Source organism: Lathyrus oleraceus, chromosome 2, assembly GCF_024323335.1.
Source record: "Lathyrus oleraceus cultivar Zhongwan6 chromosome 2, CAAS_Psat_ZW6_1.0, whole genome shotgun sequence".
In the NCBI taxonomy this organism is placed as follows: Eukaryota; Viridiplantae; Streptophyta; class Magnoliopsida; order Fabales; family Fabaceae; genus Lathyrus; species Lathyrus oleraceus.
The window spans coordinates 168,126,272-168,270,450 of record NC_066580.1 but is presented as its reverse complement, the minus strand read 5'-3'; positions in this window follow the sequence as shown (position 1 = coordinate 168,270,450).

Below are 144,179 nucleotides of genomic sequence, written 5' to 3'. Positions count from 1 at the left end.
GGAAAAGGGCTACATTGAACATAATAACCATTTCTCCACCAATTCTGAATCCGATGTATTTGAAGCTTTGGCTGATAATGAGCAAGGATATCTGACGGACGACAGTTGTAGAACAAAGTCTTGTCAGGATGCAGTTACTTGCCAAATCCCTAAGTTTTTGCCTAGATTGCCTCAGGATGAGGTACTCAATCTAGCGGGATACATATATCATTATTATATATTTTTTGTGTCTCTAAGTTTTGCCTGGACCGCCCTTTCGGGTTTTCAATCCACCGAGACGCTCATTTTTGCCTAAGCCACCCTTTCGGGTTTTCAACTTAGCGAGCTATTCAGTTTTTTTTTATTATTTTTTTTAGGCGAAGTATTTCTTGACTGCATCTGAATTCACAGGACGAGTGAAATCCTCCCCATCCATAGTTGTAAGTATCAAAGCACCGCCTGAAAAGGCTCTCTTAACAACATACGGACCCTCATAGTTCGGAGTCCACTTGCCCCTGGAATCGGGCGCGAAAGACAAAACTTTCTTGAGCACAAGTTCACCTTCTCGGAACACACGAGGCTTGACCTTCTTATCAAAAGCTTTCTTCATCCTCTGCTGATGTAACTGACCGTGGCACATGGCAGTCAATCTCTTTTCTTTTATCAAGTTCAGCTGGTCATAACGACTCTGAACCCATTCAACATCAGTCAACTTTGCCTCCATCAAGACTCTCATTGATGGGATCTCCACCTCTACTGGGAGTACCGCCTCCATGCCATAAACAAGAGAGAAAGGGGTTGCCCCTGTTGAAGTGCGGACAGATGTACGATATCCATGTAAAGCAAATGGCAACATCTCATGCCAATCTTTGTACGTAACATCCATCTTCTGGATAATTTTCTTGATGTTCTTATTAGCAGCTTCAACAGCCCCATTCATCTTAGGTCTGTACGGAGAAGAATTATGATGTGCAATCTTGAATTCACTACATAGCTCTTTCATCATCTTGTTATTCAAGTTGGATCCATTATCAGTAATGATCTTATCTGGCACACCATATCGGCATATGAGTTGATTCTTGATAAACTTCACGACCACCTGCCTGGTCACATTTGCATACAACGCCGCTTCAACCCACTTGGTGAAGTAATCAATTGCTACGAGAATAAATCTGTGTCCATTGGACGCTTTCGGCTCTATCATGCCAATCATGGCAATTCCCCACATGGAGAAAGGCCATGGTGATGAGATCACATTCAAAAGTGTCGGGGGAATATGAATCTTATCAGCATAAATCTGACACTTGTGGCATTTCTTCACAAATTTGCAGCAGTCAGACTCCATTGTCAGCCAATAATAGCCTGCTCTCAACATCTTTCTAGCCATGGCATGTCCATTGGAATGAGTACCAAATGAACCCTCATGGACCTCAGTCATCAACAGGTCTGCTTCGTGTCTATCCACGCATTTGAGCAAAACCATGTCAAAATTTCTTTTGTAAAGCACTTCGCCATTGAGGTAGAAACTGCCTGACAATCTCCTCAAAGTCTTCCTATCTTTCACAAACGCCCCAGGCGGGTAAATCTGGCTCATAAGGAAACATTTGATATCATAATACCACGGCTTATCATCTTTTACTTCTTCTACTGCAAATACATGAGCTGGTCTGTCCAAGCGCATCACGGTGATATTGGGAACTTCATTCCAATATTTAACCACAATCATTGAAGCAAGCGTAGCAAGAGCATCTGCCATCCGATTCTCATCTCGAGAAATATGATGGAAGTCAACCTCAGTAAAAAACGTTGAAATCCTCCTCGCATAATCTTTGTATGGAATGAGGCCAGGCTGATTCGTCTCCCATTCACCCTTAATCTGATTAACAACGAGGGCCGAATCACCATATACATCAAGATGCTTGATCCTTAGATCAATACATTCATCCAATCCCATAATACAGGCTTCATACTCAGCCATATTATTCGTGCATTTGAAAGTTAGCCTTGCTGTAAAAGGAATATGCGCGCCCTGAGGAGTAATAATCACGGCCCCAATACCATTTCCATACTGATTTACAGCGCCATCAAACACCATACTCCATCTGGAACCAGGCTCTGGCCCTTCATCAAGTGTAGGCTCATCGCAATCTTTTACTTTCAAATACAGAATTTCCTCATCCGGGAAGTCATACTGAACTGACTGATAATCTTCAATGGGCTGATGTGCCAAATGGTAAGCCAAGATACTAACTTTAATAGCCTTCTGAGCTCGATACTCAATATCATACTCAGATAACAACATCTGCCAACGGGCAATTCTCCCTGTTAAAGCAGGCTTCTCGAAGATGTACTTGATTGGATCCATTCTGGATATCAACCAAGTCGTATGATTTATCATATACTGGCGTAAGCGCTTAGCAGCCCAAGCCAAAGCACAACATGTCTTTTCAAGCATTGAGTATCGAGACTCACAATCAGTGAACTTCTTACTCAGGTAGTAAATAGCATACTCCTTCTTCCCTGATTCGTCTTGCTGACCAAGGACACAACCCATCGAGTCTTCAAGAACAGTCAGATACATGATCAAAGGTCTTCCCTCTACAGGTGGAGACAGAATCGGAGGCTTAGACATATATTCTTTAATACTGTCGAAAGCTTTCTGGTAATCCTCGGTCCAATCATGGGACTGATCTTTCCGGAGGAGCTTGAATATAGGCGCACATGTGGCAGTCATGTGGGATATGAATCTGGAGATATAATTCAAACGGCCAAGAAAACCTCGGACTTGCTTCTCAGTTTTGGGCGCAGGCATCTCTTGTATTGCTTTGACCTTTGCAGAATCGACCTCAATACCTCTTTCACTAACGATAAAGCCCAATAACTTGCCAGAACGGACTCCAAATGTACACTTGTTGGGATTCAGACGAAGCTTATATTTCCTCAAACGCTGAAAAAGCTTCAACAGGTGCTCTACATGTTCAACTTCCGTTCTTGACTTAGTAATCATATCGTCAATATATACCTCAATCTCCTTGTGCATCATATCATGAAACAAGGTGGTCATAGCTCGTTGATACGTGGCTCCGCGTTCTTCAAACCCGAAGGGCATCACTCGATAACAGAATGTTCCCCAAGGTGTGATGAATGTTGTCTTCTTCATATCCTCGGGTGCCATCTTAATCTGATTATATCTGGAAAATCCGTCCATAAACGAGAAGACATTGAATTTAGCTGTATTGTCTACCAACATATCAATGTGTGGTAGAGGGAAATCATCTTTCAGACTAGCTTTATTCAAGTCTCTATAGTCCACACACATCCGGACTTTTCCATCTTTCTTAGGCACGGGCACAATATTGGCCACCCATTGAGGATATATAGAAGTCACCAGGAACCCCGCATCAATTTGCTTCTGAACTTCCTCTTTGATCTTCACTGCCATATCAGGATGAGTTCTTCTGAGTTTATGCTTCACAGGCATGCACTCAGGCTTTAGAGGTAGGAAATGTTGCACAATATCAGTATCTAGACCAGGCATGTCTTCATATGACCAGGCAAAGACGTCAACATATTCTCGTAGCAACTTAATCAACCCCTTCTTAACAGATTCTTCCAGAAGTGCCCCAATCTTTACCTCTCGCACACAATCTTCAGACCCCAAGTTGACTGTTTCCAGATTTTCAAGATGCGGCTGAATGATCTTCTCTTCATGCTCAAGTAGCCGGGTGACCTCATCAGGAATCTCTTCAACATCATCTTCCTCTGCCTCAAATACAGGGAATTCAAAATTGGGAGATGGTGTTGGGTCATTATGTTCAATGGGTTTAGAAATCAACCTGCATAATGATTTTGGATATGAAAAGATTTAGAATTCAAACAAGGCAAATCATTATGCAGAGGAGAAGGTTCATTTTATGTGATCACGAATTTCATGCAAAAACAAAAAGGGAAAATAAATGGGAAAAACAAACATTTAGCATGAATTTATTGAATGAAAATATCATTGTATTTATGTTGCCAACAATGTTATCACTCCTCCTTTTGGTATGGGAGAAGGGTTTTTAAACAAAGTGATCATTACGTTGACTTATGGACAACTGTTGGAATATCCACAGCGACCCAATTGTTGCAGACCCCTCCAGGGATGATGAAATTGCCAGAATCCTTTGTATCTTCTTCTAAGACGGCAACAGCCTCCTCATCTAGACCAGTGTGGATGAAACCTCCACTCTTGAATAGCCCTTGCTTGTTGAAAGTACCAGAAGAAAAACCTATGCCAGCCCGGGACTCGTTGTCTTCTAACTCAATCATTTTTCCTAAACCAGTGGTTGCACCACGCTCAATGGCCAACTTTGCATCTTTGCAGGAAGCAAATGAAGGAGTTCTCTTCTCAATAGGCTCAGCTATAGATAAAGCTTGGAAAGAAGTTCCAATTTCAACCTCAGCATCTATATAAGAGAAGGAAGACAAATGGCTAACCAGGAGAGCCCTTTCTCCCCTACCACCACCAGCTTCTTGTTCTTCTCAAATTTCAGTTTCTGGTGTAGGGTGGACGTCACGGCGCCTGCCTCGTGAATCCATGGTCTGCCTAAGAGACAACTATATGATGGGTGAATGTCCATAACCTGGAAGGTAATATGAAAATCACTTGGTCCGATCTTGATTGGGAGATCAACTTCCCCAATCACAGTTTTGCGAGACCCATCGAAAGCCTTCACAACTACTCCACTCTGCCTCATGGGAGGCCCTTGATATGACATTTTTGAGAGAGTGGACTTTGGCAATACGTTCAATGATGACCCAGTGTCCACCAGTACATTGGACATGGCGTCGTCTCTACAATTCATAGATATGTGTAAAGCCAAGTTGTGGTCTCTTCCCTCCTCAGGGAGATCAGAGTCACAAAAGGTCAGGTTGTTACAAGCAGTAATATTTGCAACAATGCTATCGAATTGCTCCAAAGTGACATCGTGATCCACATATGCCACATCCAACACCTTCTGCAGAGCCTCTCAGTGTGGTTCTGAATTTAAGAGTAAGGATAACACAAATATTTTGGATGGCGTTTGTAGAAGTTAGTCTACGACATTGTACTCACTTTTCTTGATGAGCCTCAGCATCTCGTCACAGTCTTCTTTCACATTGCCACTCGGGCCAACAGACGTAGGAGTTTTCAGTACGGAGGAGGGCTTAACAGCAAGTGCCGGATTCGGAGAATTCACAGCGTTCCCAATCGTGCGTTCAACAAAATCAGCATTAATTTGAGGCTTCAGCGGCGCTGAAAACACACGGCCACTACGGGTCAAACCGCTAACATCGACAATATTCACAACAAAAGAAGAGGGCAAGGACACCTCTTTCCCATTCTCTACTGCTACGGCGTTGTAGCGACAGGGAACTGCTTTTTCAGAAGAGTAAGGCATAGGACCAGCAGGCTTAATGATCAGAGGGGGAGAAGCCTTCTGCTTGCTACCATTGTACTTGACGATAACAGGCTCGGGTATCCGGAACACTGGGGAGATCACATTGACCTCAGGCTCATTTTCATCAACACTCTTGTTTTGAAGGATCTCAATGACTCCTTCGTCCAGCATTTCTTGAACATCCTTGCGCACCTGGCAACAACCCAATCGGTTAACAGAGCAGACTCGACATCTATCATGGTCATGCTCATAATGACTGTAGTCACACAACAAACGATGCATCTGGACCAGAGACTGTCGAATATGACTGACATATTTGACCTTGTACTTGCCAGGGCACCCCTAGACCATGTTAACAGATTTCCCATGCTCGGGCAATGGGTTCTTCTTCACATTAGGACCTACATCCTCAAAACACAGAATTCCACACCTCATAAGGTCCTGAACCTTGGTCTTCAAAGGGTAACGATTCTCCACGTCATGGCCGGGAGCACCAGAATGGTAAACACAATGTAACTCAGGCTTATACCACCATTGGGGGTTAGCAGGTATAGCCGGTGGGTCTCTCGGAGTAATCAACTTCCTATCTATCAAAGAGGGATATAACTCTGTGTACGTCATAGGAATAGGATCGAAGGTGACCCTTTTCCTCTCGTAACTTGTATTGGTCTGATTACTGTTTCGAGGCTGGTAGGCCTGCTGTTGCGGACGAAGCTGTTGTTGCTGATATTGTTGATTGTCTCTGAAAACAGGTGCTATATGAGCCACCTGATGTTGGTTACCGGCGGGACGCTCGGTCTTCCTCATCACAAAGGGTCTTCTTGGTCTCTCATGGGAGGTCACATCATGTGCCTCTCCATCTTTCTTCTTTGCAAACGCCCCATAACGTTTGGCGGAAGAGCCTTCTTCTCTGGTTAACCGTCCTTCACGGACCCCTTCTTCTAGACGCGTCCTCATATTTATCATCTCGGTGAAGTCAGAAGGAGCGCTAGGAATCATCCACTCATAATAAAAAGAACTTAAAGTCTTCAAAAAGATCTTAGTCATCTCTTTCTCTTCTAGCGGAGGCACGATCTGTGCTGCCACCTCTCGCCACCTTTGGGCATACTCCTTAAATGTTTCTTTATCCTTTTGGGACATGGCTCTCAATTGATCTCTATCGAGGGCCATATCCACGTTGTACTTGTACTGCTTGACGAAGGCCTCGCCAAGATCATTGAAGGATCGGATGTTCGCGTTCTTTAAACCCATGTACCAACGCAAAGCGGCACCAGACATATTGTCCTGAAAGTAGTGGATGAGTAGTTGGTCATTATCGGTTTGAGTTGACATCTTCCTGGCATACATGAACAGGTGGCTGAGAGGACAAGTATTTCCTTTGTACTTTTCAAAGTCAGGGACCTTGAATTTCACAGGGATCTTCACATTTGGAACCAAGTAGAGTTCGGCAGCAGACTTGCCGAAAAGATCCTTTCCTCTGAGAGTTTTCAATTCCTTGCGAAGCTCAAGAAACTGATCGTTCATAGCATCCATCTTCTCATAAACATCTGGACCCTCAGACGGCTCAAAATGATAGATGGTGTCGTCTACACTGGGCAAAGTATGCACGACAGGAGGAGGAACAGCAAGGACCGGGCTAGATGCCGGCATAGAAGCAAAGGCTGGAACGAGACCCTCAGGCATGAAATTGGGAGGCATCCCCCACGGGAACCCGGTTGGCATGGCTGTTGGAACAAAGTGCGTACTGGCAGCGGGCACAATTGAGGAGACAATCTCGGAGATAACCGTCCTCTGGGGAGGAGTTGAGGGTGTCGGAGAAGACTGACTCTGGGCAGCCATGAGTGACTCCATTAGGGCAGTCAATCTGGCCACTTCCTCTTTCAGCTCGCGGTTCTCTTTCTCTAAGTGATCCATCAGTCTTGAAATGTTGGCTCTAGTGTAGTACCGGTGAGTCAGTTTGTCTTCAAAATAAATGAAGGACACGGAGTTAAACCACAGGGCAAGGGACCGGAAACAAAACCTGCTTATGCATATGATTTGTTTTTTATTTCAAAGGAACTTTAGAGTTTTATTTGCAAATTCTGGAAATATTTAGCATTTTATCACATATGGAAATATCTCATCAAATAATATCAGGGAAAAGAAGTGCAGTATCGTCAATCATATACAAGAGAAAAGGAAAATAATCATCCTATGGATCCCTAGAAACAATCATCTAAAGCTCGGGACACAGGAAGATAAGATGCGCGAAGCCTCTTCACCTCCCTCTCGTAGGCTGCCTCCATATCGACCTTCTCTTTGGCGAGTCGATCATACTTCCTCTTCCAGAACTTAGAAGACTGAGGAAGTAGAGAAGTCCATACATCATCAGGGTCATCAATAACCTGATGCTCAAGAAACTCAATCAACGCATCCTTCTCCTTAATCTGCTGAAGCAACTCTTCACGTTCTTGGATCCAGGCACGTGAACGGTCTTCGTCTCTCAACTCCTCTACTCCTTGATTAGGGAGGGTTGAAGGCCCAGCCATAATCATAGGTGTAGGTCTCGGATACTCGTAAGGCATGAGATACTCAGACGCCCTCTTCCTAACCCAAACAGTGTAAGGCTCCAAAGCGATGCAATTCTTAGGACCCAACTCTTTCCTTCCTTTCCTATGAATCTTGCGCCAAGCGCGGACCATCCTAGCTTTCAAGCCTTGGGGATCTTTACCATCCTGAAAGAATACACCCTCTAACAGAATGTTATTGGGTTTATCCTTTAAGGGGAACCCAAGCTACCGACGTGCCAAAACAGGATTGTAGTTAATCCCACCACATGTACCAAGAAGAGGTACATTGGAGAATTCGCCACAAGAGTCAATAATATGCACACCATCACACACATGGTTATACCAAGAGATATCATCATTAGTGAGAGACATAAGTCTCGTGGACCACCGTAGACATCCCTTATTCTCCTTGAAGGCGACCGTATGCGGTAAGTGAGAAATAAACCACTTATACAATAGAGGCAAACAACACACAATGGTGCCACCACCCTTTGCATTCCTCATATGCAAAGAGAAATAGGTATCACCCAACAGAGTCGGAACGGGATTAAGAGTAGAGAAAATCCTAATAGCGTTCACATCCACAAACTTGTCGATGTTGGGGAATAATACTAGCCCATAGATGAGAAGTACAAATATGTCCTCAAAGGCGTCCTCACTCATGGCCTTCCCATACATAGTAGCTTGATCAATGAGGAACTCAGAAGGGAGACCTTGAATTCCACCTTTGGTAGTCATATGAGCACCAACCAGAGATTCATCTATGTGCAACATGTCTGCTATCTCTTGTGAAGTAGGAATACTCTCCAAGCCACTAAACGACACCTGATCCAGAATAGGTATACCCACAAGATAAGTATACTCCTCAAGGGTAGGCAAAAGCTGGAAATCCGGAAACATGAAGCAACGGTACAAGGGATCATAAAACTGCACCAATACACTCATCAATCCTTCATCCACCTGAGTGGTCAGAAGAGGAAGAAGCTTCCCGAAACGAGCCTTGAAACCCAAGGGATCTAATACATAAGATGTCAAATTCCTTAACTCTTTCAAGTCTGGTTGTCTGAAACTGTACTTCTTTGTATTCCTTCTTTGTCTTTCCATGTCTGAAAATTTTGCAAATAAACCCCCTTAAGTTCCTTGAAAATTTTCTTATTATTTTGATGATATGAATGCAAATGGGTGCATGAATGCATGAATGCAACTATCACACTCAAGGATCAAGCAAAGCACACCAAACAAAGGTCATGGGATGGATCATGTTATCCTTAATATCAACCATCCATTTTGGTGGATTATGGTTTACACCTTATCAACACCCAAGTTCCATTGATATTAAGGATACCTGAACGGATCAACCATGAATCAAGGGTTTGTTGCAAGTCACGAGCATGGAGTTTAGGTTAAGAACCACCCAAAAGGGAGTGTACTAAGGTTTAAACCTGCCAAACATGTTCTACAAGAGGTTCCCATAGTCATCATCCCATCTTTTGGATATTATCGGAGAAACGACTACTCGTATTCCAAAAATATTCTCAAGAGAGACTCTTATGAGTGTAGTATCGCGTAACAATCGTATCAAATCTTACACTTGAACGACCTTCGCACTACATCCTAAGCATAGGTCAAGATGGGTTTGGTAAACTAAGGTCCCTGACTTCTAAGGTCTATATTGGAAAAGTAATGTCTAACCACAACTTACTTGTGTGACATTATTGATCCCAACATAACCTCCACCAAGTGAATGGACTTGCAAGTCAACTTGCTAAGGAATAACTCCACACAAGTCGACAAGACTATGCCATTCTCCTATCCTAAGTGCACTCGAGTTCGGGTATAGAACTCATCTCACGAAGATCACCAAGCATACAAGGAATTAATATTCAAACAATTCAATCATTACATACAATACAGTAATCCCAAATTGCACAAAAATATGTCACAAAAAAAATAAAATTAAAAATACAATACAATACAACAAATATGAAAAGTAGGCAAAACCCACTAGGATTTATCATTCCCCAGCAGAGTCGCCATTTTTCTGTAGCGGGGTATTCGTTACCATTAGAGATATTGACTAAATCCAAGGTAAATCATACAAGTCGAGTCGCCACCGCACTTCTATTTATCCAAAGGAATGGTTAGAAAGCGAACAAAAGCCTAAAAGTTTTATCGAATCAAAAACTAGTAAAAATGTCAGAGATCTGGGTAAGGGGGTTGGTTATGCAATGGGAAGGTGTTAGGCACCCAAAGCATCCTAGGTACTCATAGGGAGCCCTTTTCACATTTGTTGTAAGGTTGTTGTTTTTTTTTTGTGAAAATTTATTTGTGCAAACATGATTGAAGGGATGAGAAAAGAATATACAAATTTATTTACATTTTGTGTTTGAATGGATGAACCCATTGCCTACGTACCATCTTAAAAAAAGATTAGGATCAAAACCTCGTAGTTCGGGGTAAAAAAATTCAAAAAAAAAAGTTGGTGAATTGATTGGTCCAAAAACCTTAAGGTCTTTTGTTATCAGAGGGAGAAAACTCAACCTAAAACCACAAATCCACCATGTGAGGATAGCTTCAACATGCTAGTGAGGGGTTAACCCTATAATAAGCATGGAAGACTCATTGTCCATCACTAAGGATAAAGGTGAGTATTATATCTACCTCAAGGATAATTCAAACCTAATAGCTAATGGTTATAAAAAAAGGGTTTGATTAAGAAGGTGGCCATTGAAACCACAAAAAGTATTTGAATGGGTTATATTTACCAATTAAAAGTATTTACAAAAATATGGTCAAAGTGGATTAAAAGGTTTAATTCAGAATAAGTATTATGAAAAATAAGTTTTGAAAATCAAAAGCATAAGGCTTAGGTTTCTAATGTTGAAAACAAAAGTTATTGTTTGCACAAAAAGTTTTGGCTTGAGTTAGAATGGGGAAAAAAAAGAAGGGTTAAATTCCTAAACATACAAGAGATAAGGGAAAAGAAAATAAAACCACATTAGGAGTTCCCCTCTTGAGATCATATTGATGATCCAAGTATCTCCCATCCTTTGGAATAAGCAGTCACAAACAAATATCTCAAGCCATTAAGCACAGGTAATCGGAATAAACCTCCAGGGGGTATCCCACAAATAAAGTGGAACACCAGGCCATCTCTGCAAGAGTCATGTGAGCCCTCACAAAAAACTCAACAAACAGGTTAGAGAAACAAGATAGGGTAATCAAGAGTTGCCCCCAAATCAAAATGTAACCACATGAATCATGCCATTAAAATTCACAAAAAAGCTCACAAAAAGCAACCAAGGGCAGGAGGCCTAAACCTCTTGTCAAACACATACATTTAAAGGGTGTCAAGAAATTTCAGGTTGAAAGTATAAAGTAGTGGAAATAGGGCATACCTGATTGGGGAGGATCGATTGAAATTGAGTTACACCCGTGAGATTTGCAGAGCAATCTGAGGGTTTATATGAGAGGGAATTGGTTCTTTGCCGATGAGTTCCCTTCAGCCTCTAGAGGTTGCTCTGAACTCTGTTAACTCTTCTCTCACTTTCTTTTTCCTGCCAGGGTAATAGGAATGACATCTCTTTGTTTCACTGAAACTCTGAATTTATAACCTGGTTTTTGTGGACCTGTGGGCTCAAATGAGAGAGGCCCAAGTCCAATTTTTTTTTGTTATATTATATATATAATATATATATATATATATATTTTTTTCGTTTTTCTTCTTTTTTTTTTGTTTTTGTTTTTTTTTTGTTTTTTAATAAACAAAAGTAAGAGAAACAATGATGTATAATTCAAGCATGCTTGGTGATCTCAAACCAATCACAAGGAGTCCCACCCAAAGGCAAAGGGAACCAAGATGCTCATGATCCTTGAGGCTATGCAAATGCAATGTTATGATGCCATGAGGGATCTTAGGGTCAAAATTGGGGTCTTACAACCGCTATGTATTTTGCCTCGGCAGTTGACAATGCAACCGAAACTTGTTTCTTGCTATGCCAACTAACTAAGGAATTTTAAAATATGTGATAAGTCCCACTAGTACTTTTCCTATCCAATTTACAACCGGAAAAATTGGAATCGGTGTAACCAACTAAGCTATAATCACTTCCTTTGGAATACCAAAACCCATAATTCGAAGTACCATGTAGGTACCTAAAAATATGTTTGACGACTTTGAGATGGGATTCCTTAGGGGTCGATTGATATCGAGCACACATACAGACACTAAACATGATATCTGGCCTAGATGCAATGAGATATAGAAGAAAATCGATCACACCTCTATATTTCTTCACTTTTACATCCTTACCATTTTCGTTCCTTTCCAAGTTACCGTTTGTAGCCATCGGAGTGTCAATCGACTTTGCATCAACCATGCCAAATCTCTTTAGCATGTCCTTGCAATACTTGGTTTGGCAAACAAATGTGCCTTCATTATGTTATTTGATTTGAAGACCTAGGAAGTAATTTAACTCTCCCATGAGGCTCATTTCAAACTCTCCCTGCATAAGCTTAGAAAGCTCTTTGACAAATTGCATATTAGTTGATCCAAAAATAATGTCATCCTTGAACAAGAAGAGTATCATTTCCATGGCGCTTAATAAAAAGAGTAGTGTCAACATTTCACCTTAATTACCCTTGATTAATCAAAAACTTTCTTAGTCGCTCATACCAAGCCCGAGGTGCTTGTTTAAGACCATACAAAGCTCGTTTTAATTTGAAAACATGGTTGGGATACTCATGATTTTCAAAGCCGAGAGATTGGTCAACATATACCTCTTCATTAATGTAACCATTCAGAAACACATTTTTCACGTCCATTTGAAATAATTTGAAATTCTTAGAGCAAGCAAAGGCAAGAAGAGAGCATATGGCCTCAAGTCGGGCGACCAGAGCGTAAGTCTCTTCATAGTCAATACCCTAATCTCGATTATACCCTTGAGCGACTAATCGGGCCTTATTTTAGGTTATCACTCCATCTTCGTCAATCTTGTTCCTAAAAACCCATCTTGTGCCTATTACTTGATGATGTTTTGGATGCGGGACAAGGTCCCAAACATCATTCCTTTTAAATTGATTTAGCTTATCTTGCATTTCCATGAGCTAATGGTTATCAAATAATGCATCTTTAGCATTTTTAGGCTCAACCTGTGACACAAAAGAGAAGTGATAACAAAAGTTACTTATCTTAGAGCGTGTTGTAAAGCCTCTTATGATATCTACAAGAATATTATCAATATGGTGATCTTTGGATGTTCTCCAAGTCAAAGGAAGGTTATCCACTGCAGCCGGACTCTCCTCCTTTTCCTCTTCTTAATCATCATCTTTTACTTTCTCATTTTCATCCGTTTGAGGTTGATCAATCCCTTCACCGACTTCCTTGAGAATGTCATGCGAAGAAACACCTATATCATGAAAAGGCATACCTTTCCCAACATTTTTCGTAAAAGACTCATCAAAAGAGACATGAACAACTCCTCAATAATAAGTAGCCTCCTGTTATAGACCATATATGCCTGACTAGATTGTGAGTATCCGAGGAAGATACCCTCATCGGCTTTAGCATTGAATTTACCTAGATTGTCCTTTCCATTATTCAAAATAAAGCATTTACATCCAAAGACATGAAGGTGAGAAACATTTGGTTTTCTACCTCTAAGTAATTCATAGGTGATTTTGTTTAGAATATGACGTATCAAATTCCTATTCAAAACATAACACACCGTGCTAATAGCATTGACCCAGAAGTACTTTGGTAAATTACCTTAATTAAGCATTGTCCTCGCTAACTCCTCTAAAACTCAGTTTTTACGCTCCACAACCCTATTTTGTTGTGGAGTTCTAGGAGCCGAGAAGTTATGCTCAATACCATGTTTTCACAATACTTTTCAAAGAGAATATTTTCACACTCTCCTCCGTGATCACTTCAGATGGAATTAATTTTGGAACAATCTACCAAATTGTTTGAAAGTCGGGTAGGTCTCATTTTTACTAGACAAAAACATAACCCAACAAAATCTAGAATAATCATTAACTATAACAAATCCATAATAGTTTCCACCTAAGCTTTTGGTCCTAGAAGGACCAAAAAGGTCCATATGAAGAAGTTCAAGAGGTATAGATCTTGAAACAACATTTTTTGATTTAAAAGAGACCTTCGTTTACTTCCCCATTTGACATGTTTCACATAGGTGGTATTTTTGGAACTTCATTTTAGGAAGACCAATTACTATATCCTTTGAGGTTACTTTGTTTAGTAAGTAAAAATTAATATGAGTTAAGTGCCTATGCCACAACTAAGAGTTTTCACTCATGGTAGTAAGGCATTTAGTACCAACCAAGGACATATCATCTAAATTTTGCATATAAGTATTATTGACTCTCAAGCCCTTAAACAAAAAATCCTTCTTCTTATTATGCTCAAATAAACAACAAGTATTAGTGAAAGTGACTTTAAAACCCTTGTCACAAAGTTGGCTAATGCTAAGAAGGTTGTGTTTAAGACCATCAACAAGCATTACATCAGAGATAGTAGTAGATGAGGGATTACCTACACTAACTTTCCCAAGAATAACTCATTTGTTGTTATCTCCATAAGTGACGAACCCCTTCTTCTTTGGTACAAAGTCAATGAAAAGCGATATGTCACCCGTCATATGCCTTGAACAACCACTATCAAGATATCACATCTTTTCGGTAGATTCAAGACACTCAACCTGTAGATTTAAACAAAGGAAATAGGTACCCAATTTTTATTGGGTCCTTGGAAGTCAGTGAAGTCAACATTGCATTTAGGCAACCATTGAGAGGCTCCTTTAGGAACTAACATCTTCCTAAATTTACACTTTTCAACGATATGACCCTTTTTGCAACAATAATGACAAGATAGATTACGATGAGATATGCTTTTACCATTCAAATCCTTTTTGAAATTTTTATGCTTTTTGTATGAATGATTCAAAGACCTTTCATACTTAGAAGGATCAATAGAAAATGCACTCTTAGGTTGTAAGGTATTGTCTAATTTGACTCGAAGAGCATTTATTTCTTCTTGCCAATAATGACAAGATTCACAAGCAATTTTAGAATAATTTTCATCCTCAATCTTGTCATTTTGAACATCTAGCATGGATAGCTTAATTGCTTCCAACTTCCTTTCAGACTCTAAGAGCTTAACTTCTAGTTGCAAAAATATCTTTTCATGTGAAGCTAATTTCTTAAAAGCATTTAATGCTTCTCTATGAAGATTATCAAAAACACTCTGTAATGGAGAATAAGATAAATCACTAGTAAGCTCAAGTTTAGAAGGACTTACTTAATTCTTATTCCTTCCAGTAGCCATAAGACAAATCCGGGTCGATTCTACACTTGAAGTGGAGTTTTCATCGCTTGAGAAATCCCTTGCAGTCTCACAAGCTACATAAGCTCTTCTAGATTTACTAGACTTCTTGTGATTCCCTCTTTCTTTGTCTTTCTTAATCATGGTACATTCCAGTCTATAGTGACCAATTTCACCATAATATAACAAGAGCTTATAAATTTACCTTTTTTATTCTCACCATCTTTTGAAGACTTGGACTCCTTTCTAAATTTGGCTAAGTTTCCTTCAGAGTGCTTGACTTTATTCTTCCGAATATACCTTTGGTATCTCTTGACAAATAACCCAACATTATCATAATCTGAGTTCTTGTCATCCTTTTCTTCACACTCACTAGGCTCATTATTTGAGAACTTAAAACTAGAAGTCTTTAGAGCAATGAAATTCTTCACCTCTTCCTTGTCTTTACCTTTCTCTTTCTTCATCTTATTTTCATACTCTTTTTCATGTTTTTCCAAGCAAGTGAGTTCTTGCTCATGTTCTTTTAATTTACCAAACAAAGTAGTAAGATCAAGTGCTTTAAGATCATTCGATTCTTTAATCACGGTGACCTTGGGTTGCCATTCTCTATTAAGACATCTTAAAACCTTGTTAGTAGCAATAACATTGAAGATGGGATTACCTAGAGCACTCAATATATTAATAAGATGTGTAAATCTCTTTTGTATGTCGGCAATGGTTTCACCATGCTTCATACGAAAGAGTTCAAACTCTTGGTTTAATATGTTGATTCTAGCTTGTTTGACCTCATTAGTTCCCTCATGGGCAACTTCTAATATGTCCCACATAGATTTGGTGGTACCACAATGAGAAACACGATAATACTTATAAACACCTAAAGCAGATATGAGAATATTTTGTACTTCCAAATCATGTGACCACAACCTCTTATCATTATGATTCCATTGAATTTCCGGTTTTAGTATGGTGACACCTTCATCATTGGTCATTGTAATTTCATTTGGACCATTGATGATTGCATCCCATATACCCTTGTAACGGAGTTGACATGGATACTCATACAAGCTTTCCAATAGCCATAATTTTTGCCGGTGAAAATAGGTGCTCTATTATATGCCTTTTTAGGTTCAGTAGCAATTACCTAATAAGATAATCTTAAGACCAGAAACAACCGGAGCTCGTGATACCACTTGTTAGACGATAGGTCTAGATCTAGAGGGGGGTAATTAGATCCCAAGTTAAAAATTTATCCGAAAGTTTGGCTTAGAAAGATTTATGGCGCGGAAGCAAGTTTCAAATATTTCCCGGATCAAAAATCGTCTAAGCGAACCTACTATTGAATAGCCCGGATATTCGTAAAGGTGTCAATGGTATGATAATAGTTCACAAGTTTATTAAAAACACTTTAAATAACAAATTGAATACTCTACTATAGTAAAGGTTTATCTCCAATGATAACAACACACAAAAAACTAGTTGAAACAATTTGTCGAACACTTTGCATGCGATCAACAAAGTTTGGATGTTTGTATAGTAAATGTAGTTCTTAGAAATCCAATCACTACCAAATGGTATATGATTACTACAACAACACAAATTTCACAAATGATTAAAAAATTATCATCCAAACAATATTGATCAAGAGATCAAAGTAATCAAATATATATATATATAATATATATATATATATATATATATATAATATATATATAATTATATATATATATATATATTATATATTATATATATATATATATATATATATATATATATTATATATATATAATATATATATTATATAATATATATATATAATAGATAGATAAATAGAGAGAGAGAGAGAGAGAGAGAGAGAGAGACCGAGAGAGAGAGAGAGAGTACACAAGGATTTGTTTAAGCAGTTCCCCAATTGACATCGCCATGGATACGTCTGTCCTTAATTCGAATTCAAATTGAGATATTATTATTATAAATCTTACTTTGAAAATGTATGTATACAAGAGATGAGAGATTAAACTAACAAACCCTAAGTTTGTTATTGACTCTAACACCTCCAAAATCCTTGATCAAACATTAATCAAGACACCAACAAAGTCGTTTCAATTCACCTATTGTTGCTACTTCCTTGCACGACCTCCTTGTCTCAAGGCTTTCACCTGGCTAAATTAATCCTAAGCGCACACTTGTTGAACCCAAGATTTGTTAACACGATCCACCGTTTCACGCTACTCCCTTGCACGACACACCTAGTCTCAAGGCTTTCACTCAATCGGATATGAATTGCACAATCTTGTCCAAAACCTTTAAACCCTAAAGATCCTGAAGGAAAACCCCATCACGGTTTTCTGATTTGAATCACTCAAAGATCTCAACCCAATGTTCTCGGTACATCAAACCTAATTGGACGTTATCAATCCTAATCAAGATGACACCTAATCAAAAAATGATTATATGTAGTTTGATTGTGTGTATGCATAGATTGAATTAAAGATGATGAGATGCTTTGAAATCCTGGATTCATGTAGGTTTTACTCACTTTAGAAACCTTACAAGAAAAGGATGCATGTATGAAGTATTTATATGCATGGGTGATTTAGGGCAAAAAGGAATGCAAAGGACTTGATAAAAATATGAATTTTTGAAAAATTACATCGGATAGGTCGACCTGTAAAAGTTACGTGTCAACCTGTTTGATGCATAGGTCGACCTGTCTAAAGTCACGTGTCGACCTCTAACTGTTATGCGCTCCCTATGTGTCGACCTGAAGACTCGGCACATGAGACAGAAGCTACAAGCTTTAATACTATAACATACATGTCGACCTATAAAATGCATGTGTTGACCTATAGCCAGTAAAGTTTTTTCATAGATCGACCTGTAATTGCATGTTTCAACCTGTAATGTTATTTTTCACAAAATTTGATTTTTTATGCATGTTTGATGCATGAGACCTTTTCCAAGTAGTTTCCAAATACGTTTATGCTTGCTAATGCTAAGATGAACATATAGAATCAGAGGATACCGTCCAATATACATTAACGCTAAAGTATCCTAATTTTGACACATACAAAACACATCTAACAGAAGTTGCACTCACAACTTCATACACAAAAGATAGGTGAATTATGGAGGTTTGAAAATCCCTAATTTAAAACAAAATCACTTATGAAATCAGAGTTTAAAGACATTTTATAAAAAATGTTTGAATATGCATCAAAAAATCGAAATAAAGAAATTAATTGGAAAATGAAAGAGATAAGGGGAGAGAGAATTGTTGTTACCGAGGTTTCGGGAATAAACTAACTAGGCGTTCAAAAAGGTGTGCCTCTTAAAATAAAAGGCAAACACAGAGTTGCCATCGAATTTTATTTATTCCTAATAGGAAAGGGTAAATAGTCAATAAAATCTTTAAGGAAGTGAATGCACAAGGAATGCAATGTATATGTGGATATGGATTGGTCTCGCAACCAAGTATGGGTTCGGAAGTTGATTACACAAGGGGAAAGTATTGAAGGTGTGAAAAACATAAGAAATGAGGGTTTGAATTGGGTTTTACAAAACAAAAGCTTTTTGCCAACTCAAGAACACCACTTAAATGTAAATAATAAAGATATAAAAACACAAGTATTTTTATCCTGGTTCGCTTGAAACTCAAAGCTACTCCAGTCCACCTGCCAAGGTGATTTTGCCTTATACACAAAGACTTAATCCATTATAATCAATTGATTACAATAATCACAAAGAGTAACCTTCTTTGTCTTCTTAAGGATCTGACTATACCCTAGTCTCCTTAAGGACTCACAAAGAATAACCTTCTTTATCTTCTCAAGGATCCGACTATACCTTAGTCTCCTTAAGGACTCATAAAGAATAACCTTCTTTGTCTTCTTAAGAATCTGACTATGCCCTAGTCTCCTTAAGGACTCACAAAGAATAACTTTCTTTGTCTTCTTAAGAATCTGACTATACCCTAGTCTCCTTAAGGAATCAAACAAACAGTTTGAATAATATTTGGTGTGTTACAAGTAGCTTCTACACAAATAGATTTTACACAAATGATAAACAAATACTTAAAGAAAAACTGTATAGAAAGATGATAGCTTTTCACAAATAAAATTTGTCAAGTTTCGCAACACTTTAGTATTCTTATTTCTCTTCAAGTATCCAAGTTCCACTTATATAATAAGAAGACTATTGGAGAGAAAAATGGGGAAACTAAATAGAGCGGCTGTTCACTATTGGATGGTTAAAGGAGTGATACTGCATACTATCCTTCGCCCACAAATTCAGTGACATGTGTGATGTATAGTACAGTCCTTTCCCATGAAATTAGGTAGTGGAAATAATATTTGATTTGTACTATGTACTATTTGATCACATACCTATTTGATCTTATCTTCAAGTTTATTGGCTTATGATGAAAGTTGATGAAGGATGACATGAAGAAACACAAAGCTGGATTCAGAAACTTCAGAATCTTCGGTCAGAACCTTGACAACATCGGTAGTCTGGCTTGAGATCTTTAGTATCTTCAGAATCTTCAGAGTCTTCAGAGTCTACAGTCAGAACCTTGATAACCTCAACGTCTGGCTTGAGATATTCAGAATCTTCAACTGAGTAACCCAACTTTAGAAGCTTTCCATTCTCCAGAAGCTTTATGATCAGATTCATGTACAGAAGCACAAACTGAGAGAATGTTACAATAGCAACATATCATCTCCTCAAAAGCTTCTCAGGAGTGAATCATCACAGAAGCAGAAAGATCATTGTTGCATCAACTTTAACATCTTTAGAACTTCTTATGACTGGCACAGAAGTGGAATTAGAACTCATTATTTATAAACTGATGACATTGCACATTGTAAGACCCCAATTTTGACCCTAAGATCCCTCATGCAATTCCATCATAAGCATTAGCATTGGGATCATACCTTGGCATCCTCCTTACCCCTCTTTCATTGGGTTTGTTTTGGGAGAGATTACCAAGCACTTTGTGATTATATAATACTTATATTTTATCATTTCACTAACCAAAATACCAAAAATATGTCTTTGTATTTATCTAACTCTTTTGTAGGAAGGGCATGATTCCATTGATTCATCAAGTTCACATCTAGGGTTTGAGACCCTCATGAACAAAGAGCACAACCAAGAATTGATTCAAGAATGGTTATGAACATCATATATTAATCCCAATGTTCTCTACATATTATATTGATCAAGTTTTCTTCAAGAGTTTGAGGGTGATTTGCCTTGGAAACCCTAGTTTGACTAGGTATCTTGAGTAACTTCTCCAACAAGCTATCTCACCAATTGATCAAATTTCTCAAGGGAAACTTCAAAATTCATCATATTATGCATATATGATCTACCATGAGCCAATAAAGTTAAGAAAATTGGAAGTTAGCAAGTTGGTTGATGGTGGTTGGGTAGATGAATTCATCTAATCAAAACTAGGTCTCCCTAGACCCTATCTCCTACAATTTTCACCATATGAAAATGATTCCAAGATAAAACTTACTCTAAATGACATTCCAAACAAATTTCATGTTGAGACCTAGATATAGTTTTTATTGGAAAATCATTTTCTATGTTGAAACATTATAGGTCATTTTGTCTAAACCCTAATTTGAAAGTCAACTTCCCAAGGCAATAACTTGCTCAATTTTTATGAGATGAAAGATTTCCAAGTTGCACAATAAAATTCAATGTGTCTACTTCAACTTTGATGTTTGGAGTGGAAGCTAATTCAACTTTTTTGAGCATGTGATATGAGGTTACATTATAGGTCACTTTTGACCTATACCATTGATCAAGTGATTTTTCCAAACTTCAAAAATGCATAACTCTATCATTTTAAAACCAAATTACATGAAATGGGTGACCGTTTTGAAGGCCTTTGAGAGAGCTACAACGTTTATGAATACACTTTTCTCATTTGAAGCTCATATAAAAAGTTTAGTAAGGTGGAATATTGAGACATATGGCTTGACACTTAGAAAAATTTTGATATGTCAAAATTTTCCAAACTTCCACCTTAAATTTCTCCAACTTCCAAGCTCCAAATGAAAAAATGTTGAACATGAAAGTTGTTCCTCTTGATCTCACCTTTCCAAAGAGATCAAATTCATTCATTTTGGACAAGGAATGTATAGGTTGTTCATGGCATGAACATGGTGACATCACTTGGCAAGGATCAAACTTCAAATTCAAATGCACACTTGCCTTGCAATCCAAGCTCAATTCAGACTATCTAACATTCATTTGTGGACTTATTGCAATGATCTCATGGGCCTGTACACGCTCATGCACCCATGTATCACCATTTTGCAAAAATTGGAAAGTGATTTCAAGTGTGCAAATATCAATGATTTCAGTTATAAATAGAGCTTCAATTGCTCAGAATTTGACACACATTCGTGCCAGCTTTGATCCTCCATCTCAAACCCTCACTTTGCAAAGGATAAGCCTGAGAAATTCTTTTGAATTTGAGGTTGAATTTCCACTATTTTGAAATTCAAATCTCCAAGAATCCATAGCCTTTCAAGCATATAATCCTTCTTCTGTAAGCAAGTGGAGTGAGACCAAGCACAAGCAAGATCAAGATCAGTTGAATCCAGACCTCCATTGAAGGTATTTTCCAGAAATTTTGAACTCTTCGATTCTCTCAAATTCTTGCTCAATTCTATTGATTCTTTGGTTGTCAGAAGTCCTACCAATGTAGGCAAGAAGATTGAGTTGCTTTGAGGCCAAATCGAAGCAACTCAGTTCATGTACCTCAAATTTCAACTCCATGTATCTCTCAATATACTTGGAGTTAGATTGAATTGAGGCCAGATTCGAGCTCAGTGCCATTTTTACTTTAAAATCATGTCCCTGTTTTTAATTTTGGTGATGGTTGATGGTGGACCAGTCCGATGAGGTCCACCGGAGAAGAAGACCAGAGCTACAGCTCTGGCCATGCGCTGGCATGTCTCACAACCACAAGATCCATGTAATTTGTTTTAATCTGGAGCGTGCGTTTTGATTACCAATGTTGCCACGCGCTGACTTGAGTGCACGGTGGAACGCGTGTTCCTGGCCACTTGATCTACCACCTCAATTAATAAGGGAGATCAAGTGGTCCACGTTTTTCCTGATATTTTAATTTTCATTTTATTTGCTTTATTTTCAATAATTCATATTAAATTTAATATTGATCTAAAAAATATGGGACTTTCATCAAAAAATTTCAAATATTTTTCTCTTTCATATTCTGAATTAAAATTATTTTTTGGATCATTATTAATATTTTTCATGAATTAATTGATTTTGAATTTGTTTTTAATGGTTTAAAAATATTTTTAAATGTCCAAAAATTATAAAAAAAATTCTCCAAGGTCATTTGACCTTGTTTGACCTATGATAAATCTCATGGCCACTTCTTTGGTGTTTTGATGAGGTTTTAGGAATTGGACAAACCATATTTAATTTAAATTTATTATTTTATTATTTTTAATTTGAATAAATGCCAAATAAATTTGTTGACCAATTGTGATGACTTGTTTATGTTTAACTCTTGTTGTCGGGCCTTGGTCAAGATTGATTTGACTTTGTCAAATTAATACCATTGGATTTAGGGGATTGGTGGAATGTACATTCCATCTCCCAAAATGAATGGATGATATTAATTTGGTAAAAGTCCTCCTTTGACCAATTTGTGATTTCATTCATTCTCCTCTCACTTCATCTTATTCCCTTTCTTCATTCATTCATTCCATTTGGCCTATGACATCTCAAAGTCCTAATGCTAGTTGATTCAAAAATTGACATGAGTATGGATGAGATTAGGCCACACCTTTTGCATATTCTTTTTGTGTGTGGTATGTTTCATGAGCATAGTCCATTATACTATGTCTCTAACATGCATTAACACCAAAATTCTATTGCCCGAACTCAAATAGTTGTGACTTCTACATAAGTCCAATTACGATTGCTTAACATAGCGCTAAATTTGTGACACAAAAGGCATAAGCATTCTAGTTAGTGAAATTGTAAGTCTCCCCTCTTTCATGGTATTGTGTGGACACTTGGCCTTCTTTCCTTCCTTTGGAAAATGTTTTGGCTCATGGATTCATGCTTGTGATAAGTGAGTTGAGTGTTCTCCAAAGAATGTCTAGAAATGAAAAGCAAAAAGCAAAACAATACTAACTTCTAACCTATTAACTACTAACTTTTAATTTCAAGCTTTTACTTTAATGCAATTTACTTTTAGCACTCTATTTCATTTGCCATTGTTCATATCATTCTAATTGTTCATGTTAATGCAATTTTCACTTTGTCCATTTGGACCATATTGTGTGATATATTTTTGTTTGTGTACTTTGCTTGTTTGTGTGGTCTTTGACCATCAATGTACATAATAATAACAAAAACCCTAAAAAACTTTTGAGTGGACTGTTGGCTTGATCTTAGACAAATGGACTTAGAATCTAGGCAACCTTCCTATGCTAATGGACTTGGCCAATGCCAACTTGTTGAGAAATCAAGTGCTTGCAATTTGAAACTTCATCTGATGCATCTTTGAAGACATCTCTAAGTTCATATGCAACATGATTATTGTGAAGATGTTATTTTGAACCTGTGACTTGTGGAATTCATTTGTTGCATGGGCTATTTTAAAGAAGATCATGGAATGGATAAGCTTGGATGAGGCCATCTTTATTTGATGCCTTGCTCTTCAAGATAATATAATTGTGCATTTGTGTGTTGCTTGATTCTAAAAGTCCAAGGGAATTCTGGGTTTCTATTGACATTCTTGTCTGTTGGATTGCTACCCATTTGGTCAGATCTTTTCAACTCTAAACTTTTAATTTTGTACATAGGATAGTCTCTTCATCTTCTCCCCATTACTTTAATTTCAAAATCTCTCCCTCCATGTTTTCGAAACCTTCTTTGTGTGAACCACTTTTGTTCTAAACTTTGACCACTTTTGCAAAAAGATAGAAAATTTGGCCTTATTCCATTGCATTTTCAAAATTCTTTTCTTAAATCAGACTTGTAAATAAACTTAACTATACTTGACTTAAACTTTCAAAAAAAATCCAAAAAGAACTAACTCATTCAAACCATTTTAGGCTTTTGTGCCTTTCAAACTTAAATTTTGTTAAAATCAATGCATCCATTTTGAAATTTGTATCACGAACTACGAGGTTTTGATCCCTCATTTTTATGTTGGTATGTAGGCACAAGACCGAAGGTCTTGTCAAACACAAAAATATAATTAATGAATTATTTTCTCATCCCCCCATTCTATTTGTTTGTAAACATCACTTTATACAAATACATATGCACACAAAAAGGGCTCCCTAGGAGTACCTAGGACACTTTGGGTGCTAACACCTTCCCTTTGTGTAACCAACCCCCTTACCTATGATCTCTGACTTTTTATTAGTTTTGATTTGAAAACTTCTTGCTTTTGGGTTTTGTTCGTACTTTTTCCCTTTTCCCTTGGAAACAATAAAAGCGCGGTGGCGACTCTTATTATTTGATCTCTAGCTTGTCAATAACTTGATGATCATGAATTTCCCGCTACACAAATTAAGTGGTGACTCTGATGGGGAGTAGTCTCTAGTGGGTTTAGCCTACTTTTTGTGTGAATATATTTGTATATATGTGATGTTTGTATATATGTATGTGTGATATAATCTGCTTGTTGTGCTTGGTGATCTCTGAGTGGTGAGATAAGTTCTAACCCGAACTTGAGTGAAATTAAGATAGGAGGATGGTATAGTCATGTTAGACTTGTGTGGAGTATTCCTTAACAAGTTGGCTTGAGATCCATCTGCTCAGTGGAGACTCCTTTGGATTTGGAAATGTCACACAAGTATTTGTGGTTAAGCATTACTATTTCTAATTGGGTCTGAGAAGCTGAGGACCTTAGAACATTTAACCCATCTTGGCCTATTTAGGATGTAGTGTGGAAACTGTTCAAGTGTAGACTTGATCACAATTGTTACGCGATACTACACTCAGACGAGTTTCTCTTGAGAATATTATGGGTCGACGAGTCAGTCATCTTAACCTGTAATATCCGATAGATGGAATTAAGACTCTGGGAACTTTTTAGAACATGATCTACAGGTTTTTATCCTTAGTTTACTCCTTTGGGATGGTTCTTACCCAGAATCCATGCTCGTGACTTGCAACAAACCCTTGATTCTTGGTTGATCTAATCAAATCTTGTCAATATCAATGGAACTTGGGTGTTGATAAGGTGTAAACCATAATCCACCAAAATGGATGATTGATCTTGACAATGACTTGATTCATCCCTTGACCTTTGTTTGCCTTGTGTTTGATCCCTTATTTATGATTGTTGCATTCATGCATTCATGCGCATCATAACATTCATCACACGAAAATTTCAAGGAACTAAGGTGTCATTTGCAAATATTTTGAGACCATGGATTATGGACGAAGGAACACTAAGAAGTACAGTTTCAGATGTCCCGATTTGAAAGAGTTAAGGAAGCTAGCATCTTTTGTATTAGATCCCTTGGACTTCAAACAACGTCATGGGAAGCTTCTGTCTATCTTGTCTGCTGATGTGGTTGAAGGACTTTTGAGTGTGCTAGTGCAGTTCTATGATCCTCTCTACCATTGTTTCACTTTCCTAGATTTTTAGCTTGTGCCTACCTTGGAGGAGTATTCTCATCTTTTGGGGATACCTGTTTCTAGTATAGTGCCTTTTAGTGGATTGGAGGAGATTCCCCAATCTAGTATTATTGCTGAGGCTCTTCACTTGAAGAAGTATGAGATAGAGGCTCATTGGGTGAAGAAAGAAGGGTTATTTAGGTTGCCATCTGTTTTCCTCGTCAAGGAAGCTACTACTTTTGCTCAAGCTGGTAGTGTGGACGCTTTTGAAGCTATCTTTGTGTTGCTCATCTATGGATTAGCTTTGTTCCCTAACATTGACGTTTTTGTTGATGTTAACGCCATTAGACTTTTCTTGATTGGGAATCCCGTGCCTACTTTGTTGGGTGATATGTATTTCTCTTTGCATCTAAGGAATTCTAAGGGTGGTGGAACTATTGTCTGTTGCATTCCTCTTCTGTACAAGTGGTTTATTTCGCACTTGCCTCAGACGCCTGCTTTTGTGGAGAACAAACAATGTCTAAGGTGGTCTCAGAGACTTATGTCTCTCACTAATGATGATATAGTTTGGTATGATCCGTCCTTAAGCAGTTTGGAGATTATTAATAGTTGTGGTGAATTCTCTAATGTGCCTCTCATTGGTACACAAAGAGGAATTAACTACAACCCTGCTTTGGCTCGTCGTCAACTTGGGTTCCCCTTGAGAGACAAACCTAATAACACTTTGTTAGAAGGTCTTTTCTATCAAGAGGGTAAAGATCCCTAACATTCGAAGCAGAAGATTATGCATGCTTGACATAATGTGCATAGGAAAGGAAGATTCGAGCTTGGTCCGTGCAATTGTATAGCTTTGGAAGCTTACACTCTTTGGGTGAAGAAGAGAGCTATGGAGTTGAAGATGCCTTATCCTTGTGAAAGACCTATGTCTATGGTTGTGGTTGAGCCATTAACTCTCCTTAACTAAGATGTAGAGGAGTTAGAAGACGCGCTCATCAAGATGAAGCAAGAGAAGGATATGTGGAAAGAGCGTTTCCGTGCTTTGAGCAAGAAGCATGAAGAGTTGCAGTTGGAGTCTAAGGACAAAGATGCACTTATCGAGCTACTTGAAGACCGAGTGACGAAGAGACAGAGAGAGCCAGAGGTTTCATCTTCTAGCATGCCTCAACCTTCCGTTGCTTGGAAGAAGATTGTTGATCAGCTTGTCCTCAAGAAGACTCAGATGAAGGCTTCTTTTGAGACCGAGATCCGTCGCATTCGAAGGAAGTATGCGCCTACAACCAGATCTTCTAACATTGTTGTTAGGGATCCTTAGGATGACTAGTCTCCTTTTCTCTTGTATTTTTCATTTGGTTTATGAAATTATACTCAGTGTAATCCTTCCAATTTATATAAATAAAAAGAGATTTTTGGTCATATCAAATTGTTGTAATAGCCATTTAAATATTATATATTTGCAAATGATATAGTAAGTTCCTTGAAATAAAAATAATCAAGCATTGCATTTCATGCATCATTCGCATAAGCAGGTTTTCTCCAGATGTCTGATTGGTGTTTCTTCTGTGCTTTAGCCAAGCGGACTCACCGGTACAACACCCGAGCCAATCATCAGAAAGTCATGGAACACCTAGAGCAAGAGAACAGAGAGCTGAAGGACGAGATCACCCGCATGACTGCCATGATGGAGTCAGTTCTTGCTGCTCAGAGTCAAGCTTCTCCAACACCTGCAACTCCTCCTGCGAGGACTGTTACTTCAGAGGTGACTATCTCTACCATGCCTGCTGCTACCGCCTACTTCGCGCCGAATATTCCTGCCGGATTCTCGCGGGGAATGCCGCCCAACTTTGTGCCCGAAGGCTTTGCACCTACATTTTCTTCCATGCCGGCATCTAGCCCGGTCATGTCCGTGCCACCTCCCGTTGTGCACACTTTGCCTCGCGTAGAGGATACCATCTATCGTTCCGAGCCGTCTGAGGGTCCGGATGTGTATGAGAAGATGGACGAAATGAAAGATCAGTTTCTTGAGTTGCGCAAGGAATTGAAGACGCTGAGAGGTAAAGATCTGTTTGGGAAGAGTGCTGTCGAGTTATGTTTGGTGCCCAATGTCAAAATCCTGGTGAAGTTCAAAGTGTCTGACTTTGAAAAATATAAGGGGAATTCTTGTCCACTCAGTCATCTTGTGATGTATTCCGCAAGATGTCAACTCATACCGACAATGATCAATTGCTTATTCACTACTTCCAAGATAGCCTGACTGGTGCTGCACTCCGTTGGTACATGGGGTTGGATAGTGCAAGCATTCACACTTTCAACGACTTAGGAGAGGCTTTTGTGAAGCAATACAAGTATAATATGGATATGGCACCGGATGGAGACCAGTTGAGGTCGATGTCTCAGAAGGACAAAGAGACATTCAAAGAGTACGCGCAAAGATGGAGGGAGTTGGCTGCCCAGATCACTCCTCATTTGGAGGAGAAAGAGATTACAAAAAATTTCTTGAAAACCCTGAGTTCATTTTATTATGAACACATGATCGCTAGTGCCCCCCGGTGATTTTACCGAAATGGTAAATATGGGGATGAGACTTGAGGAAGGAGTCCGTGAGGGACGGTTGTCAAAAGATGAGGCGTCAACGAGTAAGAGATATGGTAGTAACTTTGGTAAGAAGAAGGATAGTGAAACCAATGCAGTAATCAGTGGGAGGCAGAGGAGGCCTCAGATTAGAAGAAATCCACCACCCCGTCAACATCATCATCATCAAGTGTCATCAGTAATTTCGATATTTTCTAATCAACAAGCAACACCAATTCAACAACAACATCAACGTCAACAACAACAACGCAACAAAGAACGAACACCTACAACAACAATACCAACAACAATCATCATCAATAGAACTTTGAGAGGAAGAAGGTCTCTTTTGACCCGATTCCTGTGTCGTAAGCAGAGCTGAATCCTTCGCTAGTTCTAAAGAACTTGATTCAACCGAGGAACCCACCGCAAATCCCAGAACCACTTCCCTGGTGGTATAAACCTGAGCTCCGTTATGCCTTTCATCAAGGAGCACCCGGACATGATATTGAAAACTGCTATCCATTGAAGTATGAGGTTCAAAAGCTTAAGAAGAATGGTATGGTGTCCTTTGAGGACCGTGCGCCAAATGTGAAAGCAAACCCTTTGCCCGCTCATGGGAACTCTTCAGTGAATATGGTGGACGGTTGTCCTAGAGAATTCAAGGTTTTTGACATTCGGTTTATACGAATATCTTTGGTGTTGTCATACCCCAAAATTCACCATACCCCGATACAATTTTCATCTGATCCATGACCCTACTGCACATGCATACATTCATTATTTTAAAAAAAGGTTATAAAAAAAAACAAAAATTTATAAAAAAAAAACAGGGTAACCGGTTACCCTAATAAGGGTAACCGGTTACACAGGCCAAAAACTGACTTTTTGGCCATTTTAGGATTGTGTAATCGATTACCCTAATTAGGGTAACCGATTACACCTGCGTAGACAACAGAAGTGACTCATTTTTTTTTACCCAGGGGACCTTTTCTTTCACCCACTTCAACCCCTTTGCTTCCCCTATAAATAGAGCACTATCCCCACTCATTTTTCAAGCTTGAAAGCCACAAAAACCTCTGTCCAAATCACATTCAAGCTCCCTCTTTTCAACCTAAACCCTAACTCACCCAAACCCTCTTTTCTCCTTTGAACCACCCAACCACCATGTAAAAAATCCACTATCTCCACTAACAAAAAACAGTAGCAAACTTGTAACCTTCACTTACATAATCATTCACCACCACCACATAAACATACAACTTTCTTCCCTTCCATTTTTCTACCACAACAACCATAACTACCCTCTTCCAAGCTTTTTGCTTCATTCTCAAACCCAAACACAACAAAACCTATTTTTGACACCACAATCTTAGTAATATTTTGGACTCAAACTCCTTGATATTTTTGGTTTTGTTTTGTGTTTGAAAATGAATTTTTACTCTTGGGTTGTATTTTGAGAGATATTTGAGTCAACTTTGAGACAAGTGGTTTTTGTTGGGTTTACACCCTTTTGGGGATTTTTTGCTCTTACTACTTTTTATCCACCATTTTCAATAAAACTCTGTTTCTTGTTATCATTTATATTTATTGGTTGATGAGATCTATTAAATCATGGCTATGGTTGTTTAGAGTTTATAAAACCTTCAATGTTTCAAACCTATTAATGATTGATCAATAGATCCTTCATGATACTTTGAGGCATTGATAGGTTACCTCTATTTCAACCATGTTTGGGTCATTTGATACATATATGAAACCATTCTCTTTACATTAACTTGTTATTCTATTTGCTTATTGTTATTCTACTAACCACTAACCATTAACTACTAACTTCTAACATTTATATTATTGCACTTTACTTCCTTGCAATTTATTTTATTGTTAACTAACCATGGACTTAGGGTTGCATAACTTTCTTTGTTACAAATCTATTGTTAGTTGATTTTTCAATCATCTTCAATACTTTGCATCAATGATAAGCTATCCCTTAATGTGTCATTTACATTCACTAACCATTATTATTGTGATATTGTCACTCTTTATCTTGTGATTTACTTCTATGTCATTACCTTGTAATTTACATTCAAGTACTCATTATCATCATCATCGTACAAACTCATCATGCATGCTTATTTACTTGTTATTTATTTTATTGTCATCATACATCAAAAATAACATAAACATGATAAAATTATAAGACCAAAAATATTCACTCCACTCTTAATCAACTTAGACTTAGAGGATTTCATCTTAGGACCTTTGCTTGGAGGCCTTCCTTTACTCTTTGTGATACTTTGTAAACACTTGGATTTTCATCCGTAACTTACATGCATGTTGTAAGAATGGCATCATGGCACCACCTTAGGGGGACATGTTTATAAGACCATTATCCTTTGTTTAGCTTAGGTCACTTTTGCACACAAAAGGCTTTTTCTTGGGCTACCTTACAATGAGACTCTTTAATTTCTTGTTGGTTACTTTGCATTCATGTTGCATAAGCCAAATTTCATAATCAAAATAAAACAAACCCTTGATTCAACGCCAAGTGGCATTTTCATAATCAAATCCAAAAATGCTTAATAATTACGATTATTATTGTGCCCCACGAGCCTTAAATGGTGGAGAATGAGTGAGAATGGAGCATTCCTACCCTTACTCTGATTATTTTGGACGCAAGACGCTTGACTTGTTGTCTAGAATAATTACCTCCGCCCATAGACTTTAGTACAATATAATCACAAACACTCATTTCATAAAACCCTTATTCAAGGTAAAAATAATACAACTCATCAAACTCAATTTTTTGCCTTAGGGCATCTTCCCGAAAACCCTTTTTTCAAAGGTAAAATCAACCAACACACAAACATTTTCTACTTCGAACTACGGAGCTCTGATTCCTCATCCCCGAATGAGTGATACATAGGCATTAGGGCCCCAATCCTTGGCGAGCACTATAATAACAAAAACACCCCCTTCTTTTAACACATTCTTTTGAAAATAAAACAATAACAGATAAATCCCATGTATGTAAAACAACCCAAATGGTTCCCATGGAGTACCATGGACGTAAGGGGTGCTAATACCTTCCCCTTACGTAACCGACTTCCGAATCCAAATCTCGGTTGCGAGACCGATTCCTTATTCTCTTTTAGCGCTTCCCATGTGCGTCTCTCTTCCGAGGGTTTTATAGACTATTTCCCCTCTCCTCTCTGATAGAGGTAAACTAAATAAAATTCGGTGGCGACTCTTCTGAATTTGCCTCTCTTTGGCATCTCTTTAGTCCCGGTTTCGTTATCGTGAAATCCCGGTAGCGACAGCTGGCGACTCTGTTGGGGTAACGATTTTCCCTAAGCAAGTCTATCCTAGTTTGGGTTGTTCCTCTTTTACGTACATGGAGATTTATTTGTTATATATTTTTTCTATATATATTGCTTTCTTTGCTAACCTGTGCATATTTTATTTGTTTGCCTGTAGGTCTGAAACCCTGACTCTGTGACGAAGAATTTTAGAAGCAATAATGATTGCAAAGGAAAAAAAAACCTTGTGTGGAATACTTCCCACCCGAGTCTGAGAGTTTGCTTGAGATAGGGGAGGTTGAGTAGTATTGATCCGCGAGGCGCCTTCCTCGTTAGGGTCGTACGAGAACCTCACTTAGTGGTAGATTCTCTTAAGGGGATTGATGACCGTCGTGCTTTCGACGTAAGCATCTTTTCTTTTACTAGAGTCAATGACCCTAAGACCCCTTTTAGAACCTTTAAAACTATGGCTAGCCTAGACCGATGGTCGCGTAGTATAGGCCACCGAGGTACCTTCCTCGTAAGGGTCGATACGAAGATCTCACTTAGAGTAGATGACTTTGATGGAGCAGTCGCTTGACAAGTAAATTGACATAAGCGGTTGACAGTCAAGGAAGTCCATGACTCTAGGGGCAGTGTCTTACACCCAATTTTCCAAAAGCCTTAGATCACACAAAGCGAGAACCTTGGTTTACTAAGCAGTCATTATTAACTCCATGCTTCGTCACGATGGTCCAAAACCATGAACCCATGCTTGAAAACCCTGTGAAAATGATAAATCAATCATTCATTCATAAACAAACATCGCATTCATGCATCATTTGCATCTCATAAGCAAAACCTTATACCACCTTCTGTTTCTACCCCACTAGATGATTTCTCGACGTACGCTTAGAACTAGAAGCATGTCTCAAGCCACTGTGGAAGAACTCCAACAAGACCAAGCTGCATTGAAGGAAGAGATCAACCAACTAAAGACTCAGATGAGCTTGGTTATGGAAATCTTGCAAACACTATTGAAAAAGGAAGGAAATCCTACACCAACCTCCAGGACGGAAATGGTCTCCCCTATGCCTTTGTCCGACTCCACCTTACATCATGAGTTGCCTGAGGCATACCGTCCCCAATCCAAACTGCTGAGGTTTCTTAATCAACAGCCAGTATACGCTCCTTAGCTATCTCTGGGGAACCAAATGCAGAATCAGAATTGGTACTTAAGTGGAAGGAAAAACTCTTATGCTCAACGAGGTCAGAAAAAATCAAAGAGGACAGAGAAACAGTTTGACCCAGTTCCCATGTCATATGGTCAAATTCTACCGCTTCTTCTCAACAAATCATTGGTGCAGTTAAGGGTACTAGGACCTCCTCCAACACATCTTCCCTTGAACTACGACATGAATGCTAGGTGTGAGTTCCACTCAGGAGCACCCGGACACTCGATCGAGAGTTGTAAGGCTTTCAAATACAAGGTCCAGGAACTGATTGATTCAAAGGCTATCACATTCACACCAAACGACCTGGATATACTGAGCAACCTTATGCTGCCACATGAAGGCACTTCTGAAATGCCACAACCAGTGCCAATGGATGAGGAACAAGAAGCTGAATAAGAGCCTCCTTGGGGACTATCATACATAAGTTCCTACAAGCATGATGACACCGGTCTATGGTAGAAACAAGGCTAATCACGCCAACAATTATATTATCATTCATTTGTCTTCATGTGTAACTTTCTTGCTTATCATTGTAATATTCACTCTTAAAAACTTGTTTTTGCAACAATGAAATGAATATGCATGTTTTAAGTCAATCCAATCGTGTTCACTCTTATCTTACTTTCGTTTAAAAATGAAACTTAGAAGGAGAATGATGAATATAAGGTACAATAGCTCATTGCATGTATGCTTTTGAATAAACACCTTGCGGATGATGTAAGGCATTGTTTCAAATCCCGAAATACTGGAGGTATAAGGATGATAATCCCTAGTCAACCCCTTTGAGCCTATAAGTAGGAGTTTTCTTCCAAGCAGAGAAACCCTCACATCTTAAACCCGGGGCAGGGTAGTCTTCAGCTAATTTGACCATGCGTTCAATTCTTAAAAGGAAAAAGTAGGGAGTGTCCCATTTGAGGATCAACCACATCCTAGGGAGTGTCTTTCCTAAAGGACAACCACATATTTTCCCTCACGAGAGGTCGAAATCAGAAATCCAATGGTTGTCCCTCGCCAACAAAACAAGTGAGACAGTCACAAATCCTTTCAAACCAAATCAACAAACGTCACACGATTTGTTCCAAAAAAAAATCTCTAAAAAAAAAAAGAGAGAGAAAAATCCCGCTAAGTCAAAACTTGAAAATAAGTGGCTTAGGCAAAAAAATTAGGGTATCCCGATGGACTGTAAGAAAAAAAACCAGTCCAGGAAAAGTTAGGGAAGTCGAAAAACAAAAAAAGCAGAAGAGGAATCAAAAACAAAAATCCTTAGCAAGAACAAATTCGTGTGACTGCAAACACAAAAACAAAGAGGCGAGTGACTGTCATTCCCAAAACCTTGTGGGTTCTCTTACAACCACTCCCATCATTCTAAGAGACGAACTCTGTGTCAAACTAGTTGAACATAGGAATGAAGGATATCAAGAAGAATGGACGGGCTAAATAAATTTTTGAGTCATAAATCCTTTGTTTCTTAAACTGGGAACCATCCCACATTACAACCCTCAAAAGACCTAATTGAAGCAAGGTCTATTTTGAAAGCATATTACATTAGAGCTTGAGTCGAAACTGACTCCTATTTGTTTTACTAAGTATCAATATGACTTTTGTAGCTAGTGATCCATTCACTATATGTCATCTTTTCAGTGGACATACTTGGATTTCTAAAAACTGCCATAAACATAACATTAGCATAAATAGTTTTACTTGTGAATAAGCATTGACATCAAGAGCATTTTCACAATGAATATGACTTGAGAAGTTTTGGTCACCCAAAAGAGGCAAATTTCCTGAGGACTCCGATGAGCAAAGGTCATCCCCTTAGATTAATCTCACCAAGAGGGAAAGGTATCTGATAACTCCGTTGAGCAAGCCACTTCAAGATTCAGTCCGTCTGGGACAACCACGTCGAGATTAGGCAAATCTCTCCAAAGGCAGTTGGCCAAGGGCATTCCCTCAAAAATCAACCAGTCACGGGAAAAACCCATTCAAGGTTTCATACTAGGGAAGACCACCTCAAAAGCATGAGAAAGTCAAAACACTCCAAGAGATGGATGAATAGGGGTAGGCAGACCCAAGACGTTGGGGCATATTAGATCAAGATCACTTTACCCATGGTTTGCTTCATAACTTGTAACTGGGGCAATCCATGTAGATACCTAACAGATTGGGGCAAGACTGGCCATTAAGAGGAAGCATTTCCTTATATTTTGGATTTTTATGCTCAGATCAAGCATGGGGCATCAGAATATCCAGACCAAGCTCACTACATTAGCCAAGTTCAAAGAAAATGTCGGGAAGTCATGCTAAACACATCATCCCATAATTTGTCAACAATGAACCATGAAGCCAAGCAAAAATATTTCCCAGTTCCAACCATTCTTGACCCACCTCAAGGACATTTGTTGAATTATACAAAACCATTGCATCAGTCACTATGCACCAACCCTGTCGCTTCACTCATACATATCATGCATCATGCATAACATGAAGCATTTCCCAACAAGAATAATGAAGCCAAGCCACGCTTGATACCTTCCAAAATTAAAGCCTATTTGGCAAACCCAAAAAAATCTAATCATCATCAGATCCAGCCTGATCCCGTCCAAACCAAAATCCAAAAGCCCAATCATTATTGGCACCTCCCAAAACAAATCTCTATCATTGACCATAAAGCCCAATCGCTATTGGCATCTCCAAAACCGAAAGCCCACTCCACATTAGCCATCACTAGAAATAAAAGCCCACTTTGCTGGCATCTTCATAAACTCAAATCCAATCGACATTGGTACCTAGAAAGTCTCACCTCCCAAAAGGGAGATCAATCCAAAGACAATCAATATCCATCTTTTATTACCACATGCACTGTATACAATAAACACACATGACCTTCTTTCAAAATAAGGAAGTTGCATATCAAAAAGCTCTCTCACAAAAATGAGAAATTCTCATTAACATGCACCATACGCATACATAACATAATAAATCCTTCTCATCAACCCTTTGACGAGGACATAACCTACCTTAATTCTTTTTCGTCAACCCTTTGACGATGACATTTATCTTTCCGTCAACCCTTTGACGATGACAAATTCTTTTCCGTCAACCCTTTTGATGAAGACAAATTACCTTTTCCGTCAATCCTTTGACGAAGACAAATTCTTTTCCGTCAACCCTTTGACGAAGACAAGTTCTTTTCCGTCAACCCTTTGACGATGGCAAATTCTTTTTCGTCAACCCTTTGACGAAGACAAATTCTTTTCCGTCAACCCTTTGACGATGACAAATTATTTTCCGTCAACCCTTTGACGAAGACAAATTACCTTTCCATCAACCCTTTGACGATGACAAAATTTTTTCCGTCAACCCTTTGACGAAGACAAACTCCTTTCCGTCAACCCTTTGATGATAACAAACTTTTTCCCGTCAACCCTTTGACGAAGACAAATTACCTTTCCGTCAACCCTTTGATGATGACAAATTCTTTTCCGTCAACCCTTTGACGATGACAAATTACCTTTTCGTCAACCCTTTGACGAAGACAAATTACCTTTCCGTCAACCCTTTGATGAAGACAAATTCTTTTCCGTCAACTCTTTGACAAAGACAAATTCTTTTCCGTCAACCCTTTGACGTAGACAAATTCTTTTCCGTCAACCGTTTGACGATGACAAATTATTTTCCGTCAACCCTTTGACGAAGACAAATTACCTTTCCGTCAACCTTTTGACGAAGACAAATTATCTTTCCGTCAACCCTTTGACGAAGACAAATTACCTTTTCGTCAACCCTTTGACGATGAGAAACTTTTTTCCATCAGCCCTCTGATAACGACATTTTACAACAGTTTCTTTCTGTCAACCCTTTGAGGAAGACAAATTACCTTTCCGACAACCCTTTGACGAAGACAAATTACCTTTCTGTCAACCCTTTGACGATGACAAACTCTTTTCCGTCAACCCTTTGATGACGACCCCCCTTTTTCCATCAACCCTTTGATGACGATACCCTTTTCCATCAACCCTTTGATGACGACACCCTTTTCCATCAACCCTTTGATGATGACACCCTTTTCCATCAACCCTTTGATGACGACACCCTTTTCCATCAACCCTTTGATGATGATCTCTCATTGGAAACATAAATCCCCACAAAAATCCAAATACCCAGTTGCAGTCCCACATGCATTGCATGCATCACTTCATGCATAATTTTTCCCGCCGAAACGGAAAGTCCCACTAAAGCTCAACCATACTTGGCACAATCCATAGACCATGCATTTGCATACCCCAGCAGCCCGAGCATACATCGACTTTCTGCGTACATCGACATTTTACATACATAACATTGCATCATAACATACTCTTCATATTGGGACAAGTATGTTTAGCATAAGTTGGATTCAAGCCTTTCTCGAAAGTGCAAGGATCCCCGTGAACAAACCCCAACAAGTTTCCCCAAAGTATCTCTTTTTATTTGCCTTTTGCAAATATTGTTGGCCCTTTGTCAGTACCTCGCCTTTTGCAAGACCCCTCTGCTTTTTCCAAGGGAAAACCCTGTTTGCCTTTTTACAAGCCTCCTTGTTGCCTTTTGCACGAGAGAGTTTACCTTTATCAACTTTGCATGTTAAGAAAAAATGAGAGATTGGACGATTGACCTATTCTCCTATCGTTTGTCTTAAAACACCTGATGTAGGTTTGGCAAGTCCCAAGTGGTAGCCATATTTCAAAAATTTCATCCCCGCCGTTGTGCCTGAGAGATATAATGAGTTTTTCGTGCCTACCATAAATTTTCCTCTACCTTGTGTATGATAACCACCATATCTATTCACCTACCTTTTGCAAGTACTCCTGTGCCTTTTGCACACTTTCAAAAATCAAACCTTCCCAGCCGTTGCTAGAGATTGACACTTCTCAAACTCAAACCTTTCCAGCCGTTGCTAGGGATTGACACTTTTCAAACTCAAACCTTCCCAACCGTCTCTAGGGATTGACACTTTTCAAATTCAAACCTTCCCAGCCGTTGCTAGGGATTGACACTTTCAAAATTAAAATCTCCCCAACCGTTGTTAGGGATTTATATCTTTAGATTTCAGGTATTCCAGCTATTGCTAGGAAGTGTTACTGAAGTAAAACCTCCCCAGTCGTTCCTAGGGATCTACATATTTAGATTTCAGGTATTCCAACCATTGCTAGGAAGCGTTACTAAACTAAAACCTCCCCAGTCGTTGCTAGGGATCTGCATCTTTAGATTTCAGGTATTCCAACAGTTGCTAGGAAGCGTCACTGAACTAAAACCTCCCTAGTCGTTGCTAGGGATCTACATCTTTAGATTTCATGTATTCCAGCTATTGCTAGGAAGCGTCACTGAACTAAATTCTTCTCAGCCGTTGTTAGGGATTTTCACTATCTTTTACATAAGAAACTTATCCCCAACGAAGTCATATTCCCTCTCATCTTTCTTCTTGACCTTTTGTCATGAAGATTTTCTCTTTGTTTTCCAGTTGAAGAGATACTTATGTTACACATCATAACATACATTGCATATCATACACATCATGACATAACCATCATACAACTGACCCATGTCCTCCCCACATAATACCATAAACTATCCTCAACAGATGATTTCGTATCAAGTTTATTTTCCAGCCCATGAACAACCTTCACAAATACCCATCACTTCATATCACATTCATTTCATTCCCAGTAGGGTGAATTTTTGGATATTTTTATGTAGTTAATCCTCTCTTACCCTGGATGTGTGGAAGCCGTTGCTATCTAAACATTCAGGTTCGAGAAGATTAAATATGGGCATCTGTCATACCCCAAAATTCACCATACCCCGATACAATTTTCATCTGATCCATGACCCTACTGCACATGCATACATTCATTATTTAAAAAAAAAATTATAAAAATAAAACAAAAAATTATAAAAAAAAAACTGGATAACCGGTTACCCTAATCAGGGTAACCGGTTACACAGACCAAAAACTGACTTTTTGGCCATTTTGGGATTGTGTAACCGATTACCCTAATTAGGGTAACCGATTACACCTGCGTAGACAACAGAAGTGACTCTTTTTTTACCCACAGGATCTTTTCTTTCACCCACTTCAACCCCTTTGCTTCCCCTATAAATAGAGCACTATCCCCACTCATTTTTCAAGCTTGAAAGCCACAAAACCTCTGTCCAAATCACATTCAAGCTCCCTCTTTTCAACCTAAACCCTAACTCACCCAAATCCTCTTTTCTCCTTTGAACCACCCAACCACCATGTACAAAATCCACCATCTCCACACAACAAAAACAGTAGCAAACTTGTAACCTTCACTTACATAATCATTCACCACCACCACATAAACATACAACTTTCTTCCCTTCCATTTTTCTACCACAACAACCATAACTACCCTCTTCCAATCTTTTTGCTTCATTCTCAAACCCAAACACAACAACAACCTATTTTTGACACCACAATCTTGGCAATACTTTGGACTCAAACTCCTTGATATTTTTGGTTTTGTTTTGTGTTTGAAAATGGATTTTTACTCTTAGGTTGTAATTTGAGAGATATTTGAGTCAACTTTGAGACAAGTAGTTTTTGTTGGGGATACACCCTTTTGGGGATTTTTTGCTCTTACTACTTTTTATCCACCATTTTTAATCAAACTTTGTTTCTTGTTATCATTTATATTTATTGGTTGATGAGATCTATTAAATCATGGCTATGGTTGTTTAGAGTTAATAAAACCTTCAATGTTTCAAACCTATTAATGATTGATCAATAGATCCTTCATGATACTTTAAGGCATTGATAGGTTACCTCTATTTCAACCATGTTTGGGTCATTTGATACATAGATGAAACGATTCTCTTTACATTAACTTGTTATTCTATTTGCTTATTGTTATTCTACTAACCACTAACCATTAACTACTAACTTCTAACATTTATATTATTGCACTTTACTTCCTTGCAATTTATTTTATTGTTCACTAACCATGGACTTAGGGTTGCATAACTTTCTTTGTTACAAATCTATTGTTAGTTGATTTTTCAATCATCTTCAATACTTTGCATCAATGATAAGCTATCGCTTAATGTGTCATTTACATTCACTAACCATTATTATTGTGATATTTTCACTCTTTATCTTGTGATTTACTTCTATGTCATTACCTTGTAATTTACATTCAAGTACTCATTATCATCATCATTGTACAAACTCATCATGCATGTTTATTTACTTGTTATTTATTTTATTGTCATCATACATCAAAAATAACAAAAACATGATAAAGTTATAAGACCAAAAATATTCACTCCACTCTTAATCAACTTGGACTTAGAGGATTTCATCTTAGGACCTTTGCTTGGAGGCCTTCCTTTACTCTTTGTGATACTTTGTAAACACTTGGATTTTCATCCGTAACTTTTATGCATGTTGTAAGAATGACATCATGGCACCACCTTAGGGGGACATGTTTGTAAGACCATTATCCTTTGTTTAGCTTAGGTCACTTTTGCACACAAAAGGCTTTTTCTTGGGCTACCTTACAATGAGACTCTTTAATTTCTTGTTGGTTACTTTGCATTCATGTTGCATAAGCCAAATTTCATAATCAAAATAAAACAAACCCTTGATTCAACTTCAAGTGGCATTTTCATAATCAAATCCAAAAATGCTTAATAATTAAGATTATTATTGTGCCCCACGAGCCTTAAGTGGTGGAGAATGAGTGAGAATGGAGCATTCCTACCCTTACTCTGATTATTTTGGACGCAAGACGCTTGACTTGTTGTCTAGAATAATCACCTCCGCCCATAGACTTTATTACAATATAATCACAAACACTTATTTCATAAAACCCTTATTCAAGGTACAATTAATACAACTCATCAAACTTATTTTTGTGCCTTAGGACATCTTCCCGAAAACCCTTTTTTCAAAGGTAAAATCAACCAACACACAAACATTTTCTACTCCGAACTACGGAGCTCTGATTCCTCATCCCCGAATGAGTGATACGTAGGCACAAGGGCCCCAATCCTTGGCGAGCACTATAATAACAAAAACACCCCCTTCTTTTCACACATTCTTTTGAAAATAAAATAATAAAAGATAAATCCCATGTATGTAAAACAACCCAAATGGTTCCCATGGAGTACCATGGACGTAAGGGGTGCTAATACCTTCCCCTTATGTAACCGACTTCCGAATCCAAATCTCGGTTGCGAGACCGATTCCTTATTCTCTTTTAGCGCTTCCTGTCCACGTCTCTCTTCCGAGGGTTTTATCGACTATTTCCCCTCTCCTCTCTGATAGAGGTAAACTAAATAAAATTCGGTGGCGACTCTTCTGACTTTGCCTCTCTTTGGCATCTCTTTAGTCCCGGTTTCGTTATCGTGAAATCCCGGTAGCGACAGGTGCAGATGCACAAGGATATCTGTATGGTGAGTGACTGTGAACATGACCATGATGGTTGTGTTTTTTGTAGTGTGAATCCAAGAGGGCGTGATGTAGTGAAAAGGGACATCCAACGTCTGATGGATGAAGGCATGATCCAGATTGTTCAATCCCGTCATGTAGATGACCACGTCAATGCCATAGTGCCCGTTTTCAAGCAACAAGAGTGGTTGGTAATTCAATATGATAGCAGCAACAATAATAATGTCAGTCTAAGATCAGTACCGCCGTTGGTAATACGGTTAGCGGGCCCAGTCCCGTATTCATCTGATAAGGCTGTACCGTACCAGTACAATGCTACAATGATAAAGAATGGTCAAGAGGTCCCGTTACCTACGACTAGTTTAGTAGTGAGCATTGCCGATGTAACGAAGGTGACCTGCAGTGGTCGAGTGTTTGGGCCGGTGGTCCCAAAAAGTAAAGAGGAAATGATTGTTGGTAAGAAGGCGGAGGTGCCTAATGTAGATCCAGTTGGTTGTTCCAAGGATAAGTCTGGTGAATCCAACAACTTGAAAGCCAATGATGATGATGAGGTACTTCGATTAATAAAAAGGAGCGAATTTAATGTGGTTAAGCAGCTGCTCAGGACCCCCTCAAAAATTTCAGTGTTGTCTCTGCTTTTGAATTCTGAAGCACACAGAGAAGCACTACAGAGAGTTCTTGAACAAGCATACGTAGAGCATGATGTTATTGTGGATCAGTTTGATCACATCATGGCTAACATCACTTCATGCAATAATTTGAGCTTCTGTGATGAAGAACTCCCTGAGGAGGGAAGAAATCATAACCTGACTTTACATATTTCAATGAACTGCAAGGAAGATGCTTTGTCAAACGTGCTTGTTGACACCGGTTCGTCACTAAACGTGCTTCCGAAGTCAACTTTGTCAAAGCTATCTTACCAAGGAGCGCCTATGAGGTATATCGGTGTAATTGTCAAAGCCTTTAATGGTTCGCACAAGACAGTAATTGGTGAAGTGGACCTTCTAGTCAAGATAGGTCCGAGTGATTTTCAGATTACTTTTCAAGTAATGGATATCCACCCGGCCTATAGCTATTTATTGGGAAGGCCATGCCATGGATTCATGAGGCAGGGGCTGTTACCTCCACTCTGCATCAGAAATTGAAATTTGTCAAGAATGGCAATGAACAACACTTAGCTGATGTGCTAGAGGATAGCGAAGAGGAAGACTGCACCAACTTTGTAACGCATGGAAAGACATGCAACAATTGGACTGCCGTTGATATTCCTGTTATTTTGCATCGATCTAAGTAATTGCATTTATATTTTAAAATCCTTCTCCTATGCCTAAGGGAGAAGTGAACATTGTTTGGGCATTTTAAATTGATCATCAATAAAATTAATTCTATTCATCCACATCTTTGATGTTTATTTTTACTTTTTGCTTTATTCTGAAAATGGTAATCACAAAAAACATAAATAAACAATATAATTGTCCATCTGCATAATATTTGGTCACAAATTCACTTCTCTAAAATCAAAATATCAAATCATTATGCAGGTTGGTTCCTAACCCCATTGAATACAATGGTTTTTCTCCTTCTCCAAATTTTGAATTCCCTGTGTTTGAGGTCGAGGAGGAAAGTTATGTGGAAGTGAGTGATGAATTGACACGTCTTCTTGAGCAAGATGAAAAGATTATTCAGCCGTTTGAAGAGCAGATTGAGCTAGTCAACTTGGGTTCCGAAGATGATGTGAAGGAAGTCAAGATTGGGTCTTGACTGTGTCCAGATGCTAAGAAGGGGTTGATTGATCTTCTTCGAGAATATGCAAATGTGTTTGCTTGGTCCTATCAAGACATGCCTGGGTTGGATTCTGAGATTGTGGAGCCTTGATTGCCGTTGAAGCCAGAATACCCTCTAGTCAAGCAAAAGTTGAGAAGAACGTATCCTGATATGGCTGTGAAGATCAAAGAGGAAGTGCAGAAGCAAATTGATGTCGGTTTCCTTGTGACCGATGAGTATCCGCAATGGGGGGCCAATTTTGTTCCAGTGCCGAAGAAAGATGGAAAAGTCCGCATGTGTGTTGACTATAGAGATTTGAATAAAGCCAGTCCGAAAGATGATTTCCCTCTGTCACACATTGATATGTTGGTAGACAATACTGCTAAATTCAAAGTGTTTTCGTTTATGGATGGATTTTCCAGATATAATCAGATCAATATGGAACCCGAAGATATAAAGAAGACCAAATTTATTACACCCTGAGGAACATTCTGTTATAGAGTGATGCCTTTCGGTCTAAAGAATGCTGGTGCAACTTACCAGAGAGCAATGACTACTCTTTTTCATGATATGATGCATAAAGAGATTGAAGTTTATGTCGATGACATGATTGCTAAGTCGATTGATGAAGAGGAACATGTTGAGAATTTTTTGAAGCTATTCCAGCGTTTGAGGAAGTATAAACTCCACTTGAATCCCAATAAGTGTACTTTTGGTGTTTGTTCTGGTAAGTTGTTGGGCTTCATTGTTAGCGAGAAGGGTATTGAAGTTGATCCTGCCAAAGTCAAAGCAATACAAGAGATGCCTGCGGCCAAAACTGAGAAGCAAGTCAGAGGTTTTCTCGGCCGCTTGAATTATATTTCCAGATTCATTTCCCACATGACTGCCACATGTGCGCCTATATTCAAGCTTTTTCGGAAAGATAAGTCTTGTGATTGGACTGAAGACTGCCAGAAAGCTTTTGACAGCATCAAAGAATATTTGCTTGAACCCCCTATTTTGTCTCCCCCTGTTGAAGGAAGACCGTTGATCATGTATTTGACTGTGCTCGAAGATAGTATGGGTTGTGTTCTAGGTCAGCAAGAGGTGACTGGAAAGAAAGAATTTGCAATTTACTACCTCAATAAGAAGTTCACCGACTATGAGACTCGGTATTCTATGCTTGAGAAAACTTGTTCCGCATTGGCTTGGGCTGCTAAGTGTCTGCGTCAGTACATGTTGAATCATACCACTTGGTTAATATCCAAAATGGATCCAATCAAGTATATATTTGAGAAGCCTGCTTTAACTGGGAGAATTTCCCGTTGGCAGATGTTGTTATCAGAGTATGATATCGAATACCGATCTTAGAAAGCGATCAAAGGTAGTATCTTGGCTGACCATTTGGCTCACCAACCAATTGAAGATTACCAGTCAGTGCAGTATGATTTTCCTGATGAAGAGACTTTGTACTTGAACATGAAAGATTGTGACGAACCATTGCTTGAAGAAGGGCCAGAACCTGGTTCCCTTTGGGGCATGGTATTTGATGGAGCTGTTAATCAATATGGAAATGGCATTGGGGCAATGATTATTACTCCTCAAGGCACGCATCTACCATTTACAGCTAGATTGACTTTCAAGTGTACAAACAACATGGCAGAATATGAAGCTTGCATTATGGGGCTTGAAAAGGCCATGAATCTCAGAATTAAGTATTTGGATGTTTTCGGTGATTCCGCTTTGGTTGTGAATCAGATCAAAGGAGAATGGGAGATAAATCAACCCGGTTTAGTACCATATAGAGATTATGCGAGAAGGATTTCAACATTCTTTACAAAGGTTGAATTTCATCATATTCCTCGAGATGAAAACCGGATGGCAGATGCTCTTGCAACATTGGCATCAATGATTTTAGTGAAGTATTGGAATGAAGTTCCCAATTTGTCTGTGATGCGTCTTGATAGGCCAACTCATGTGTTTACTGTTGAAGAGATTAAAGACGAGAAGCCATGGTATTACGACATCAAGTGTTTACTCCAAAGTCACATTTACCCGCCCGGGGCATCTTTGAAAGATAACAAGACTTTGAGAAGATTAGCCGATAATTTCTACTTGAATGGTGATATACTGTACAAGAGAAACTTCGACATGGTTTGGCTCAAATGCGTGGATAGACACGAAGCAGACTTGCTGATGACTGAAGTGCATGAAGGTTCCTTTGGTACTCATTCCAATGGACATGCAATGGCAAAGAAGATGTTGCGAGAAGGTTACTATTGGCTGATAATGGAATCTGACTGTTGCAAATTTGTGAAGAAATGTCACAAGTGTCAAATTTATGCTGATAAGATTCATGTTCCTCCGACACTATTGAATGTTATCTCTTCCCCATGGCCCTTCTCCATGTGGGGAATTGATATGTTTGGGATGATCAAGCCCAAAGCTTCGAATGCACATTTTTTCATTTTGGTGGCAATTGACTACTTCACAAAATGGGTTGAAGCGACATCATATGCAAATGTAACCAAGCAAGTTGTTGTAAGGTTTATCAAGAATCAGATTATATGCCGTTATGGTGTGCCAAGTAAGATCATTATTGATAATGGATCGAACTTGAATAATAATATGGTGGAAGCTCTTTGTAAAGACTTCAAGATTGCACATCATAATTCTTCTCCCTATAAACCCAAGATGAATGTGGCTGTTTGTAGCAGGGTATTCATTACCATTAGAGATATTGACTAAATCTAAGGTAAACCATACAAGTCGAGTCGCCACCGCACTTCTATTTATCCAAAGTAATGGTTAGAAAGCGAACAAAAACCTAAAAGTTTTATCGAATCAAAAACTAGTAAAAATGTCAGAGATCGGGGTAAGGGGGTTGCTTATGCAATGGGAAGGTTTTAAGCACCCAAAACATCCTAGATACTCCAAGGGAGCCCTTTGTGAAAATTTGTTTGTGCAAACATGATTGAAGAGATGAGAAGAGAATGTACAGATTATTTACATTTTTTTTGTTAGGATGGATAAACCCATTGCCTACGTACCATCTTAAAAAAGATTAGGATCAAAACCTCGTAGTTCGGGGTAAAAATCTCAAAAATGAGTTGGTGAATTGATTGGTCCAAAAGCCTGAAGGTCTTTTGTTATCCAAGGGAGAAAAGTCAACCTAAAACCACAAATCCACCATGTGAGGATAGCTTCAAGATTCTAGTGAGGGGTTAAACCTATAATAAGCATGGAAGACTCATTGTCCATCACTAAGGATACAAGTGAGTATTACATCTACCTCCAGGATAACTCAAACCTAATAGCTAAAGGTTATGGAAAAGTTTTGATTAAGAAAGTGGCCATTGAAACCACAAAAATATTTGAATGAGTTGTATTTACCAATGAAAAGTATTTACAAAATATGGTCAAAATTGATTTAAAGGTTCAATTCAAAATAAGTATTATGAAAAGAAAGTTTGAAAATCAAAAGCATAAGGCTTAGGTTTCTAATGTTTGAAAAGAAGTGTCAAATGTTTGCACAAAAGTTTTGGCTTGGGTTAGAGTGGAGGGAAGAAGAAGAATGGCTAAAGTCCTAATCATGCAAGAGATAAGGGATAAGAAACAAGACCACAAAATGAGTTCCTCTCCTGAGATCATATTGATGATCTAAGTAGCTCCCATACTTTGGAATATGTGTAGCACCTCAAATTTGCACCCTCATTCATGCATACATTTTCATTTTTTAGGTCATTGACATTACATTAACATTGCATAGTACATTGCATCCCATCAGTCAAAACTGGCATCAAGAGAATTCATCTGTGCAAAGAAAGCATTTCCATGAGATGAAAGCCCTATGGTTGTTCTAGAGAGCTTATATGAGCTAAGGTTCATTTTGAAGCAATTTGACCAAGTGTTAGAGGCTCAAAGTCCACGGTGCAGTTTCAGGTCATCTAGGGCCCATAAAAGTCAACTGAAAGTCAACTGAGGGCTAGAAGGTGGAGAAATGGGTTGAGACACTTCACTCATGTCCCAAAGAGGTTTATTCAACATGTCAAACTCACACCTTGAAGAATTTGAAGCCAAATCAAAAGTTTCCAAAAATGGAAAGTGACTTGTAATTTCAAGTTTCCAAAAATGGCAAGTTTTTGGACCACTTTCAACTTGACATTCCAACATCAAAGAAGCTTCAAATGAAATTTTTTCCAACATGAAAGTTGGAGATCTTTTTCTCCTATTTCCAAAAAGTCCAAGATCATGAGCATCTGATAAATGGTTAAGAAGATATGATCAAATCATTGCCAAGTGTGCATGGAACTTCAACAAGCCATAACTTTTGATCTAAAACTCCAAATTGAGTGCCTCTTTTGGCAAATTGCTTCTTTTGACCTATAATTTCCAAATCTATCATGGCATTGCATGGAAAAATCTCATATGATCATTGGTGCATACATGTGATTTTTGGAGGGAAAATCATTAATTTGAATTTGGGGCATTATATGAGCTTTTTAACCATTCCAACATGTGCATGAGATGATTTTAAGAGTATTTGAATGGTGCATGTGCACTGTTCACGTGGGATTTCCATGCATGAGGTGAAATTGCAATTTGGTCATACACCTCTTTTCTTCTTAAAATTTCATTAGCCAAGGATAATTGTCATTAGCATGGTAATTAACACAGCATATAAAAGGATAATCCTAACAGAATTTCTCACAATGGATCATTCTAGATCTAGATTCAAACTTTCCCTCAAAAATTTCTCTCCACCATAATTCAAATTTTTTCCACATAACACCTTGATTTTCTTGCATATTTGTATTCTCTGATCATCATTTAGTATAGATCAAGCTTTGATTTGCAGAATTTGGTGAAGAATTAAGCATATGAAGCTCAAGAACATGGCAATGGAAATTGAACTTTGAGCTAGATCCAAGCCTTTCCAAGAGTTGATTCGTTCTTCAGAAGTCATAACAAGCTTGATAGAAGAGATTTGGACGTGGCTAGACACCTGAATCCACTGCTGCCATTGTTGGATCTTCAAGAGGTAGGTTTTTCGAACCTCTTAATTCTCCATTCTCTTGCCATGTTTAGGTAGAGCTTCTTACGCTGATCATTCTGATATAAAAATCTTGAAAAACGGTTGAGTATTCATGGAGATAGGTTGAGTTGAAAGTTTGAGTGCATAAAAGTTTTTGCTCGATTTGCATGATATATGATGTTTTAGGCCAAAGCAATAATGGATTCGTGTTGTGCTCATTGAGATCTTTCGAATGGTGTACCTGGTTGCAAAATCTGGAAAAAAAATTGTTGTTAGTCACTATTCATCCACCGTCTCAACGAAGGAGACGGTGGTTTCCACCGCTAGCGCCATCGCCTGCAAAAGCAGGCTAGGGCTTACCTGTCCGTCCACGCGAGCTGCCTGTTGGCCAAACGAGTGGATACGATTCCATTGACCTGCGCCACATGGCCTTTGACTGGTGACTGGATGCCAACGCATTAAGTGAAGCGCATCGTTTTGGACGCTCCTCACTTCGATCCCCAGCGAACACATCTTCGCTTCCTCTTGTTTTCTTTGTCCCAAAACGCAGGCATTTTAATGTGTCCCTGGTTCGAACCATGGCTGTAGCGTCTTTCCAATTTCATTTTCAATAACATTTCCAATTATCTCACATTTTATTTCACTATTTTTATCCAATTTCAAAAAATCATAACTAATTGAAAATAACTCCAAATTGAATGGAATTTTTTGCTACATGATTCTTGAGATGTCTAGTATTTTTGTGGTGTGATTTCATGATTTTATCTCTTCTGGATTTTTAATGGTGTTTAATTGTTTGAACATGTACACAATTATGCCATGCCTCATTCAAATTGGTGTGAAATGCTCAATACTTGTCCAATTGCCATGAAATTTTATATGCTGCTTCCTAACATGTTGTAGGATGTTTGAGATTTTATTTGGAATTTTTAGCATTTTCCTTCTCTGTTTGGGACACATGATTGTATGGTGTGACAATGTGTGTCACACAATTTGATGTTGATCTTATTCATTTTCATTGCCTTGCCAAATGAGCTTTTCTGATTCTAATTTTTTGCACCATGCTTGTGTTCAATATGCTGAGTCTGTATATAAAATTTCATGATCATTGGATGTGTTTCTGTTTTAATGTACATGTTCTCACTTTGTATGTCCAATTGATGAGCATGTTGTGTGTCCTTGCCTTATCTTGTTCATTACATGGCCTTGCTTGATGCTTTTGACTTGGTCCTTTTTAGGACATGTTCATGATAGGTTAAACATGCTTCATGTTGAATATGGGTTTCTATTTTGACTTTTTGCCTTACCTTTGACCCTAGCCTTGGTGCTAGTGGCTTGTACTCATCTTTTGAGTTTTGCATTTCAGGTTCAAGCTTCTAGTCTTGATGGTTGATGTTGATCTCATAAATTGAGATGCAAAATGCTTTGTTCCACTAACATTTGTTGTGTTGTAGGTTCCTTGGAGATGAACTCACTTGAGTTGTTTACTTATTGGCTTGACTTGTTGTGTCTATTGGAACCACTGTTTGTTTGTCTGTTGATAGTTTGTCTGAATACTATACTGATTGTTTGGTTGTTTACACAGGTACCTTAGCTGCTTTAAGTTCATTATTTGAACTTTGCTTTGCTTGTGGTTGGCATACCACCTAGGTAAACATTCTTGTACTCCATGTAGTCTGGAAGCCCTGTCGTTTATGTTTGGCAGGCATTTGGCTGAAGTCCTCCTTAAGAGGCAATGACCGTGTTTGTTTACTTTTGTGCCATGTAATTCAAGTCCTCCTAAGTGAAGAGGCAATTAGAAGATAGAAGGGATGTGCAATCCATCCCCTGCTATTCAATTGAGTCTTTCATCTTGCCCGCACTACGTGCTGATGCATTTTGAATAAACACCCAAGATCTTATATAGAGTCAGTCATTGTGGAATAGAGTTCCTCATTCTGGACTCCCACACCTTCTTTGATTCAAGCTCACCCAGGCCTGGGTTAAGAGCCATGAGGTCTTACCCTCATCACCTTTCATCTGCTCACCCTGACGGTCAATGTCAGTGGTTAAGAGCCTTCAGATGCCCCTTCCAGCCGGCTTGTTTGTCGAGGTTGATATAACCCCTTGACTAAAGCCCAGCCTTGTATGAGCCAATTGTTTGCATATAGTGTGTGATACATGTTCACCTGTTTGCTTACTTGCTGTTTAGGCTAGCTGGCTTCCTGTGCGAGTTAGGATTAGAGACCTCAACATAGGGATCGTTTGCATGACAACTTCTAGGCTCGAGTCGTAGTCTCCCTAGTAGTCTGTTATCTCCCTAGTCTCTGGTTAGGATAGCTTTTTCCCTGTTAAGGGGAACTACGTCGCCCTGATCCTCATACCAGATGAGGTACGTAGGCAGGAGATTGAGCTGATCTCTCCGGGCACCCTTTGTCCTTTTTCCCTCTTGTGCCTGTGTTTGGAGTCTGATATAAGTCCAGCGATTGGCATTCGGTTTCCCGGTGTTGTGTGTGTATTTGGAGTCTGATATAAGTCCAGCGATTGGCATTCGGTTTCCCGATGTTTGTGTTTGTGTGTTCGGAGTCTGATGTAAGTCCAGCGATTGGCATTCGGTTTCCCGTTGGTTTGTTTTGTGCGGAGTTGGATGTAAGTCCATTGATTGGCATTCCGCTTCCTGTTGTGCGTTTCGTTAGACGTCTCAGCGTCTCGTTTCAGTGTCTTTGTTTGGTGTGCGTTAGCCGAGCTACGAGTGCTCTGATTCTTACTCTGGTTAGAGAAGATACGTATGCATAGGATGCAATGTCCTAGCGAGCACGTTCCCCATATCCGCTTCTTCCGTCCTTCCTGTGTTTCATTCTATCCTGTGCAGTTTTTGAGTAGTTATTTAGCAACCTTATTCTATTCTCTTGAGCGTGGATCCCGTCGAGTACGACGGACGTGAGGGGTGCTAATACCTTCCCCTTGCGTAACCGACTCCCGATCCTAGCAATCTCTGGTCGTAAGACCATTCCTTTCCCTCTTTCAGGTTTACTTCGAGCGTTTCCTTTCCCTCCTTTGGGATAAATAACGCACAGTGGCGGCTCTGTGTCTTTTCCCGCCGGTTTTTCGCGTAATGCGACAATATGCAAGCATAATAAAAGTAAGCTCAAGCAATCAACAAATCAAACAAGCTTCTTAGAAGATCCCCAATGCCTTTTGTATCTTTCACTTTGGATGAACATGGCAATGATCCTTCAAGTTGAGTTCTCATAGAATTCCCTAGCACAAAAGCACACACATCAAAAGTTCCATGAAGTAAATCAAGAATGGACAAGAGTGAGTTTAGAGGTTTGGTCCTATTAATCCATCTTCAACATTAAGGTCCTTTTACTCCAATTTGCATAGGGAAAGTCCTAGAAACTAAGTCCATTTGTCCATTTCTTTGCATTTGGTCCACAACAATCAAAACAAAACACAAGCACAATGATATATACACAATTATGTGCTCAAGTGAGCAAAAGGCAAATTGCATTGACATAAACATGTGCTCAAGTGAGCAAAGAGCAAAATAAATGAATAATATGTACAAGAATAGTAAATTGCATAAATGTAAAGAGCAAGAATTAAATGTTAATGGTTAATGGTTAATGGTTAATGTTAGTAGTTAGTGTGCCATAAGGCAAATTTAGCGCTATGTTAAGCAATCGTAATTGGACTTATGTAGAAGTCACAACTATCTGAGGCCGGTTAATAATAATATAGGCAACAACAGAAGTTAGAGGTCTTGATTAGTGAATCAAACTCCAACAACTTGCCATACTAAAAAGAAGATGAGCAATGATCTTGTATTGATTTAGGTCCTTTGCATGATTTAGGAAGCAATCTATCCTTAATGCAAAGCCATTCACTTGATTCATGATCAAGATGAATTAGATTTGAATCAAGGAAGATTAAACCTCCATGTATCAATGCTAACCACCAATCTTTAACTCATTGATCAAAAAAGAAAAGAAGAAGAAGAAGATGATGAAGAATATAAATGAAGAATTAAAGTGCATTAAATGAAATGGAATGAGATAATCAACAAGCTATGACCAAAGATAGAGAAGATCAAGGTCAAACAATAGAAAACAGAAGCAAAATGAAGATTAGAAGTCAAGAAATAAACAAAATATTTTTGGCATTTTTAATATTTAAAATAAAACTTGAATTAAAATATTAAAGAAATGTCAAACTTCAAACTCACTTCAAATCAACTTTGAAAAGTCCAAGTGAATTATCCCAAGTTCAACAAGGTCAAACAAAGTTTGACAAAAAATTTCAGCATTTTTAAAAGTCAGAAACTATTTTTAATCAATTAAGAAAGCATAAAAATAAACCTAACTGAACTAAAATCTCAAATAAATCTCAAATCAATTAATAAATTAATGAGAATATTTTTCATAGTGTAACACCCCAAAATTTTCCCTCCTCATTCATGCATTCATTTAGCATTTCATATTGCATTTCATCATGTCAATCATAATTGGATCCGGAAAAAAAAAAAACGAAAAAAAAAAAAAACCGAAAAAAATAAAATACTTTTTTACAAAAAAAATAAATAAATAAATAAAATATAATAAAAAAAATTTTGGACTTGGGTCTCTCTCATTTGAGCCCACAAAACCATGAAGTTCAGTATATAAATACCAAGGCTTCACTTGAGAAAAAGGAAGAGAAGCAAAATACTCGGAGGTTTTCTTGAAACAAAACCCTGGACAAAACCTGAAGAGAAACCTGACAGAGAACTCAGAGCAGCCTCCAAACCCTGAAGGGCCTCACGGGTGCAACTCAATTTCAATCAAGCTCTCCAATCAGGTTTGCCCTATTCCCATTATTTTACGCCTTCAATTTGAATGTTCTAAATGTGTGATGTATTATGAATGGGTGAAACCTATGCCTTGAATGTTTAATCACATGATTTCTGAAGTGTATGCCACAGGGTTTGAGGTTTCTGAAACCATACTGTTATCCATGAAAAAAATGCTTATGGTGTTTCACTAACCCTTTTGTTGAGTTTTTGTGAGGGCTCACATGACTTTTGCAGGGATAACTTGCGTGGTTTCCCACTTTATTTGTGGGATACCCCCTGGAGGTTCATTCCAATTACCTGTACTGACTCACCTTTCTTTGATGGCATTAGCTTGGGAGATCCCTGGGTTTCTTACTCCTTTAATTGCTGTTACTTCGGATCTCTATCCGTGTGGTACTTTTACCTCTTTTCCGCATTTTATCGCTTTCTTAGCTGGAAGACCTCGATAGGAGGCATTTGTTTTCTTTTGTTTATTTACTTCTGAGCTCCTTGTTGGCTCATTTACTTTATACATGTTTGTTTTGTATGTGTTCGTATCCCTGCAGGTAGCGCGGTTCCTTCGTCAAGGACTGCCTTTTTGCCCTTGAGCATCCCAAACCCTAAAACCCAAAGCAACACGTTAACTCCTTCTACTATAGGCGAGTAAGTCTCCAAAGGTCGAGCATCCGGTAGATTGCGTAGTGACGTCGTTCGTCCAAAACCCAATCCATAACCCCGTAGTTAGCCGAACTACGGCTGGCTCTGATTCTCATTCCAGATGAGATACGTAGGCATAAGACGCGATGTCTTAGCGAGCACACATCCCCCCAACCCATAGGTAGCCGAGCTACGAAGACTCTGATTCTCATATTCAGATGAGATACGTATGCAGTGGATGCGACACCCGCGCGAGTCATTTTCATTTAACCCTTTTTTTTTGGCAAACAGCACAAGATAAACCCACACCCTTTAAACGAAAACTACAAAAGTGGATCCCGTAGAGTACTACGGATGTGTAGGGGTGCTAATACCTTCCCTTCGCATAACCGACTCCCGAACCCAAGATTTGGTTGCGAGACCCCGTCTTGTCCTTTCCTTTCTCAGGTTTACTTCGAGCGTTTCCTTTCCCTCCTTTGGGATGAATAACGCACGGTGGCGACTCTTCTGTCATTTTCTTTCGCCGGTTGTTTTTTCGCGCACTGTATTTTCAGGTTGCGACAACTGGCGACTCCACTGGGGAGTAAGAAGTTGACCTCTTGCTGGTCCATCTTCCCTAAGCGAGTCCCTCCTAGCTTGTGTGATTTTCTTGTTTATTGGGTGTTCATGCTTTTGTACATTTATTTACTTACTTGCTTGCATTCATCTGCTGTATCTGTTGGAGCTGTTGTTTGTTTGTTGGGATGGCATGTTCTACGAGAGATAAGCCCATTACCCAGGCTTGAGTGTACACACAGGTTTTAGAATGGATGATCATGAGGCTTGCGTGGCATGTTGCTACGTTAAGTCGTTCGTGAAGAACCACACCCAGACGAGGTTTCTTTTGGATATATTATGTCCTACGGATGTTCTGTAACGACATGATGTTCCTCTAGAAATTGTCGACTCTGGTGACCACTTCCCGAGAACTCAGTCGAGGCCTCTCCTCCGAGACGTGATTATGTTAGCTCTGGTGGGCGCATTCTCGCTGATCAATCCGAGGACCCCGAGACTGGGAACTTGCTTTAGGATGTCCTGTTGAGGGGAGTCAGTGGAGGTCTTTTATCCCGTAATAATGCCAAACCTTCAGTGGTAAACGTATTATTCGCGACTGAAGGGCTGAAGCTGACGAACTTCTGTTCTTAGAACCTACCAGTGAGGGGTGGGCTAAATTCAGGAAACCTTAACCTCCAACCAACCCGGTTTTCTGGAGCAGAGTTTTGGTCTTGTATTATATTCCTCAGTGAATTTCTCTCCAGGCAGTGCAACCTGATAGATGTTCAAGCGGATCCAGCAATTCTGATTGACATGCCTTTGCATTGCATAACATCATCTGCATATTTGCATCCAACATCTCATGCTTATTCATTTGCAGGGTATTCCCTTTCAAAACGGGGGTGCCTTAAAACTGAACAAGCAGTGCATCGCATACCATGCATATTAACCCTTGTCTGTTTTGCAGGTGTCACCGCAGTGTCTAATGTTTGTTCCCTGTATCAGGCAGTTATTGGTCCCAAGCGAGTCCACAGGTACCCGACAAAGGAAAATCGTCCACAGCTAGCGATGGACCAAGTACAGAAAGAGCTGGCTGATATGCGTGAAAGGATGGATCAGTTCATGACATTGATGATTGGTATGGCAGAAGGCCAAGCGAAGCTGAGGGAATTGGTTGAGCAACCGAGACCCGATCCAGAGGTGGAGATACCAAATGCTGAGGGGAATGCTGATAACCCTATGAACACTGGTAACGCGGGTAACGCAAATGCTGATGGAAACCCGGGTAATGTTGGCAACACAGGGAATGTTGGGAATGGTATTGGCGGAAGGCACGATGTGAATCAAGGAATTCGGATTAACGGGCGCCCCGTTACTGAAGATTATCAGTGTGATAAATTTTCTTTGCACGACGAGGCCCTCGAGACCACTCGCCGTATGGATGAGCTTGCTGAGAAGCTCAAATCTTTGGAGTCTCAAAATTCCTTAGGCTTTGATGTCACAAATCTTGGTCTGGTTCAGGGAGTAAGGATTCCTCACAAGTTCAAACCCCCTACTTTTGAGAAATACAACGGGGCTTCTTGCCCACGCACTCATCTCCAATCTTATTTGGGAAGGTTGGGAGCTCACACGGAAGATGAAAAGCTGTGGAAGTACTATTTTGAAGACAGTCTAACTGGAGCTTCTCGTGAATGGTATTCTCATTTGTCTCGTACTACCATCAAGAGCTGGAAAGACTTGGCAGAGGCTTTTGTCAAGCAATATCAATACAACTTGGACATGGCTCCGAATCGGACCTTGTTGCAAGGTATGTCCCAGACTGCCAAGGAGACCTTTAGAGAGTATGGTCAGCGTTGGAGACAGATTGATGCGTCCGTCCAACCCCCTATGTCTGAAAGGGAGATGGTGGACATGTTCATGAACACTCTTCAAGGCAATTATATTGAGAGATTGGCTGCTTGCCCGTCAATCAGCTTTGCAGAGATAGTAATTGCTGGAGAAAGAATCGAGAGTCTGTTGAAGATGGGCCGAATTCAAGACAATAATGCTTCCAACTCATCAGGTCCCAAGAGACCATTTGCTGGTAACGGTCAGCGAAGAAAAGAAGGCGAGGCAAGCATTGTGTGTGCCGGCAGAGGCAGGGGTAGAGGACGCCCTAATTATTATCAAGATCAAGTGGCCGCAGTCACTATTCCAACACCTGTTCCTCAACCGCAATATCATCCGCAACAACAACCCAGGTACAACAATCAACAACAAGGAGGTAATCCGGGTCAGCAGAGACACTATCAACAACGTCCAAGGCAGACGGACCGGGTCATCGAGCCAATCCCAATGCCTTATTCAGTATTACTTCCCAAGCTGATTGACATGAATCTGGTTACGTTGAGAACTCTGGCCCCACCAATCGATCCCAATAATTTGCCTAGAGGTTATGATGTCAACGCCAAATGTGCTTTTCACTCCAACGCACCTGGCCATACTACAGATAATTGCAAGGCTCTCCAGTTAAAGGTACAAGATTTGAGAGATGCCCAGGCTATCAATTTTGCTCCGGTGCCTAATGTTATCCAGAACCCGATGCCGGCTCACGGCGGGCAGAGGATTAATGCTGTTGATAGTGGGGAAACTTTGAATTTGGTTTTTGATGTGACTAAGGTGAAGACTTCGCTATCGGTGGTTAAAGACCGACTTCTGAAAGGACAGATTTTCCCGGGCTGTGGGGAAGAATGCAGAATTTGTCAAGCTGCCGAAAACGGATGTGACAGTTTGAGAAGGGGTATTCAGCAGCTGATAGATGAAGGTTGTCTTCAGTTCGATCAGGCCCGTCCGGTGAAGAATGATGTATCGACGGTGACGTTTTATTTCACTCCTGAAGAAATATATGTTCCCGAGAGACTCGCTCCGACAATAATATATTTCCCAGAAAGTACAGAACCAGCAGCGGTGAACATCGAAAGTTCAGCACTAGTCGCAATTTACTCTGACAGCCCTCAACCGACTTTGGTTGGTCCAATCACCATCACGGTACCAGGACCTGTTCCGTATGAGAAAGATAGTGCTATCCCGTGGCACTATGGGGCTGATATCTACTGCCAGGGGCAGAAAGTTAACGAAGAAGACATTGACATTGGTAGCTCCGCTATAGACAATGTTGGAGGGGTTGGTGGCTTCACTCGCAGTGGACGCCTATTTGAACCATCAACATTACGCGCGAATACTGAAGCCGAGGCAGCTGCCAAGGCTAAAGGGAAACAGGTATCCACCGAAGAGGTTACTACTGAGGAAGATCCTCCTAAGACCGCATTCGAGAAGGAAGTGGATGAGTTTATGAGGATTATCAAGAAAAGTGACTACAAGGTAGTCGACCAGCTAAATCAGACACCCTCAAAGATCTCCATTCTCTCACTATCGCTGTGCTCTGAGGCGCACAGAGCAGCCTTGTTGAAAGTACTGAATATGGCCTACGTTCCACCGGAGATAACTGTTAACCAGCTGGAGTCGGTAGTTTCCAATGTAAACGCTAGCCGGGGGCTAGGTTTCACCGATAATGACCTGACACCTAAGGGCAGGAATCACAACAAAGCCTTGCATATCACAATGGAGTGCAAAGGGGTAGTGCTTTCCCATGTTTTGGTTGATACAGGCTCTTCTCTGAATGTTCTTCCAAAGAAAGCCTTAACGAAGTTGGATTGCGATGACACCATCCTGAGGCCAAGTAACTTAGTTGTGAGGGCTTTTGATGGCTCTAAGAGAGCTGTTTTTGGCGAAGTTGAGTTGCCAGTTAAGATTGGACCACAGGTTTTCAAGAGCACCTTTTATGTGATGGATATCCAGCCTGCCTATAGCTGTCTGCTAGGTCGGCCTTGGATTCATGCTGCCGGTGCTGTTACATCTACCATCCACCAGAAGCTCAAATATGAACTAGAAGGTCAGATCGTCACTGTATGTGGTGAAGAGGATATTTTTGTTAGCCACCTGTCTACATTTAAGTATGTAGAGATGGATGGCGAGATGCATGAGATGCTGTGTCAGGGCTTCGAAACTACAAACATCAATGAGGTCGCGCCCGAAGCTGTCTTTTCACCTGAGTTTGAGAAGGTCGGGACTTCTATCTCTTCATACAAGCAAGCTGTCGAAGTGGTTAAAGCTGGTAATGCCCAAGGCTGGGGAAAATTTGTGGAGCCAGTCATCAAAGAAGACAAGTTTGGATTGGGGTATGCTCCGGGATCTCAGAAGAATGAAACCGGTACTCTCTCCAGCGGGGGTTTGGTTTCCCCCCACATCGTCAATGCTGCAGATGAAGACAAGGCTGACAGCGACTGTGACTTAGATAGCTGGATTCGCCCGTGTGTCCCGGGAGAAAAGCTCGACAATTGGTCGTCTGAAAAAACCGTCCGGGTTACTCTGCTGAAAGAGTGATTTTTATTGTTTTCCTTTATTACATGCATAATAAAGTCTTACACTTTGCCCAAGGTGTAACGGCTCATTTGTAGGGCCATCCATTTAGTTACGTTTCGCAATTATTTTTATCATCAATAAAGGACGGCTTTTGCAAACAATTTTGTGTTCTCTTTCTTTAAGTTTTTTTTACTTTTTACAAAAAAATGGCAATGTTTCTTTTTTCGTTTTTCCTTTCTTTCAAAAAAAAAATCTCTCATTCTAAGGTAAAGCATGATCCTCCATCATGCAGAGCCGACCACTCGGATCTCACTGCTAACGACACTGCTATGGCCAAGTATGACTTCGACAATCCTATCTATCAAGCCGAAGAAGGGGTTGAGGAAGATTGTGAATTTCCTGAAGGGTTAGCCAGATTATTTAAACAAGAGGACCGAGCTATTACACCTTATCAGGAGGTGATTGAGACCGTCAACATCGGTACCGCAGACGGCAAGAAAGAGATCAAGATCGGGGCCAGTCTACAGGCCGAGAGGAAAGACCGTTGATCATGTACTTGACTGTGTTAGAAAGGTCATTGGGTTGTGTGCTCGGTCAGCATGACGAGTCAGGTCGAAAAGAGCATGCAATATACTACCTTAGCAAAAGTTTACCGACTGTGAACAAAGATACTCATTGCTCGAGAAAACTTGCCGCGCTTTGGCATGGGCTGCTCGCCGACTAAGACAGTATATGTTGACTCACACGACTCTATTGATATCAAAAATGGATCCAGTCAAGTATATTTTTGAAAAGCCACCACTTACCGGAAAGGTTACTAGGTGACAAATGATACTGACAGCGTATGACATCCAATACACTTCACAAAAAGGGAAGTGTCTTGTCAAACTATCTTGCAGAGCAACCGATTGATGATTACCAACCTATGAGGTTTGACTTTCCTGATGAGGACATCATGTTTCTCAAATCGAAAGATTGAGAGGAACCACTCCCGGAGGAGGAGCCTGACCCTGAATCCAAATGGGTTATGATGTTTGATGGGGCGGTCCACGTCAATGGTCGCGGAGTTGGTGTAGTGTTGATCACACCGGAAGAGGGTTCATATGCCATTTGGTGCCAGAATAACTTTTCCCTGCACCAACAATGAAGCCGAATACGAAGCTTGTATCCTAAGACTTGAGGAAGCCGTCAATATACAGATTAAAACCCTGGATGTATACGGGGATTCAGCTTTGGTCATCAATCAAACCAACGGGAAATGGTATACACCTCAGCCTCATCTGGTTCCTTACAGAGACTACACGAGAAGATTGTTAACTTTCTTTTGAAGAAAACCAATTTGCTGATGCTTTGTTTACCTTGTCTTCGATGATTAAGGTGCTATGCTGGAACTACGTACCCAGAATTGACGTATCTCGGTCAGAGACAAATGAAGAAAGCATTTGGTCAGAAAGTGCGCCCTCGGGGGTATCAAGTCGGTGAATTGGTACTCAAAAGATATCTTCCTCCCAACACAGATCACAGGGGCAAATGGACACCGAACTATGAGGGTCCGTATGTGGTTAAAAGGATTTTCTATGGCGGAGCTTTGATGCTAACAACCATGGATGGCGAAGGATTCCCGTCCCATATTGACTCAGACGTAGTTAAAAAAAAATACTTCGCATAAAATAGACCCGCTGGACGATAAAAAGAATTGTCCAGGCAAAAAAAGGGCATCCCGACGAACCAAAAAAAAAAGAATAAAGAGGTTCGGGCAAAAATTAGGGATATAAAAAAAGAGTACACCCGGTGAGTCGAAAACCCAAAAGGGCGGCTCAGGCAAAAATGGGTATCCCGATGGATTGAAAACCCGAAAAGGGGGCGATCCAGGCAAAAGTTAGGGAATAAGCGAATGATTGTGATCTGAGTTCATCAGTGTTATATCACCGTTTCATTCAATCCGGCAATCTTCGAAGGTTAAAGATCGACTAATCATCCACTTCAGAAAGCAAGATGAGCAGAGCGTCTTGAGGACATACGAGCCATAGCAGAGTCGAAACTCGGTGGGACCCCGTATCCCCATTGCCATTAGGATAGTTCTCTTTTTATAGCGATCACCTCTTTTCAGGGATCAGCTTCCTGATACCCTCGCCTATTCCTGGCACAAATTTTCTCCCCATTAAGAGTCGAATAATTCAGTTAAAGAGCCTCTTTATTTTTCATTTATCAGTTTGTTTGCAAAAATGTCCGAATTTTTGATAAAACATATTGCATATGAACATAATGGTGGCTTTTGCAGATGATTTGCACAGGAAAACATTTAAAATTGCTTTGAATGTGCTTAATCCCGAACGGTGAATTCAAACCGAGTAATTCCCCCGAGGCATACATGTATTTTTGGTTGCAGGTCACAGGAACCGGATGCCAAGTCATGAATCCTCATCCCCAAGCGGTTGACAAAGTCTCTCCTCAGCAGAGCATGTTCCCCAACAGAGTTGACAGTATCCACACTGTCTATCCCCAATAGAGTTGACAGTATCCACACTGTCTATCCCCAGTAGAGTTGACAGTATCCAGACTATATATCCCCAACGGAGTTGACAGTGTCAGACTGTATCTTCCTAGCAACAGCGGAGTGGTTGCATACCCAACGGACAAGAGGGTGGTGTTCCCAGTGTTCATCTCATCCCCACCAGATTATTTCTAACAGATTTGTTCTAATCCCCATCTTGAGGACGATTAGCAAGTTCATATCCCCAGCAAAGGCCGTTTCCTACGACATTTCCCCAAGAAGTGTTTTCCCCACAGACTCTCCTCACAGAGCCTCGCCGAACAAAGTTTCCATAGTTGATACTCCCCCCCCGCAAGGTCAACTTTTCAAGCAGCCGATTTATTTTTGGTGGCTCATTGGCCCCGGCAGACGGATCATTCCCCACAGAGCATTCAAGGATTGATACAGCGATCTGTTCCCTACCGGAGTTTGCTTCCCCAAGCAGATTTCTTTTTACACCATGCATAACATTTGCATTTGCATGCATATCATATCAAGCATACACATAAGCTGATAAACAGGTTCTTCCAAGCAAGCTGAAGAATTACTTTACAACCAAGGTCATGAGATCCAGCCAGAGGATCAAGCGTGAGTGATCCAGCCTGAGGGTCGTTTTGAAGATTCAGCCTGAGAATCGTTTTCCAGTGATCCAGCCTGAGGGTCACTTTGAAGATTCAGCCTGAGAATCGTTTTCTAGTGATCCAGCCTGAGGGTCATTTTGAAGATTCAGCCTGAGAATCGTTTTCCAGTGATCCAGCCTGAGGGTCATTTTGAAGATTCAGCCTGAGAATCGTTTTCCAGTGATCCAGCCTGAGGGTCATTTCGAAGATTCAGCCCGAGAATCGTTTTCCAGTGATCCAACCTGAGGGTCATTTCGAAGATTCAGCCTGAGAATCGTGTTCCAGTGATCCAGCCTGAGGGTCATTTCGAAGATTCAGCCTGAGAATCGTGTTCCAGTGATCCAGCCTGAGGGTCATTTCGAAGATTCAGCCTGAGAATCGTGTTCCAGTAAGCCAGCCTAAGGCTCAATTTGAAGATTCCCCAGTGAAGTCGCCTACAAGCTTTATTTCCCCAGCAAGCCCAAGTCTAATTGAGGAGTCGTTACAACATGTTCTAGCCCGAAGAATATGTACGAAGCCCAAAAGTGGAATATACTCGAAGCTGCATATCTAATATGAAGGTTGGGTGTAGATGTCAAAAGAGGGTCAACCAGCGCATGCCTCAGATGCGGGATCCTAATGATGGGAATTTATCATCAAAACAATCCAGATCTAGCCAGAAGATCGAAATAGATTCAGCCAGAGAATCGAAACAATTCAGATCTAGCCAGAAGATCGAAGTAGATTCAGCCAGAGAATCAAAGGAAATAGATTCAGCCAGAGAATCGAAACGAAAGAGATCTAGCCAGAAGATCGAAGAAGATCTAGCCAGAAGATCAAAATCGTATCCAGCCCGAGGATCAAAATTAATATCCAGCCAGAGGATTGAAACTCCAGATTAAGCTAGAGGATCGGAAGAAAAATAAACAGCACGGTGTATTTCCGCGTTTTTGTGGTGTTCTTGGAGCGCAAATTTTCGGTCTATCTTTGGTATTCAATCACAGCTCACCCCGTTGTCTGATAAGCTGTTCGCTTTCATCCTACTCGGTTTAGCTGATGATTGAATAGGGGCAGCTGTAACACCCCAAAATTTGCCCTCCTCATTCATGCATTCATTTAGCATTTCATATTGCATTTCATCATGTCAATCAGAATTAGATCCGAAAAAAAAAAAAAACGAAAAAAAAAAAGAAAAAAAAAACGAAAAAAAAAAAAAATTTTACAAAAAAAATAAATAAATAAAAATAATAATAAAAAAATAAATAAAATATAATAAAAAATTTTTGGACTTGGGTCTCTCTCATTTGAGCCCACAAAACCATGAAGTTCAGTCTATAAATACCAAGGCTTCACTTGAGAAAAAGGAAGAGAAGCAAAATACTCTGAGGTTTTCTTGAAACAAAACCCTGGACAAAAACCTGAAGAGAAACCTGACAGAGAACTCAGAGCAGCCTCCAAACCCTGAAGGGCCTCACGGGTGCAACTCAATTTCAATCAAGCTCTCCAATCAGGTTTGCCCTATTCCCATTATTTTACGCCTTCAATTTGAATGTTCTAAATGTGTGATGTATTATGAATGGGTGAAACCTATGCCTTGAATGTTTAATCACATGATTTCTGAAGTGTATGCCACAGGGTTTGAGGTTTCTGAAACCATACTGTTATCCATGAAAAAAATGCTTATGGTGTTTCACTAACCCTTTTGTTGAGTTTTTGTGAGGGCTCACATGACTTTTGCAGGGATAACTTGCGTGGTTTCCCACTTTATTTGTGGGATACCCCCTGGAGGTTCATTCCAATTACCTGTACTGACTCACCTTTCTTTGATGGCATTAGCTTGGGAGATCCCTGGGTTTCTTACTCCTTTAATTGCTGTTACTTCAGATCTTTATCCGTGTGGTACTTTTACCTCTTTTCCGCATTTTATCGCTTTCTTAGCTGGAAGACCTCGATAGGAGGCATTTATTTTCTTTTGTTTATTTACTTCTGAGCTCCTTGTTGGCTCATTTACTTTATACATGTTTGTTTTGTATGTGTTCGTATCCCTGCAGGTAGCGCGGTTCCTTCGTCAAGGACTGCCTTTTTGCCCTTGAGCATCCCAAACCCTAAAACCCAAAGCAACACGTTAACTCCTTCTACTACAGGCGAGTAAGTCTCCAAAGGTCGAGCATCCGGTAGATTGCGTAGTGACGTCGTTCGTCCAAAACCCAATCCATAACCCCGTAGTTAGCCGAACTACGGCTGGCTCTGATTCTCATTCCAGATGAGATACGTAGGCATAAGACGCGATGTATTAGCGAGCACACATCCCCCCAACCCATAGGTAGCCGAGCTACGAAGACTCTGATTCTCATATTCAGATGAGATACGTATGCATTGGATGCGACATCCGCGCGAGTCATTTTCATTTAACCCTTTTTTTTGGCAAACAGCACAAGATAAACCCACACCCTTTAGACGAAAACTACAAAAGTGGATCCCGTAGAGTACTACGGATGCGTAGGGGTGCTAATACCTTCCTTTCGCATAACCGACTCCCGAACCCAAGATTTGGTTGCGAGACCCCGTCTTGTCCTTTCCTTTTTCAGGTTTACTTCGAGCGTTTCCTTTCCCTCCTTTGGGATGAATAACGCACGGTGGCGACTCTTCTGTCATTTTCTTTCGCCGGTTGTTTTTTCGCGCACTGTATTTTTCAGGTTGCGACACATAGATCTATCATCATTCAAAGAGGTTGAGAAATTATTTTGGTATTTTTTGGATCTCAAAAACTATTTAAAATGAATTAAAAATAACCAGAAAAGAGAAAATTATTAAAAAATAGCAAATGATAAAATAAAAAATATTAAAAATCATTTTTAGAAACTAGAAATTAAAAGAGAAATAATGCAATTGGTCCCATAATTTTTGGACCAATAATGAAAGAGATATGGATTTTAGAAATAAAATGGAATTAAAAGAAATAAAAGAAAATAGAAATCAGAAATTAAAAATAAGAAAAAAGAGAGAGGCGTTGGATGATAGCTCATTAATTGAGCTGGCATATCACATGGCTCTCAGGCGCGCATCCACCATACATCCAAGTCAATGAGAAACACGAATAATAAAATAAAGTCATAACATTGGACATCCTAGATCTAAGCTGGAAATGAAAATGGACGGCCACGATTGGATATGGAGACCAGACGGTGGCCAGCGCCACCGTCTTCTCCGGTGAGAGCTCAAATTTGTAGAAGAACAAATGTGCACCAAAACGCACGATCCAGGTACCAAATGAAACGTGGAGTGATGTACATCACTCCTATGCCACTCAATTCCACTCTAGATCCCTATTGAGAGAGAAATCAGAGATGGAACTTTGGTGGTGTTCAACTAAACTTGCTTGATTTCAGAAATTAAGAACACAATAATGATGCCTCTATGCAGAGGACTTCAGATCACACAAAATCAAGGCAAATGGAGCAATATATGAGTTGTTTCGAAGCAAAATGCAGTTGAGCAAAACCTTGGAATTGAGATGAATTGAGTCACTATCTTTGAGTTCTTTTGCAAACAGAAGCTTCTATGGATCAAGGTGAAGAGGTCTAGGAACTTTAGATCTTAAGAAAACAGTCGAGGAAACTGAATTCTAGATCTGAAATTTTTAGAGAAAATTTATGATTTGTTCCTTTGGTATGGGTGTGGATTCAATTCAGCATAGGTTTAGGCGCCTTTAGGTTGAGAAATGAGAGCTCACATGCCATGTATTTATAGCCAAAGCCATCTGATATGCATGAACAAAGTGTGCATGGGAGAAGAGGGCCTCCATGCATGGGCCTGTACAGGCGCATGGAGGGCCCAATTTTGATTGGAATTGATTCCTTATATCATAATTAGAAGGAATGGACGTGCAGATATGATATCATGAGCTCATGCAATGTGTTTGAAATGAATTTCCTAAAATGCACTAAAAGGTTCTCTTCTTCGAAAATGATATTTCTAAAATTGAAACATATGCTTATGGGTAATGGTTGGAAAGCTTGTTGCATAAGGAACAAATGCTATGTTGATCAAAACTCCAATTGGGCCTTGGAAATTAATGAAAATTGAGCTTGAAGTGTAGGGTGCAAAACATGCATATGTGAAATTTCCAAATTTGGCCAATGTTCGAGCCCCTCTGTCTCAATGATGCAAGCTCCAAATGATAAAATATTAAACATGAAAGTTGTAGATATTTTCAAGAAAATCAATTTGGACTTAAAGTTTGCATAATTTGGATTTTTGATGAAGAAGTTATGGCCACTTGAAGTTGGACTTTTTCACATTTCAATACATTTGGCCCAAAGTGACCTATAATGTTTTGCATTATCACATGTATTTATTTTGAGATTTTTCAATTTTGCTCAATATAACATTTTAAGTAGACACATTAAGCTTTCCAATTCATTAAGTCTCACCTAAAAATCATGAAAAATGAATGAGTTATGTTCTTGGAAAGTTGACCCAAAATTAGGGTTTCAGTCAAAATGACCTATAATGTCTTGAAATGGATGATGACCTTCCAAGCTTCAAATAAATTTTTTATGAACATGAAAGTTGTTCATATTGTTCTTAAGAACATTTTTGCTCTTGGGGTCATCTCCATTTTACCAACACATAAAAAGTTAGGTCTTAGTGTATTTCAAAATAGTTATATGAATTGACTGATCAACTTCTCAACTCCACACCTCATATCTAGATGAATGGATGATTTAGGACACTCAAATAAGTTCAAATACGCATGAAGTGATGAATTAAAGAACTTCCCTTGATTGTATTTGACCATGGGCCGAGGTTGCTTCATGAGCAAGGCACAATTGATGAACATATGAATTAGGGTTTCCTTGGGAAACAAGCCTCAAACCCCTTGACTTGCTTTGATCAAAATGATGAATTAAGATACTTGGGAGGCATATTTGATGGATGAGAGCTTTGGTAAACATTACCATGCTTGCTTTCATCTTCTCTTGCCCATATCATTGCACAAAGGGCCTCCTAGAAGCCTTTAGACCTTGTGACTGCTCAAGTTACAAACAAAATAGGTTAGTGATATATTTTTGTGCTTTTGGTTAGTAAATAAAATGAGAAAAGAAATAATATACAATTCAAGCATGCTTGGTGATCTCAAGCCACTCACAAGAGATCCCACCCAAAGGCAAAGGGAACCAAGATGCTTATGATCCTTGAGGCTATGTGAAATTCTAGTTAACAGACTTTCGATGTCACACGGGATGTTATGACATCCAATTCTACGCAGACAGGAATGTATACAACAGGTAAATGTAAATAACAGTAAATAACACAGACAATTGCTTACCCAGTTCGGTGACAAACACACCTACGTTTGGGGGCTACCAAGCCAGGGAGGAAATCCATTATTAGTAGTATTAATTCAGGCCTTAAACCAACTGTTTAATCCTATCACTTAATACCTACCCAATGCAATTTCAATCTAAACTAAGACCAAAGTTCCTACTCACTCCCCCTCAATCACCACAGTGATTACAACCTTTAATTAGTTTAAAGTTAAATGGCGAAGTTATACTTCAAACAACTCTTGATTGTGCTTACAAGCTTTAATCAAGAAACACAACACTCTCACTTAAAAGCTTAGAGTGACACAACACTTACAACTCAATGAACACCCTAGTCCAATGCAATCATTTAGGTGATAATTGCTTGGCTCACAAGTACAACCTAATACAAAACACAATAAAAATACAGCTATGAAATACAATGATGTATTTAAAGCTTCACACTTCGAAATCCCTGAGTTGCTGAAAGTAGGATTGCCATCCTTTTATAATGCAGCACTTGGGCCTTGTACTTGTATTTCCTAAAATTAAGGTTAAGCAAGTTAACCTAATTTCCACATATTAGGGTGCTAACAAATAGGCTATTTGTTAGGTCTATTAATTGTAGCTCAGTTGTTAGTTTCCTGGATTTTAGCTCAGCTGTTGGATTCCTGAAAAATAGCCTGAGAAAAATACTGAAACAGAAAAACTAACTAGCCTACACTTTAGAATATGCTGTCAGGAATGACTGTCATAACATTCAGTTTGACGTCCAGAACATAGGCCATATGCTAGGTCTGTTATTCTCCTGAAACACAGACTGTACTAAATGCTGAACTGTAACAGAAAGACCAACCAGTCTATAATTCAGTATCAGCTGTCAGAGATAAATGTCATAACATTCATTTTGACATTTAGACAATAGGCCATATGCCAGGTCTGTTATTCTCCTGAAAAACAGACTGAAATAAATACTGAACTGTAGCAGAAAAACCAACCTGCCTATAATTCAGTATCTGCTGTCAAGGATGAATGTCATAACATTTAGTTTGACATTCAGACAATAGGCTATGTGCTAGGTCTGTTGTTCTCCTGAAAAACAGCCTGAAATAAATACTGAACTATAACAGAAAAACCAACTAGCCTATAGTTCAGTATCTGCTGTCAGGAATGAATGTCATAACATTCATTTTGACATCCAGACAATAGGTTGTGTGCTAGGTCTATTATTCTTCTGAAAAACAGCCTGAGATAAATACTGAACCATAACAGAAAAACCACCTAGCCTATAGTTCAATATCTGCTGTCAGGGATGAATGTCATAACATCCAGTTTGACATTCAGTAAGTCCTGTATTGAATGACTGTCATAACAGAACAGAAAATCAGCCTGCTGTTAGTTTCCTGAAAATCAGCCTGAGATAAATAACAGAAAAACCAACTGGCCTGTCAGGAATGAATGTCATAACATTCAGTTTGACATTCAGAGAATGCTGTCATGAATGACTGTCATAACAGAACAGAAAATCATGTATTATCTAATCCTACAGCATACTACTTAAGCATGTCATGACATCAGTCAAGACATCTAAGTACTGTAGCGGGGTATTCGTTACCATTAGAGATATTGACTAAATCCAAGGTAAATCATACAAGTCGAGTCGCCACCGCACTTCTATTTATCCAAAGGAATGGTTAGAAAGCGAACAAAAACGTAAAAGTTTTAACAAAAACTAGTAAAAAGAGAAACATAGATCTGGGTAAGGGGGTTGGTTATGTAATGGGAAGGTGTTAGGCACCCAAAACATCCTAGGTACTCCTAGGAAGCCCTTTTCATACTTGTTGCAAGGATGTTGTTTTTGTGAAAATTTTGTTTGTGCAAACATGATTGAAGAGATGAGAGGAGAATATATAAGTTTATTTACATTTTTGTGTTTGGATGGATAAACCCATTGCCTACGTACCATCTTTAAAAAGATTAGGATCAAAACCTCGTAGTTCGGGGTAAAAATCTCAAAAATGAGTTGGTGAATTGATTGGTCCAAAAGCCTTAAGGTCTTTTGTTATCAAGGGGAGAAAACTCAACCAAAACCACAAATCCACCATGTGAGGATAGCTTCAACATGCTAGTGAGGGGTTAACCCTATAATAAGCAAGGAAGACTCATTGTCCATCACTAAGGATATAGGTGAGTATTATATCTACCACAAGGATAACTCAAACCTAATAGCTAAAGGTTATGAAAGATTTGATTAAGAAAGTGGCCACTGGAACCACAAAAGACATTTGAATGGGTTATATTTACCAATTAGAAGTATATACAAAAATGGTCAAAGTTGATTTAAAGGTTCAATTCAAAATAAGTGTTATGATAAGAAATTTTGAAAATCAAAAGCATAAGGCTTAGGTTTCTAATGTTGAAAAAAAATGTTAAATGTTTGCACAAAAGTTTTGGCTTGGGTTAGAGTGGAGAGAAGAAGAAGAAGGGCTAAGTCCTAAGCAAAACAAAAGGTGAGGGAAAAAGAAACAAAACCACAATGGGGTTCCTCTCTTGAGATCATATTGATGATCCAAGTAGCTCCCATCCTTTGGAATAGGCAATCACAAAAAGCATAAGCAATCATCAGACAAGCCTCTTAAGAGATCCTCAATGTATCTTGTATCTTTCACTTTGGATGAACATGGCAATGGTCCTCCAATTAAGCTCAAGTAGAATTCCCTAGCACAAAAGCACACACATCAAAAGTTCCATGAAGTAAATCAAGAATGGACAAGAGTGAGTTTAGAGATTTAGTCCTTCTAATCCATACTCATCATCAAGATCCTTTTACTCCAATTTTTGCATAAGGGAAGTCCTAGAATCTAAGTCCATTTCTTCATTTCTTTGCATAGGGAAAGTCCTAGAAACTAAGTTCATTCCTTTGCATTTGGTTCTCAACAATCAAACAAAACACAAGCACAATAGTATATACACAATTATGTACTCAAGTGAGCAAAATGCAAATGGCATTAACATAAACATGTGCTCAAATGAGCAAACAGAGAAAAAGCAAATGGGCAATATGTGCCAGAATAGTAAATTGCATAAAAGTAAAGAGCAAAAAGTAAATGTTGATTGTCAATAGTTAGTGTTAGTAGTTAGTGTGCCATAAGGCAAATTTAGCATGCTATGTTAAGCAATCGTAATTGGACTTATGTAGAAGTCACAACTATCTGAGGCCGGTCAATAATAATGTAGGCAACAACACAAGTTAGAAGTCTTGATTAGTGAACCAAGTTCCAACAACTTGCCATGCCAAAAAGAAAATGAGAATTGATCTTGTATTGGTTTAAGCCTTTTGCATGATTTAGAAAACAACCTATCCTTAATGCAAAGCCATTCACTTGATCAATTTATCAAGATGAATTAGATTTGAATCAAGGAAGATTAAGTCTCCCTAATCAATGCTAACTTATCAACCTTCAACTCATTGATCAAAAAGAAAGAAGAAGAAGAAGATGGAGAATGGATAATGAAAATGGAAATATCAAAATGCATAAAGTGCAATAAGATGTACCAATCCATATGTATTGACCAAATGACATTGAAACTCAAAGTCAAACAATGATAAATCAGAAATGAGATGAAGATTGGAGGTCAAACAATAAGCCAAATATTTTTTGCATTTTTCAATATTAAAATAAACTTGAATTAAAAATAATGGAAAGTTCAAACTTCAAAATCACTTTAAATCAACCTTGAAAGGTCCAAGTAATTTATCCCAAGTTCAACAAGGTCAAACAAAGTTTGACAAAAAATTTCAGCATTTTTAAAAGTCAGAACCTATTTTTAATCAATTAAAAATGAATAAAAATAACCTTATTGAACTAAAATCTCAAATAAATCTCAAATCAATTAGAAAATTGATGAGAATATTTTTCATAGATTCATCATCATTCAAATAGGTTAGGAAAATATTTTTGTATTTTTTGAATATCAAAAACTATTTAAAATGAATTAAAAACAACCAGAAAAGAGAAAATTCACCAAAAATATCAAATGATGAAATAAAAAATATTAAAAATCGGAAATAGAAACTAGAATTTATTTGGAGACTAATGCAATTGGTCCCATAATTTTTGGATTAAAAATGAAGAAGATATTGATTTTTGAAAATAATTGGAATTAAAAGAAATAAAGAAAATAGAAATCAGAAATTAAAAAAATGGAAAAAGGAGAAGCGTTGGATCAGAAGCTCATTAATTGAGCTGGCGCATCAAACGGATCACATGCGCGCGTCTACCAAACACTCGAGTCAACCGAGCAACACGCTACCATTAAAAAAGTCATAACAATGAAGGATCCCGATTAGATCTGGAAAAGAGATCGCACGGCCTGGATTTGATCTGGGGTTGGGACGGCCACCGGAGCCACCGTCTTCTTCGGTGAGCCTCATAATTCCGGCCAGAGTTGCAGAGAAAAAATATTAACCAAATGAAGCGATCTAGGCATCAATCGAAAGAGGAAGTGATGTACATCACTCCTATACCATTCACTTCCACTCTAGATTCCTATAAATGGAGAAATCAGAGATGGAAGTATGATGGTGTTCATCATGAAATTTATGTTTTTGCAAAATTGAAAGCACAAATCAGTTGCCTCTATTGAGAGGACTTCAGCCAAACCAAAGAACTCAAGAAATAAGCAAGGATCAAAGAGTTTCGAAGAGAAAAAGTTCTGATATCCACCTTTGAAATGCAGGTATGGAGAGCACGATCCTTCACAACCAAAGCTTGCAATGAGATCTAGTGATGAAGAGGAAGCAAGGCTGAGGAATTATAGGTCTGAAAATCCACCAAGGTAGTTGAAATTCAGATCTGAATTTTTTAGAAGAAAATTGAAATTCCTTTAGTGATGGCTATAGAGAGATTTGTGCAGCATAACAGGTTGAGTCAGGGATCCATTTTGAATGGAATAGGGTCTCTATTTATAGAGGGAGTGACAAGGAAATGATGAATTAATCCGTGTGCATGAACATGGATAATCCTTGCATGGGCTTGCATGACCATGCACAAGGCCCAAAAACAATGCCAAATGCAAGCTGAGCTCAGTCTGGAATGAAATGGACGTGTGATCTGCTTTGAATTTGCTTGTGTATCAAGATTTCATGTGCATTCCATAATTGAACCTAAACATTCACCTCTTCGAAAATGCCAATTAGAAAATCCAAACATAAGCATGTGAGTAATGGTTGGAAAGGTCTTGATGTAAGGAACAATTATTATGTTGGGCAAAAATCCATTTGAAGTGTGGAAATTAGTGAATTTTGAGTTTAAAGTGTGATGTGCAAAACATGTCAATGCAAGGTTTCCAAATTTGGCCAATGTTCAACCCCTTCTGTTTTGATAATACAAGCTTCAAATGAAAAAACCTCCAACATAAAAGTTGTATATCTTTTCAAGACAATAAAAATGGACTTACAGTTTGCATCATTTGGATTTTTGATGAAAGAGTTATGGGCACTTGAAGTTGGACTTTTTTGCCTTTTAATGCATTTGGTCCAAAAGGACCTATAATGTTTTGCATTATCACATGTATTTTCTTTGAGATTTTGAAATTTTGTTCAACATAAAATTTGAAGTAGACATATTAAGCTTTGCAATGAAATTGATCCCACCTCAAAATAATAAACAATGAATGAGTTATGTCCTTGGGAAGTTGACCCAAAATTAGGGTTTCAGTCAAAATGACCTATAATGTATTGGAATGGGAGATGGATTTCCAAGCTTCAAATCAATTTTTGATGAACATGAAAGTTCTTCATATTGTCTTTAAGAACATTTTTTATTTTGGAATCATCTCCATTTGACCAACACATAAAACGTTAGGTCTCAGTGCATTTCAAAATAGTCAGATGAATTGACTGATCAACTTCTCAAGTCCACAACCCACATATTGATGAATTGATGATTGAGGATACTCATATAAGTTCAAATATGCATGGAATGATGAATTAAAGAACTTACCTTGATTGTATTTAACCATGGGTTGAGGTTGCTTCAAGAGCAAGGCATTGTGGTGCATAGATGAATTAGGGTTTCCTTGGGGCACAAACCTCAAACCCTTTGACTTGATTTGATCAAAATGATGAATTGAGATGCTAGGGGGGAATACTTAATGGATGACAGCTTTGGGAACCATTACCATGCTTGCTTTCATCTCCTCTTGGCCATATCATTGCACAAAAGATCTCCTGGAAGCTTTGGACCTTGTGATTGCTCAAGCTACAAACAAAAGATGTTAGTGACATATTTTTGTGCTTTTGGTTAGTAAACAAAATAAGAAAAGCAACGATATACAATTCAAGCATGCTTGGTGATCTCAAACCACTCTCAAGAAGTCCCACCCAAAGTCAAAGGGAACCAAAATGCTTATTGTAGCGGGGTATTCGTTACCATTAGAGATATTGACTAAATTCAAAGTAAATCATACAAGTCGAGTCGCCACCGCACTTCTATTTATCCAAAGGAATGGTTAGAAAGCGAACCAAAACCTAAAAGTTTTATCGAATCAAAAACTAGTAAAAATGTCAGAGATCTGGGTAAGGGGGTTGGTTATGCGAAAATTTATTTGTGCAAACATGATTGAAGGGATGAGAAAAGAATATACACATTTATTTACATTTTGTGTTTGAATGGATGAACCCATTGCCTACGTACCATCTTAAAAAAAGATTAGGATCAAAACCTCGTAGTTCGGGGTAAAAAAATTCAAAAAGAAGTTGGTGAATTGATTGGTCCAAAAACCTTAAGGTCTTTTGTTATCAAAGGGAGAAAACTCAACCTAAAACCACAAATCCACCATGTGGGGATAGCTTCAACATGCTAGTGAGGGGTTAACCCTATAATAAGCATGGAAGACTCATTGTCCATCACTAAGGATAAAGGTGAGTATTATATCTACCTTAAGGATAATTCAAACCTAATAGCTAATGGTTATAAAAAAAGGGTTTGATTAAGAAGGTGGCCATTGAAACCACAAAAAGTATTTGAATGGGTTATATTTACCAATTAAAAGTATTTACAAAAATATGGTTAAAGTGGATTAACAGGTTCAATTCAGAATAAGTGTTATGAAAAATAAGTTTTGAAAATCAAAAGCATAAGGCTTAGGTTTCTAATGTTGAAAACAAAAGTTATTGTTTGCACAAAAAGTTTTGGCTTGGGTTAGAATGGGAAAAAAAAGGGTTAAATTCCTAAACATACAAGAGATAAGGGAAAAGAAAATAAAACCACATTAGGAGTTCCCCTCTTGAGATCATATTGATGATCCAAGTAGCTCCCATCCTTTGGAATAAGCAGTCACAAACAAATATCTCAAGCCATTAAGCACAGGTAATCGGAATAAACCTCCAGGGGATATCCCACAAATAAAGTAGAACACCAGGCCATCTCTGCAAGAGTCATGTGAGCCCTCACAAAAAAACTCAACAAACAGGTTAGAGAAACAAGATAGGGTAATCAAGAGTTGCCCCAAAATCAAAATGTAACCACATGAATCATGCCATTAAAATTCACAAAAAAGTTCACAAAAAGCAACCAAGGGCAGGAGGCCTAAACCTCTTGTCAAACACACACATTAAAAGGGTATCATAAAATTTCAGGTTGAAAGTATAAAGTAGTGGAAATAGGGCATACCTGATTGGGGAGGATCGATTGAAATTGAGTTGCACCCGTGAGGTTTGTAGAGCAATCTGAGGGTTTATATGAGAGGGAATTGGTTCTTTGCCGATGAGTTCCCTTCAGCCTCTGGAGGTTGCTCTGAACTCCGTTAGCTCTTCTCTCACTTTTTCTTTCTTTAGCCAGGGTAATAGGAATGACATCCTTTTTGTTTCACTAAAACTCTGAATTTATAACCTGGTTTTGGACCTGTGAGCTCAAATGAGAGAGGCCCAAATCCAAAAGTTCATTTTTTTTTTGTTTTTTTTTTTTATTTTTTTTTTTATTTTTTTTATTTTTTTTTATTTTTTTTTTTATTTATTTATTTATTTATTTTTTTTCGTTTTTTTTTCTTTTTTTTTTCGTTTTTTTAAGTAAACAAAAGTAAGAGAAACAATGATGTATAATTCAAGCATGCTTGGTGATCTCAAACCAATCACAAGGAGTCCGATCCAAAGGCAAAGGGAACCAAGATGCTCATGATCCTTGAGGCTATGCAAATGCAATGTTATGATGCCATGAGGGATCTTAGGGTCAAAATTGGGGTCTTACAGATGCCCCTATTTAAGGTCATTCTAGCCGGAGAAGTGAAGGTTAAAATCTTCGTCTCGACGAGGTAGAATGGGCTTAAATAATAACAAAGAGATAAATTTTGGTCCCTAAGAGACCTCATGATGCAGATGTATGTATGCAAATAGTACGAACTCTGTGGGGGATATGTGTCCACAAAGAAGAAAAGACATCCGGAGAAACTGACAATCCATATGAGAAATACACTCAATGGGACAGAGACTCTGGGGACTCTTATGGGGATAAGAGAGGGAATAAAATGCGTGAGCAGGTCACGACTCAACGCTTGGGGAACAGAATTCCAAAGGGAAAAATATCCAATGGAAAGACCCGAGCTGACTCAAAGGTGCATGTATTGGGGAATATGCCAATACAGCAAAAACTATCCACAACGGATACTTCGGATAAAAATCCGGATGAAAACAATCCACTAAGGGACTTCGCTGGGGATGCCTAAAAGGACACTCCTGGGGAAGCAGCGGGACGAGGTATTACCGGTTACTGGGTAATAAGCTCAAGGAGACATGTGATCTGATCGCCGGTATGAGGGTGAGATACAACATGCTCGGGAAGAATGAATATCTAAGACCGGTATAAGGGTGAGAGATATCAATCAACCAAATCATCTGAGGAAGACCTAAAAAGGTATATCTCAACTCAGGAACATCTGACTCCACATAGGACAAAAATTCATAATAGGGAGCAGAGAGGAGGGAACACCAGGGATACCGGTTACTAGGCATATAATAGGTGACCAACTAAGGCGTGAATTGGGGAATATTCCCAAAACACTCATCATCCAAAAGAGCACTAAAAGCAAACTCGATGATAGGATGGATATTCGACTCCGTAAAGGGGGTACGAATCTTACTCGACTGGGGAAGAACAAAAGGCTTCGACTAAAGAGTGCCTGAGATATACTATCTATTACCGTCAGAACATAGATAATATACTCGCATGGACGATTATCCACAACCAGTTACTGGGTTAATAAAGGATAAATCGACCGAAAAGAAAAGGCATCGGGATACCGAAACTAGGTATATAATGATGACCAATCAAGGCGTGAATTGGGGAATATTCCCAAAACACTCATCATCCAAAAAGAGGGCAAAAAGCAAAATCGATTATGGGATGGACATTCGACTCCGAAAAGGGGGTACGAATCTTACTCAACTGGGGAAGAACAAAAGGCTTCGACCAAAGAGTGCATGAGATATACTATCTATTACCGTCAGAACGTAGATAATATACTCGCATGGACGATTATCCACAACCGGTTACTGGGTTAATAAAGGATAAATCGACCGAAAAGAAAAGGCATCGGGATACCGAAACTAGGTATATAATGATGACCAATTCAGGGGAGGAACAATCGTTACTAACAACAACAAGATAGACGAGAGATGACCCGCTGGGGATAAATTGCGTAATTAGAGCAATTATCCAAGAGATATATCACCAGTTACTGGGTGGTATACTAAAAAATTAAGGAATGTCAATATCGAATTTTGTATAAAGATAACCAACAAGGAGGGAATTACATCTACCGGTATGAGGGTAGAGAACCACAAAAGAGAGTACCCGTCATCGGTTAGGATGAACAACAATCAAGGTTTAACTCTGCACAGGGACAAAATGGGGTTTACAACTACCGGTTACTGGGTAGTAGACCACAGAAATATGACTTACAACTACTGGTATGAGGGTAGAGAACCACAGACTCCGTCGGGATAATAATTACTAATTATTGAGCGATTATTCATTTATCATGGGGAAACAGGAAAAGAGTCTCAAGAGACCAATCTAGGATCAAACTAGATAGGCACACCAAATCAAGACTTGTCCCGGTGAGGATATAACTCAATGGGGAAAACCATCCCAGTATATGTGTTGGGAAGGAACAAAAACAATCAACATCCACGAGGATATAACCCGTGGGGAATATGGAAGAAAGGATATACGCTTTCTGCTTATGGAGCTGACTTTATATGGAGAGATCAGACACACACGTCTGCTTGGGGAAGTATATCACCAAATAGCAGGAGACAACAAACAACGATATATGGCAAATAATGCAACTAGAATACCTGAATGTTATAATTATGCATGAATATGCGTGGTTTATGTATGATGTATGCTGACAGACAGACATATCTAACACAACCAGGTCCAGGAATTAACCACCCGGTACTACATCTCAAGAGAGAAAGCCAAGTTCACCGGAGAGTATCCAATCTGCTGGGGATCAGAGATACCAGGAAGCAAAGAACTCTGCAAGGGATGAATCATCAATCATTCCAGGTGGGGACGAGAGTTATCACGGACAAGGTCCACCACACCAACAACTCTACTGGGGAATCTATCAAAGGAGATAAAGGATTTATCGGGATCAACCACCAAATACCGCTCTTGCCCAAAGAGATCCAAGCTGCTGAGGAAGAAAGATTGCTACTCTACTGAAGGGAAGAGAGGTGACTCTCAACAAGCAATCCACTTGGTCGGATAAACCACAAGGGGTTCCAGAGGGAGGAGATACAGTCATGCCAGGAATATCGACAAAAATCTTACCCTGTTGGGGATCGTACCACCCTTGGGAGAGCATTGAGGATCTCCTAAGTATCCTTTCGTCATTGTGAATGTTCACTTTGTTTAAAAACAAAATATAAAAAATTTGATCGTTTAAAACAATGATATTTTCTTAATCAAAACATGCAAAACATTTGTTGAATAGAAACAGATAAGAGTGCCAATAATTGGATAAAAGGCTCAAATTTATTTGATAGAATGGTAGTCTGCGAATGGCAAGACTCCATAGATCTTTATAAATTTGAAATTGGTGATATATATTGGAAAAGGGCTACATTGAACATAATGACCATTTCTTCACCAATTCTGAATCCGATGTATTTGAAGCTTTGGCTGATAATGAGCAAGGATCTCTGACGGACGACAGTTGTAGAACAAAGTCTTGTCAGGATGCAGTTACTTGCCAAATCCCTAATTTTTGCCTAGATTGTCCCAGGATGAGGTACTCAATCTAGCGGGATACATATATCATTATTATATATTTTTTGTGTCTCTAACTTTTGCCTGGACCGCCCTCTCGGGTTTTCAATCCACCGAGACGCTCATTTTTGCCTAAGCCGCCCTTTCGGGTTTTCAACTTAGCGAGCTATTCAGTTTTTTTTATTATTTTTTTTAGGCGAAGTATTTCTTGACTGCATCTGAATTCACAGGACGAGTGAAATCCTCCCCATCCATAGTTGTAAGTATCAAAGCACCGCCTGAAAAGGCTCTCTTAACAACATACGGACCCTCATAGTTCGGAGTCCACTTGCCCCTGGAATCGGGCGCGAAAGACAAAACTTTCTTGAGCACAAGGTCACCTTCTCGGAACACATGAGGATTGACCTTCTTATCAAAAGCTTTCTTCATCCTCTGCTGATATAACTGACCGTGGAACATGGCAGTCAATCTCTTTTCTTCTATCAAGTTCAGCTGGTCATAACGACTCTGAACCCATTCAGCATCAGTCAACTTGGCCTCAACCTCCGATCTAGACTTAGCGATCATATCGTCAACGTATACCTCAATCTCCTTGTGCATCATATCATGAAACAAGGTAGTCATAACTCGTTGATACGTGGCTCCAGCGTTCTTCAAACCGAAGGGCATCACTCGATAACAGAATGTTCCCTAAGGTGTGATGAATGTTGTCTTCTCCATATCCTCGGGTGCCATTTTAATCTGATTATATCCGGAAAATCCATCCATAAACGAGAAGACTTTGAATTTAGCTGTATTGTCTACCAACATATCAATATGTGGTAGAGGGAAATCATCTTTCGGACTAACTTTATTCAAGTCTCTATAGTCCACACACATCCAGACTTTTCCATCTTTCTTAGGCACGGGCACAATATTGGGCACCCATTGAGGATATATAGAAGTCACCAGGAACCCCACATCAATTTGCTTTTGAACTTCCTCTTTGATCTTCATTGCCATATCAGGATGAGTTCTTCTGAGCTTCTGCTTTACAGGCATGCACTCAGGCTTTAGAGGTAAGAAATGTTGCACAATATCAGTATCTAGACCTGGCATGTCTTCATACGACCAGACAAAGATGTCAACATATTCTCGTAGCAACTTAATCAACCCCTTTTTAACAAATTCTTCCAGAAGTGCCCCAATCTTTACCTCTCGCACACAATCTTCAAACCCCAAGTTGACTGTTTCCAGATTCTCAAGATGCGGCTGAATGATCTTCTCTTCATGCTCAAGTAGCCGGGTGATCTCATCAGGAATCTCTTGAACATCATCTTCCTCTGCCTCAAATACAGGGAATTCAAAATTGGGAGATGGTGTTGGGTCATTATGTTCAATGGGTCTGGAAATCAACCTGCATAATGATTTTTGGATATGAAAAGCTTTAGAATTCAAACAAGGCAAATCATTATGCAGATGAAAAGATTGATTTTATTCTTATTTGGGGTTTTATGTGATCACCGATTTCATGCAAAAAGCAGAAAGGGAAAATAATTGGAAAAACAAACATTTAACATGAATTTATTGAATGAAAATATCATTGTACTTATGCGCCATCAATGTCATCACTCCTCCTTTTGGCATGGGAGAAGGGTTTTTAAACAAAGTGATCATTATGTTGACTTATGGACAACTGTTGGAATATCCACAACGACCCAATTGTTGCAGACCCCACCAGGGACGATGAAGTTGCCAGAATCCTTTGTATCTTCTTCTAAAACGGCAGCAGCCTCCTCATCTAGACCAGTGTGGATGAAACCTCCACTCTTGAATAACCCTTGCTTGTTGAAAGTACCAGAAGAAAAACCTATGCCAGCCGGGGACTCGTTGTCTTCTAACTCAATCATTTTTCCTAAACTAGTGGTTGAACCACGCTCAATGGCCAACTTTGCATCTTTGTAGGAAGCAAATGAAGGAGCTCTTTTCTCAATAGGCTCAGCAATAGATAACGCTTGGAAAGGAGTTCCAACTTCAACCTCAGCATCTATATAAGAGAAGGAAGACAAATGGCTAACCAGGAGAGCCCTTTCTCCCCCTACCACCACCAGCTTCTTGTTTTTCACGAATTTCAATTTCTGGTGTAGGGTGGACGTCACGGCGCCTGCCTCGTGAATCCATTGTCTGCCTAAGAGACAACTATACGATGGGTGAATGTCCATAACCTGGAAGGTAATATGAAAATCACTTGGTCCGATCTTGATTGGGAGATCAACTTCCCCAATCACAGTTTTGCGAGACCCATCGAAAGCCTTCAAAACTACTCCACTCTGCCTCATGGGGGATCCTTGATATGATAGCTTTAAGAGAGTGGGCTTTGGCAATACGTTCAATGATGACCCAGTGTCCACCAGTACATTGGATATGGCGTCGTCTCTACAATTCATAGATATGTGTAAAGCCAAGTTGTGGTCTCTTCCCTCCTCAGGGAGATCAGAGTCACAAAAGCTCAGGTTGTTACAAGCAGTAATATTTGGACCAATGCTATCGAATTGCTCCAAAGTGACATCGTGATCCATATATGCCACATCCAACACCTTCTGCAGAGCCTCTCGATGTGGTTCTGAATTTAAGAGTAAGGATAACACAGATATTTTGGATGGCGTTTGTAGAAGTTGGTCTACAACATTGTACTCGCTTCTCTTGATGAGCCTTAGCATCTCATCACAGTCTTCTTTCATATTGCCACTCGGGCCAACAGAAGTAGGAGTTTTCAGTACGGAGGAGGGCTTAACAGCAAGTGCCGGATTCGGAGAATTCACAGCGTTCCCAATCGGGCGTTCAACAAAATCAGCATTAATTTGAGGCTTCAGCGGCGCTGAAAACACACGGCCACTACGGGTCAAACCGCTAACATCGGCAATATTCACAACAGAAGAAGAGGGCAAGGACACCTCTTTCCCATTCTCTACTACTACGGCGTTGTAGCGATAGGGAACTGCTTTTTCAGAAGAGTAAGGCATAGGACCAGCAGGCTTAATGATCAGAGCGGGAGAAGCCTTCTGCTTGCTACCATTGTACTTGATGATAACAGGCTCGGGTATCCGGAACACTGGGGAGATCACATTGACCTCAGGCTCATTTTCATCAACACTCCTGTTTTGAAGGATCCTAATGACTCCTTCGTCCAACATTTCCTGAACATCCTTGCGCACCTGGCGACAACCCAATCGGTTAACAGAGCAGACTCGGCATCTATCATGGTCATGCTCGTAATGACTGTAGTCACATAGCAAACGATGCATCTGGACCAGAGATTGTCGGATATGACTGACATACTTGACTTTGTATTTTCCAGGGCACCCCTGGACCATGTTAACAGATTTCCCATGCTCGGGCAATGGGTTCTTCTTCACATTAGGACCTACGTCCTCAAAACACGGAATTCCACACCTCATAAGGTCCTGAACCTTGGTCTTCAAAGGGTAACAATTCTCCACGTCGTGGCCGGGAGCACCAGAATGGTAAATACAATGTAACTCGGGCTTATACCACCATTGGGGGTTAGCAGGTATAGCCGGTGGGTCTCTCGGAGTAATCAGCTTCCTCTCTATCAAAGAGGGATACAACTCTGCGTACGTCATAGGAATAGGATCGAAGGTGACCCTTTTCCTCTCTTAACTTGTATTGGTCTGATTACTGTTTCGAGGCTGGTAGGCCTGCTGTTGCGAACGGAGCTGTTGTTGCTGATATTATTGATTGTCTCTGAAAACAGGTGCTATATGAGCCACCTAGTGCTGGTTACCGGCGGGACGCTCGATCTTCCTCATCACAGAGGGTCTTCTTGGTCTCTCATGGGAGGTCACAGCATGTGCCTCTCCATCTTTCTTCTTTGCAAACGCCCCATAACGTTTGGCAGAAGAGCCTTCTTCTCTGGTTAACCGTCCTTCACAGACCCCTTCTTCTAGACGCGTCCCCATATTTATCATCTCGGTGAAGTCAGAAGGAGCGCTAGCAATCATCCGCTCATAATGAAAAGAACTTAAAGTCTTCAAAAAGATCTTAGTCATCTCTTTCTCTTCTAGCGGAGGCACGATCTGTGCTGCCACCTCTCGCCACCTCTGGGCATACTCCTTAAATGTTTCTTTATCCTTTTGGGACATGGATCTCAATTGATCTCTATCGGGGGCCATATCCACGTTGTACTTGTACTGCTTGACGAAGGCCTCGCCAAGATCATTGAAGGATCGGATGTTCGCGCTGTTTAAACCCATGTACCAACGCAAAGCGGCACCGGACAGACTGTCCTGAAAGTAGTGGATGAGTAGTTGGTCATTATCGGTTTGAGTTGACATCTTCCTGGCATACATGACCAGGTGGCTGAGAGGACAAGTATTTCCTTTGTACTTTTCAAAGTCAGGGACCTTGAATTTCACAGGGATCTTCACATTTGGAACCAAGCAGAGTTCGGCAGCAGACTTGCCGAAAAGATCCTTCCCTCTGAGAGTTTTCAATTCCTTGCGAAGCTCAAGAAACTGATCGTTCATAGCATCCATCTTCTCATAAACATCTGGACCCTCAGACGGCTCAGAATGATAGATGGTGTCGTCTACCCTGGGAAAAGTATGCACGACAGGAGGAGGAACGGCAAGGACCGGGCTAGATGCCGGCATAGAAGCAAAGGCTGGAACAAGACCCTCAGGCATGAAATTGGGAGGCATCCCCCACGGGAACCCGGTTGGCATGGCTGTTGGAACAAAGTGCGTACTGGAAGCGGGCACAGTAGAGGAGACAATCTCGGAGATAACTGTCCTCTGGGGAGGAGTTGAAGGTGTCGGAGAAGACTGGCTCTAGGCAGCCATGAGTGACTCCATTAGGGTAGTCAATCTGGCCACTTCCTCTTTCAGCTCGCGGTTCTCTTGCTCTAAGTGATCCATCAGTCTTGAAATGTTGGCTCTAGTGTAGTACCGGTGAGTCAGCTTGTCTTCAAAATAAATGAAGGACACAGAGTTACACCACAGGGCAAGGGACCGGAAACAAAACCTGCTTATGCATATGATGCATGCAATGTTTGTGCATATGATTTGTTTTTTATTTCTAAGGAACTTTAGAGTTTTATTTGCAAATTCTGGAAATATTAAGCATTTTATCACATATGGAAATATCTCATCAAATAATATCAGGGAAAAGAAGTACATCGTTGTTAATCATATACAAGAGAAAAGGAAAATAATCATCCTATGGATCCCTAGAAACAATCATCCAAAGCTCGAGCCACAGGAAGATAAGATGCGCGAAGCCTCTTCACCTCCCTCTCGTAGGCTGCCTCCATATTGGCCTTCTCTTTGGCGAGTCAATCATACCTCCTCTTCCAGAACTTAGAAGACTGAGAAAGTAGAGAAGTCCATACATCATCAGGGTCATCAATAACCTGATGCTCAAGAAACTCAATCAACGCATCCTTCTCCTTAATCTGCTGAAGCAACTCTTCACGTTCACGGATCCAGGCACGTGAACAGTCTTCGTCTCTCAACTCCTCTAATCCTTGATTAGGGAGGGTTGAAGGCCCAGCCATAATCATAAGTGTAGGTATCAGATACTCGTAAGGCATGAGATACTCAAACGCCCTCTTCCTAACCCAAACGATCTCTGGTGTCTTTTCCTTTCGAGTATATTATTCACGGTCTGCCGGTAATGAATAATATGTCTCATGCGCTCTTTGGTCGGAGTCCTTTGTTGATTCTTCCCCAGCTGAGCAAGATTCGTATTCTTTGTAGAATCGAATATCCATCCTTTAACCAGTTTGTGTTTCGGATGATGTGTGGTTTGGCATATATACCAATCCACGTTTTCGGTAGATCACCTATTATATGCCTCGGTATCTCTGGTGTTTCTTACCATGCGAGTTTATTATCTACGTTCTGACGGTAATAGATAATATATCTCATGCGAGTATTCTTATCCACGGTCTGCCGGTAATGGATATTGTATCTCATGCACTCTTTGGGTTTGTGTCCCCAGTTTGAGTAAGATTCGTTTTCCCGTTGTGGACTCGAATGTCCATCCTGTAAGTCGACTTGCTTTTTCAAGCTCTCCTTTCGGATGATGAGTGTTTGGGCATATATACCAATTCACGCTTCGGTCGGTCACCTATTATATACCTCGGTATCCCTGGTGTTCCTTCCTTTCTGCTCCCTATTATGACCTCGGTCCCTTGTGGAGTCAGATTTTCCTGAGTTCATGTACCTTTTCCAGGTCTTTCTCAGATGTTGGTTGATTGATATCTCTCACCCTTATACCGGTCTTAGATATTCATTCTTCCTGAGCTTGTTACCCTTATACCGGTAACATCTCATTTCTTTGGTACTTCCTCATTGAAGTTTCCTGTTGCTTCTCCCCAGGAGTCAGCTTGTGTCTTTCCAATGGATTTATTTTCCTTTGGAATTCTTTTCCCCAGTAAGGTCTCTAGTCTGTTTTCTGTTCTTCTAATCAGAGTCGTGTCTTGTTCACGCATTTCTTTTTCTCTTACTATCCCCAACAAGAGTCTTGTTAGAGTCTCTGTTCCTGGTGAGCGTATTACTCCGATGGATCGTCTTTTCTTCTGTGTGAACTATATTCCCCACAGAGTTTGTGTCTTTTGCATGCATACATTTGCATCATGAGGTCTCTTAGGGACCAAAATATGTCTCATTACTGTTATTTAAGCCCATTCTACCGCGTCGAGATGAAGATTTCTAAACTTCACTTCTCCGGCTAGAATGACCTTAAATAGGGGCATCTGTAAGACCCCAATTTTGGCCCTAAGATCCCTCATGGCCCATATCATATCATATCATGGCCTCAAGGATCATTGCATGCCCTAGCTTCCCTCCTAGTGGGTGGGTTATCTTGTGAGTGTGTTTCTTGATCACCAAGCATGTTTTGCATTTGTATATCATGGCCTTTCATATGTTTACTAACCAAAAGTACAAAAAATATTGTCATCTAACCATGTTACTTGCAGATGAAGCAATCATCAGTCAAACAGTCAAATCAGTCATTGGGCAATGGATGGTGGCCATTCTTGAAGAATTTGGGCACCATGATCATTCATCAAGGGTTCATATGAATTGTGATATCATTTGGAATCAAGGTCTCAAGGGATTAGGGTTTGGAATTCATCAGAACATGGTTCAGTCAAGCAAAACCCTAGAAAGTCAACCCTTGGTCAACTGAGCATTTAATCAGTGATTTGATGGTGGGAATTGGTTTGAGAGATCTCATTCATGTCCATATAAGCCTCATATAACATGTCAAACATTCATATGGAAGAATTTGAAGTCAAACAAGAAATTTCCCAAAATAGAAAGTTGACCTGTAATTGGAATTTGCCAAAAATGGAAAGTCTTGATCCTCAAAATTACATCATGATACAAGCTTCAAATGAATTTTTGCCCAACATGAAAGTTGAATATCTTGTTCTCCCATGTATGGTTGGCAAGTTATGATCAAATCATTCTCAAAAATTTTTGAACTTCAAAAGGCCATATCTTCCAAACCATTTGGCCAAATTGGGTGGGGTTTTTTGCTACAAGTCACATTTGATGCCCTCTATCCAAATATGTCATCACAATTTACCAAAAACTCACCAATCAAAATGGCATTTTTGAAGTGGTTTGAATTATTTCAAGTAGGGTGAAAAAATTGACTTTCCAAAATAACCAATTCCAATCATTTTTACCACTTGCAATAGTTCAGAAAACTCATTTGGAATGTGGTATAAGGCCCAATTCGCAGCTGTTAGTTCAGGCACATGCAGTTTTGAGTGGAAATCATCAAATTAGCAAAACACCTCAAATTACCAAATTCCAATTACCACATAACTTAATCATGCTTAGCTTCACTAAACAACATATATATTCATCATTTTCCCTCAGAAAACCCTAGCCACACTCTCACAAACCAGATCAAAATATCAATTTCTCTCAAACACTCATTTTCTTCATTTTGCATTTTTACTGAAAAACTCAAAAGAGCACAAGCCCTGGTCGATTGTTTCATCATATTTCAACCATTTGGAAGCATTTGCAAGGATCATTTCCCAGCTGTGAAGCCTCTTGTGCTACTGTTACTTCCAAGCTCCATCCATGGCAACCTTCGATTTGAGCAAAACCCAACATTGCTGAGCCAAAATCCTTCTTTCATTCATCATCTTGGACCTTAGTGTGCATCTGTTTCAGCTGTTTGAGGCCAAAGAACCACGAAAGCATCACTGCCTTGCAGATTTGGTAAGTTTTCGAATCACACCATTTCCAAAATCATGATGTGTTTTGAATAGATCTTGCAATGCTGATTGTTTTGAGCTTTACATCGTGAAAAATGGTTGCATATTGAGAGAGATATTTGGATTCAAAGTTTCATATGTGAATGTGTTTTTGCTTGGTTCTCTCTTGTTAGCATAAATTAATGAAAATGGATGTTGGATTTGTGATGTGTGTTGCTTGCTGATTCAAATGGTATACTCATTTGTCAAAACTGGAACATTTGTTCTTCATCACGATGAACTTGGCACTGTACACCATAAACCCTAATAATTTTGATAAACCCAGAATGCGTTTGATCTTTGGAATCGTGTTTGGCTTGTTGATTCGTGTTATTTGCATGATTTCTACTATTCCATTGCCATGCACCAATAGGAACAGGACACCTCCTTAAGTGAAACGGTGCGTTTCACTTAAGGGAACCAGTTATTACAAAAATGCCACCGGTCGTTCTATTTAATTGATTAAATCATTTATTTTCTCAATTTTTATTCCATTTGCCATGCCAATCTTACAAAAATCATAGAGCATTCATTATTTATCCAAAATTCATGAGACTTTTTGCAAATTGTTCATCTTGATCCCTAGTTTTTTATCATGATTTTTCCAGAATTTTTGCATGAAGGGATTTTTAATTGTGCTAGGGTTTGTGACATGTGCTCATTTTTTGTACACTTTGCCAAATCAATTGTGAAATGATGATGCTTTATCCAATGCCTTTGAAATGTTTTGAGCTTAAACTAGACACATTCATGGTGATTTTGGTGTAGAGTTTGTGAATTTATCATTGCTGGTTTGTGAGTTATGATTTTTTTGAATTAGGGTGTGACAATTTGTGTCACACCATTGATATCCAACTTCATGATTTTCATTACCATGCTTCTTGAACTCAAATTGGCTTGAATTTTTGCATGAATGTACCTATGGATGTATAGTTTACATGTGATTTTTTGTGGAATTATTGATGGCATTTCCTAATTGTTTGGGATTTTCTCCCCTGTTTGGTCATATGTTGACTTTTTGTGACACATCATCTCATATTGTTTGTGAAATTCTCATACTTAATTGGATGAACATGAAATTTGATATGTGATTAGTAGACATCTTAAGCTTTGTCATGGTTTTGATCCCATTCATTTCTCATATGTTGTCACTGATTTATGATTTATTGAAGTTGGTGTATGTTTGGTTGACTTCTTTGAGCATGCTTGAACTTGCCTTGCCTTTCTGATTTTCATTGACCATCTTCCCTTGATCCAAATGAGCTAAAATTTGATATGGTTATCATGCTATGGATTAAGTCTGATCATGAATTATTTGATGATTTATTGAATTGTTTATGATTGGTTTTGAGTTAAGTCTTGCTGTTGACTTCTATGAGCTTCTATATGCCATGCCTTGACCTAATTTGCTTGTGAAATGATAATGGTGAATGATATGAACATGGAACCACTTGAGTTTGCTTCTTGATTGTTTTAATATGATTTTGATTGGATTTCACTTGCTGTTTTGACTTTCTCACCCCTTTTTGACCCTAGGCTTGTCCTAGTGGTCTTGTTGCTCATGTTTGAGTTCATTTTTTCAGGTTAAGCAACAAATACCCAAAGAGATCATTACAAATTGATTGAGTTTGATTGTTTATCATGACTAACTTTTTTGTTTTGTAGGTTGCTTGGCTCATATGCTTTGAGCCTTGTGCATTGCACATTTAACTGATTATGTTGACTGTTGATTTCTATCTCCTTTTGCTTTGACTTTGAGTTGTGTACTGATTCTGTTTGACTGTTTCAGGTACCTTTAGTTGCTTAGTTCTTAAGAACTTGCTTTGCTTTGCTTTAATAGCAATTTGCATTGAGGTATAATCCCTTTTCTTCATGTAGTCTGGAAGACCTGGCCTGTTACTTGGCCAGACAATTGTCTGAAGTCCTCCTTAAGAGGCAATGCTTGTGTGTGTTTACATTTGTCCCAAGCAGGAAAAGTCCTTCAAATAAGGCAATTGGTAGAACCCAAGAGATAAGCAACCTATCTCCTACTATTCTGTGAGTCTTCTCCTTGCTCCCATTACATGGTTGTAGCATTGAGATCTTAACCCAAGATCTATAGAGTCTAACTTGTGGAGAGAGTTCCATCTTTCTGAACTCCCACACCTTCTGATATTCAATGCTCTCCTTGACCAGGGATAAGAGCAATGAGGCACACCCCTCATATCCTTTCATCTGCTTCACCTTAGCCCCTCAATGGCAAGGTTAAGAGCAGCATTAACCCTATTCCAGTTGGCTTCAATGCCTAACCCTTTGTATGAGCCTAATTGTGTGGTTATAGTGTGTGTTGAATGACTTTGATTGATTTGATTACTTCATATGCACATGTTTGCTTGTATGATTTATGCATTTATCATCATTAATTGTTCATTAGTGCATGATCATCTCATTTGTCTTTGTGACATATCTTTGTTGTTTACCCATTGAGGACAATTGTAAGACCATTCATTGGCCATTGTTCCTATGATATGGAAGTGAGTATAAGACCATTTCATTGGCCACTCATTTTTCTCTTTGCTTGATGCATTTGTTCGTTGTATGTGAGGATGCAATTATAAGTCCCTGTGATGTGGCATTTGTATTCCCAGGACCATACTGTGGAGGTTAGAGTAAGCCCAAATAAATTGGCATCTGACATTCATGATTTGCTTTTGTTTGATTTATGTGAGGATGCAATTGTAAGTCCGTGTAATTTGGCATTTGTTTTCCTATGATCATATGTTGGAGTTTAGAGTAAGCCCAGATAGATTGGCATCTGACATCCAAGTGTTTGCCTTGTTGGAGATTGGTATAAGCCCAGATAGATTGGCATCTGACATCCAAATGTTGTCTTTGTGGTAGGAGATTAGTATAAGTCCATTGAGTGGCCTCTGATATCCAGTTCTGTTTTAGGAGATTGGTGTAAATCCATCTATTGGTATCCGGTATCCACTTTTGTTTGTGAGATTGGAGTAAGACCATTGAGTGGCATCCGGTATCACTTATTTGCTTATTAATATTGCTCATTGCCCATTCCAAAGGACACACTTGAATCATCTTCTATATGATCTCAAGAGGTGAACTTTCTAAGAAGTTTTACATTCCATTTTCATCCATTCATCCCCATTATGTCCTAAACCTTTTCACACCTTACTTTCAAACTTGAGATAAATATTGTGCAAACATCTTCATATTTTCAAATTAAAAACCTGGACCCCAAGTCCTTGACTCTTTCAAACTCCATTTTCATAATACTTCTTTGAATTAATCTTAATCATACTTTGACTCTACTTTCATAATCATAATCAATTAATTTCACCCATTCAATTGTTTTGGCTTTGTCCATTTTTAATCTTTTCATAACATGAGCTATAGGTTTGATTTATCCTAGTTGGTTGATGTCAATCTCACCTATTTGTCCTTAGTTGACTGAATTGTAAGTCTTCCTTACTTATTATAGGGTTAACCCCTCACTAGCAAGTTGAAGCTTTTCTCACATGGTGGACTCGTTGTTTGTATAAGGTTGAGTTTTCTCCCGTGGATAACGTAAGACCTTAGGGCTTGTGTTTAAAATTGAATCCACTAACTTTTTTTTGGAAATCTTTTAGCCGAACTACGGCGTTTTGATCCTTACCTTTGATGGAAGGTACGTAGGCAACGGGTTCATCTGTTCAAACCCAATAAAATTGTATATTCTTTTCTCATCATCCCAATCATGTTTGCACAATACTTATGTCATAACAAATAACAATTTAGTACAACAAGTGTGAAAAGGGCTCCCTAGGAGTACCTAGGACGTAGTGGGTGCCTAACACCTTCCCATTGCGTAATTTACCCCTTACCCAGACTCTCTGATCTTTTTATTAGTTTTCTACGTGTAAAACTTCTTAGGCTTTTATTCGCTTTTTAGCCAGTCCTTTGGATAAATAAAAGTGCGGTGGCGACTCGAAATCTTTGTATACCTTGCTTATGATTTAATCAATAGATCATATAGCGACGAATACACCGCTACAGAAAAGTGGCGACTCTGCTGGGGAATAAGATCCTTGGTGGTATTGCCTACTTTTCACTCTTGTTGTGCTATATTGTTATCTGTTATATGACATATTTTTGTACAATTTGGGATGACTGTATTGATTGTAATGTTTGAATTGCTTGATGTACAATTGCTATTTGCTTTGGTGATCTGTGAGATGAGTTCTATACCCGAACTCGAGTGCACTCTAGGATAGGAGAATGGCATAGTCTTGTTGACTGGTGTGGAGTATTCCTTAGCCAGTTGACTTACGAGCCCATTCACTTGGTGGAGGTCATGTTGGATTAATAATGTCACACAAGTTATTTGTGGATAGGCATTATTCTTTCAATCATGTTCCGCAGAAGCCAAGGACCGTAGTTTACCAAACCCCTCTTGGCCTATTTTTAGGAACGTAGTGCGGAGGTCGCTCAGATGTCAGTTCTGATGCGATTGTTACGCGATACTACACTCATAAGAGTTTCTCTTGAGAATATTCTTGGAATACGAGTATTCGTTCCTCCGATAATATTCGAAAGATGGAACGATGATTATGGGAACCTCTGATAGAACATGTCTGGCAGGTTTAAACCCTAGTACACTCCCTTTGGGTGGTTCTTAACCGAGACTCCATGCTCGTGACTCTCAACAAACCCGTGATTCGTGGTTGAGTCGTTCAGACACCGTTAATATCAATGGAACCCGGATCAGGGGTAAAACCTAAAATCCACCAAAGCGGCTGGTTGATATTAAGGATGTTCGAGCCGGTTCATGTACCGTTAATATCAATGGAACTTGGGTGTCGATAAGGTGAAAACCTAAATCCACCAAAATGGATGATTGATATTAGGGATACAATGAGCTTTCCCATGACCTTTGTTTGGTGTGCTTTGCTTGATCCTTGAGTGTGATTGTTGCATTCATGCATTCATGCATTCATCTGCACTTCATGTCATCAAAAAAGAAATTTTCAAGGAACTTAAAAGGGTTTATTTGCAAAATTTTCAGACATGGAAAGACCAAAAAGGCATACAAAGAAGTACAGCTTTAGACAGCCCGATGTAAAAGAGTTAAGGAATCTGACATCGTATGTGTTAGATCCCTTGGGTTTCAAAGCTCGTTATGGGAGGCTTCTACCTCTGCTGACTACCCAGGTTGACGAAGGGCTGATGAGTACCTTGGCTCAGTTCTATGATCCCTTGTATCATTGCTTCTCTTTTCCGGACTTCCAGCTATTGCCTACTTTGGAGGAGTATTCTCATCTCATTGGGATTCCGATTCTGGATCAAGTGCCGTTCAGTGGCCTAGAGGATATTCCATCTGCTCGAGAGATTTCCGGCTTGTTGCACATAGATGAAGATCTGATTAGAGCTAATCTGACTACCAAAGGCGGAATTCAGGGTTTTCCTTCCGAGTTCCTCATCGATCAAGCTACCTTTTATGGGAAGGCCATGAGTGAGGATGCCTTTGAGGCTCTGTTTGTGCTGCTCATCTATGGATTAGTGCTATTTCCCAACTTCGACAAGTTCGTAGACATGAATGCTATTAGGATCTTCTCAGTTCTTAATCCAGTTCCGACTTTGTTGGGCGATGCTTATGTTTCCTTGCACTCCAGGAATGCGAAAGGAGGAGGAGTTATTGTCTGCTGTCTACCCCTGCTGTACAAGTGGTTTATTTCGCACTTGCCGCAGATAGTTGCTTTCAAGGAGAACAAGGGATGTCTACGGTGGTCTCAGAGACTTATGTCTCTCACCAATGATGATATCACCTGGTATGATCGCGTGTATGATACCGTCCAGATCATCGACTATTGTGGTGAATTCCCTAATGTGCCTCTTCTTGGCACATGTGGTGGGATCAGCTACAATCCTATGCTCGCACGTCGTCAGCTTGGGTTCCCCCTAAAGGATAAACCCCATAACATTCTGTTAGAAGGCGTATTCTTTCTGGAGGGTAAAGATCCCCAAGGCCTGAAAGCCAGATTTGTCCGTGCTTGGCGCAGTATTCGCAAGAAGGGTAGGAACGAGTTGGGTCCAAAGAACTGCATTGCTTTGGAGCCTTACACCTCTTAGGTCAGACAGAGGGCTGCCACCTACTTGATGCCGTACGATCATCTGAGACCTACACCGTTGGATGTGGTTGGGCCTTCAACCCTCCCTACCCAACGTGTAGAGGAGTTGAGAGAAGAAGACCTTTCACGTGCTTGGATCCGTGAAAGAGAAGAATTGCTGCAGCAGCTCAAGGAGAAGGACGCTATGATTGAATTCCTCGAGCACCGAGTGATCGACGATCCGAACGACGCTTGGACATCTCTGCTTCCTCAGTCTTCCAAATTCTGGAAGAGTAAGTATGATCGACTTGCAAAGGAGAAAGCAGACATGGAAGCGGCCTATGAGAGAGAGATCAAGAAGTTGTGCACTTCTCGTCTTCCAGCATCCCGAGCTTCTAGGGATCCATAGGATGTCATTTGCCTTTTCTCTTTGTAATAATCAGAATGCTGTACTTCTTTGTCTCAATATTTTGAATGAAATATTTTCCAAGAGTAATTAAAATGCTTTAACAATTCAAAATATTGCAAATAATACCCTAAGGGTTCCTTGAAAATAAACAAAGCATCTGCACAAGCATTTCATGCATCATTCTTGCATAAGCAGGTACCCTTTGTTTCTGGTCTTCTTGTCCTAACCTCTGTTCTTCATTTATTTTGAAGACAAGCTGACTCACCGGTATTATACGCGAGTCAACTCTGCGAGAGTCATGGAGCAACTAGAACAAGAGAACAGATAATTGAAGGAAGAGGTCGCCAGACTCGGCGCTTTGATGGAGCAACTCCTCGCTGCTCAGAATCAACCTACTCCGCCTCCTGCAACTCCTGCTCAAAGGACAGTCATCTCAGAAATCTCCACTTCGACTGTGCCAGTCAGCGCTCATGCGCCCAATGCTATGCCGCCCGGGTTCCCTTGGGGGATGCCTCCAGGTTTTATGCCTGATCTGCCAGCTCCAACCTTTGCTCACATGCCGGCATCTAGCCCGGTCCCTGTTCTCGCTCCTCCTGTCGTGCATACCATGCCAAGGGTAGACGACACTATCTATCACTCTGAGCCATCTGAAGGCTCAGACGTTCATGAAAAGATGGATGCCATGAACGACCAATTCTTCGAGCTGAGAAAGGAATTGAGGACTCTTCGAGGTAAAGATTTGTTCGGCAAGTCTGCAGCCGAGCTCTGCCTTGTTCCCGGTGTGAAAATACCAATCAAGTTCAAAGTGCCTGACTTTGAAAAGTACAAGGGGAACACCTGTCCACTCGCTCACCTGGTCATGTACGCCAGGAAGATGTCGACTCAGACTGATAATGATCAACTCCTGATTCATTATTTCCAAGACAGTCTATCCGGTGCTGCGCTCAGATGGTACATGAGCCTGGACAGTGCCAATATCAGATCTTTCAACGACCTTGGCGAAGCTTTCGTCAAGCAGTATAAGTACAACGTCGATATGGCGCCTGACCGAGATCAACTCAGGTCCATGTCACAGAAGGACAAAGAATCGTTCAAGGAGTACGCCCAGAGATGGCGAGAGCTGGCAGCTCAAATCACTCCGCCGCTGGAAGAGAAAGAAATGACCAAGATCTTTCTGAAGACTCTTGGCTCATTCTATTATGAGCGGATGGTAGCAAGCGCTCCCTCTGATTTCACCGAGATGGTGAACATGGGGATGCGTCTCGAAGAAGGTGTCCGTGAAGGACGGTTGGCGAAGGATGATGGTTCTTCCTCTAAACGATATGGGGCGTTTAAGAGGAAAGAAGGGGAAGCACACGCTGTGCAGTCTCAGCCAAAGCATAGAAGACCCTCTGTTCAGAGGAAGCCTGCACGTCGTGCCGGTCATCAGCACCAGGTGGCTCATATAGCACCTGTATTCAAAGATAATGCTCAACAATATCAACATCAACAATATCAGCATCAGCAGCAATATCAACAACCGCAATACCAACAACAACAGCAACGTCCACAGCAACAGGCTTACCAGCCTCGTGGAAGTACAACCAATCAAGCTAACGTGAATTATGATAGGAAGAAGATCAGCTTCGATCCAATTCCTATGACATATGCAGAGCTTTATCCTTCCTTGTTGGAAAGGAAATTGGTTTCTCCCAGGGATCCTCCTGCCATTCCTGCAAATCCACAATGGTGGTATAAACCAGACCAGCATTGTGTCTACCATTCCGGTGCTCCGGGCCATAATGTGGAAAATTGCTACCCACTCAAGACTAAGGTTCAAGACCTTATGAGATCTGGGATTCTGAGCTTTGAAGATTCAAGCCCGAACGTCACCAAGAACCCATTGCCTTCGCATGGGAAGTCTGTCAATATGATTCAGGAATGCCTTGGGAAGTACAAGGTCAGGTATGTGAGCCATATCAGGCAGTCGTTGGTTGAATTACATCGGATGCTGTGTCAGCACAGCTACTTGGAGCATAACCACGACAAGTGCCGCGTCTGCTCAATTAACCGCTTGGGTTGCGACCAAGTACGCAATGAGCTTCAAAAGTTGTTGAATGAGGGTACCATTGAGATTCTGCAGAATCGCAATGTTGACAAAGACGAACCTGAAGTGAATGTGATTTCACCAGTGTTCAAGCTGCCTGAACCGGTTGTTATTCGCTACAATAGCAACAAGCCGAAGGCTTCCCCTTCTTTGATCACTAAACCTGCCGGCCCTGTGCCCTATTCATCTGATAAAGCTGTGCCATTCCGATACAACCCTGTTGCTGTCCAAGATGGGGTAGAAGTGCCTTTGCCTTCCACTTCCGTAACCACTGTCGCTGATGTAAGTGGGTTGACCCGAAGTGGTCGTGTATTTTCTGCACCTGCCAAAGCCCCTGTTGTTTCTGACACTGTTGAACGTCCTATGGGGACAGCTGTCAAAGTTCAGAATCCGGCACTTGATGTCGCCAAACCATCCTCCTCCGTACAAAAGACTCCCGTTTCTTCAGTTGGCCCGAGTGGCATTGTTGATGAAGAATCTGATGAGATGCTGAGGCTCATCAGAAAGAGTGAGTACAACATTGTAGACCAGCTTCTACACACGCCCTCCAAGATTTCTATTCTTTCTCTGCTGCTGAATTCAGAACCCCATAGGGAGGCTCTGCAGAAAGTCTTAGACTTGGCGTATGTGGATCACGACGTCACCCTTGAGCAGTTTGATAGCATCGTTGCAAACATTACCGATTGCAACACTTTGAGCTTTTGTGACGCTGATCTCCCTGAGGAGGGAAGAGACCACAACATGGCTTTACATATCTCCATGAATTGCCAATCAGATGCAATGTCTAATGTGCTAGTGGACACTGGATCTTCTCTTAATGTATTGCCAAAATCCACACTCTTTCGACTGTCATACCAAGGTCCTCCTATGAGGCAGAGTGGGGTTGTTGTGAAAGCATTCGATGGGTCGCGCAAGACCGTGATTGGGGAAGTTGATCTCCCAATCAAAATTGGACCATGTGATTTCCAAGTTACTTTCCAAGTAATGGATATCCACCCATCTTATAGCTGTCTCTTAGGCAGACCATGGATTCACGAGGCTGGCGCCGTGACATCCACCCTACACCAGAAGCTGAAATTTGTCAAAAATAAGAAACTGGTCGTGGTAGGGGGAGAAAAGGCTCTCCTGGTTAGCCATCTGTCTTCTTTCTCGTACATTGACGCAGAGGATGAAGTTGGAACTCCATTCCAAGCTTTATCTATTGATGAACCAATAGAGAAGAAATCTCCTTCATTCACTTCCTACCGTGATGCTAAGCTGGCCATTGAGTGTGGTGCAGTTGCTGGTTTAGGGAAAGTGCTTGAACTTGAAGACAACAGATCCCGGGCTGGCATTGGTTACCATTCTGGGGCATGCAATGAGCAAGGTTTGTTCACAAGTGGAGGATTCATCCATGCTGATCAACCTGAAGAGGAAGCTGCTGCTATCTTAGAAGAGGATGCAGAAGACGTGAACAATTTTGTTATTCCTGGTGGTGTCTGGCACAATTGGGTCGCTGTAGATGTTCCTACAGTCATCCATAGATCAGAGTAATTGTTCACTTTGTTTAAAACCCTTCTCCCATGCCAAAAGGAGAAGTGATGACATTGTTGGCAAAGCATATATACAATGATGTTTTCATTTAATTTTTGCATTGTTTAACATTTGTTTTTCCTTTGTTTTCACTTTTTGCTTTTGCATGAAATTAGTGATCACAAAAAACCATAAAAACAAAAAAATAAAATCAAACATTTTTTTCATCTGCATAATGATTTGCTTGTTTAAATACTAAAGTTTTTTCCTTAACCAAAATCATTATGCAGGTTGATCCTAAAACCCATTGAACATAATGATCCAACGCCATCTCCCAATTTTGAATTCCCTGTATTTGAGGCAGAAGAAGATGACGTTGAAGGAATTCCTGATGAGATCATCCGTCTCCTTGAGCACGAAGAGAAGATCATTCAGCCGCATCTTGAAGACTTGGAAACAGTCAACTTGGGGTCTGAGGATTGTGTTCGTCTGGTGAAGATTGGGGCACTTCTTGAAGGGTCTGTCAAGGAAGATTTGATCAGCTTACTACGAGAATATTCAGATATCTTTGCTTGGTCCTATGAAGACATGCCGGGTTTAGATACAGATATTGTGCAACATTTCCTGCCTTTGAAGCCTGAGTGCGTGCCTGTGAAGCAGAAGCTCAGAAGAACTCATCCAGATATGGCAGTGAAGATCAAAGAGGAAGTTCAGAAGCAAATTGATGCGGGGTTTCTGGTGACTTCTACATATCCTCAATGGGTGGCCAATATTGTGCCTGTTCCTAAGAAGGACGGAAAAGTCCGTATGTGCGTTGACTACAGAGATTTGAATAAAGCTAGTCCAAAAGATGATTTTCCTCTACCACACATCGACATGTTGGTAGACAATACAGCCAAATTCAAAGTTTTTTCCTTTATGGACGGATTTTCCGGATATAATCAAATCAAGATGGCACCAGAGGATATGGAGAAGACAACATTCATCACACCTTGGGGAACATTCTGTTATCGAGTGATGCCTTTCGGTTTGAAGAACGCCGGAGCCACGTATCAACGAGCTATGACTACCTTGTTTCATGACATGATGCACAAGGAGATAGAAGTCTACGTTGATGATATGATTGCTAAGTCCCGAACGGAAGTTGAACATGTTGAGCATTTGTTGAAGCTTTTTCAGCGTTTGAGGAAGTTCAAACTTCGTTTGAATCCGAACAAATGTACATTTGGAGTCCGTTCCGGCAAGTTGTTGGGTTTTGTGGTAAGCGAAAGAGGTATTGAGGTTGATCCTGCAAAGGTCAAAGCAATACAAGAGATGCCCGCACCCAAAACTGAGAAGCAAGTCCGAGGTTTTCTTGGCCGCTTGAATTACATTTCCAGATTTATATCCCACATGACTGCCACATGTGCGCCGATATTCAAGCTCCTCCGGAAAGATCAGTCTCATGATTGGACCGAGGATTGCCAGAAAGCTTTCGACAGTATCAAAGATTATCTGTCTGAACCTCCGATTTTGTCTCCTCCTGTGGAAGGAAGACCTCTGATTATGTACTTAACAGTTCTTGAAGACTCAATGGGTTGTGTACTCGTTCAACAAGATGAATCAGGGAAGAAGGAATTTGCTATCTACTACCTCAGTAAGAAGTTTACTGATTGTGAGTCTCGGTACTCTATGCTTGAGAAGACGTGCTGTGCTTTGGCTTGGGCTGCTAAGCGTTTGCGCCAGTACATGATAAATCATACAACTTGGTTGATATCCAGAATGGATCCAATTAAGTATATCTTCGAGAAGCCTGCTTTAACTGGGAGGATTGCCCGTTGGCAGATGTTGTTGTCTGAGTATGATATCGAGTATCGAGCTCAGAAAGCTATCAAAGGTAGTATCTTGGCTGACCATTTAGCGCACCAGCCGATTGAAGATCATCAGTCTGTTCAGTATGACTTCCCTGACGAGGAAATTCTGTATTTGAAGATGAAAGATTGCGATGAGCCTACACTTGATGAAGGTCCGGAACCTGGTTCCAGATGGACGATGGTGTTTGATGGCGCTGTTAATCAATATGGGAATGGAATTGGGGCAGTGATCATTACTCCTCAAGGTTCACACATTCCGTTTACAGCAAGGCTAACTTTCAAATGCACGAATAATATGGCGGAGTATGAAGCCTGTATTATGGGACTTGAAGAATGCATTGACTTGAGAATCAAGTATCTTGATGTCTATGGTGATTCGGCCTTGGTTGTCAATCAGATCAAGGGTGAATGGGAGACGAATCAGCCAGGTCTCATTCCGTACAGAGATTACGCAAGAAGGATTTCGACATTCTTCACAGAAGTTGAATTTTATCACATTCCTCGAGAGGATAATCGGATGGCAGATGCTCTTGCTACGCTTGCTTCCATGATTGTGGTCAGATGGTGGAATGATGTTCCCAATATTACTGTGATGCGCTTGGACAGACCCGCTCACATATTTGCAATCGAAGAAGTGAAAGATGACAAGCCTTGGTATTTTGATATCAAGAATTTCCTCCAGAACCAGGTCTACCTGCCTGGGGCATCTGTGAAAGATAGGAAAACTTTGAGAAGGTTGTCAGGCAGTTTCTACCTCAGTGGTGAAGTGCTGTATAAGAGAAATTTTGATATGGTTTTGCTCAGATGCGTGGATAGACACGAAGCAAACCTATTGATGACTGAGGTCCATGAGGGTTCATTTGGTACTCATTCCAATGGGCATGCCATGGCTAAGAAGATGTTGAGGGCAGGCTACTATTGGCTGACAATGGAGTCTGACTGTTGTAAGTATGTGAAGAAATGTCACAAGTGTCAAATTTATGCGGATAAGATTCATATTCCTCCGACACTCCTGAATGTGATTTCATCACCATGGCCTTTCTCTATGTGGGGAATCGACATGATTGGCATGATTGAGCCGAAAGCGTCCAACGGACATCGGTTTATTCTCGTAGCAATTGACTACTTCACCAAATGGGTCGAAGCTGCTTCGTATGCGAGTGTAACCAGGCAGGTGGTTGTGAAGTTTATCAAGAATCAGCTGATTTGCCGTTATGGTGTGCCAGAGAGGATCATTACTGATAATGGATCCAATCTGAATAACAAAATGATGGATGAGTTGTGCGCTGAATTCAAGATTGCACACCATAATTCCTCTCCCTACAGACCTAAGATGAATGGGGCTGTTGAAGCTGCTAATAAGAATATCAAGAGGATTATCCAGAAGATGACTGTCACGTACAAAGATTGGCATGAGATGCTGCCATTTGCTTTGCATGGATATCGTACGTCTGTACGCACTTCAACAGGGGCAACCCCTTTCTCTCTTGTTTATGGCATGGAAGCCGTTCTCCCAGTAGAGGTGGAGATCCCATCAATGCGAGTCTTGATGGAAGCCAAGTTGACTGATGCCGAATGGATTCAGAGTCGTTATGACCAACTGAATTTGATTGAAGAGAAGCGATTAACTGCCATGTGTCATGGCCAGTTATATCAGTAGAGAATGAAGAAAGCATTCGACAAGAAGGTCAAGCCTCGTGTGTTCCGAGAAGGTGACCTCGTGCTCAAGAAAGTTTTGTCTTTCGCGCCCGATTCCAGGGGCAAGTGGACTCCAAACTACGAGGGTCCATATGTTGTTAAGAGAGCCTTTTCAGGCGGAGCATTGATGCTTACAACAATGGATGGGGAGGATTTCACTCGTCCTGTGAATTCAGATGCAGTTAAGAAATACTTTGCCTAGAAAAAAAAAGTATATGCAAATGAAAAAAACAGAATAGCTCGCTAAGTTGAAAACCCGAAAGGGCGGCTTAGGCAAAAATGAGCGTCTCGGTGGAGAACCCGCAAGGGTAATCCAGGCAAAAATTAGAGACTTGAAAAATAGAATATATTTGCAACCCGCTAGATTGAGTACCTCACCCTGGGGCAATCTAGGCAAAAATTAGGGATTTGGCAAGTAACTGCATCCTGACAAGACTTTCTGTTCGCCAGTCATCATTTCGTCAGAAGATTCTTGATTCGTCGTCAACTAAAGCTTCGAATACATCGAGATTCAAATTGGTAGAGAAAGGATCATTATGTTCAATGTAGCCCTCTTCCAATATATATCACTGATTTCAAATTTGTACAGATCTATGGAGTCTTGCCATTTGCAGGCTACCATTCCATCAAATCAACTTGAGCTTTTTATCCAATTATTTGCACTCTTATTTGTTTCAATTCAACAAATATTTTGCATGTTTTTAATTGATAAAATGTCATTGTTTAAACAAAACAAATCTTTTCAAAATCATTTTTCAAACAAAGTGAACATTCACAAGATTGAAAGGATACTCAAGAATATCTCAGTGCTCTCCCGAGGGTGGCATGATCTCCAACAGGTAAGACATTCGTTCATATTCCTGGTTTGGTTGTATCTTCTTTCTTCAGATCTTTGTTGGGGTTGTTCCTCAAGCAGATTTGTTGTTGGGGTTGTTCCCCAGTATAGTCGCAAGCAGAGTGTTGTTGAAGATTTCGTTTTCTCCAGCAGCAATCTTCCCCAGCATGGGTGCTTTTCTTGTAGAAGTTTCGGCGGTTAATGGTTTGTCATCTTGGTGCCCCGTCACTTTCTCCAGTGGGTCGACATTCCCAGACCTTATTTGTCTCCTTAGCACAGTCACGAGTAGAGATGTTATTAATATCCCCATCGGAGTCGCGAGCAGAGTTGTTGTCACTCTTCCAGTGCAGTTGCCAGCGGAGTTGCCCGTTTCCTCAGCACGATCGCTTTCCTTTTGAAAGGCTTGGTAAGTCAGTGGTTTGATACCCGGTACTTTACCTTTTCCCCGGCGAAGTCGTCTGCGGAATTGTTGCTATCTCTCCATCAGAGTTTTTCTCTTCAGCAGAGCAGGATTTATTTTCCTACTCATTGGTTGGTTGGGTTGATATCCCAATTTGTTCATCCATCTTTTCCTCAGCATAGTCTGCAGAGTGTTTGTTGTGGCAGTTTCGCCTGTTGAATACTCCTTCAAATCCCCAGTATGGTCGGATGATGGCTTTGGCCTCCAGTGAACGAATTGATTCCCTGACTGTTTGTGATCCCCAGTAGAGTGGCTCATATCGCAGAATCTACTCGTTGTGATCAGTTTGCTATGTGTATTCTCCCCAAGTGGAGTGGTTTGTTGCAGAATCTACTTGTATGATCTGTCCTCCCTCAGTGGCTTGTTCCCCAAGAGAGTAGCCGACAGTTTTCCCCAGTAGAGTTGCTTATGCAGTTAGATTCTATTTGGATGATATCATTCTCCCTCAGTGGGTTGTCCCCCAGCGGAGTCATGTGGATTTGCTTCTACAGCAGTTCGTGCTTGTGCAATGCACCTTTTGTTTCTCTGTTGACACTGGGATCCCCTGCAGATACCTTGGGACTTCTCTTGTTCCCCTACAGATTTGTCTTGGTGGCTACTTTTGCCCGTTGCGACTTTCTGTACCTGGATTGGGTTGTTTCCTGATATCTCTGATCCTCTGCTTCTTCAGCAGTACTCGCAGATCTTTGCTTTACAGCATGTAGATCTCCGCAGATTGACTCTCCAGTTGGCTTTTCCCCTGAAAGTATGATACCGGGCGTCTGATTCCTGGACCTGTTTGTGTTAGAACTGTCTGTTTTGTCAGCATTCATCAAACATAAATCACGCATATTCATGCATATTCATAAACATTCAGATATTCATGTTGCATTGTTTGCCATATATCATTTGTTTGTTGTTCCCTGCTTTTGGGTGATACAGATCTTCTCTATAGATCTTCCCTTAGCAGATGTTGGGTGTTATAAATCTCTCCGTATAGAGTCAGCCCCATAAGCAGAAAATGTTGCCTTTCCTTCTGCAGTTCCCCACTGAGATATATCCTCGTGGATGACGGTTTCTTCCGTTTCCTCCCAACACATATATTGGGACGGATTTTCCTATTTGAGTTATATCCTCATTAGGACGTGTCTTGTTTCAGTCTGTCTTTAGGATTACTCCCGAATTGGCTATTTGTCAAAAGTCTTGTGCTTCCCAGTGGGTTGTTTCCCCAGCGGAATTTTTCGAGCCTCTACCCTCATACCGGTAGTTATAAGTCCTATTTTTCCTGGCTTCTTGGCAGAATTTATGGTTATACACCTTTTATTCCCCAGCCAGATTTGTTGGTTTTCTACCTCAGTCGGTAGTTGTAAATCCTACTTTCCTGCTCTCCAGCAGTTTGTGGTTTGTTATAAACCCTGTTTTGGTTTCCCGTGCGGATTTGTGATTTGTTCTATCCCCACGCGGAGTTGTTGGTTTTCTACCCCGTATTCGGTAGATGTAAACCCTAAATTTGTGGTTATCTCCATCTAGTTCTTGATGTTGAGTTTCCTTTGATCGGATAAGTTGCTCAAATAAGCACTTATATCCCCAGCAAATCTTTTGTGGATAATTGCCGTATGCTAGCAATTTTATCCCCAGTGGGTCCTTTCACCTTTTGTCAGTGATTGCGTTCCCCGGATAGTTGATTGTCATCATTATATCCCCAGCCTGTTGTTGTGGATAATACCTGTTTATGCAATTCATCCCTGGATCATTGATTTTCACCAGTGAATCCTCAGCAGATCGCCTTTCATTTACCCTCTTGTTGGTAATGTCTGTTGCTCCTCTTGATTGGTCATCATTATATACCTAGTTTGGTATCCCGATGCCTTTCTTTTCGGTTGATTTATCCTTTATTAACCCAGTAACCGGTTGTGGATAATCTTCCATGCGAGTATATTATTCACGGTCTGCCGGTAATGAATAATATATCTCATGCACTCTTCAGTCGAAGCATTTCGTGTTTTCTTTGTTGAGTAAGATTCGTTATTTCCCTTTGTGGAATCGAATATTTCTTTGTTGTCGGATAATTGCCGGATGCTTGCAATTTATCCCTTTGAGTTGTCTTTCGTTTACCCGGATGCTTGGTATCGATTGTCTCTCTTTTTGGTTAGTCACCTATTATATACTTCGGTATCTCTGGTGTCTTTTCCTTTCGAGTATATTATTCACGGTCTGCCGGTAATGAATAATATGTCTCATGCGCTCTTTGGTCGGAGTCCTTTGTTGATTCTTCCCCAGCTGAGCAAGATTCGTATTCTTTGTAGAATCGAATATCCATCCTTTAACCAGTTTGTGTTTCGGATGATGTGTGGTTTGGCATATATACCAATCCACGTTTTCGGTAGATCACCTATTATATGCCTCGGTATCTCTGGTGTTTCTTACCATGCGAGTTTATTATCTACGTTCTGACGGTAATAGATAATATATCTCATGCGAGTATTCTTATCCACGGTCTGCCGGTAATGGATATTGTATCTCATGCACTCTTTGGGTTTGTGTCCCCAGTTTGAGTAAGATTCGTTTTCCCGTTGTGGACTCGAATGTCCATCCTGTAAGTCGACTTGCTTTTTCAAGCTCTCCTTTCGGATGATGAGTGTTTGGGCATATATACCAATTCACGCTTCGGTCGGTCACCTATTATATACCTCGGTATCCCTGGTGTTCCTTCCTTTCTGCTCCCTATTATGACCTCGGTCCCTTGTGGAGTCAGATTTTCCTGAGTTCATGTACCTTTTCCAGGTCTTTCTCAGATGTTGGTTGATTGATATCTCTCACCCTTATACCGGTCTTAGATATTCATTCTTCCTGAGCTTGTTACCCTTATACCGGTAACATCTCATTTCTTTGGTACTTCCTCATTGAAGTTTCCTGTTGCTTCTCCCCAGGAGTCAGCTTGTGTCTTTCCAATGGATTTATTTCCTTTGGAATTCTTTTCCCCAGTAAGGTCTCTAGTCTGTTTTCTGTTCTTCTAATCAGAGTCGTGTCTTGTTCACGCATTTCTTTTTCTCTTACTATCCCCAACAAGAGTCTTGTTAGAGTCTCTGTTCCTGGTGAGCGTATTACTCCGATGGATCGTCTTTTCTTCTGTGTGAACTATATTCCCCACAGAGTTTGTGTCTTTTGCATGCATACATTTGCATCATGAGGTCTCTTAGGGACCAAAATTTGTCTCATTACTGTTATTTAAGCCCATTCTACCGCGTCGAGATGAAGATTTCTAAACTTCACTTCTCCGGCTAGAATGACCTTAAATAGGGGCATCTGTAAGACCCCAATTTTGGCCCTAAGATCCCTCATGGCCCATATCATATCATATCATGGCCTCAAGGATCATTGCATGCCCTAACTTCCCTCCTAGTGGGTGGGTTATCTTGTGAGTGTGTTTCTTGATCACCAAGCATGTTTTGCATTTGTATATCATGGCCTTTCATATGTTTACTAACCAAAAGTACAAAAAATATTGTCATCTAACCATGTTACTTGCAGATGAAGCAATCATCAGTCAAACAGTCAAATCAGTCATTGGGCAATGGATGGTGGCCATTCTTGAAGAATTTGGGCACCATGATCATTCATCAAGGGTTCATATGAATTGTGATATCATTTGGAATCAAGGTCTCAAGGGATTAGGGTTTGGAATTCATCAGAACATGGTTCAGTCAAGCAAAACCCTAGAAAGTCAACCCTTGGTCAACTGAGCATTTAATCAGTGATTTGATGGTGGGAATTGGTTTGAGAGGTCTCATTCATGTCCATATAAGCCTCATATAACATGTCAAACATCATCATGGAAGAATTTGAAGTCAAACAAGAAATTTCCCAAAATAGAAAGTTGACCTGTAATTGGAATTTGCCAAAAATGGAAAGTCTTGATCCTCAAAATTACATCATGATACAAGCTTCAAATGAATTTTTTCCCAACATGAAAGTTGAATATCTTGTTCTCCCATTTTCAAAAAGTCCAAGAACACTCAATTCCCATGTATGGTTGGCAAGTTATGATCAAATCATTCTCAAAAAATTTTGAACTTCAAAAGGCCATATCTTCCAAACCATTTGGCCAAATTGTGTGGGGTTTTTTGCTACAAGTCACATTTGATGCCCTCTATCCAAATATGTCATCACAATTTACCAAAAACTCACCAATCAAAATGGCATTTTTGAAGTGGTTTGAATTATTTCAAGTAGGGTGAAAAAATTGACTTTCCAAAATAACCAATTCCAATCATTTTTACCACTTGCAATAGTTCAGAAAACTCATTTGGAATGTGGTATAAGGCCCAATTCGCAGCTGTTAGTTCAGGCACATGCAGTTTTGAGTGGAAATCATCAAATTAGCAAAACACCTCCAATTACCAAATTCCAATTACCACATAACTTAATCATGCTTAGCTTCACTAAACAGCATATATATTCATCATTTTCCCTCAGAAAACCCTAGCCACACTCTCACAAACCAGATCAAAATATCAATTTCTCTCAAACACTCATTTTCTTCATTTTGCATTTTTGCTGAAAAACTCAAAAGAGCACAAGCCCTGGTCGATTGTTTCATCATATTTCAACCATTTGGAAGCATTTGCAAGGATCATTTCCCAGCTGTGAAGCCTCTTGTGCTACTGTTACTTCCAAGCTCCATCCATGGCAACCTTCGATTTGAGCAAAACCCAACATTGCTGAGCCAAAATCCTTCTTTCATTCATCATCTTGGACCTTAGTGTGCATCTGTTTCAGCTGTTTGAGGCCAAAGAACCACGAAAGCATCACTGCCTTGCAGATTTGGTAAGTTTTCGAATCACACCATTTCCAAAATCATGATGTGTTTTGAATAGATCTTGCAATGCTGATTGTTTTGAGCTTTACATCGTGAAAAATGGTTGCATATTGAGAGAGATATTTGGATTCAAAGTTTCATATGTGAATGTGTTTTTGCTTGGTTCTCTCTTGTTAGCATAAATTAATGAAAATGGATGTTGGATTTGTGATGTGTGTTGTGTAACACCCTTCTAAAATACCCCAATAATTTAATTAAATATCAAAATACAACATCAGAGTAATTATGCAGTTAAGGGTGTCACATAAACACTTCACACCATGTTCCAAAATAACAGTCATGCTCTTTATTTAATCAAATAAACATTCGCATAAATCGCAGCGGATATAAATCAAATCAATCAAAACATGTAACACATTACATGTAAAATGGTTCACAACCAACAGTAAAACATTTAAAACATCCCTTCCCGATGTTACATCTATCAGAGCATGACCCACTAAGGAACTACTCTAGACTCCAAGTACTAGCTCCTACTCAATCACTGCTCGTTACCTGAAAAACAGTTGTAAGGGTGAGTTCCTCAATCGATATAATAAGTATTATAAAATATCATGTCATGTTAAGTAATTTAACACACTTCATCACCCTAATCCAAACATATATTCAGTAACAACACATCAACTCAACATAATACTCAACACCAACACAAACACACGTATAATATTGGAATACATCCATTCATATTATACGCCATACATATATTATGCAATGAGACTCCATGCATGCGGTACCGACTATTTGTGAACATATAGTTCAACCTCACCGTCCAAATCCAGGCACGGCTACCAAGCTCACTAGTCCCACTCATTTGAGACATAGTGACTCACTCACTAATTCCTCACCATGGGAATTAGCTACCACCCCAAGGGCTATGCTATGCACGCTAATCACCTAGCATGCAAACATCAACAACAATCAAAATGATTTACTCACTAATTCCTCACCATGGGAATTAGCTACCACCATAAAGGCCACAATATGCATGCTAATCACCTAGCAATGCAACAACAACAACCATTCAAGAATAGACATATGCTCACACTCTAAGCCATAAAACAGTCTATTCACAAATGCATACATAACTGATACATTCACAGCATCATGCATACCATCACACATCATCAACACATTTTATCACAAAAGCATATCATATCATGCCGCATAATCAAACACAGTATTAGCACACTCTACTAATACCTATACTACTCAAAACAACGAGAAATGATCCCTACTACGTCATACATCAGCTAAGTTACATCACTCAGCCTAAACAACCAAAAACTGCACAACAACAGTTCAGAAAAACCACAAGTCTGCCCATACGCGTATTGCCTATGCCCATACGCGTATTGCCCATTCCTGACCAAGTCCATACGCGTATTGCCCACGCCCATACGCGTATGCTACGCGTACCACATTCTCATACGCGTACCAACAGAGACAATTTCACGTTCAAAACATCATCTTCCTCACCCATACGCGTAAGGCCTCATCCATACGCGTACCAGCCATATCATACGCGTATTGCCTAGTGCCATACGCGTATGACCAGAAACCAGAATTTCCAGATCTGCAATGGCTTTCTCTGCTACGAGATCGATTCAATTCAACCTTCCACAGTCCAAATTTTACACACAATTCATTCATCTCATCTAACACGAATCATACACTTTCGATTTCACAATTTGCTAACCTTTCTACCTCTAATTCCTACGAATTTCTTCAATTTTAATCCAAATTTCGTTCATCCCAAAAGTTCACAAATTCATCATACATCATTCAATCAGAGGCAAATCAATGGTTTCTCACTACCCATCACATATTATCCCATAATACCCATTAATCGATGATAAACCCCCCTTACCTGAGTTAATCCGGCAATCTCTGAGCTCCAAGCTTTTCCTTCCTTCAACCTTCGTTCTCTGGCTCTTTGCCCTTTTTCCCTTTTCTGTCTCCTTTTCCTTTTCACGTGAAAAATAACCTTTTTACTAACTGAGACCTTTTCTAAATTCCAACTTTTATTCCAATAAAATAATAACCCAAATAATAATAATTCCAATAATAATATTCCAATTATTTAATTAAATTAATAATTATATTATTAACTCAATTTAAATAATTATCTTATTTTATCGGGGTGTTACCTGTTGCTTGCTGATTCGAATGGTATACTCATTTGTCAAAACTGGAACATTTGTTCTTCATCACGATGAACTTGGCACTGTACACCATAAACCCTAATAATTTTGATAAACCCAGAATGCGTTTGATCTTTGGAATCGTGTTTGGCTTGTTGATTCGTGTTATTTGCATGATTTCTACTATTCCATTGCCATGCACCAATAGGAACAGGACACCTCCTTAAGTGAAACGGTGCGTTTCACTTAAGGGAACCAGTTATTACAAAAATGCCACCGGTCGTTCTATTTAATTGATTAAATCATTTATTTTCTCAATTTTTATTCCATTTGCCATGCCAATCTTACAAAAATCATAGAGCATTCATTATTTATCCAAAATTCATGAGACTTTTTGCAAATTGTTCATCTTGATCCCTAGTTTTTTATCATGATTTTTCCAGAATTTTTGCATGAAGGGATTTTTAATTGTGCTAGGGTTTGTGACATGTGCTCATTTTTTGTACACTTTGCCAAATCAATTGTGAAATGATGATGCTTTATCCAATGCCTTTGAAATATTTTGAGCTTAAACTAGACACATTCATGGTGATTTTGGTGTAGAGTTTGTGAATTTATCATTGCTGGTTTGTGAGTTATGATTTTTTTGAATTAGGGTGTGACAATTTGTGTCACACCATTGATGTCCAACTTCATGATTTTCATTACCATGCTTCTTGAACTCAAATTGGCTTGAATTTTTGCATGAATGTACCTATGGATGTCTAGTTTACATGTGATCTTTTGTGGAATTATTGATGGCATTTCCTAATTGTTTGGGATTTTCTCCCCTGTTTGGTCATATGTTGACTTTTTGTGACACATCATCTCATATTGTTTGTGAAATTCTCATACTTAATTGGATGAACATGAAATTTGATATGTGATTAGTAGACATCTTAAGCTTTGTCATGGTTTTGATCCCATTCATTTCTCATATGTTGTCACTGATTTATGATTTATTGAAGTTGGTGTATGTTTGGTTGACTTCTTTGAGCATGCTTGAACTTGCCTTGCCTTTCTGATTTTCATTGACCATCTTCCCTTGATCCAAATGAGCTGAAATTTGATATGCTTATCATGCTATGGATTATGTTTGATCATGAATTATTTGATGATTTATTGAATTGTTTATGATTGGTTTTGAGTTAAGTCTTGCTGTTGACTTCTATGAGCTTCTATATGCCATGCCTTGACCTAATTTGCTTGTGAAATGATAATGGTGAATGATATGAACATGGAACCACTTGAGTTTGCTTCTTGATTGTTTGAATATGATTTTGATTGGATTTCACTTGCTGTTTTGACTTTCTCACCCCTTTTTGACCCTAGGCTTGTCCTAGTGGTCTTGTTGCTCATGTTTGAGTTCATTTTTTCAGGTTAAGCAACAAATACCCAAAGAGATCATTACAAATTGATTGATTTTGATTGTTTATCATGACTAACTTTTTTGTTTTGTAGGTTGCTTGGCTCATATGCTTTGAGCCTTGTGCATTGCACATTTAACTGATTATGTTGACTGTTGATTTCTATCTCCTTTTGCTTTGACTTTGAGTTGTGTACTGATTCTGTTTGACTGTTTCAGGTACCTTTAGTTGCTTAGTTCTTAAGAACTTGCTTTGCTTTGCTTTAATAGCAATTTGCATTGAGGTATAATCCCTTTTCTTCATGTAGTCTGGAAGACCTGGCCTGTTACTTGGCCAGGCAACTGTCTGAAGTCCTCCTTAAGAGGCAATGCTTGTGTGTGTTTACATTTGTCCCAAGCAGGAAAAGTCCTTCAAATAAGGCAATTGGTAGAACCCAAGAGATAAGCAACCTATCTCCTACTATTCTGTGAGTCTTCTCCTTGCTCCCATTACATGGTTGTAGCATTGAGATCTTAACCCAAGATCTATAGAGTCTAACTTATGGAGAGAGTTCCATCTTTCTGAACTCCCACACCTTCTGATATTCAATGCTCTCCCTGACCAGGGATAAGAGCAATGAGGCACACCCCTCATATCCTTTCATCTGCTTCACCTTAGCCTCTCAATGTCAAGGTTAAGAGCACCATTAACCCTATTCCAGTTGGCTTCAATGCCTAACCCTTTGTATGAGCCTAATTGTGTGGTTATAGTGTGTGTTGAATGACTTTGATTGATTTGATTACTTCATATGCACATGTTTTCTTGTATGATTTATGCATTTATCATCATTAATTGTTCATTAGTGCATGATCATCTCATTTGTCTTTGTGACATATCTTTGTTGTTTACCCATTGAGGACAATTGTAAGACCATTCATTGGCCATTGTTCCTATGATATGGAAGTGAGTATAAGACCATTTCATTGGCCACTCATTTTTCTCTTTGCTTGATGCATTTGTTCGTTGTATGTGAGGATGCAATTATAAGTCCCTGTGATGTGGCATTTGTATTCCCAGGACCATACTGTGGAGGTTAGAGTAAGCCCAGATAAATTGGCATCTGACATTCATGATTTGCTTTTGTTTGATTTATGTGAGGATGCAATTGTAAGTCCGTGTAATTTGGCATTTGTTTTCCTATGATCATATGTTGGAGTTTAGAGTAAGCCCAGATAGATTGGCATCTGACATCCAAGTGTTTGCCTTGTTGGAGATTGGTATAAGCCCAGATAGATTGGCATCTGACATCCAAATGTTGTCTTTGTGGTAGGAGATTAGTATAAGTCCATTGAGTGGCCTCTGATATCCAGTTCTGTTTTAGGAGATTGGTGTAAATCCATCTATTGGTATCCGGTATCCACTTTTGTTTGTGAGATTAGAGTAAGACCATTGAGTGGCATCCGGTATCACTTATTTGCTTATTAATATTGCTCATTGCCCATTCACTACGCCAAATAAGGGAAAAAAGGGCGCTTTTTTTGGCCTATAACAGCGCTTTAAAGCGCCCTCTAATCTGGCGCTGGCATAGGTAAAGACAGCGCTTTTTTTCCTAGTGAAAGCGCTGTCTAAAGTGGCTCTTTAAGACCTTTAAGGGCCACTTTAGAGGGCGCTTTTTCAAAAAAACGCCCTCTAAAGTGGAAACATTTAAGGGGTTTAGAGGGCGCTTTTACTGGAAAGCGCCCTCTAAAGTGGAAACTTTTAAGGGTTTAGAGGGCGCTTTCCAGTAAAAGCGCCCTCTAAACCCTTAAATGTTTCCACTTTAGAGGGCGCTTTCCAGTAAAAGCGCCCTCTAAAGTGGGTGGTTATTAAATTTTTTTTTTTTAAAAAGCGCTATATTTTTTTTTTATTTTAGACAACCTGTATATTGAAGCAGTACACCCAAAACTATATAATTTGAAGCCCTTTTTCACACATTGCATTCAACAAGCCTTATATACAACAACCCATACATATACAACAATCCACTGATATATAATCGTTTAACTTCTAAAGATTCTATATACAACCAATTCATAACTTAAAAAGAAATAAAACTAAGTAGCAAAAGCATCTCTGAGATGTATGTTTTTTTTGGTAGCAGCAGTCTTCTTAGCAACAACCTCTTTTTGTTCAATATCAATAGCATGAACCTAAAATATCATAAAATTAGTTAGGTGATGTATAAGATCAAGAATTAACATTTTCTATGCATAAATATCATATAATTGTGTTTATACCTTTTTCTTTTATGCAACTGACTCGATTTGCTGCGTAATCCCCTTATATTTTTGGTCCCTTATCTTTTGAAGATAGAATTGATATATGTTTAGATGGACATGTTCCATTGTCGTAGAGGGATACTTTCAAATATCCAGCATCATCATCTACGCGAATGAGGCTTGACGACAATAGAGCATCTCCATGTAAACAAATATCAATTGATACTTCCGAGCATCCCTTGCCCCTTGCACGAATGATTGACTTCATAATAGCCATTTTACCTGTAAAAAAGAAAACAATTAAAATCAGATGACAAATGTAAAAACAATTAAAATCATAAATATCATATAATTGTGTTTATACCTTTTTCTTTTTATGCAACTGACTCGATTTGCTGCGTAATCCCCTTATATTTTTGGTCCCTTATCTTTTGAAGATAGAATTGATATATGTTTAGATGGACATGTTCCATTGTCGTAGAGGGATACTTTCAAATATCCAGCATCATCATCTACGCGAATGAGGCTTGACGACAATAGAGCATCTCCATGTAAACAAATATCAATTGATACTTCCGAGCATCCCTTGCCCCTTGCACGAATGATTGACTTCATAATAGCCATTTTACCTGTAAAAAAGAAAACAATTAAAATCAGATGACAAATGTAAAAACAATTAAAATCATAAATATCATATAATTGTGTTTATACCTTTTTCTTTTTATGCAACTGACTCGATTTGCTGCGTAATCCCCTTATATTTTTGGTCCCTTATCTTTTGAAGATAGAATTGATATATGTTTAGATGGACATGTTCCATTGTCGTAGAGGGATACTTTCAAATATCCAGCATCATCATCTACGCGAATGAGGCTTGACGACAATAGAGCATCTCCATGTAAACAAATATCAATTGATACTTCCGAGCATCCCTTGCCCCTTGCACGAATGATTGACTTCATAATAGCCATTTTACCTGTAAAAAAGAAAACAATTAAAATCAGATGACAAATGTAAAAACAATTAAAATCATAAATATCATATAATTGTGTTTATACCTTTTTCTTTTTATGCAACTGACTCGATTTGCTGCGTAATCCCCTTATATTTTTGGTCCCTTATCTTTTGAAGATAGAATTGATATATGTTTAGATGGACATGTTCCATTGTCGTAGAGGGATACTTTCAAATATCCAGCATCATCATCTACGCGAATGAGGCTTGACGATAATAGAGCATCTCCATCTAAACAAATATCAATTGATACTTCCGAGCATCCCTTGCCCCTTGCACGAATGATTGACTTCATAATAGCCATTTTACCTGTAAAAAAGAAAACAATTAAAATCAGATGACAAATGTAAAAACAATTAAAATCATAAAAGTCATTTTACCTGTAATAAAGAAAATAATTAAAATAAACAAAAACAATTTCAGAAGAGTTCAAACACATTCGGACCTAGGTTTCTAATGATACTGGTGTTGACACAAAATCATATGTTCATAGGTCGTATAACCCTAACTACTGGGTAATGTAGTCCCATTGCATGCGCTATCATGGTCACTAAAAACCAACCGTCAATAACATAAAACAGGTCGAAAACAAATGTAGTCCCATTGCATGCGCTATCATGTTCATAGGTCGTATAACCCTAATAAACCCAAACTATTTAAATGACTATGAATATTGAAACTTTACAGGTCGAAACAAACGTAGCATAGACAACAATAACATAAAACAGAAATTGGGCAAAGCTAAAACAAAGCAATAACATAAAACAGAAATTGGGCAAAGCGTGTACCTTTGATTGGTAGAAGGAGGAAACGCGCAGTAATAATGTAGATCTAACAGAGGTGGAAGGAAAACGCCTTAGAACCCTAACGTGAAAAAGAACGAAAATATATAACAGATAAGGAAATAACAAAACGCGCAGTATTTTATAATTTTAATGTTTACTAAAGGGGACATTAGAGGGCGCTTGTGGAAAAAAAGCGCCCTCTAAAGGGGGCCTAAGAGGGCGCTTATGGAAGCGCTCTCTAAGGCTTTCCAGAAGCGCTTTATAAGCTGGAAATGCACATGGACTTATAACAGCGCTTTATACAAAGCGCCCTCTAAGGGTAACCTTAGAGGGCGCTTTACAAAAAGCGCCCTCTAAGGGTAACCTTAGAGGGCGCTTTATAAAAAGCGCCATGTACTGTTGTCCCTCTATCTCCTCCTTATTTTTTCGCTTCACCTTAGAGGGCGCTTTATTACAAAAGCGCCCTCTAAAGTGCGCTGTCTATTGCTCCTTATTTTTCGCTTCACTTTAGAGAGCGCTTTTGTAATAAAGCGCCCTCTAAGGTGCGCTGTCTATTCCAGTTTTTGGCGTAGTGATTCCAAAGGACACACTTGAATCATCTTCTATATGATCTCAAGAGGTGAACTTTCTAAGAAGTTTTACATTCCATTTTCATCCATTCATCCCCATTATGTCCTAAACCTTTTCACACCTTACTTTCAAACTTGAGATAAATATTGTGCAAACATCTTCATATTTTCAAATTAAAAACCTGGACCCCAAGTCCTTGACTCTTTCAAACTCCATTTTCATAATACTTCTTTGAATTAATCTTAATCATACTTTGACTCTACTTTCATAATCATAATCAATTAATTTCACCCATTCAATTGTTTTGGCTTTGTCCATTTTTAATCTTTTCATAACATGAGCTATAGGTTTGATTTATCCTAGTTGGTTGATGTCAATCTCACCTATTTGTCCTTAGTTGACTGAATTGTAAGTCTTCCTTGCTTATTATAGGGTTAACCCCTCACTAGCAAGTTGAAGCTTTTCTCACATGGTGGACTCGTTGTTTGTATAAGGTTGAGTTTTCTCCCGTGGATAACGTAAGACCTTAGGGCTTGTGTTTAAAATTGAATCCACTAACTTTTTTTTGGAAATCTTTTAGCCGAACTACGGCGTTTTGATCCTTACCTTTGATGGAAGGTACGTAGGCAACGGGTTCATCCGTTCAAACCCAATAAAATTGTATATTCTTTTCTCATCATCCCAATCATGTTTGCACAATACTTATGTCATAACAAATAACAATTTAGTACAACAAGTGTGAAAAGGGCTCCCTAGGAGTACCTAGGACGTAGTGGGTGCCTAACACCTTCCCATTGCGTAATTTACCCCTTACCCAGACTCTCTGATCTTTTTATTAGTTTTCTACGTGTAAAACTTCTTAGGCTTTTGTTCGCTTTTTAGCCAGTCCTTTGGATAAATAAAAGTGCGGTGGCGACTCGAAATCTTTGTATACCTTGCTTATGATTTAATCAATAGATCATATAGCGACGAATACACCGCTACAACCACATGTACCAAGAAGAGGTACATTGGAGAATTCGCCACAAGAGTCAATAATCTGCACACCATCATACACATGGTTATACCAAGAGATATCATCATTAGTGAGAGACATAAGTCTCGTGGACCACCGTAGACATTCCTTGTTCTCCTTGAAAGCGACCGTCTGAGGTAAGTGAGAAATAAACCACTTATACAACAGAGGCAAACAACACACAATGGCGCCACCACCCTTTGCATTCGTCATATGCAAAGAGAAGTAGGTATCGCCTAACATAGTCGGAACGGGATTAAGAGTAGAGAAGATCCTAATAGCGTTCACATCCACAAACTTGTCGATGTTGGGGAACAATACCAATCCATAGATGAGAAATACAAATATGGCTTCAAAGGTGTCCTCACTCATGTCCTTCCCATACATAGTAGCTTGAGCGATGAGGAACTCAGAAGGGAGACCTTGAATTCCCTTTTTGGTAGTCATATGAGCATCAACCAGAGATTCATCTATGTGTAACATGTCAGCTATCTCTTTAGAAGTAGGAATACTCTCCAAGCCACTGAACGACAACTGGTCTAGAATAGGTATACCCACAAGATAAGCATACTCCTCAAGCGTAGGTAAAAGCTGAAAATCCGGAAATGTGAAGCAACGGTACAAGGGATCATAAAATTGCACCAATACACTCATCAATCCTTCATTCACCTGAGTAGTCAGAAGAGGAAGAAGCTTCCCAAAACGAGCTTTGAAACCCAAGGGATCTAATACATAAGATGTCAAATTCCTTAACTCTTTCAAATCTGGTTGTCTGAAACTGTACTTCTTTGTCTTTCCATGTTCGAAAATTTTGCAAATAAACCCCCTTAAGTTCCTTGAAAATTTTCTTATTATTTTGATGATATGAATGCAAATTTGTGCATGAATGCAACAATCACACTCAAGGATCAAGCAAAGCACACCAAACAAAGGTCATGGGAGGGATCATGTTATCCTTAATATCAATCATCCATTTTGGTGGATTATGGTTTACACCTTATCAACACCCAAGTTCCATTGATATTAAGGATTCATGAACGGATCAACCATGAATCAAGGGTTTGTTGTAAGTCACGAGCATGGAGTTTAGGTTAAGAACCACCCAAAAGGGAGTGTACTAAGGTTTAAACCTGCCAAACATGTTCTACAAGAGGTCCCCATAGTCATCATCCCATCTTTTGGATATTACCGGAGAAACGACTACTCGTATTCCAAAAATATTCTCAAGAGAGACTCTTATGAGTGTAGTATCGCGTAACAATCGTATCAAATCTTACATTCGAACGACTTTCGCACTATATCCTACGAATAGGTCAAGATGGGTTTGGTAAACTAAGGTCCTTGGCTTCTAAGGTCTATATTGGAAAAGTAATGTCTAACCACAACTTACTTGTGTGACATTATTGATCCCAACATAACCTCCACCAAGTGAATGGACTTGCAAGTCAACTTGCTAAGGAATAACTCCACACAAGTCGACAAGACTATGCCATTCTCCTATCCTAAGTGCACTCGAGTTCGGGTATAGAACTCATCTCACGAAGATCACCAAGCATACAAGGAATTAATATTCAAACAATTCAATCATTACATACAATACAGTAATCCCAAATTGCACAAAAATATGTCACAAAAAAATATACAATACAATACAACAAATATGAAAAGTAGGCAAAACCCACTAGGAAAATTATTTGTCCCCGGCAGAGTCGCCATTTTTCTGTAGCGGGATATTCGTTACCATTAGAGATATTGACTAAATCCAAGGTAAATCATACAAGTCGAGTCGCCACCGCACTTCTATTTATCCAAAGGAATGGTTAGAAAGCGAACAAAAACCTAAAAGTTTTATCGAATCAAAAACTAGTAAAAATGTCAGAGATCTGGGTAAGGGGGTTGGTTATGCAATGGGAAGGTGTTAGGCACCCAAAGCATCCTAAGTACTCCTAGGGAGCCCTTTTCACATTTGTTGTAAGGTTGTTTTTTTTTTTTTGCGAAAATTTATTTGTGCAAACATGATTGAAGGGATGAGAAAAGAATATACAAATTTATTTACATTTTGTGTTTGAATGGATGAACCCATTGCCTACGTACCATCTTAAAAAAAGATTAGGATCAAAACCTCGTAGTTCGGGGTAAAAAAATTCAAAAAAAAGTTGGTGAATTGATTGGTCCAAAAACCTTAAGGTCTTTTGTTATCAAAGGGAGAAAACTCAACCTAAAACCACAAATCCACCATGTGAGGATAGCTTCAACATGCTAGTGAGGGGTTAACCCTATAATAAGCATGGAAGACTCATTGTCCATCACTAAGGATAAAGGTGAGTATTATATCTACCTCAAGGATAATTCAAACCTAATAGCTAATGGTTATAAAAAAAAGGGTTTGATTAAGAAGGTGGTCATTGAAACCACAAAAAGTATTTGAATGGGTTATATTTACCAATTAAAAGTATTTACAAAAATATGGTTAAAGTGGATTAAAAGGTTCAATTCAGAATAAGTGTTATGAAAAATAAGTTTTGAAAATCAAAAGCATAAGGCTTAGGTTTCTAATGTTGAAAACAAAAGTTATTGTTTGCACACAAAGTTTTGGCTTGGGTTAGAATGGGAAAAAAAAGAAGGGTTAAATTCCTAAACATACAAGAGATAAGGGAAAAGAAAATAAAACCACATTAGGAGTTCCCCTCTTGAGATCATATTGATGATCCAAGTAGCTCCCATCCTTTGGAATAAGCAGTCACAAACAAATATCTCAAGCCATTAAGCACAGGTAATCGGAATAAACCTCCAGGGGGTATCCCACAAATAAAGTGGAACACCAGGCCATCTCTGCAAGAGTCATGTGAGCCCTCACAAAAAAACTCAACAAACAGGTTAGAGAAACAAGATAGGGTAATCAAGAGTTGCCCCCAAATCAAAATGTAACCACATGAATCATGCCATTAAAATTCACAAAAAAGTTCACAAAAAGCAACCAAGGACAGGAGGCCTAAACCTCTTGTCAAACACACACATTAAAAGGGTATCAAAAAATTTCAGGTTGAAAGTATAAAGTAGTGGAAATAGGGCATACCTGATTGGGGAGGATCGATTGAAATTGAGTTGCCCCCGTGAGGTTTGCAGAGCAATCTGAGGGTTTATATGAGAGGGAATTGGTTCTTTGCCGATGAGTTCCCTTCAGCCTCTGGAGGTTGCTCTGAACTCTGTTAGCTTTTCTCTCACTTTCTTTTTCCTGCCAGGGTAATAGGAATGACATCTTTTTTGTTTCACTGAAACTCTGAATTTATAACCTGGTTTCTGTGGACCTGTGGGCTCAAATGAGAGAGGCCCGAGTCCAATTTTTTTTTTTGTTATATTTTTTTATTTTTTTTATTTTTTTATTTTTTTTAGTAAACAAAAGTAAGAGAAACAATGATGTATAATTCAAGCATGCTTGGTGATCTCAAACCAATCACAAGGAGTCCCACCCAAAGGCAAAGGGAACCAAGATGCTCATGATCCTTGAGGCTATGCAAATGCAATGTTATGATGCCATGAGGGATCTTAGGGTCAAAATTGGGGTCTTACACTTATGATCCTTGAGGCAATGCAAGTGCAATGTTATAACGCCATGAGGGATCTTAGGGACAAAATTAGGGTCTTACAGATGCCCCTATTTAAGGTCATTCTAGCCGGAGAAGTGAAGGTTAAAAACTCCGTCTTGACGGGGTAGAATGAGCTTAAATAATATCAAAGAGACGAATTTTGGTCCCTAAGAGACCTCATGATGCAGATGTATGCATGCAAAATCGGTAAAACTCTGTGGGGATATGCGTCCACAAAAGAAAAAGAAATCCGAAAAAACTAAAAAAAATCCGAAGGAGTAATACACTCACTAGGGAGACGGGGACTTTGAGGGAGTAAAGGGTAAAAATGCGTGAGTAGGTCACGACTTGAGACTTGTTGAGAGACACAGAGAGAATCCATGAAATGAATCAATGGAAGAACTCGAGCTGACTCGAAGATGCATGTATTGGGGAATATGCCAATACAGCCAAAAATTATCCGCGACGGATACTTCGGATAAAAATCCGGACTCAGGTGGGGATGTCCTCTAAGGACTCAACTGAGGAAAATCCCAACAGAAATCTCCTGGGGAAGCAACGGGATGAGGTGTTACCGGTTACTGGGTAATACGCTCAAAGGGATGTGATCTGAACACCGGTATAAGGGTGAGAGAACAACACGCTCGGGAAGAATGAATATCTAAGACCGGTATAAGGGTGAGAGATATCAATCAACCAAACCATCTGAGGAAGACCTAGAAAGGTATATTTCAACTCAGGAAAATCTGACTCCACAGGGGACAAAAAGTCATAATAGGGAGCAGAAGGAAGGAACACCAGGGATGCCGGTTACTGGGCATATAATAGGTGACCAACCAAAGCGTGAATTGGGGAATACTCCCAAAACACTCATCATCCAAAAAAAAAGAGGGCAAAAAGCAAACTCGATTACGGGATGGACATTCGATTCCATAAAGGGATACGAATCTTACTCAACTGGGGAAGAACAAAAGGCTTCGACCGAAGAGTGCATGAGATATATTATCTATTACCGTCAGAACGTAGATAATATACTCGCATGGAAGATTATCCACAACCGGTTACTGGGTTAATAAAGGATAAATCGACTGATAAAGAAAGGCATCGGGATACCGAAACTAGATATATAATGATGACCCATCAAGGGGAGCAACAATCATTACCGGCAACCGGTATGAAAGATGACTTGCTGGGGATAAAATTGCCTAATCAGAGCAATTATCCAAAAGAATGAGGGAATATCACCACCGAATATTGGATAAGGATAACCGTCAAGGAGGGGATTACATCTACCGAATACTGGGTAGAAAACCACGGAAGAGTAACCGTCATCAATTAGGATGAACAAAAAGGTTAACTCTGCAAAGGGGAGAAAATAGGGTTTACAACTACCGGTATAAGGGTAGAAAACCACAGACTCCGCCGAGGATAAGATGAATGATTACCGATTACTGAGCAATTATTCATTTATACCACGGGGAAACATAGGAAACAGTCACAAGAGGCCAATTTAGGATCAAACCAAAGAGGCAAACTGAATCAAAACTCGTCCTAATGAGGATATAGCTCAATAGGGAAACCTATCCCAATATATGTGTTGGGAGGAAGCAAAAACAACCGTCGTCCACGAGGATATAACTCAGTGGGGAACACGGAAGGAAAGATAAACACTTTCTGCTTAATGGGCTGACTCTATATTGAGGAATCAGACACTGACATCTGCTTGGGAAATGCTTCACCAACTAGAAGGGAGTAACAATCAAAGATATATGGCTAAGAATGCAATATGAATATCCGAATGTTTTAAAAATTATATGCACACATGCGTGGTTTATGTATGATGAATGCTGACAAACAGACATTTCTAACACGAACAGGCTCCAAAGAAATAAGCACACAAATATCCGATACTACATCTCAAGAGAGAAAGCCACGTTCACCGGAGAGTATCCACTCTGCCGGGATCAGAGATACCAGGAAGCAAAGAACTCTACAGGGGATGAATCATCAATTATTCCAGCTGGGGGACAGGAGTTTACGGCACAGATAAAAATCCTCCGCATAAGCAACTCTACTGGGGAATCTATCCAAGGGATAAAGGGATTCTGGGGATCAACCACCAAGTATTGTACCCACCAAGGAGATCACATCTGCTGAGGAGGAAAGGTTGCTACCGCTGAAGGGGAGAGTGGTGAATATCTCAACAAGCATTCCACTCAGTAAGATAAGCCACAAAAGGCTCCGGAGTAAGAAAATACATTCATGCCAGGACAATGAACAAATGTCTTACCCTGTTGGAGATCATACCATCCTTGGGAGAGCACTGAGGATCTCCTAAGTATCTTTTCGTCGTTGTAAATGTTCACTTTGTTTAAAAAACAAGTTATGAAAAATTCATTTCTTCAAAACAATGATATTTTTTTCAATTAAAACATGCAAAACATTTGTCGAATAGAAACAAATAAGAGTGCAAATAATTAGGTAAAAGGCTCAAATTTATTTGATGGAATGGCAATCTGCAAATGGCAAGACTCCATAGATCTTTACAAGTTTGAAATTGGTGATATATATTGGAAAAGGGCTACATTGAACATAATGACCATTTCTCCACCAATTCTGAATTCGATGTATTCGAAGCTTCGGTTGATGACGAATGAGCAAGAATCTCTGACAGATGACAGTTGTAGAACAAAGGTCTTGTCAGGATGCAGTTACTTGCCAAATCCCTAATTTTTGCCTAGATTGCCCCAGGATGAGGTATTCAAATCTAGCGGGATGCATATATTCCTTTTTTTTTTCATGTCTCTAACTTTTGCCTGGATCGCCCTTTCGGGGTTTCAATCCACCGAGACGCTCATTTTTGCCTAAGCCTCCCTTTCGGGTTTTCAACTTAGCAAGCTATTCTTTTTTTAGTTCTAGGCGAAGTATTTCTTGACTGCATCTGAATTCACAGGACGAGTGGAATCCTCCCCATCCATAGTTTTAAGTATCAAAGCACCGCCTGAAAAGGCTCTCTTAACAACATATGGACCTTCATAGTTTGGAGTCCACTTGCCCCTGGAATCGGGCGCGAAAGACAAGACTTTCTTGAGCACAAGGTCACCCTCTCGGAACACACGAGGCTTGACCTTCTTATCAAAAGCTTTCTTCATTCTCTGCTGATATAACTGACCATGGCACATGGCAGTCAATCTTTTCTCTTCAATCAAATTCAGTTGGTCATAACGACTCTGAACCCATTCAGCGTCAGTCAACTTGGCCTCCATAAAGACTCTCATTGATGGGATCTCCACCTCTACCGGGAGTACAGCTTCCATGCCATAAACAAGAGAGAAAGGGGTTGCCCCTGTTGAAGTGCGGACAGACGTACGATATCCATGCAAAGAAAATGGCAACATCTCATGCCAATCTTTGTACGTGACAACCATCTTTTGGATAATCTTCTTGATATTCTTATTAGCAGCTTCAACAGCCCCATTCATCTTGGGTCTGTAAGGAGAAGAATTATGATGCACGATTTTGAACTCACTACACAGCTCTTTCATCATTTTGTTATTCAAGTTAGATCCATTATCAGTAATGATCTTATCTGGCACACCATATCGGCATATGAGTTGATTCTTGATAAACTTCACGACCACCTGCCTGGTCACATTTGCATACGATGCCGCTTCAACCCACTTGGTGAAGTAATCAATTGCTACGAGAATAAATTTGTGTCCGTTGGACGCTTTCGGCTCTATCATGCCAATCATGTCAATTCCCCACATGGAGAAAGGCCAAGGTTATGAAATCACATTCAGAAGTGTCGGGGGAATATGAATCTTATCTGCATAAATCTGACACTTATGACATTTCTTCACATATTTGCAGCAGTCAGACTCCATTGTCAGCCAATAGTAGCCTGCTCACAACATTTTTCTAGCCATGGCATGTCCATTGGAATGAGTACCAAATGAAACCTCGTGGACCTCAGTCATCAACAGGTCTGCTTCGTGTCTATCCACGCATCTGAGCAGCACCATGTCAAAATTTCTCTTATAAAGCACATCACCATTGAGGTAGAAACTTCCCGATAATATCCTCAGAGTCTTCGTATCTTTCACGGATGCCCCTGGCGGGTAAACCTGGTTCTGAAGGAAACACTTGACATCATAATACCATGGCTTATCATCTTTCACCTCTTCTACTGCAAATACATGAGCTGGTCTGTCCAAGCGCATTACGGTGATATTGGGAACTTCATTCCAAAGTTTAACCACAATCATCGAGGCAAGTGTAGCAAGAGCGTCTGCCATCTGATTTTCATCTCGAGGAATATGATGGAAGTCAACCTCAGTAAAGAACGTTGAAATCCTCCTCGCATAATCCCTATATGGAATGAGACCAGGATGATTCGTTTCCCATTCACCCTTAATCTGATTAACAACGAGGGTCGAATCACCATAAACATCAAGATGCTTGATCCTTAGATCAATACATTCCTCCAAACCCATAATACAGGCCTCATATTCAGCCATATTATTTGTGCATTTGAAAGTTAGCCTTGCTGTAAAAGGAATATGTGTGCCCTGAGGAGTAATAATCACTGCCCCAATACCATTTCCATACTGATTTACAGCGCCATCAAACACCATACTCCATTTGGAACCAGGCTCTGGCCCCTCATCGAGTGTAGGCTCATCACAATCTTTCATTTTCAAATACAGGATCTCCTCATCTGGGAAGTCATACTGAACTGATTGATAATCTTCAATCGGCTGATGTGCCAAGTGGTCAGCCAAGATACTACCTTTAATAGCCTTCTGAGCTCGATACTCAATATCATACTCAGATAACAACATTTGCCAATGGGCAATCCTCCCGGTTAAAGCATGCTTCTCAAAGATGTACTTGATTGGATCCATTCTGGATATCAACCAAGTCGTATGATTGATCATATACTGGTGTAAGCGCTTAGCAGCCCAAGCCAAAGCATAACATGTCTTCTCAAGCATTGAGTATCGAGACTCACAATCAGTGAACTTCTTGCTCAGGTAGTAAATAACATACTCTTTCTTCCCTGATTCGTCTTGCTGACCAAGGATACAACCCATTGAGTCTTCAAGAACAGTTAGATACATGATCAAAGGTCTTCCTTCCACTGGCGGAGACAGGATCGGAGGCTCAGACAGATACTCCTTAATACTGTTAAAAGCTTTCTGGCAATCCTCGGTCCAATCATGGGACTGATCTTTCCGGAGGAGCTTGAATATCGGCGCACATGTGGCAGTCATGTGGGATATGAATCTGGAAATATAATTCAAGCGGCCAAGAAAACCTCGGACTTGCTTCTCAGTTTTGGGCGCATGCATCTCTTGTATTTCTTTGACCTTTACAGGATCAACCTCAATACCTCTTTCACTGACAATAAAGCCCAATAACTTGCCGGAACGGACTCCAAATGTACACTTGTTGGGATTCAGGCGAAGCTTGTACTTCCTCAAACGCTGAAAAAGCTTCAACAAGTGCTCTACATGTTCAACTTCCGTTCTTGACTTAGCAATCATATCATCAACATACACCTCAATCTCCTTGTGCATCATATCATGAAACAAGGTGGTCATAGCTCGTTGATACGTGGCTCTGGCGTTCTTCAAACCGAAGGGCATCACTCGATAATAGAATGTTCCCCAAGGTGTGATGAATGTTGTCTTCTCCATATCCTCGGGTGCCATCTTAATCTGATTATATCCGGAAAATCCGTCCATAAATGAGAAGACATTGAATTTAGCTGTATTGTCTACCAACATGTCAATATGTGGTAGAGGGAAATCATCTTTCGGACTAGCTTTTTTCAAGTCTCTATAGTCCACGCACATCCGGACTTTTCCATCTTTCTTAGGCACGGGCACAATATTGACCACCCATTGAGGATATGTAGAAGTCACCAGAAACCCTACATCAATTTGCTTATGAACCTCCTCTTTGATCTTCACTGCCATATCAGGATGAGTTCTTCTGAGCTTCTGCTTTACAGGCACGCAGTCAGGCTTCAAGGGTAAGAAATGTTGCACAATATCAGCATCTAGACCGGGCATGTCTTTATATGACCAGGAAAAAACATCAACATATTCTCGTAGCAATTCAATCAACCCCTTCTTAACAGACTCTTCAAGGAGTGCCCCAATCTTCACTTCTCGCACACAACCCTCAGACCCCAAGTTGACTGTTTCCAGGTTCTCAAGATGCGGCTGAATGATCTTCTCTTCATGCTCAAGTAGACGGGTAATATCGTCAAGAATCTCTTCAACATCATCTTCTTCTGCTTCAAATACAGGGAATTCAAAGTTGGGAGATGGTGTTGGGTCATTATGTTCAATGGGTTTGATAAACTTGCATAATGATTTTGGATATGAAAAGCTTTAGAATTCAAACAAGGCAATCATTATGCAAATCAAAGATCGATTTTATTTTATTTTTAGGTTTTATGTGATCACCAATTTCATGCAAAAAGCAAAAAAAGGGAAAATAATTGGAAAAACAAAACATTTAACATGAATTTATTGAATGAAAAAATCATTGTATTAAGGCGCCAACAATGTCATCACCCCTCCTTTTGGCATGGGAGGAGGGTTTTCTAAACACAATGAACATTACTCTGACTTGTGGATAACTGCTGGAATATCCACAGCGACCCAATTATTGCAGATTCCCCTAGGGATGACGAAGTTGCCAGAATCCTCTTCGTCCTCCTCCAAAATGGCAGCAGCTTCCTCATCTTGACTGGTGTGGATGAATCCTCCACTCTTGAACATCCCTTGCGTGTTGAAAACCCCAGACGAATAACCTATGCCAGCCCGAGACTTGTTGTCTTCTAGCTCAATCATTTTCCCTAAGCCAGCAGTTGCACCACGCTCAATGACCAACTTTGCATCTTTGTAGGAAGCAAATGAAGGAGTTCTCTTCTCAATAGGTTCAACAATAGATAAAGCTTGGAAAGGAGTTTCAACTTCATCCTCAGCATCTATGTATGAGAAAGAAGACAAATGGCTAACCAGGAGAGCCTTTTCTCCCCCTACCACCACCAGTTTCTTATTCTTCACAAATTTCAGTTTTTGGTGTAGGGTGGATGTCATGGCGCCTGCCCCGTGAATCCATGGTCTACCTAAGAGACATCTATACGATGAGTGAATATCCATAACCTAGAAGGTAATATGGAAATCACTCGGTCCGATTTTGACTGGGAGATCAACTTCCCCAATCACGGTTTTGCAAGGCCCATCGAAAGCCTTCACAACTACCCCACTCTGCCTCATGGGAGGCCCTTGATATGACAGTTTTGAGAGAGTGGATTTTGGCAAAACGTTCAGTGATAACCCAGTGTCCACCAGCACATTGGACATGGCGTCATCTTTGCAGTTCAAAGATATATGCAATGCCAAGTTGTGGTCTCTTCCCTCCTCAGGGAGATCAGAGTCACAGAAACTCAAATTTTTACAAGCGGTGATGTTTGCAACAATGATATCGAATTGTTCTATCGTGACATCATGATCCATATATGCCACATCCAAAACTTTCTGCAGAGCCTCTCGGTGTGGTTCTGAATTTAAGAGCAATGATAACACTGATATTTTGGATGGTGTTTGTAGAAGCTGGTCTACAACATTGTACTCGCTCCTTTTGATGAGCCTTAGCATCTCATCACAGTCTTCTTTCATATTGCCGCTTGGGCCAACAGAAGTAGGATTTCCCAATGTAGAGGAGGGCTTAACAACAGGTGCCGGATTCGGAGTGCTCAAAGCATTCCCAATCGGGCGTTCGACAGAATCAGCATTAGCCTGGGGCTTGGGAGGTGCTGAAAACACACGACCACTGCGGGTCAAACCACTAACATCCGCAATGTTAACAACAGAGGAAGATGGTAAGGACACTTCTTCCCCATTTTCTACCGCAACAGCATTGTAGCGATAGGTGTAAGACCCCAATTTTGTCCCTAAGATCCCTCATGGCATCATAGCATAGCATTGCATTAGCCTCAAGGATCTTTAAGCATCTTGGATTCCTTACCTTTGGGTGGGAAATCTCCTGTGAGTGGTTGAGATCACCAGACATGCTTGCATTATATATCATTGTTTTTCTTGTTTTAATCACTAACCAAAAGCACAAAAATATGTCATCTAACATTTTGTTTTGCAGTCTAAGCAATCACAGGTCAAGCACTTCAAAAGCATCATTTGTACAAGAACTGATGGTATTTTCTTGGTGTGAGGACCACATGATCATCATATTGAGCTTATATGAGCTAGGGTTCATTTTGAAGCAAATTCCCCAAGTGGTAAAGGCTCAAATTCATCAAGGCATGTCAAGGTCATCTGAGGACCAAATAATCAACTGTGCAGTCTACTGAGGGCTTTGAGGTGTGGGATATGATTTGAAACATCCCATTCATGTTCAAACAAGGCCTATTCATCATGTCAAACATCTATCTTGAAGATTTTGAAGTCATTGCAAAAGTTTCCCAAAATGGAAAGTGACCTGTAATTTCAAGTTTCCAAAAATGGCAAGTTTTTGATTCACATTCAACTTGACTTTCCAACATCAAAGAAGCTTCAAATGAATTTTTGGTGAACATAAAAGTTGAAGATCTTTATCTCCTCTTTTCAAAAAGTCCTATATCATGTCCATCTGATGATTGGTTGAGAAGTTATGGCCAATTGATCACAAAGTATGCATGGAAGTTCAACATAGCATAACTTTTGATTCAAAACTCCAAATTGGTCCACTCTTTTTGCAAATTGCTCCTTGTGACCAAGACTTTCCAAATCAACCTTTGCCTTATATGAAAGAAGATCACATGACCATTTGTGCATACATATGCATTTTGGAGGGAAATTCAATAATTTGAAATTGGATGATCATACAAGCAAATTACCACTTCCATCTTGATTATGGAATGATTTTAAGTGAAAACAAGGCTCAGCATGGCACTGTTCACGTGTGGATTGTACATGCTAAGCACACTATCCAATTTTGCAAAACACCTTACATCTCCTTAATTTTTGATTAGCCATTGCCTAATTGGATTAACAGCATGATTAGTGGATCATATATAAGCTAAATCGTAACTGCATTTCAAAGGAGAACAATTTCAGATCTCAAAATTCACATTCCCTCCAAAATTCTCTCTCTTCAATTTTCATTTTTCTTCACACAAACCTTGAATCTCTTTGCATATTCATGATCCTTGTGGAATTCTGAGGAAGATTCATCCATTATTCGTGGCAATTGAGCAAGATCTTGAGCAGAACAAGTGCATGAACATCTTGATGGAAGCTTGAAATTCAGCTAGATCTAAGAGGTTTCAGTGGATTCTTTGCACACAAAGCTTCAAGGCACGCATAGAGGAGTAGATCTGGAGTTCCATAGCAGCTGAGGACACGATTTTTGATCACTGCATCTCAAGTAAGTTGAAATTCGACCATCTCATTTCTCCAATTTCTTGCCATGAATGTATAGATCTCGTATCACTGAGCATGCTGGTATAATTTGTTTTGAAAATGGATGGATATTGATCATGATATGTTGATTTAAAGTTTGGTTGATGAAAATGTTTTGCTTCGATCCGTTCGATTCATGAGGTTTTAGGCTAAGTGAATATGATATTTGTGATCCACATTGCAAGAGCTTTCCAATGGTATATGGCACGATGAATTCTGGAAAATTTCACGTTGGATTCCGTCGGAGCTAGCCGGGGAAGACGACCGGAACTACTATTCTGGCGTCTGCAACAGTCCCTAGGGTTTGTGCTCAAAACACAAAGTTTTGGTTATGTGAACGCTTGGAACCTTGCACGCATCAGTTCAATTCTTGGCATATGCATTTTGTGAATTTTTGAATCCTCATTTCATGCCTTGCTTACATGGGTTCGATACTTGGCCTTTGCGCTTTGTGAATTTAATTTGGATTTTCGCTTCTTAACCTTCAGTGCTTGCGCACATCAGTTCGATCCTTGGCATTGCATTGTTTCTGATTTTATTTTGAATATCTTCTTTTCCCTTGGAGCGTGTGTTCGAGCCTGGCCTCATGCATGCTGATTTTATTCAATTTCATTTTCCATATTATTTCACATTATTCCATTTTATTTCTTCATCATTCAAAAAATCATAAAAAATAGCACAATGCTTCAAATTGATCCCAATTTTTTTTCACATTTTTGTTTTGACCTCTAGTTTTTTATAACATTCATTTCATGAATTGTTTGACTCTGGATTTGTAGTTTGGAATTTTTGTTTGAATCATGTGCTAAATTGATATGCTATGTTCAATGCCTTGTGAAATGCTCATCATTAATCCAATTAATCTGAAATTTGGCATGCTTAATCTTCACATGTGATATGATTTTTGAGCTTTCGTTTGAGATTTTTATCATATGCTATCACTGTTTTGGACACATGAAGATTTGTTGGGACAATTTGTGTCACATTTTTGGTATTCAATTTATGCATTTTTGTTTACCTATCATTTAAACTCTTCTGGATCTAATTTTTTGCATGATGTTTGTTAATAACATGATGAGTTCACATAAAAAATTATATGGTCATTGGATGCTTTTCGATTTTGATTTGGATTTTCTAATTTGGATGTCAAACTTTGTGCACATTGTTTGCCTTTGCATGACATGAATTGTTTGAAGCATTTGCCTTGTGAATTGATCTTGGTCCTTTTGAGGACATTTTCTTAATGGTTTGAACTTGCTTTGTGCAAAAGATTGACTTTTGTTTTGATCATTTGGTTTGATTTTGAACCTAGTCTTTGTACTAATGCTTTGTACATAAACTAATTGTGCTTTGTGTTTTAGGTTTGGACATTTAGCATTGATGATTGGTTTGGTCTCACTTTGTGAGATACAAATGAGTTGAATTCTAACACATTGCTGTTTTGTAGGATTCTAATTGATAGGCTTGATCTCATTGCTTCATTTGAGTGCTTGAGCATTGTTCATTGAGTTGTAAATATTGGATGGTTTCACTGTCTGTTTTCTGATTGGTTGTCTAAAATACTAACTGATTAGCTTTTGTACAGGTACATTAGTTGCTAGCTTTTAGCTCTTGCTTGAGCTTTGGATTGTGGTTGATACACCACTTAGGTAGATACTTTCTTACTCCATGTAGTCTGGAAGTCCTGTCACCTTTTTGGCAGGCATTTTGGCTGAAGTCCTCCTTATGAGGCTCTGTTTGTGATTGTTTACATTTGTGCCAAAGACTTCTAAATGAGGCATGTTACTTGATAAGTCCTCCTAAGTGAAGAGGCAATTGACAGATAGAAGGGATTAGCAATCAATCCCCTGTTATTCAGTGAGTCTTTCATTATGCTCGCACTACGTGCTGATGCTCTTGAACAAGTACCCAAGATCTTGTTTAGAGTCAGTCAAGTGGAATAGGGTCCCACATTCTGGATCTCCACACTTTCTTTATCATGAGCTCACCCAGGCCAGGGTTAAGAGCATGAGGTCTCATCCTCATTTCCATATTTGATCAGCTTCACCCTAACTCTCAATGCTAGTGGCTAAGAGCTCACAGATCACCTGAATACAGTTTGGCTTGTTTGTCGAGGTTGATATGACCCCTCTTGACTAAAGCCCACCTATTTGATTTTGCCTCTTGTTTGTATATAGAGTGTGATGCATTGTTTGCTTGATTGCTTTGCATGTGTTTGTTTTTGCTCATTTGTTTGTTTGTTAGGAGTCGGAAGTAAGTCCATCTATTGGCATTCTGTTTCCTGTTTGTTTTGAGGAGTTAGATATAAGTCCATCCATTGGCATTCTGTTTCCTGTTTGTTTTGAGGAGTTGGATGTAAGCCCATCTATTGGCATTCTATTTCCTGTTTGTTTCGAGGAGTCGGATCTAAGTCCATCTATTGGCATTCTGTTTCCTGTTTGTTTTGAGGAGTTAGATATAAGCCCATCTATTGGCATTATGTTTCCTGTTTTGTTGTTAGGAGTTGGATGTAAGTCCATTGATTGGCATTTTGTTTCCTCTTTCTGTGGTTCTCTTATGAGATTTGCTTATTGTTTACACCTTGTGTTGCCTTATTCCAAAGGAACTTACTTGGATCATCTCTATGATCTCGAGAAAGGAACTCCTATTTGTGGTTTTATTTCCTTATCCCTCACCTCTTGCATGCTTAACCTTGATCCTTTTTCATCCTTAACCCAAAAACCAAAAACTTTTGTGCAAACATTTTCACTTGTTTCCAACATTAGAAACCTAGGCCTTATGCCTTTGATTTTCAAACTTTCTTTTCATAACACTCATTTTGAATTGAATCTTTAAATCAACTTTGACCATTTTTGTACATATTCCTAATTGGTTAATGCAACCCACTCAAATGTGCTTTTGTGGCTCCATGTCCACGTCTTAATCAAGTTTTTCATAACCTTTAGCTATTAGGTTTGAGTTATCTTTGTGGTAGATGTAATACTCACTAGCATGTCGAAGCTATCCTCACATGGTGGACTTGTGGTTTTTCAGGTCGAGTTTTCTCCCTTTGATAACAAAAGACCTTAGGGCTTTTGGACCAATCAATCCACTCACTGTTTTGAAATCTTTTACCCGAACTACGGGGTTTTGATCCTTATCTTTCATGAGAGGGTACGTAGGCAATGGATTCATCCATCCAAACACAAAATGTAAATAAACTTGTATATTCTTTTCTCATCTCTTCAATCATGTTTGCACAAAATATTTTCATAAATAATAACCTTTTGCAACAAGCGTGAAAAGGGCTCCCTAGGAGTCCCTAGGATGTTGTGGGTGCCTAACACCTTCCCATGACATAACCAACCCCCTTACCCAGATCTCTGACCCTCTTTTACTAGTTTTTTTGTAAAACTTTATAGGTTTTTGTTCGCTTTCTAACCATTCCTTTGGATAAATAGAAGTGCGGTGGCGACTCGACTTTGTATGATTTACCTTGGATTTAGTTAATATTTCCAATGGTAACGAATACACCGCTACAATAGGGAATTACTTTCTCAGAAGAGTATGGTACTGGTCCGGCTGGCTTGATGGTCAAGGCAGGAGAAACCTTCTGCTTGCTACTATCATACTTGATAATAACGGGCTCGGGGATTCGAAATACTGGAGAAATTACGTTGACCTCGTCAGCATCTTCGTCAACATTTCTGTTTTGAAGGATCTCAATAACTCCTTCATCCAACATTTCCTGAACATCTTTGCGCACTTGGCGACATCCTCTTTGATTGACAGAACAAACTCGGCATCTATCATGGTCATGCTCATAATGACTATACTCATAGAGCAAACGATGCATCTCGACCAGAGATTGTCAAATATGACTGACATATTTGACATTGTACTTGCCAGGGCAGCCCTGGACCATGTTGACAGATTTCCCATGCTCGGGCAATGGGTTCTTCTTCACGTTAGGACCTACGTCCTCAAAACACAGAATGCCACACCTCACAAGGTCTTGAACCTTGGTCTTCAAAGGGTAACAATTTTCCACGTCGTGGCCGGGAGCACCAGAATGGTAAACACAGTGTAATTCAGGCTTATACCACCACTTGGGGTTAGTAGGTATAGCCGGTGGGTCCCTCGGAGTAACCAACTTCCTCTCTATCAAAGAGGGATATAACTCTGCATACGTCATTGGAATAGGATCGAAGGTGACCCTTTTCCTCTCGTAACTCGTGCTGGTTTGATTACTGTTTCGAGGCCGGTAGGCTTGCTGTTGCGGACGGTGTTGTTGGTGCTGATATTGCGGATGTGGTTGCTGATTGTTGTTATATTGCTGATACTGCTGATTATCTCTGAAAACAGGTGCTATATGAGCCACCTGGTGCTGGTTACTGGCAGGACGCACGGTCTTCCTCCTCACGGAGGGTCTTCTTGGTTTTACATGGGAGGTCACAACATGTGCCTCTCCATCTTTCTTCTTCACAAACGCCCCATATCGTTTGGTAGAAGAGGCTTCTTCTCTGGTCAGACGTCCTTCTCTAACCCCTTCTTCTAGACGCATCCCCATATTCACCATTTCGGTGAAGTCAGAAGGAGCGCTAGCAATCATTCACTCATAATAAAAAGAACTCAAGGTCTTCAAAATGATCTTGGTCATCTCTTTCTCCTCCAGCGGGGGCACGATCTGTGCTGCCAACTCTCGCCACCTCTGGGCATACTCTTTAAATGTTTCCTTGTCCTTCTGGGACATGGCCCTCAATTGATCCCTATCGGGAGCCATATCCACATTGTACTTGCATTGCTTGACGAAGGCCTCGCCAAGATCATTGATGGATCGAATGTTCGCACTGTCTAAACCCATGTACCAACGTAGAGCGGCACCGGACAGACTGTCCTGAAAGTAGTGGATGAGCAATTGGTCGTTGTCGGTCTGAGTTGACATCTTCCTGGCATACATGACCAGGTGGCTGAGAGGGCAAGTATTTCCTTTGTATTTTTCAAAGTCAGGGACCTTGAATTTTACAAGGATCTTTACATTAGGAACCAAGCAGAGTTCGGCAGCAGACTTGCCCAAAAGATCCTTTCCTTTGAGAGTTTTCAATTCCTTGAGAAGCTCAAGAAATTGATCGTTCATAGCGTCCATCTTCTCATAGACATTTGGGCCCTCAGACGGCTCAGAACGATAGATGGTGTCGTCTACTCTGGGCAAAGTATGCACGACAGGAGGAGGAACAGCAAGGACCGGGCTAGATGCCGGCATAGAAGCAAAGGTCGGAGCAGGACCCTCGGGCATGAAATTGGGAGGCATCCCCCACGGGAATCCGGCTGGCATGGCCGTTGGAGCAAAGTGTGCACTGGCTGCAGGCACAGTCGAGGAGACAATCTCAGAGATGGCGGTCCTCTGGGGAGGAGTTAAAGGTGTCGGAGAAGATTGGCTCTGGGCAGCCATGAATGATTCCATCAAGGCGCTTAATCTGGCCACTTCCTCTTTCAGCTCGCGGTTCTCTTGTTCCAAATGATCCATCAGTCTTGAAATGTTGGGTCTGGTGTAGTACCGGTGACTCAGCTTGTCTTTGAAATGCATGAAGAACACAGAGTTAGACCACAGGATAGGAAGCCGGGAACAAAACCTGCTTATGCACATGATGCATGCAATGCTTGTGCATATGATTTTTTCTTTTATTCCAAAGGAACTCTAGGGTTCTATTTGCAAATTTTTGGAAATATTAAACATTCATCACATATGGAAACATCTTATCAAATAATATCGGGGAAAAGAAGTACAACATTGTTAACCATATACAAGAGAAAAGGAAAATAGTCATCCTATGGATCCCTAGAAACAATCATCCAAAGCTCTGGACACAGGAAGATAAGATGCACGAAGCCTCTTCACCTCCCTCTTGTAGGCTGCCTCCATATCTGCTTTCTCTTTGGCGAGTCGATCATACTTCCTCTTCCAAAACCTGGAAGACTGAGGGAGTAGAGAAGTCCATGCATCATCAGGATCATCAATAACCTGATGTTCGAGGAACTCTATCAAAGCATCCTTCTCCTTGATCTGCTGAAGCAACTCCTCCCTTTCACGGATCCAAGCACGTGATCGGTCTTCGTCTCTCAACTCCTCTACTCCTTGGTTAGGGAGGGTTGAAGGCCCGGCCATAACCAAAGGTGTAGGTCTCGGATACTCATAAGGCATGAAATACTTGGACGCTCTCTTCCTAACCCAAGCAGTGTATGGCTCCATAGCAACACAATTCTTAGGACCCAACTCTTTCCTTCCTTTTCTATGAATCTTGCGCCAAGCGTGGACCATTCTGCTCTTCAAGCCTTGGGGATCTTTACCCTCCTGGAAGAACACACCCTCTAACAGAACGTTATTGGGTTTATCCTTTAGGGGGAACCCAAGCTGGCGACGTGCTAAAACAGGGTTGTAGTTAATCCCACCACATGTACCAAGAAGAGGTACATTGGAGAATTCTCCACAAGAGTCAATAATCTGCACACCATCATACACACGGTTGTACCAAGAGATATCATCATTAATGAGAGACAGAAGTCTCGTGGACCACCGTAGACATCCCTTGTTTTCCTTGAAGGCGACCATTTGCGGTAAGTGAGAAATAAACCACTTATACAACAGAGGCAAACAACACACAATGGCGCCACCACCCTTTGCATTCCTCAGATGCAAAGAGAAATAGGTATCAATCGAACAGAGTCGGAACGGGATTAAGAGCAGAGAAAATCCTAATGGCGTTCACATCCACAAACTTGTCGATGTTGGGGAACAACACTAGCCCATAGATGAGAAGTACGAATATGGCTTCAAAGGCGTCCTCACTCATGGCCTTCCCATACACAGTAGCTTGAGCAATGAGGAACTCAGAAGGGAGACCTTGAATTCCACCTTTGGTAGTCATATGAGCACCAACCATAGATTCATCTATGTGCAACATGTCTGCTATCTCTTGAGAAGTAGGAATACTCACTAAGCTACTGAACGACAACTGGTCTAGAATAGGTATACCCACAAGGTAGGCATACTCCTCAAGTGTGGGCAAAAGCTGGAAATCCGGAAACGTGAAGCAACGGTACAAGGGATCGTAAAACTGCACCAATACACTCATCAACCCTTCATCCACTTGAGTAGTCAGCAGAGGAAGAAGCTTCCCAAAACGAGCCTTGAAACCCAAAGGATTTAATACATAGGATGTCAGATTCCTTAACTCTTTCAAGTCTGGTTGTCTGAAACTGTACTTCTTCGTATTCCTTCTTTGTCTTTCCATGTCAGAAAATTTTGCAAATAAACCCCTTAAGTTCCTTGATAATTTTCTTCATTAATGATGATATGGATGCAAATGAGTGCATGAATGCAACAATCACACTCAAGGATCAAGCAAAGCACACCAAACAAAGGTCATGGGATGGATCATATCATCCTTAATATCAATCATCCATTTTGGTGGATTATGGTTTACACCTTATCAACACCCAAGTTCCATTGATATTAAGGACACATGAACGGATCAACCATGAATCCAGGGTTTGTTGTAAGTCACGAGCATGGGGTCTCGGTTAAGAACCACCAAAAGGGAATGTACTAAGGTTTAAACCTGTCAAACATGTTCTACAAGAGGTTCCCATAGTCATCATCCCATCTTTCGGATATTATCGGAGAAACGACTACTCGTATTCCAAAAATATTCTCAAGAGAGACTCTTATGAGTGTAGTATCGTGTAACAATCGTATCAAATCTTGCATTTGAACGACTTTCGCACTACATCCTAAGAATAGGCCAAGATGGGCTTGGTAAACTAAGGTCCTTGGCTTCTAAGGTCTATATTGGAAAGAGTAATGTCTAACCACAACTTACTTGTGTGACATTATTAATCCCAACATGACCTCCACCAAGTGAATGGACTTGCAAGTCAACTTGCTAAGGAATAACTCCACACAAGTCAACAAGACTACGCCATTCTCCTATCCTAAGTGCACTCGAGTCCGGGTATAGAACTCATCTCACAAAGATCACCAAGCATACAAGGAATCAATATCAAGCAAATCAATCATTACATACAATACAATAATCCCAAATTGCACAAAAATATGTCACAAAACAATACAATACAACAAGCATGAAAAGTAGGCAAAACCCACTAGGCATAGAGTCCCCAGCAGAGTCGCCACTTTTCTGTAGCGGGGTATTCGTTACCATTAGAGATATTGACTAAATCCAAGGTAAATCATACAAGTCGAGTCGCCACCGCACTTCTATTTATCCAAAGGAATGGTTAGAAAGCGAACAAAAACCTAAAAGTTTTAACAAAAACTAGTAAAAAGAGAAACAAAGATCTGGGTAAGGGGGTTGGTTATGTAATGGCAAGGTGTTAGGCACCCAAAACATCCTAGGTACTCCTAGGGAGCCCTTTTCATACTTGTTGCAAGGTTGTTATTTTTGTGAAAGTTTTATTTGTGCAAACATGATTGAAGAGATGAGAGGAGAAGATATAAGTTTATTTACATTTTTGTGTTTGGATGGATAAACCCATTGCCTACGTACCATCTTATAAAAAGATTAGGATCAAAACCTCTTAGTTCGGGGTAAAAATCTCATAAATGAGTTGGTGAATTGATTGGTCCAAAAGCCTTAAGGTCTTTTGTTATCAAGGGGAGAAAACTCAACCAAAACCACAAATCCACCATGTGAGGATAGCTTCAACATGCTAGTGAGGGGTTAACCCTATAATAAGCAAGGAAGACTCATTATCCATCACTAAGGATATAGGTGAGGATTATATCTACCACAAGGATAACTCAAACCTAATAGCTAAAGGTTATGAAAGATTTGATTAAGAAAGTGGCCATTGGAACCACAAAAGACATTTGAATGGGTTATATTTACCAATTAGAAGTATATACAAAAATGGTCCAAGTTGATTTAAAGGTTCAATTCAAAATAAGTGTTATGAAAAGAAAGTTTGAAAATCAAAAGCATAAGGCTTAGGTTTCTAATGTTGAAAACAAATTTTAAATGTTTGCACAAAAGTTCTGGCTTGGGTTAGAGTGGAGAGAAGAAGAAGAAGGGCTAAGTCCTAAGCAAAACAAAAGGTGAGGGAAAAAGAAACAAAACCACAATGGGGTTCCTCTCTTGAGATCATATTGATGATCAAAGTAGCTCCCATCCTTTGGAATAGGCAATCACAAAAAGCATAAGCAATCATCAGACAAGCCTCTTAAGAGATCCTCAATGTATCTTGTATCTTTCACTTTGGATGAACATGGCAATGGTCCTCCAATTAAGCTCAAGTAGAATTCCCTAGCACAAAAGCACACACATCAAAAGTTCCATGAAGTAAATCAAGAATGGACAAGAGTGAGTTTAGAGATTTAGTCCTTCTAATCCATACTCATCATCAAGATCCTTTTACTCCAATTTTTGCATAAGGGAAGTCCTAGAATCTAAGTCCATTTCTTCATTTCTTTGCATAGGGAAAGTCCTAGAAACTAAGTCCATTCCTTTGCATTTGGTTCTCAACAATCAAACAAAACACAAGCACAATAGTATATACACAATTATGTACTCAAGTGAGCAAAATGCAAATGGCATTAACATAAACATGTGCTCAAATGAGCAAAGAGAAAAGCAAATGGATAATATGTGCCAGAATAGTAAATTGCATAAAAGTAAAGAGCAAAAAGTAAATGTTAATTGTCAATAGTTAGTGTTAGTAGTTAGTGTGCCATAAGGAAAATTTAGCGCTATGTTAAGCAATCGTAATTGGACTTATGTAGAAGTCACAACTATCTGAGGCCGGTCAATAATAATGTAGGCAACAACATAAGTTAGAAGTCTTGATTAGTGAACCAAGTTCCAACAACTTGCCATGCCAAAAAGAAAATGAGAATTGATCTTGTATTGGTTTAAGCCTTTTGCATGATTTAGAAAACAACCTATCCTTAATGCAAAGCCATTCACTTGATCAATTGATCAAGATGAATTAGATTTGAATCAAGGAAGATTAAGTCTCCCTAATCAATGCTAACTTATCAACCTTTAACTCATTGACCAAAAAGAAAGAAGAAGAAGAAGAAGTTGGAGAATGGATAATGAAAATGGAAAGATCAAAATGCATAAAGTGCAATAAGATGTACCAATCCATATGTATTGACCAAATGACATCGAAAGTCAAAGTCAAACAATGATAAATCAGAAATGAGATGAATATTGGAGGTCAAACAATAAGCCAAATATTTTTTGCATTTTTCAATATTAAAATAAACTTGAATTAAAAATAATGGAAAGGTCAAACTTCAAAATCACTTCAAATCAACCTTGAAAGGTCCAAGTAATTTATCTCAAGTTCAACAAGGTCAAACAAAGTTTGACAAAAAATTTCAGCATTTTTAAAAGTCAGAAACTATTTTTAATCAATTAAAAATGAATAAAAATAACCTTATTGAACTAAAATCTCAAATAAATCTCAAATCAATTAGAAAATTGATGAGAATATTTTTCATAGATTCATCATCATTCAAATAGGTTAGGAAAATATTTTTGTATTTTTTGAATATCAAAAACTATTTCAAATGAATTAAAAATAACCAGAAAAGAGAAAATTCACCAAAAATATCAAATGATGAAATAAAAAATATTAAAAATCAGAAATAGAAACTAGAATTCATTTGGAGACTAATGCAATTGGTCCCATAATTTTTGGATCAAAAATGAAGAAGATATTGATTTTTGAAAATAATTGGAATTAAAAGAAATAAAGAAAATAGAAATCAGAAATTAAAAAAATGGAAAAAGGAGAAGCGTTGGATCAGAAGCTCGTTACTTGAGCTGGCGCATCAAACGGATCACATGCGCGCGCCTACCAAACACTCGAGTCAACCGAGCAACACGCTACCATTAAAAAAGTCATAACAATGAAGGATCCATATTAGATCTGGAAAAGAGATCGCACGGCCAGGATTTGATCTGGAGTTGGGACGGCCACCGGAGCCGCCACCGTCTTCTCCGGTGAGCCTCATAATTCCGGCCAGAGTTGCAGAGAAAAAATATTAACCAAATGAAGCGATCTAGGCATCAATCGAAAGAGGAAGTGATGTACATCACTCCTATACCATTCACTTCCACTCTAGATTCCTATAAATGGAGAAATCAGAGATGGAAGTATGATGGTGTTCACCATGAACTTCATGTTTTTGCAAAATTGAAAGCACAAATCAGTTGCCTCTATTGAGAGGACTTCAGCCAAACCAAGGAACTCAAGAAATAAGCAAGGATCAAAGAGTTTCGAAGAGAAAAAGTTCTGATATCCACCTTTGAAATGCAGGTATGGAGAGCACGATCCTTCACAACTAAAGCTTGCAATGAGATCCAGTGATGAAGAGGAAGCAAGGCTGAGGAATTATAAGTCTGAAAATCAACCAAGGTAGTTGAAATTCAGATCTGAATTTTTTAGAAGAAAATTGAAATTCCTTTAGTGATGGCTATGGAGAGATTTGTGCAGCATAACAGGTTGAGTCAGGGATCCATTTTGAATGGAATAGGGTCTCTATTTATAGAGGGAGTGGCAAGGAAATGATGAATTAATCCGTGTGCATGAACATGGATAATCCTTGCATGGGCTTGCATGACCATGCACAAGGCCCAAAAACAATGCCAAATGCAAGCTGAGCTCAGTCTGGAATGAAATGGACGTGTGATCTGCTTTGAATTTGCTTGTGTATCAAGATTTCATGTGCATTCCATAATTGAACCTAAACATTCACCTCTTCGAAAATGCCAATTAGAAAATCCAAAGATAAGCATGTGGGTAATGGTTGGAAAGGTCTTGATGTAAGGAACAATTGTTATGTTGGGAAAAAATCCATTTTAAGTGTGGAAATTAGTGAATTTTGAGTTTAAAGTGTGATGTGCAAATCATGTCAATGCAAGGTTTCCAAATTTGGCCAATGTTCAACCCCTTCTGTTTTGATGATGCAAGCTTCAAATGAAAAACCCTCCAACATCAAAGTTGTAGATATTTTCAATACAATCAAAATGGACTTACATTTTGCATCATTTGGAGTTTTGATGAAAGAGTTATGGGAACTTGAAGTTGGACTTTTTTGCCTTTTATTGCATTTGGTCCAAAAGGACCTATAATGTTTTGCATTATCACATGTATTTCCTTTGAGATTTTGAACTTTTGTTCAACATAACATTTGAAGTAGACATCTTAGGATTTCCAATGCATTTGATCTCACCTTAAAATCATAAAAAATGAATGAGTTATGTCCTTGGTAAGTTGACCCAAAATTAGGGTTTCAGTCAAAATGACCTATAATGTATTGGAATGGGAGATGGTTTTCCAAGCTTCAAATAAATTTTTTATGAACATGAAAGTTGTTCATATTGTCCTTAAGAACATTTTTTCTTTTGGAATCATCTCCATTTGACCAACACATAAAACGTTAGGTCTCAGTGCATTTCAAAATAGTCAGATGAATTGACTGATCAACTTCTCAAGTCCACAACCCACATCTTGATGAATTGATGATTGAGGATACTCAAATAAGTTAAAATATGCATGGAATGATGAATTAAAGAACTTCCCTTGATTGTATTTGACCATGGGCTGAGGTTGCTTCAAGAGCAAGGCATTATGGTGCATAGATGAATTAGGGTTTCCTTGGGGCACAAACCTCAAACCCTTTGACTTGCTTTGATCAAAATGATGAATTGAGATGCTAGGGGGGCATACTTGATGGATGAGAGCTTTGGGAACCATTACCATGCTTGCTTTCATCTCCTCTTGGCCATATAATTGCACAAAAGATCTCTTGGAAGCTTTGGACCTTGTGATTGCTCAAGCTACAAACAAAAGATGTTAGTGACATATTTTTGTGCTTTTGGTTAGTAAACAAAATAATAAAAGCAATGATATACAATTCAAGCATGCTTGGTGATCTCAAACCACTCTCAAGAAGTCCCACCCAAAGGCAAAGGGAACCAAGATGCTTATGATCCTTGAGGCAATGCAAGTGCAATGTTATAACGCCATGAGGGATCTTAGGGACAAAATTAGGGTCTTACAAGTACAGTAAGTGTTTTAACACAAAATGCAGCCAATTAAAAACATCTAAAAACTCCCCCTTTGGTAAATTTTTGGCTAAAACAACTTGGCATCACAACAGAGTTCACAGCAGCGGAAAACACACATCCAAGCAGAGAATTAAATTGGCTAATACACTCAGCACTCATAGAAGTTAAACTTCAAACTGCAACAACACAAGTAGAATGCACACAGCACCATAACCTCTTGTTTAGAGGACCTTCAAACAGCAGCAGCACAAGTAGAATGCACACAACACCATAACCTCTTGTTTAGAGGACTTTCAATGAAATCTGTTGTCCTGGGGTACATTTGTTACTCCCCCTTTTTGTCAAAAATGTTGCCAAAGCAACACTTAATATTACAGACCAATAAAAATAAAATTACAAGCAAATTTCAGAAACACACACTTGATTTTACTTCACAGTTTCAATCAAGAATACACACTCTTGATCTTGCTTCATAGCTTTGATCAAGACTACACCCACTTGATCTTTCTTCACAGCTTTGATCAAGTAGACTCACACTCTTGCTTCACAGCTTTAGAGTGACGAATTTCAGCCACAAATCAGATCTTCAATCAAACACAGATTGCCATTAAGTGTGCAATCACAAAACACCAGACATTCACACTGAATGTTCTGTGTACAGGATGTCATGACATCGGGTCTGACATCCTGGAAAAATCCTGCATAATTCCGTAATTCCTTTTATAGCTTCCAGCAGGTACAATCATATCAGATGCCATGACTTTGTGTATGGCTTCTTGAAGAACTCCTGCATGAACATGTTCTTGAACTCCAGCAGGTACATATCTTATAAGATGCCATGACCTTGTGTATGACATTCTGAAACAAATACTGCATGAACATGTTTTTGAACTCCAGCAGGTACATAGGATATCTTATGTTAAGACATCACACATAACATCTTGTGAACACTCTTTGTTTTACCAAAATTGCTCCCCCTTTGGCAAGTTTTGGCTAAAACATATATCTTTCCTTTTTGTTCACAAGGTAAACTATCAGCAGTTAAACAACATAACAGTAGTTTAAACAGTAGCAGAAGTGTCGCACCTCGAAAAATGGGGATACGACTTTAAAGCGAAGCGCGATCGCACGCTCGCAATGATGGACTGAACAGAGTCGCCACCGAACTTTATTTATTCCTAAAAAGGAAAGGGGAAATATCGATAAAACCTCTAAAAGAAAGGATAAGATATGGTCATCGCAACCAATATCAGGGTTCGGGAGTCGATTATGCAAGGGGAAGGTATTAGCACCCCTCACGTCCGTTGTACTCAACGGGAACCATTAGGTTAGTTGTGTGCGTTAGTGTTAGTTGAAATATTAGGATTTTCGAATTATTAAGTGGGAAAGAAAGAAAGGATGAGAAGAGAATGTTTTTGGATTTTTGACGAAGGACTAAACCTAAGTTTTTTATTAGTGGGCCTGACAAGATTTACAAATCCTGCTCCTACGTATCTCAAAAGAGAAATCAAGGCTTACGTAGTTCTGGGTAGAAAAATGTTTGTTTGTTTGTCGATTTTAGCGAAAGTTATACTATATTAATCGACGAAAACATTGTTTTACCCAAAACAGATGAGGAGTGGACGCATACCACACATCGAACAGATTTATAAATCTACATTCGGAAAAGCGTCACTTATCTCGACTCAACAATCGTGGCCGAAACATTGTTTTGCATCACCTTAAGACAATATATCTTTCATTTATGAAAAAGGTTTTTGATTATTCGCACGGCGGCGAGAAAAGAGTTTGATTGGTTGGATGTATTTTGAGTGATGGCGAGAACTTGGATGAGCGAGATATCCATTTCGAATCCTAGTCTCAGGTGTGCACGGTATACACCATGTTTCATTTCCATCTTTATTGGCAAAAGTTTTTAATAAAGATTAGTATTTTTAGGTTTGATTGAGAAAGGGTATGAAGAAACCGCATTGACAAATTTAGACGATGGCGAGAGTTAAGATAGGCGAGGCATCCGCCTCGAATCTGAATCTCAGGAGTGCACGGTATACACCATGTTCCATTTCCATCTTTATTGAAAAAGTATTAAGGTAGGAATCAAGTGTTTTCTAGTTTGAAAGACGAGTACTTAGGACTTGCAAGCTCTTACAACTTGAGTCTAACACTCGGGACTACGTCTGGACATTCCACCCAGGCAATCTGTTTCTTTCCAATATTGCTAAGAAAATGATTCGAATATTTACGAATGTTTTAGAGGGAAGACGAATATTTATGGCTTGCAAGCTCTTACAGCTTGAGCCTAATATTCGAGATTATGATTGGATATTCCATCCAGGATAATCTTTTTCTTCACATTTTATTTAGAAAAGATTTGAATATTAAAGTGTGGAAGAGAAGACGAATATTTACGACTTGCAAGCTCTTACAGCTTGAGCCTAATATTCGGGATTATAA